We start from the raw sequence: 123,154 nt of genomic DNA, 5'->3' as shown, positions 1-123,154 counted from the left end.
GCAGCTTTTTGGAGACTATACCCACTTAAATTTTTTAAGCCCCATAAGACACTCACTTCAATATAACTTTGACAGTAATTGATTTCGTAGTTTTGGTGTAACTTTTAATTGACTAAAAAGGCTAAAATGATACGTTTTCGGGGTAAAATTTTGGGTCACAATTTCGCAAAACAAATTGCACTATAATCATTCTATTAAAACTTTAAGCAACCTTCGTTCTCATAATCTTTTGACTAAAGTCAAGAAAAATTGAGAAAAACGCGTTTGAAATTAAAAACTTTATGGATTTTGTTCGGATAGTTTAATTCACTATAGTCTGAAAAAAAATGAATGATTATAAAACAATTTTGGGGCACACTTTCGCTGTTTTTATCTTAAGTATGCTTTACAAAATGTACACAATTATAACTGTATTAAATCTGATATTCTCAAAACAAATAGAAAGCAATGACTATTAACAAACTAATGAAAAAACTAGAGTGAATTTAAAAACTAGAAAGGCCAAAGGACAAGAGCCAAAAACTGCATAATTTTATTTAATTTTTATATTTTTTGGGAAACAATCGGAAAAGTATTTGAATCGAGTGAATAATTTTCAAATAAAAAGATGATCAAACTTTTTGAAGAAACTAATCAAAACATGGAAAACGCTAAAAAAAAAAAGAACGAAGAACACTGAAGCTGACAAAATTAGACCAAAACTATTTTAAAAATATGGACAACTTCTGCTTGAAAAAGTACCTAGCGATATTTCTTTTAAAAAATGTTTTGCATTCTTTATGAAGCATACACTAGTAGTAACTAGTACCCAGTAGTTTAATTTGAATTTTCGTGAAACAACATGTCAGCAGGATATCAGCATAGTCAGCAGCATAGCAACAAGTGATTCGACTAAACTTGATCTATATGGTACACCGGAAAAACACTATAATCCAATTTGATAATGCTTACTACTTGCCAGCTTAAATACACACAGGAACTTTGAAAAAACGCTTTTTAAGTAACTACAAAGAAACAAAAGGTCTTTTTAACAAAAAAAAAACAAATAGAAGATTTTTTAAATTCTTAAACAATGAGAATCGCATTTGAAAAATTCATTTCATACGCTTTGAAAGGAAGGTTGCTTGACCCGAAAACTCCCTGCCTGAAGGCCCTCAAGGCGTTTAATTCAATTTCTTGAACTTGTTCACTTTACAGTTTCTGCTACTACTAACTGTGACATGTCTCTGTAGCCTCCATAACACTCACAGAGCAAGATGGATGCTTCACAGACAGCGGAGGGCGACTAAACTGATCCCATGAAGCAGTTAAAAATTCTAGCTTCAGATTCCAAAACAAAAACTGACGTCCAAAATCAAGAGTAGCACGAACAAAAAGATTAGCGCGAACCGAGTAATGCCAAGCATAAAAAAATGCTCCAATTATCCCTTATTTGAAATTTACAAAATGATATATAACAAAGTTAGATATAACATTGCAAAGCCTCATTCAGTTTAAACATTCAGCTTGAAACAAAACAATGAAATAAGGCACAAAACCTATTCTAGATGAAAACCCGCAGGTTAGCAAAGGAGCTTGAGCCTATTGGCTCAGCATAGCTATGGTATCACAAACTGAAGCTGAAATATGTTGAGAGATAGCGTACGTTTCTTATATACGTAAGCTTGGCTTTGACATGGCTGGATATATCTCCCTCACTTAAATACTACTAGCGTGTAGCACACTTCCGGTGCTTTGAGTATTTGACGAATCATAAAAACGGCATATCTGGGAAAAAAGGAATTTGAGCATTCATATCTAGAGGCAAGATTTGCAAAATCTGAGAGTACCCTGAAAGCACCCAACTACAGGTGTGGGAGTTTCAAAATTTGTGCTTCATACACGTTAATGAACGAATATTGTGATGGAGCTCATATCTGCAAAAGGTGGTAGTAACCTGATATCAGCCCACCAAAGGGTCAAAAATGTCAAATTTTGAAAAGTTTTTTTTTTTTGAAAATCAACTTTTACAAATTTTGAAAAAAATATATCAAAGTAAAGTAAAGGCCGTTCAGCAGTCTCAATTGGAGACCAGAAAAATCCTCCTGAGAGTACCTTGACAGCACCCCATCTTAGTGTTGAGAACTTCAAGATTTGATGTTTTTGTAGAACTAAGTTTTTGAAAATCTTTAGACACCACAAAACGCAGCATATCTAGGATGATTTCAGCAGTCAAACTCGGAGGCATGATCAGCAACTTTTGAGAGTAAGCTGACAGCATCCCCTATAGTGTTTTGAGTTGTGAAGTTTTGTACCAAATTTTGTTTCAATTCAGATTTCTTGTAAAATATTGAAGTTTTTCGTCATATCCATAAAAACGCATTTGTCAGAATTTAAAACGACTTTAGCAGTCGAAGCCAAAACTGCAATAACTGAGACCTCCCTGAGAGCTCTCTACTACGGGATTGAGAATCTGTTTTTTTACTGAACCTTTTTTAAGAACATCTCGGACACTAAAGGGATTAATCCAGTCACAATTTAAGAATTAAAAGGATCACCAATCCCTGTGACTACCCTGGCATAAAAGTCGCAACCCCTGGGGGAACCCTGATAGTATCCCACGATTAGGTTGCTAATTTCAAACTTGATGAAATAAGCACTGAATTCAACCTGGAAAATTGAATACAAATTCTTGACCCTTGCAATAGAAGATATAGCTTAAACGTTAAAAAAATCGTTTAACATGCAAACAGAAAACGCTGAAAAATCTTAACACAAAGGCAAAGTTGCACTTCCCATGCACAAACAAAAATATAACCGATAACGCTACAGGAAAAAACTGAATCAGTAAAACTTTGAGTCTGCAAAAATTCTTAAGTGACCCACGCCAATACGCATTAGCAGTACCAGTCAATTAAAAAAAAAAGAATTTTACCAATTTATTACCTCAATTTTTAGAGCAGACGCATTTCAACTAGTCTACGAAAAAACTCATTAAAAACATCCGACCCTGCCCAGATTCGAACCCTCCTATTTTGTTGCGGGTCTGCTTCCGTGCCTCTATGTTACAGATCCATGATACCTTGCTAAAATGCTATTTGTAATATAATAGTCTGAGTTAAAATCTTTAGCATTGGCTGTACTTATTATCTGGTTATTGATCAAAATGAACACATTTTGTCGCAACAATATTTGCGACTTAGATTGAGAAAAAAGAGTTCATACTATCACACAAGCTTTGCTTGTGTAAACATGGCAAGCTTGTGATCCCCGCAATTAAATATATAATAATATATAGATATAGATGGTTTTTGCAGAGAAAAATATTAACGCTGCTTGAAATAATTTGAAAATCGAGCTTTATAAGTCGAACCACCAAATTTAAATTAGTGCGCACTTTTTTTTAAAAATCCGAAAACAAGTCTGTGTACTTGCTGACAATCGAATTATGATTTGATTAGTTGCTGGCATGCGAAATTAGCTGCGGATATGGCGAAAGAAGTTGCATTTAATGAAAGTTAAGCAACTAGAATCAAGGTTGAAAGGGCAAAAAAAATGATTAATCCCCTTTTTTTCACGAAGTTTATAGCGATACCCAAATTTGATTGGAAGCAAACTAAAAACTCAAATTTAGACCCGCTATATGGTCAAAATAAAAATTACTGTCTTCACTACGTTCAGTTACACTTAAACAAAAATCGCAATCAAATACACGTTATATTACTTGTCAGAGACATCATACTGAAATCGTCCGCAATGGATGTCTTTGCGAGGGTATCCACAGAAACTTCGTTTGATCCGTTTGCACTTGCTCTTTGCGAATTATTGTTGAGTAGAGGGAGAAGGCGGGATTGGGGAACTTCCATTTTGCACAGTTCCTTAGTCCATAGTACCGAGTAGCTCCGCAAAGTAAAAATCCGTGACCATGTTTAATGTACAGGGAATAATAAGCTCGTACGCCAATCGAACGCTATTTACAACTACATCATTTCTGAAAATGAATGTGATTTGAAACATATCTCTGAGAGTAAAAATTCTATATTGCGCTTAGGGCAGATCTATGAATTATTCTCGGGGGCAGAATTTCGAAAACATTGGCTCAGTTTTAGCCGGTAAAGCTTGTGCGAAAATTTGATATGCCAGATTTTTAAAAACAAAGTTTAAACACAGGTGCGAAGTGGAGCTTCGAACCACAAAACCACTTGCGATACCTCATAAAAACAGCAGTGCAAGCTAGCAGACAGGAAAAGAAAGCCACTAAGCCCAAAAAACTTCAAAAAAAATCTTCATAAAGCCACAACTTATAAAAAATCTAAACTTTGTCTGGAATCAATTTTTATTTGCAGAAAACGCGTCCAGAAACACAATCAACGATAACTAATGATAATTGAAAAAATAATTAATAAGCGGCAACTGAGCCGACGACACTTAAATAATTTCCCGTTGAACTGAAAATAGAGATACTGTCATTCTGCATTCTGTGCGATCCGGTATGAAGCATAAAACGCATGTTTCCCTTGCAATGACCCCAAATTAGTTCACTAAGCCGATAAAATTTAAGCCGAAAAAAAACAGCAAAATATACGAAGTGATGGTTAGTAAAAACCAAAAATAGCAGGAGTTATTCAAAACACTAAAAGCAACTACATTGAAAATTTTTGGAAATAATATTTCCAGTTTGAAAAAAAAGTTCCTAGTCAGATTAGAACCCACAGCCTTTGCCGTCCCAGGCGTATTCTTCGCCTCCACGCTAAGTGACGGATACGCCTAGAAGTTTGAATTCATTATGAACCAAGATACAAGTGATTCTGTTAAGTAAGTTGTTTACACGACAAAAAAAGTCTATACTCCGATTTGATAGCGCTTTCTACTCGCAAGAGTGAAACCTTTATCGCCTAGTTTGCATTAATTAGAGATGGCAAGCTTTCATGATCTCTATCATCAACATGAATTGACTAGAAAACATATTTACAAATTTACACCTATAGTTCGCTAAAAATTTAGGTTTCATCTTCACTGCACATAAGAATTTATCTTCGCTAACCTCATTGAGACAAAGCAGTAGAACAATATGAGTCAGTCTAATGTAAAAAGTCTTTGTGAGATATCCCCAACCATCCATTGAATGCCCGTTATCAAGTTCTCGCCAGTAACTGCACTGCAAGGCTGAACTGTCCAGTGGTGGCTTCCATCCATTAGTTTCAAATTGAGTTGTTCTTCCACTTCTTTCCACTGACATGAATTAGGCAAATCGATTTTGTTAGCGAAAACAAGCAGTGATGCTCCTAACAACCTTTCCTCCTGTAAAAGAGCATGCAATTCATTTCTGCAATCAGCCATTCGCCTTTTGTCGCTGGTATCCACAACCCAAATGAGACCATCAGTTGCTTCGAAGTAATTCCTCCAGTAACTACGAAGAGATTTTTGACCACCAACATCCCAGAGGTTTAATTTGAAACCCTCAAATTCAAGAGTTTCTATGTTGAAGCCTACCGTCGGGCTTATTTCTGAAATATCTTCTCCCATAATTCTTTTCAGAATTGTGCTTTTTCCAGCGTTATCCAAACCCAGGATAAGGATTCGCATTTCGCGCTCTTTGATTTTCATTTTCTTCAGGATAGTCAAAAGACCCATTGTTAAATTCTGAAACGATGCCCCTAATATATCTTTTAATCGGATTTTTAAATTGTCAATTGAAATGTTTTCGCACACTTTGTGCATCGTTAGGATTATATAATAAAAGAAAATGATCATGAAAAACTGTGAATCACAACTTAAACATCATATTTTTTTTAAAGAAAAGGGGTCAATTAAAAGGGGCCCTTCCGTCATGCGACGGTATGTGCACAGGTTAGATAGGGACGAACCAACGCTATATAAATCCATCGGCAAAATTTTTATGAATTTATGAAAAAATCAAGTCGATATTAATGCATCAAGAGAATTGTCAATTAAAATCTACCCTCCTCGATTATAGCAGATATGTGCCAGTCGGTCATATTTGGAAGTTTGACCTTGAGAAGAGCAGAAAACACTTGATTTTGGAGTGAAATTTAAATTTTAAAAATTTCGAATGGAACATGTCATGCACGATTTTCTCGCGAGAACTGAAAATCAGAAAAAAGAAAAGAGAACAATTTTAGAACAATTGCGGGAAAGTTGTCATATAAAAAACGAGTGGGAAATTGCTATTCGCAATTTCCATCATAGTGAACAAGAGTAGAGCTGTCCTATCTGAAATAGAAGACAGAGTATTCCCGAGAGAGTAATTATTCGAACTGAACCAGAGTGAACCTTCGACGGAAAGGTGGACAGCTTGAGTGTCCCAATGGTCCACATAAAACTTCGTTCTTGAGTTCAAACTTACCCTTACCATTCAAACTGATAAACATTGAACTTATCTAGTTACCTTAGTTAATTCTAGAGTTGCTCACCCATTTAATTACTTCCTGGTTCTTGAGCGCATCAACATGTGAGTCCTTAATTTAAATTTCTAGAGTGTGTTTTATGATTGTTATGTTGAGGTAAGGCGAGTTTTAGGTTGATCCATCTGAAATGGATCAAAGTTCCACTGTCTAATAAAAAAGCAACTTAACGGATTGTTCCAACCCGGTTTTTAACGGCGTTCATGTATTTTGGGTATTTTGAGACCTAAGTATGGGGACGTTCTTAATTCTAGAGTGGGGGGATATTTTGGTAGTAGCCTTAAGCAGTAGCGGGTCGTAGTCTCATGTCACAAGCGAACCGAATTGGCTCCGACTGATTTGAGGTGGAAAAACACAAGAGATAGTGTCCCTGACTCCTGAGCCAATAGTTATAGGGCCTATTTTTCTTAAGCCTCATGTGTGACTGTAGTAGACGAATGTTACATAGTGTTTTTATGGCGCTCCTGGGTGTTTACGACATCAAGACTACGGAGTCGAACCCACTTGAGACAGCTTCGGGCTGAATGCCCATTCTAGAGTACCGGCGGTACGGTTCGACAGGAACGTGCAAACCTTCCGGTTGTACCGTGATAGCTTTTTAAGAAAACTCGAGAAAATTTCCTGGTACGCTCTCCGAACGAGGCTTAGCTAACCGAGTAAAGGGGGGCAACTAGGGGGACAAAAACACGAGCAAAAAGACAAAAAGCAAAACAAAAACCAAAAAAGAATAGAAAGAGGAACAAAAACCATAAAACGAAAAAAGACAGTGACTTTGACACCAGATTAGTTGGATCAAACCTTTATATTAATTAAATAGTATACCCATACTGTTTTACAAGTTCGATCGTTTCGATCAACCTAGCAATTTAAACCAGTAAACTGAATAAAGTGCCCGAAGTGGGGCGTTGTCAAGGGTTTTCAGATAGCTTGGAACTTAGCTGGACCAATAGGAGACTTGACTGGAAGAGGTGACCAGCCGAGTGGGAAAGTGGTTCAGGGACACTTGAGCTGAACCAATAGGAGACTTGATTGGAAGAGGTGACCAGCCGAGTGGGAAAGTGGTTCAGGGACACTTAGCTGAACCAATAGGAGACTGGACTGGAACAGGTGACCAGTCGAGTGGGAAAGCAGCCAAGAGGGATTTGGCAATTCTCGAGTTCTCAAGTTGGGCAGAACGGGTATCGTTAGAATCCACATTACATTATAGGAGATAAGTGTAAAATTGGATAAGCGAAATCCCCCAGTTTTGAGGAACGTTTTTACTTGAGCAGGCCTGGAAACAGGTCTACGGTTTTCTCTTGAGAGGTTTAGCACCCGGCGCTTAAAGTAATTTTTAGGCTTAAGAAGGGGGGCTAGAAAGGGGGGAGGTTAGAAGGGGGACTGGTTAAGTTAGAGGTTGGCGGTTGTAAATTGTAAAAAGGGGGAAATTAGAGTAACTAATTAGTCGACATCGTTGACTTAGTTACATTAGAAATTAACACGCGTTGGTAATATTAGGTGGAGATCCAAAATTCAACTCGAGTTAAGACTGGTACGCTGGTTGGTTTGGTAGGGGGGACCGGATATAGACAGCTTTTGTGATACCCCATAAGATCACTAGTGGGGGGAGGAAAACGCGTGGCAATTAGGTACCAGACAATTTTTTTTTTTAGACGAAAGGTAGACATTGGTCACCTTTAAATTTTAGGTGGGCTCATTTTTCTGTTTTTATTATTTTTCTTACTTAAAATTTTTGTTGCATTTTATTGAGGATTTGTGTTTGGTTTTATACGAACAGGTGATCACAAGATACCTGCGCACCTACATTGAAATAGAAACAACCAAAAAGAAGAGGGGGGTCAGCATTTGGCTTTTAAGAGAGGGTTTTTGGGAAAATTTTACTAGAGCTTGAGTGGTGGTACAAGGTACGGTGGTTCAAGAAGACCCTACAACGAGGAAGACACTCCGTGACGAGTATTGGGACAAGACCGAAGAAGTCTTGGGACAGAGCAGTCTTGGGATAGTGGTCTTGGGACAGGGTCTTGGGACAGTGGTCTTGGGACAGGGTCTTGGGACAGTGGTCTTGGGACAGAGTCTTGGGACAGTGGTCTTGGGACAGGGTCTTGGGACAGTGGTCTTGGGACAGTGGTCTTGGGACAGGGTCTTGGGACAGTGGTCTTGGGACAGTGGTCTTGGGACAGGGTCTTGGGACAGTGGTCTTGGGACAGGGTCTTGGGACAGGGGTCTTGGGACAGTGGTCTTGGGACAGGGTCTTGGGACAGGGTCTTGGGACAGTGGTCTTGGGACAGGGTCTTGGGACAGGGGTCTTGGGACAGTGGTCTTGGGACAGGGTCTTGGGACAGTGGTCTTGGGACAGTCTTGGGACAGTGGTCTTGGGACACTAGTCTTGGAACACTAGTCTTGGGACACCAGCCTTGGGACACTGGTCTTGGGACACTGCCCTTGGGACACTAGTCTTGGGACACTAGTCTTGGGATACCAGCCTTGGGACACTGGTCTTGGGACACTACCCTTGGGACACTAGTCTTGGGACAGTAGTCTTGGGACACTAGCCTTGGGACACTAGTCTTGGGACAGTAGTCTTGGGACACTGGTCTTGGGACACTACCCTTGGGACAGTAGTCTTGGGACACTAGCCTTGGGACACTAGCCTTGGGACAGTAGTCTTGGGACACTAGCCTTGGGACACTGGTCTTGGGACAGTAGTCTTGGGACACTAGTCTTGGAACAGTGGTCTTGGTACAAGGGTCTTAGGACACTAACGGAGAGTACTGTGATAGTGACGAATAGTCTTGGGACGGTATAGAAATTGAAGTCAAATTACAACAAGTGCGTTTTAAGACAGAATAAGACAAATCGAAATAGGTAGGGTTAAGACCAAATTAAGGAAAATTTTTCGGAGGTTTTAGGAAGAGAATTGGATAAGGTTTTTAACACGTTGTACAGAATTTGTTACCACAAAAAATATTTTTTTTTTTTTTTACCCTTAGAATAGAATCGTGTATATAATAAAATTGTAAATAAAAGCAGTTGTAAATAGAAATAATGAGGCGGAGTAGGGTACCGGTGCTCGAAAAAAGGTCAAGTGGATCAAACACGAAATATAATTCATCGCTGCGCGGAACGACATCAACGGGCCCAAAGATAACGAAGACGAACTTTTCAGTTAACATGGTCAGCACAAGGAGTACAGCGGAGAACAGGGCGAAAGAGGGCACGGAAGGGGAGCGAGTAGAACCCACCATCGAGATTGATCTAGAGACACCCGATCAAAGTGTGGATGAAACAAGGAAGATGGCGACAGAGTCAACTCCAATGCCCAATGCAGAGGAACCGAAACAGAAACCCATAGAGTTCTCACCGATAGATGACGCGGAAGATGCAATAGGCAACACCGAAGAAACGGTGAAAGAAGACTCTCAAGTAAAGAGGACATCTTTTACGGAAAAATTGGGAATAATGTTCGGAATAAAAACGAAAGAAAACGTGACTGAAGAACCAAAAGCAGAAAGAGCACGAACATTTGGTACAGTGAGCACGAAAACGACAGAAACCGGCCAGAATGAGGAACAAGCTAAAGCAGAGGCTACGGCCGAAGAGAAACTCACGGCTGACCATGAAGAGACTACCATTGAGCTGGGCGACTTGTTGGCGAAATTAAATCAGATCGACAAAAGACTCAAGAACAGTGAAGAAGACAGAGAGGTGATAAAAAAGGAGATAAGATACAACAAGCACGAGTATCTAGACAGTTATTTTAACCTAGCTAAGGCAACAGAGGAGAGACTCAAGGAAATGTCAGATAAGGTAGAAGCCACCAATGAAGAACGAGAAAAGAACATCAAAACAGACATGCAACAGTTGAAGAACCGATATGATGATGTCAACAGCCAATTAGGGAGCCTGGAAAGGAGAATGGACACAATGAGCAAGAGTCAAGCCGAGAGTTCGTGTGCAATACAGGCGAAGTTGGATGCAATCTTGAGAGGTTCTACTCCACAAGAAAGACCGGCAGCGGATCGTACGCAAGGCACCAGAGTTGACTTTGCAGAACCACAAAGGAACAAACGACAATCGACACCGTTGCCCTTAACCAGGGATGCGATAAGCATAGCACCAACAGCTGCGAAAACAATAATGAAGAATGGAACGTCGAATACAACGACTGCTCCGGGAGATTCAACAGCTAACAGCAACACAGGACCGGATGCTATGACATGGGCCAGCACTTGGGAGATGATGAACAGGACTCTAGAGGCCTTCGCCACGAGGAACACTGACTCGAGCGACAGGAGAGAGGGAAAATCAAGAAAGACATTCAAGAAGCCAAAAGAATTCAAGGACGACTCCGATGGATGCATTGACACTTGGGTGGAAGTGATGAGATTACATCTAGAACAAGACAACTTGAGTGACGAAAGACAAGCATGTACAGCCATACTGAGCAACTTGGAAGGAACGGCATTAAAATGCGTGGTCGCAAAGAAGGAGGAAGAACGTGACACCGCGGACAAGATCTTCGAGATATTGCTGAATCGATTCGGGTCAGGCATGAAGGGTCACCAAGCGATGATGCGATTTGAAAAGAGAAGGCAGAGGGACGACGAGTCAATAGATCGGTTCCTAGATGACCTCGAGAGCTTGAGAAGGAGGAGTGACCCAGAGGAGTCGACAAATAGACGGAACTTTAGCATTGCCTCGAAGTTCATCGATGGGGTGAAAAGTGATGACTTAAGGACAATGTTAGCAACATACTACACATTGTCGAAGGACAGCGCACCCACCCCAGAAGAAATGAGACAGAAATCAAGAGAATACATGCTGATGAAACCTAAGAAGTACTCATATTCCGAAAACAGGAACACGCAAGGGGGAAGCCAACCCCAGAGGTCATCATGGTACAAACCTAGAGATGATATGGACAAGCGCAGATCATGCGCGAACTGCGGGTCAGCGGATCATCATGTGGCTTACTGCACAACGTACAAACAAGGCATGAAGAGCCTAGGTTATGCACCGGATGAAGAGGATATGAGCCAGATGGAGGAACACGAGTACTATAATGGCTTGATCATCAAGATAGGCGCCAGATGCTTCTTCTGTAACCAGGAGGGGCACTTCAGAATGGATTGTCCCTTGTTCTGGGAAGCGGTCAAGGACCAGAATCACCCCAAACATAAGTTGGCATTAGCGGCGGTGCAGAATCAGCGGAACAGGCAAAACGAGTTTGAATCTAGGAACTTGGGGGCACCAAACACCGAATTGCCGACGAAGACAGTGAAAGCTGTTACACATGTTAGTGGTGCGTTAGAGTCCGCGGCCGGAAGCTCTCTAGAGATAAATTATGAGAAAGCGGCGACGGAAGCAATCGCCAAAGTGAAACAAGATCTGGCTGCGAAAGAAATAGAGCAACGACTAAAGTTGGAGATCGAAAGACAGAATTTTAACGGAGCATTAACCGGATCGAACTCAATACCAGAGGCTAGAACGGGCTCAATGAAGACCGGGAATTGTAACACCGTGAAAATGGTGACAGGTAAACCTTTTGGAATATCGAAAATCGGAGCAAGAATAATGTCGATAATCACAGTGGGCGGACACGAGGTAACCAGAAACTTGAGCGAGCCGAGCGACCAGACGATAATGCACATTGACGTGTATGCAGACTACTTGAGTGGAATAAGTCCACAAACGACTTCTAGAGCGCTCAGGGCACTACTCACGAGAGGGGGCAGCAAATCGGTACGTGTTGATAATAGGTACACTGAAGCTTATGGTCCACACGAGGTCATGCTAAATATAGATGGAATCAACATCTATACCAAGACGATGATAACATGCGACGAAGACCTAATTGGACAAATCTATGTAGGGAAAGAAGAGTTGAAAGTAAGATCGATCGGACACTGTGCCATGCTTGAAGAAGATGCAATGCACATCGGGACGGAAGCAGACGTGACAGGGCACGTGCTAGACATAAATGGCAAAAAGACTCAGTTGCGTGGATTACTTGACACGGGAGCAGTCTTGAGCGTCATACCAATCGAAACATGGGAAAAGATGGGCTTTGACAAAGGTGACTTGATAGACTCGAGAATACGGCTGTCAGCTGCAAACAAAGGGGCCCTACGGGTGCTGGGCAGGACGCCGATAGTAGCCCTCAATTTGGGGGAACGTAACCTGTGGATGAGCTTCATCGTGGTAGAAAACCTAGATGAATCTGACCAATTCATTTTGGGCAGAGACTTCATCAGGAATTTCGACGTAACGATTGATCTAAATAATGCAATGTTCAGGATACGGAACCCGGATAGGAGGTACGCAATCAAACCGGTAAATTTAATAATGGCGAATGAAAACAAAGCACCGGTATTCTTGAGTAGGAGAGTGAGGTTAAAAGCTAATGAAGCGGCAATCGTAAGCTTGAGGATGAAAAATTATAATGAACTAAGTGACAACAAGCAAGTGTGTATAGTTCCGAATCCCAATAGTCAAAGCGCTGCTGTTTTAGGAAGATCATTTTCGATAACGAAGAGCGGCCTCTGCGTCAGTGTCTTGTTGAATACCCTTGATATACCGATCACGATACAGAGAGGGAGGAAGCTGGGATATGCTTTACCGGTTAAAACTCGATATGAAACAATTGAAAACTCAAAACAAAATGAAGTTGTTGATTGTCCCAACCACAGGGACAAAATTTGTATCTTGAGACGATTGCAGAGAATAAAAGATTCTTCAGGTCTTATCAAATCACTTAAGTCAGAAACGGACGATGGGCTTTCGAGCTGTTCGAACTTTCCAGAGCGACCCACACTAGATGAAATGCAAACTGATAAACCGGTTCTGCCGGAGATTGAACATTTAAGGGGCAAACTGAAAGATGAACAGCTCGAAGCTATCAAGGACGTACTAGAGCGGAACGAGGAGGTTTTTTCAAGGCATAAGGCGGATATCGGGTGTTGTAATTTTGTTGAACATGAAATAGAACTTGAGGAAAACGCGGTGCCACACAGGGAGGGGGCGAGGCGCATGACCCCACACAAATCGGACGCGTGTAGAAAAGAAATCGAAACGTTACTAGAGTATGACATGATAGAACCATCCAAGTCACCGTGGGCGTGTGGAGTAGTGATGGCCAAAAAGAAAGGCGACCAGTTAAGGTTTTGTTGTGACTTTCGATACCTGAACTCCGTCACGGTGAAGGATGCCTATCCCATACCTAGAATTGATGAGAGCCTCTCGAAGTTAGGTGATGCGAAATTTTTTACGACTCTTGATTTAGGCTCGGCCTTTTGGCAGGTACCATTAAGGAAGCAAGACAGGGACAAGACAGGGTTCGCCTGTGAGTTGGGTCTGTTTCAATGGAAACGGATGCCGTTTGGACTCTGCAATGCAACAGCCACGTTTCAGCGGCTGATGGCACACGCGTTGATAGGCGTGACGAAGAAGTACGGCAACCTGGTAATGTGCTACGTGGACGACGTGGTAAGAGCAACGCCAACACTAGAAGACCACATCGAGAGGCTTGACGAGGTGTTCGCGTGCATGAAAAGATCGGGGCTGAAGTGTAAACCATCAAAGTGCGAGATACTCAAGGACTCGATCAAATACTTGGGCAGGATGGTAGATAAACACGGTATCAGACCTGACCCAGACGCCGTGGAAGCAGTCCTAACCTGGAAATCACCGAAGACGGAACACCAGCTGATGAGCTTCCTGGGTTTCGCCAACTATTATAGAGAATTCATCAAGGGATATGCGGACAAAGTATACCCGATGCAACAATTAATGAGACATAAGGGCAAGAAGTTCACGTGGAACAACGCGGCAGAAGAGTCATTCCAGAGAATAAAGAAAGAGCTGTGTGAGGCACCAGTACTGGGTATGCCGACTGAGAAAGGGATGTACGTGCTAGACACGGATGCATCAGTAGTCGCTATTTCTGGGATTCTCCATCAAGAACAAGAATGGAATGGGAAGACAGTCTTGAGACCAATAGCATACGGGAGCAAGGTCCTAAGTGACACAGAAATGAAGTACGGAGCACCGAAAGCAGAGATGTTCGCGGTGGTCACCTTTGTCGAAAAATACAGAGCATACTTAGGCAGTGAGCCCTTCAAGCTGCGAGTCGACAACCGAGCACTAAGCTGGCTGAAAACGTACTCAATGGACCAGAGCTATATTGGGAGGTGGATAGTTCGCTTGGATGGATACAACATGATAATTGAGCACAGAACACGAGATAAACATCAAAATGCTGACAGCTTGAGTAAGAAGACGGAGTTCTACGAGAGGCAAGAACAAAGAGAGGCGGACAGACCTGAGATCAAAGACGGCTTCTCCTTTATGGACAAAGAAACGTACGACAGTCTTCCACTCACGAGATGGCTGGACAAATCAGGCAAACCGATTGAAGATCATCCCGAATTGCCGAAAGAGCCTCTTGAAAAGACCATCTTGAAGAAAAGCAGAGGGATTCCGATAGGAATAATGCTCAAGTCCAAGATCGTGAGGGAAACACTTAAGGCAAAAGGTTATGATCTCATCCTGGTAGAGGAGGGAACGGTCCGAATAGATGAAGACTTAATGAGGTTGCTTGAGAAACTATCAGATGACAAGCCCGTGATCCAAGGGAAAGGTCAGGAGGCACCGGAACTAACCATACTTCGGAGAGAAGAAACAGTGAACAATACTGACGTCCCAAAAGGAAGCATCACTGATAGCAAGGAAGTTGTGCGATCACTAGTTGAAAAAATCCCCGACAAAATTCTGGAGCAGACAAAAGTCAGGGATAAAAAAGTAACATTCAGAGAAGAAGTTGAACACCTGGGACTAGATCAAGAGTCCGGGGAGTGGTCCAGATTCATGGAAGAAGACGAAACCGGAGAAGGGAAATTGTCCGGGGAGCGTGAAGAATGGGATGAAGACTCGGATGAGAGCAGCGAAGACCAAGACAGTCTATGCATGATACTGGCGGAAGAGAAGATAAGACAGCACGACAGGGAATTACAGACGGATCCATCTTCAGGGACGTACAATCTGGAAATACAAGAGGTACGAGGTGGTGAAGAGCTCGAGAAAATAGCAGTTTCAAGAAAACCACTAAGGGAACTATCGTGCAACTCAAACGTCAGAACGAATCTGGTACCAGAAGACGACATGAAAATCGTGAAAAGGATGATATGTGTGAAGCTGAGCGATGACATCCACAACCCTGGTGAAATGAATGGACAGATCATGGCGCTAAAGGAGCACGTTAAGGCGAGATACAGGCTGTCTGACCTAATAAGGGCCCAGAGGAATGACAAAATGACAAGTAACCTCTCCAAATGGATCCATTCGGGAGTCAAGGAGAAGGGGGAACTTGAGGAAGACAGCTACAAGATCTTGAGCCAGTTCTACAAAGAAAAGAGAGATTTACTTTATCACACAGCTGAAGGGGTGGTAGCGTGCAAGAGAAGAGATGAGGAAAAAATATTACACAAACACAACCTCATCATACTACCACAACTGTACCAAACGGAAGTGCTTTTCAGATCACACGACCAGATGGGCCATCAGGGGATAGATAAAGTACAACAAAGGATACTTCACAGGTTTGACTGGCCGGGAATGAGAAAAGCTTGCGAGAGGTGGGTGAATGCCTGCCTAGCATGCCTTCAAGTAAAAGACCCAAGGAAGATGAAGTTTCCCCTCAAGTCGGTCGAGAGTTCGGAATTCAATGAAGTGGTGCAGATAGACCATCAGAAAATCTGCATGACGGAGTCGGGTTATAACCAAATACTAGTTATAATAGATCACTTCACCAAGTTGGCGGAAGCGGTTCCGTGCCAGACAGCCTCAGCAGAGGAGACATGTGATCACCTGATAACGCATTGGATATCGCGATATGGTTGTCCAATGACTTTCCAGTCAGACAACGGCAAGGCTTTTGTGGGGGACTTGACAAAAGAATTGATGAAGAGATCACACATTGCTCAAGCACACTCGACGACCTATCATCCACAGACCAATGGGTTGGTAGAGAGACAGAACAGGACACTGGTCAACATGCTCAGGGTGTACTGCTCGAGATACATGACGGACTGGGACAAATACCTGCCACAAGCAGTAGGAGCCTATAATAGTACTCAGCACTCAACGACGGGTATCAGTCCTTTCATGATGTTGACAGGCAGGGAAAGGGCAATGCCTCTAACATTCTTCTACCCGGAGTACGAGGGGAAGAGGACGTCACCTCAAGCATACGTGAAGGAAGCGATCAAAAGACAACAAGAGCTAAACGAGCTATGTCGGAGAAACACGGCGCAAGCGCAAATGAGGCAACGCAAGAAATATGACGAAAAAATACTAAGAGCAAAGCCATACGAAGTGGGCCAATACGTGTGGGTTTTCCAAAAATGTCATACCGCCCAAGGGAACAAAGAAACTACTCAAGAAATGGAGAGGACCGTTCATGATTACGGAAGTACATCAACAAGGAAGGTTCTATCGCTTGAGTACAGGGCGAGCAGCACATTACGAAAATCTGAAGCCTCACATTCCGTCTCCGGAGGACTGGTGCCTGCCAAAAGACATGGAAGGTCTTGAGTACCTGGTGGTGGAACCAGCGTGCGAAGTGAATGAGAAAGGCACTAGAGAGAAAAATGATGGTAATGAGAACTTGAGTTTGGACGACAACGAAAAGATAGAAGTGGAGTCGGATGCAGGTTCATTTGTAGAAGAAGACTGGAACGATCCCGAGCAAAACGAGGTACCGAAGTGGATGGAACCGGATCGACCAACACCACCGGAAACCAGGACGGGCAATCGTAAACGAACAGGTATGAGGTACAATAGGTACGGGGATGACTTCTTGATCGATAAGATACAGCCAGACAAGTTGGGCGATGAACTACTAAGCGCAGGCGAACTGGAGGCCGAAGAGGAATGGCAAGTGATTGACGATGGTGGACATTATCCGCAGGATGATTACTCGACGCCAGAATTGGAGACGGATCTCGAGCAGAGTGAAATAGAAAGGAGGGAGAACTCGAACTTGAGGATTCTAGAGTGGATGCGTGATGTCAAAGACGAGAGCCGCGAAGGACAAAGCATTCAGCAAATCGATGTATCAGCAGCAAATTACATGAAGACAGAGGACCCTCTTTTCGGATGGACAGCAACAGACAGGCCACTGGACATCCCCAAGGACAATTCAGACCCGACTACATCGACGGGGACGTCGATAAATATTTTTGTCCGGGGAGTGGGGGTAGGACTTACCCACACCGAAAATTTGATGATAAAGAAGCTCAAGGAAGTGAGGGAAACAAGCGGATTGGAACTGGAGGAAGAAGAACCAGAGCCTACCATAGGAAGGAATTTCAAAACGAAATTCGAAATACCCAATGAATACTCAGAGAACATCATGATAACGGATAGCGACTTCATCCTGTCAAACAGGACCAGCGCGATCTGCATCACGGCGGACATGAGTTTCAAATCAAGATTGGAGGCTGACTTCAAAAGAGAGTACCAGAACGTAGAGTTTCTGTTCAGACAGAGGCCAGGACTGGGAGGCATAGCAGCGCTTCCACCGTCAGTGGCACAAGTCCCGGGCAAATACCTCTGCTTCCTAGTAACGAGAGTCAACGACAGAAACACAATTGATCCCGAACACGTGATATTGGCACTGACAAGACTACGTGACTTCATGATTGAAAGAGGAATAGTGGAGGTCTCGATGCCGGTGTACGACCCAAACAGGGGCAAACTGAGCTCGAGGGAATTGTATGCTATCCTACATGTGGTCTTTGCAGAAACCGAGATAATGGTGCATCTTCACAAGAAGTACTACTTGAGCATCGCCTGAGTCGGGTACATGGAGGTATCGAGTCGGGTGTGAGGGAGGAGTCTTGAGTTAGGTACTGGGGTGCGGCGCAGGTAAAGGGATCTTAAGATGTGATTGGCATGACAATTGAATTTTAAAAGAAAGAATTGATGGTGCTAAAACATAAAATGAATCTGCATGTTCTTAAGGGAAATCCAATCGAATTGTTTTAAGTGATATGTGAATGATAGGATTTTAATCATATGGGTAAAAAGGGGGTCTCTAGGTCAGGAACGTGACATACTAAGTTTTAATGAGCTTTATGTTTTCAGATCAAGTTTGAAAAACAAAGTTGAATATCCAACTACACTCAAGCGAGAAACAGAAAAAGAGAATCTTGATTGAACACGCGACAATCCGGATCTACAGCAAGTGCTTGAAGAGAAGATTTCTAGAGATTTCTTGAATTGGGTAATACTTGAGTTGGTAAGGTAATACTTGAGTTGGTAAGGTAATTCTTGAGCTGGTTGACACCTATCTACACACATCCCGAAGTTATAAAGAATGGCAGACCGATTCTGGAACTCTATGCCCACGGCTCTGCAGAGGCCCACTCTTGACGAGCTGTACAGACGCTTGAGGGACCTGGACCACACCCAGATCGACGAGAGAATGGCGGTGATGTTGAATGCGATCCTCCAGTTGGAGGACCAGGGCGAGTGCAGGGAGTCTGCGACGGAGGCTGTCTTGATCGTCGGCTACACCACCGAGGGCATATCAAATCGAGCACAGACCAGATGGTTGTCTTGGAATGCGGATGGAGGAGTAAGGGGCTTTGACTTGGCAAGAAATCCTGGCCTGAGTAACAACACCGAACACGGCGCAGGAGAGTTCCCGCTACCGACGAGGCCAACAGCAAGATCCACGGGCCAGAGCTCGAGTAAGGTGCCATCGATGTCGCGAGCGCAACAGACGACCGAGGCATATCCGGAGCTGGGAGTCCTAAAGAGAGAGCTTGAGAAGGCGCTGAAGGAAAAGAATAAGGCGAATCTCGATCGGGATCAGGCGAAGTTGGATAGGGAGAAGCTTCAGCTGGAGAGAGACCAGGCAGTCGACGAGCGAGATCAGACGTTGAAGTTACTTGAGATGCTAAGGGCGGAACATCAGCAGGAGCTAAAGGTGCGGGAGAACGCCGCGAATCGCGATCAACTAAAGTCGGAGTTGGAAAGGATAGAACAACGACAACGCGAGCTTGACGCACAAAAGGGAGCCAGGTCAAACGAACGAGTGGTGACAAGCTCAAGGCCAGAGTCGCGCATGGAGGTGGATGAAGCTCCCAGGGCTAGAGGACGGTTCAACCTTGACCGCGAGGCCAGGGAACACATGAGTGAAGGGTTGGAGGTCTGGATACCGAATGACGCGACGCCCTCCTTGCGCAATCTAGAGACCCAACCTGTACGTCCTCTGATGGATGTGGTGTTACCAGGATATACACCAACCTCGACCTCGAGCGGCAGTCAGGTGAGTGGCGCCTCATCGCGCCTGAAGGAGTTGGGTGAGAAGTTGCAGCAGCAGAGTCGTGAAAGAACGACAAGGCCAGAGCTTCCCCTGACTTGGAGGGAACAGCCGGTCAGAAACGTCGTGATCGCGAGCTACAAGAAGAACACAGAGGGGAACTACCACAAGCATAGTCGGCTGGACTGGAATGCGGAACAGCAAGCCAGGAGGGACTGCTTCCACGACGCAGCCTGGGTGCAGTATCTAGCGCCACCTCGTGTGCCAGAGGGTGCGGTTCACCTGATTATAGGGGACAGCCTGGTGCGGGTGTTGACCCAGATCCGGTCACATTGGCAGACGGGAGTCTTGAGTTTCGCTGGAGCTGCTACGCCACAGATGTTGGCAACTCTGGACATGCTAGGAATGACCAAAGTTTACACAGTCACCTTGATGGTTGGGACCAACGACGTGTCGAGAGGAGAAGCAAGGAAAGTGACGAGGCTGTGCGACAAGATGAGTTGCCTTCTTGAGGAGCTGAGGATCCAAATGGATCCCATCCTGCTGACGATATGCACGGTCCCCTATAACATGATGTTTGATCAACACTCCCTAGAGATGAACCAGAGGGTGCGGAGCCTGAACAAGGCGATCCGAGAAATACACCGAAACAGTGTGCTTCCTCTCAGGCTGTTGGACGTTGCAGAACGCATGGAGAACAAGGGATTCCCTGAAGACACCTCGAAAGATGGAATCCATTTCGATAGGCCAAGGGGAGCTGAGTGGCTGAACGACGTCTTCCAGGAACACATAAACACGCTAGAAGCGGACCTGCTGGAGACAGCCCAATTCACTTTAGGGCCACCTCCCAACCCACCATTCCTTGCCTCGAGGGCCTTGGCTGGTCGATTGGGAGCGAGAGTTGATACTAGAGATAGCTCGAGGAGCAATCAGACCCGATTGCAGAGTGCCACACCAATGGAGTCGGAGGAGGTAGAGTCATCAACACCTCCGGCCTCGGCGATGTCCTCCGTGGTGGTGGCAGATGGCAGGAGAGAAAAGAAGTCTAGGGAGACTACCCGCTTGAGATATCCTGAGGAGGTGAAGGAACTGGATCTGGAGACCTTGGAATGCAGACGAGAGTTGGCGGAAACCCTGGGGATCGAACGAGTGTCGCACGAGGATTTGAATAGACATCATTGCATAGACTGGTTGAAGGCTCATGAGGCGCACTTCTCGAGGGCGAAGTTGATGGAGACCACAGACCTGACGGGAATTCCCACAAAAACGATCATGGGACCCATTAATTACAGACCTCTCAAGCTGCTGGGGAGTCCGGGACTTATAGCAGAACCTCCCAAGCACCGAACCAGCATCGCCAGAATCAGGTTGGCAACCCCGGCACAGTTGAAGGTGGTAGACAAGCTACTCAATCCGTGAGGAACGGGATTGCCAGACGCCGCTTACGAAGGCTCGAAATTGGCGGAAGATCCCAGGTACGGGAAGCCCTGTGGTGGCACCCAACTGGCCAAAACTCTGGCAGTTTACGATAGAACAGATCCAGCTGCGGCAAGAGTAGTCATTGTGGCGGGATCGGACTTCGAAGGAACGTCTCCCAAGTTGTTCTGGCCGGAGACTCTGGTATACTCCTTGCCAGGAGCCGAATTGAATCAGATGTTGACTCTTGTGGTAGCAATAAAGTCGGAGATGCCCTGTGAACCTGAACTGCTATTGTTTGCAGGGATGAATGATCACCTGCACGCGATGGGACTTCTTGAGCAACTAAAGGGGGATGAAATTCCGACATCAAAGAAGATATGGGAGGCTATTCAGGCGTTATTTGCGGCGATGAATGAGGTACAAGAGAACGTAGCCTCGAGATTTGGGTCCAAGACGAAGGTGGTGTTTACCACATCCCCGGGATACGCAAGTATGCCACCCGCCCTACAATTCGTGTACGCGGTCTTGATCCTGATAGCAGAAGGGAGTGAATGGCGGATTCTGATGGCAGCCCCCAATCGAGAGCTGGAGCCATTGAACTTGAGGCTTTACAAATCAGAATTGCCGGCGGCATGGGCTGACATATCTCATGCACTGAGGGGCTTTTATGGACTGGCCGACGTCCTGATTGTATTGGATGAGGTACTCTTGCTAGAGATATCGAACTTTGCTAGACAACTCAAGTTCAGCCCAGTCATCGGGGACGACCACACGGCGATAAACCAGTTGACGGCCAGCCTGTGGTTCCGGAGTATGGATGTGAAAGTCGCAAATTCCACCAGCAGGACTAGAGGTCCCAGCAACGAGAGAAGAAATGTGGTCGAGACGGAGAAACAGTTAGATTCGATGAAATATCGCTTGACTCAAGAGAATGGCTGGTGGCCATTCCTGACACCAAGGCTGCAGAACGTCACGAATAAAACGAGGGAGGAAGCACCACTCCTCGTGAAACAAATCTGGAGTTTTCTAGAGAAGCAACTGGAGCTAGCGGAAACGAGAGACATGACGGTGGTTAGATTTGTCTCGGCCGCCAATGAAGTGACGATTGGAGGATTTTGGAGAGAGCACGCCAACGGCGAATTGAAGACTAGGAGAGATTACGAGATTCTCAAGTTCTTGAGTCCTTGCTGGGAGAGAGAATTCTTGGCAGGAGTGTTCGGCACCACGGCGACTATCTTCGGAGCCTTCGTACAGGAGATACTGGGCATGTCCATCAGCCTGCTCTTGGCTCTGTATTTGGTTTACCCCAGATACTTGTTCAACATGGGCCCAGCATACATGTTTAGTCGAGGAGTGGAGACACTTCGAGTTGATGGGTATCTGGCACTAATACTCTTGACCCATGGGGAATTGGTGTCGTTTCATCGGTTAATGGAATATGGAGAACCTCTGTCTATGGGGAGAGTCCACACGAGCACTGAAACCAGCTCCTACAAGTGTGCCGCAGGGTTGAAGACACTGCTGGTGCAATACCTCATGATGCAGAATCGATACATGACGGGTGAAGATGAGAACCCAACCTCGAGAGAAGAATCGGAGAAGGCGAACAGAGGGATGCCTCTGTTGACGGACCTGTGCCTGGCAATGAGGTCGGACCCAATGGGGATAATCCGGGGTCTAGAGGAGGTGGTGACCTGCATCTATGGTCCAGCAGTGACGTACGCGTTTCCAGATCCCCTGGTGATAACGTATCGTCACTCGGTGACGCACTTGAGTCTCATCAGCGTACTGGATGGTACAGCGCTGAATTGGTGTCAGCAGGAGGTGCTCAGGGCGCGTATGAGCAACACGGTACTCTTCGGAAAAGTGAAAGATGCCGAGATGATGGTGTGCAACTTCAGGGGACAAATGCAATATAGAATGGGAGGCAAGCGAGAGGGCCCCATTGAAATGTATCCAAAGTTTTGGAACCTAAACCATTGACGGCCAACGGACGAGAAGTCTTGAGAATCCCCGCCTGGAAGGAGTGCTTTGCCCTAGTCAAGAGGGAGCTGGAGGCCATAATGGAGAAAGAAATCCTACCAGCCACCATGCCTGAGTTCCCGACAGTCAGGAGGATGACCTTGGGAATGAATAGTCCCTTGGTGGTTCCCTCCATAATGGCGAGGATGACGGCGGAGGAAATGCAGAAGGATTTCACTGATGGCTGGGACCCCCTGTTCATTGGCTACACGGCGGCGGTCTACTTCCATACCAGCGAGATGAAGGTAAACTCGTGGACGACGCAAGCGAAAAAGAGTAGAGGTTCGCAGCCCCCAGGGTATGAGGTGAGGAAGGTCTTGAGAACTCTTGAGAAGGAGGGACTTGAGAACATGTTGCCCATATGGGATGATGGCAGGATGATCGTGATGGAGGGACACGTCGCACTGGTGGACGACATGAAATTTGCCACGAGAAAATATAAGGCGCCCTATGGCTTGGAACAAGTAGAAGTGACACAGGAGGGAACAGAACTAGATGCAGCAGGTCAACTGCATGTAGCCCTGACGGAATATAAAAAAGCTGGATCCTACGACACCGTCACCACTGTCTGTAGACACGCCTGGAGACAAGAGGAGTGGACCCGTTGAGGATCGATTCAAAAGAATTCTCGAGAGAAGAAGAAATGAATCAGAGGAAGAGAGTATGGATGAAACTCTCAGTGAAGCTGGAGAAGACATGGAGGTGGGGAATACACCTGAACCAGGGCCATCAGGGGAGGAACTCACCACTCAAGAGCTGTTGAAAGACTTGAGCGAAGAGAATTGGGCAGATACTGCCACACCACCTCTGAACCCGTCCCCGCGGAAGAACCTAGAGTTGCCATTGGCAGGTGAGACCTTCAATATGGGGATGTTACTGTTGAGCTCGGAGGAAAGGGGGAAGAACACGTTCGAAGGGAACAGGGACATATTCTTGGGATCTCTCGAGGATGACGCTTGGCAGGAGTTCCTGGAGGAATTCAATCGAGAAGTGGGCAGCGAGACGACGCTGGACAAGTTCAAGAAGGAACTGTGGGACGCAGTAGTGAGATTCGGGGAACCGCTCCTGATAGGAACGGGCCTGGATGAGAAAGCAAGAAAAGAGCTGCTGAACAAGCTAGTGGAGCTGAGGAACGCACGATCGAAGACTAGAAAAGAGAAATGTGAGGACAGCTCTACTCTGAAACAAAAAACTGTGGATAAAATGGTTGATGATATAAAAAGGGATAAGGTTGGGACTAGTAATATGATTAAAAGTACTAATATCCTTAAGGCTCGAGCAGGGGGGAGGCGAGAGTTGGAAGGAGTGGATGGAGAGGTCGAATCAATGATGATAGCCACAACACCCTCGAGCAGAGATGTGAAGACTCGCAAGAGGAAGAGAGAAGTGGAAGGATGGGGTAGTCCTTCAGTGGATGCTGTTTCGGAAGGGAACTTGAGAGAGACGGCGCCCATCGTTTTGGCCCGATGCAAGACGGCGGCATACAAGAACAGCTCGGAGCTCAGGAAACCACTTGAAGTAGAAAAGGAAATAGAGGTTTCCACCAGTTCTACGTCAGAAGAAGACTTCAAGCCTCAGAAGGTAAACGTGAAGAGAGGTTCAACGAACGGACAGGTAGGGGAAGTGGAGATCGGCAAAGAATGGATCTCGAAGGCACATCAGGACATGGGCAAACAAGTGACGAGTGATCCATTGGAGAGGAACAAGACGAGGAACACTTCCCGGACGTGGTGGGTGGCCCTCGAAACATTGAAGGAAATGGAGGACTGCTTGAAGAAGTTGGACAGTGGAATAGCTCGCAGGCGACGCAATTGGGCCACCCAGCAAAAAGCCGAGGTTAATAAGATAGAGATGGCAAGTCATCTGAAGAGGTCCTGGCAGAGTTTGTTGAAGGATCATTTTGAAGAGGCGATGAGAACATCCTCATCAGCACCGCCACTAATGGCGAATCCCTTCGTTAGAACTGCGGGACAATTAATGTTCACCTGGAGTCTGGTGGGAGTAGAGTTGGAGACATTGACCTCGTATGACAGGCTGAAGTTGGGAAGCAAGAAGCTAGAGGTGTATCAGGCACTGATGCAACACGTGGCCAGGGACAATTCAGGCTTGAGCCTGGCTAGAAGAAAAGATGCCACATGTTTCTTGAGATGGACAATGTCAATGATGTCTGATAGCACCATCCTGGCATGCCACCAGAGAGCAAGTGGAAGTAAGACCATGGAGAGAAGAGTCTCAACGATCATCTTGAACGTATATCAGAGTACAGGAATAGAGAAAGAAGATGGTTCCAGACTATCCTTAGAGAACCATCGAAAGCTGGACGAGGTACGGAGGTTCTCTAATAAGAAGTTCGAGGAAGAACATGATGTTCACCGTAACCTGGCCTCGTCAGAACAGTACTCGAGACTCAGTGAGAAGGGGGAATACCAATATGTGTCTGGAGTGATGGGAATAGCCTACAATCCCTTCTTAGACTCGGAAGCTGGAGGAGCCCACAGAGACCATGAGGTAGCGGAGCTACTGAAGTTTTGGACAGAAAGGATAATGGAGATAGACGCGGTGGAGAAAGAGGGGCCGAGCCTGGGCCTGATTCTTGAGAAAACACCAGAGGTGATGAGCATACCGCGCTCAAACAAGAGAGTTGAAGTGAGCATGGGCGGTGGAGATGGCTTGTTAACCACGAACTTGGGAGTGATATGGAAGCTACTAAGACCCTCCTGGTGTCCACATCCCCATGCGAGTCTAATCGAGGAAACCACCGAGCGAGTGAGGTTAGCACCAACGGAAGATGAAGATCTGGCGAAGTTGAGTGTGCTACATAAGCTAATCACACCCCAGATGCAAGAGCCAAGCGAAAGGACGAGCGACCCCGGGTCAGCGAAGAAATTGGAGCCGGGTAGCTGTCTGGATTCGACGTGTGGGAACGGAGAGCACATCTGCGATGGACGGTCATGCGTCAGAATACTGTCGTTTCAAAAAGAAGACCTGGTCACTTGGTTCGAAGACATCACAGAAAGGGAGAAAAGTGAAGTGCAAATAATAGCGGAATGTTACGCGAGAACCACGGTGAATATAGCGACAGCTCTCGGATTCTTCTCGAGAATGTGTGGTCTGCAGGCACTGGAGAGACTGGAATCTGAACATCATTTAGTGACGGCGTTGAGCGTAGAATCATGGCCCGGGGTGTTGCAGGTGACTCAAAAACACATCCGGAGCTGGAAAGTTGGTCTTGAGGCGGAAATGGGATTTCCCCTGAGCGAAGCTTATGGCTTGCCATTGAACGCGAAATCGCTGATAGGGTCAATGATGGCCAACTTGTGCGGAAGTCACTACCCGCTACACATGGCGATGGTGGAAGTGTCCAGCCAGAGAATACTGGTGGACAAGGCCTTCTCAGTGCCCAAGTGCGTGAGGTTGGCTCGGATGTCGCATCACTCGCACAAGTTGTTGAGAAAAATCAAAGGGACAGTACCAAAAGAATTGAGAGATGACTTAAGCGAAATCTGGGGAGAAGATCTTCTGAAGTTGGAAAGAGAAAACACAAGCGATCACGAGAGACAAAACGTGATCGGGAAACCTGTGGGAAGTACTCCGAACCTGGAAGACAACGACACGATGCACGAGAAAATGATGGAGCTTGAGCCTCAGGGGAGCGTAATCTCAGGAGCATTGAGATCTCTCATGGGGAATGCCCATGCCACTGTTTGGCACAAACGGTGTGGTATCCAGATCACAAGAACCTTTGCCTGGTGTGGGATGTGGAAGAGATTCGGTCGATCGGACTATCGGATCACCGGCAGAAGGTGACACTCTTAGTAGTGAGTACGATGTTAGCTCTGAGATGGATAGAAGAGAATATAACGAAGTATCGGGAGGCGACGACGCCAACGGCTGAGTCAATATACGCGATAGACTACAGCAGGAGACTCGAGTTGTTTGAGACTGCGTGCAAAGTATTCGCCATACCGACGGAAGTCAGGCACGTATGGAGTCGCTTGAGGTACTTTCCATGGTTTCGGGCGACACTGACGTCTTGGTTGTACAGGGCAACGAAAGATCACATGAGAAAACATCAAAAGGAGTATCAACAGTTCCAGGCCGAGATTGGGCCGGAAGCTTTCAAGAGACCCCTGCTAACCCATCGTAATGCGATCACGACGGGATGGAAGAGAGTGGGTAAGATGTCTAGAGACAATACCAAAGCGAGGGAGTCGATACTAGAGGAAGACCTGGCGAAGAACGTGAGCTTGAGCCTGCACAACTCCTTTTGCTTGAACCGAGAAGCTAGGGTGAAGGCACTACCCAACCAAGCAAAGAGATTGCAGGAGCAGAGAGCATGGATGCGATCCTATGAACAGCTGAAGGCTTGGGAGGAGATTGTGATTAGTTCCGATGATGAAGAGGAACTGTTGAGACAGTTTGCCGCATCTAGCACTTCAGGATGCAGTACCTCCAAGGCGAAGAGTACGAGATGAATGGGCAAATCGGATGGATCTTGAGTCTTGAGAGGGAAAGGGGGCTTGAGTGTGAATCCGAGTGAAACTTGGATTCACGAAAAAGAAATTTTAACAAAGCAAATATTGTTACTAATATACTATATCTATTATATAAATCGAAATGCTGCATGACAATTTCCTGATTGAATAGGACAAAAGAGATTTTTAAAATGATTGGCTTGAAAAGCGAAAATTCAAAGGTGCAGGTAAATGCAGATTTTGGTTGCTGTTTAGCAATAGTGTGAAAATTTTAAATGGTCGTGAATTTTGGGGTGTAGATAATCTTAAATCTGCTGCAAACTTCTGTAAATGACCACTGGCACTGTATCTTGAGCAACACTCGGTTTTTCTGGGACTCACTGGCAGAAGACAGCGCGCGATGAGGACATCGATCTCGAGTCCGGGGAGTATGTGCCAGTCGGTCATATTTGGAAGTTTGACCTTGAGAAGAGCAGAAAACACTTGATTTTGGAGTGAAATTTAAATTTTAAAAATTTCGAATGGAACATGTCATGCACGATTTTCTCGCGAGAACTGAAAATCAGAAAAAAGAAAAGAGAACAATTTTAGAACAATTGCGGGAAAGTTGTCATATAAAAAACGAGTGGGAAATTGCTATTCGCAATTTCCATCATAGTGAACAAGAGTAGAGCTGTCCTATCTGAAATAGAAGACAGAGTATTCCCGAGAGAGTAATTATTCGAACTGAACCAGAGTGAACCTTCGACGGAAAGGTGGACAGCTTGAGTGTCCCAATGGTCCACATAAAACTTCGTTCTTGAGTTCAAACTTACCCTTACCATTCAAACTGATAAACATTGAACTTATCTAGTTACCTTAGTTAATTCTAGAGTTGCTCACCCATTTAATTACTTCCTGGTTCTTGAGCGCATCAACATGTGAGTCCTTAATTTAAATTTCTAGAGTGTGTTTTATGATTGTTATGTTGAGGTAAGGCGAGCTTTAGGTTGATCCATCTGAAATGGATCAAAGTTCCACTGTCTAATAAAAAAGCAACTTAACGGATTGTTCCAACCCGGTTTTTAACGGCGTTCATGTATTTTGGGTATTTTGAGACCTAAGTATGGGGACGTTCTTAATTCTAGAGTGGGGGGATATTTTGGTAGTAGCCTTAAGCAGTAGTGGGTCGTAGTCTCATGTCACAAGCGAACCGAATTGGCTCCGACTGATTTGAGGTGGAAAAACACAAGAGATAGTGTCCCTGACTCCTGAGCCAATAGTTATAGGGCCTATTTTTCTTAAGCCTCATGTGTGACTGTAGTAGACGAATGTTACAATAGAATTGTCTATGTTCTATAATCTATGTTCTATATGTTGGATTTATTTCTAAGATTTCTGCACCCCCTAAGGCAGAGGATTGCACTCCTCAGAAGTGCAAAACTTATTTTTGTTCTTATGAAGTTTATTGAATCCGAGTATGATTCGTTCCGTTTTTCGCTTAGTTTCTCTGCTAGTTTTTGGATGGTTTTTGTAGAGCCTGGTGCTGCTCCTCCGGTACACGCAAAAATCAGTGGAACACAGCTGCTGTGTTCCACATCCAGAATTGTTTGTTGGTATTTTAAGGTTTTGACACTCTCATGATATTTGTAGGCGTCAGATATAGTTTTAGGGCAGGATTTAGCATGGTGGTGGAAAATTTTTACAACGAAAAAGGTTCGGCTGAATCGGCCTCCCCAGAGTCCATTTGCATTGATCTCAAGTCGAGCCTCATTTTCAGTAGTGTAACTTTCGCCCAAATACTACACAGCGACGGAGCGTAGAAAAAGTACCTATTAACGACTGGCAAGCGTCAGTAACTTTATTCTACTCGTTTTTCACCGTCTCGACCTAGCCAGTTGATTTTCTGGTCTGTTTAGGGCTAAGTAAAAGTTACTATTTTTAGGTTATCAGCAAAGGACTTTTGATCAGTTTTTGTTTACATGCGAAAACAACCACATAGCTAAGTCTCGGATCCTCAGACTACGTGATTGCTATTGAAAACACGGCTCGAACACCCTATTTTGTTATGTTTTTGTTAACAGTCCTATATTAAACCCATTGGAGATGGATTGACCCTTTCCTCTTCCTAGCTACTCATATTCTAAAATATCAAATAATACCGGTGTCAATTCAAAGTTCTATGGCATCAGAGTAATTAAAAGTTAGTTTACTACAGTCTTTCACCATATATCAGTCTCTGGGGGACCAAGCCTCCGCTTCCGTGATTTTCTCGAGATAACGTCGTTATCTCTCCCAATTCGTGGCTCGGTAGGGTTCGGTTCAACACTCCTTCCCCACCGAACCCCCCTTTCCCACTATCTGCCTCTGCTAAGGGTCTTAACGTGCGTGATCGTCACGATAAGAGGCTTCGTTTTTCTGTGTTCTCGTGCGACTGTTTTCTACTCTATTTTGTGTTGTTCTGACTTTTTCACCTTTTTTTAGTAAAAATGGCCGTTTTTTGTGTTTCTGAGAACTACTCGTTTGTTAATCGAAATTTTGAAACCTCCGTTTTCGCACTTTTTCGTCGTTAAGGCCTTCAACCGTTCTTTCGTGTTCAACCGGAAGGTTGCGCTGTGCCAGTCTGGCAGAATGGCACATACTCCCCGGACAGTCCCCATCAATATCCCTATTGATCGCATAACACCGGGTTATCGTCAAGTAGTGATCCAGTTCTCTATAATCAACCTTACAAATCGCATTGGATGTGACATTCGACCAGAATGGTCGAAAATGCAGTTTCGAGTTTTTAGCAGCGAACCTTCCAGTTGGCGGTTTTGAAGGATTAAGAGCGTTATTCAGACAATTATACCTATTGTGAATGCTGAAGGATTCGGAAATTCCTAAATTTTAAAATTTCGAAATGATGACGTAATAATTCTGAGAAACGTCAAAAACGGCCATTTTGGAGAAAAACCTGAATAAAAACACAACAACGATAGTTACGACGACGACAACAACGAGAAAATTGAGAATCAGAATCGGAGAAAAGCAGAAGTAGCAGAGACCGCTCTGAGTTGCAATTATTGTGCCGCTACATTTGTTGCAAGGCCGTTGCGAACAACGGTGAAGGGTAGAAGACAGCCTTCCGGAAGGAAAATAAGGGTCTTATTTCCCCGGATTCAAGAATCCGGAGGGGTCTTGGGACTGGAACTCATATTATTTTATACAAAATTTTAGCTTCCCTATTATTTCCTATTGAATTTGAATTGAATTTAATTAACATCTGAAATCATTTTACGAGGATGAGAAGCTAGGAGTTGGAGGTCGATGGAGATGATGATTTTTATCTACTGAACAAAAACAAGAAAAATTCAATAAATAATAGTAGCCCTGATTTTAGGAGTGGCCTCGTGGTCTGGGGATACTGAGACCCAGCCATGAGCTCACTATTTCTGCATGTTATTAAGTTAATTTGAGCGTTCTGGTCGAAGCCGGAGAACAGTAACGTTTTTGTCGACCCGATGTTGAAAAGACCACCAAAAGAACTGGCTTGGTGGAGACGGTGAAAAGCACGTAGAGCTCTGTTTAGAAGTTGGCCAGTCGTCTTAGGACCTAGCTTTATTTCCCGTCGATATGTACCTCCGGGCGAATGTTACATAGATTTTTTATGGCACTCCTGCGTGTGATTCTTTTTTAACATCATGACCGGCAGAACCGTTAACGAGCACTCCGCGCCGAGCGGATGCTCACATTAACGAGCTTAATAGGCCAAAACCGCCGGGGTGGAAGGGTAGTTCGGAACGCAGAAGCCTTCCGGATTACCGTGAATAGCTTTTTAACCTACTTAAGACCGAAAATTCACGAACCAGGAAGGGTGGGGGGATCGGCCATCCCCTCGTTGCCTGAGAGGTCTGTGACCAAAGACAATTAAAGATATATATAAAACCAAACAAAAAGTAGTATAGTACCCAAGAAAAACAAAAAAAAACATAAAAAATAACCGAAAAAACCAAAAACAGTAGGAAAGTAAAAAAAATCAGTAGAAATCATCCCCCCAGACAAGACGTGATCCGACCCTCCCGTTTGTTGTTGATAGATATATTGTTGTTACAGGCATTTATATCAGTCCAGATTGTTACGATCAATTTTGTGGCCCGTTTGTGAGGCTTGTACTGTAGGGTTATTTGAGTATTTAAGCACGTTAATGCTAATTTGCGCTCAATCCGGAAGGGTCTGCTGATTTGCGCTGAATCCGGAGGGGTCTTGGGAGAAGAGTGATCCGGCAAGCAGTACAGGGAGCAACAAGAAGAGGCTCAACGACAACAACAATCGACTGTTGGGATCGTTAACAAGTTTTCTATCCCTTTTGGTACAAAAATTAAGATAGAAATCTGTGGGGGGCTCGACAGTGCTGCACTGTAGTGACCCTTCACCGAACTGCGAAAATCCGAGTTAAGCAGCTTAATTCGAATATTGAACAAACCCGGAGAGGTATAGTATTACTAATATTATTACTTATTTAGCCCATATTATTACTCCTATATCATTTTTCAGTGAAAAAACAAAAAAAAAACAGGCCGGTTTTTAGGGTCAAAATAGCGTCATTTTGATCCCCCACAAATCGCGATTTTTGACATATCGATGTTTTTTGAAACGGAAAAAAGCAGTAAATTAGTGTGTTACATCGTAATTGCACTACTGTAATAGGTAGAACCGGTTAAGTTTAGTTCGGAAGTGGTTGGAACTATTTTGGTACCAAAAACCGAATTTTCGCGATTTTTGAGAAAACGGAACACTAAAAAATCAGAAAATTTTTCAAAATTTTTGATTAGGACAGTAAAAATAGTTGTTTGGACAACGTCCACTAGTGAATCTACAGGTGTTAAGACCCGTTTACCGAAAGCTTTCCGGAGTACAGAGAAATCGAACTTAACGTGTTTGATTCAGTGGATTCATCAATCCGGAGGGGTCCAAATAGCATAGTTTTTCGTAAATTTTTTCAACTATAGCGTTTTAGATTGGTTCTTTTGCATTGAACTAGAAGAGTATAGGCCTTTTGAATTCGGATCAATAATTTTTAGGTCGAAAAGAACAGAATTGCGGAAAAAGATAGGCGGAACCTATAAGAGAGAAATTTCTTGACTTTAGAAAAAAGACTTTTTGGTTAATAACTTTGGAACTACTGGACAGATCCAGTTGATCTTGGTACCAATAGATCCGAAATTAGCTGAGCTTACTAATAGAAATAAAAATTATTCGAAAAAAAGAGCGTGAAAATTTTTTGAGATTATTTTTAGCAAATTCCACAATTCGCAAGGGTAGACCTCTCAGGTTTTATAATTTTTTTTTTGGAAAGCCCCGTACACCCCTACCAAAGGGTAGAAACGGTTGAATAGGGCAATTTTACGCTGTTCTAGAAGAATAGGGAAGGCTAAAGGCACCAGAAAACTTTGATAGAGCCGAAATTAGGCTAGCGATAAAACCCTTCACAGTTAGCGTGAATTGTCAAATACGAGGCTTAACTTCAATCCGGAAGGGTCTAGGGAAGGACCACATACCCTTCCTAGTTGATACAAACAGCATAATAGCATCGCAGAACGTATCCGGAGGGGTATATGTTGAAAATCAAGGAAGTCTCAGAAAAGCTATTTTTACAAAACCGGAGGGCTCACAATCCGGAGGGGTCTTACATTTGCTAACCGAGAGGGGTCCCAAACCGGAGGGGTCTCAATTTTCCCAAACCGGAGGGATACTATTTTTGAATCTGGTTGTAAACCAACAGTTTGTGCTTGGCTGGGTAGTGAATACACTATCTTTTAAATTGACTGATATCATCATACTGTGCTAGTTGTCAAATCATAGTACTAATAATCGATTATTGTGAATAAGTTGTAAATACGCTGTGCCGTGATAACATACAAGGATTCGTGGTCACTATTTAATAGAAACCATTGGAATTTATTGTGTTGTGTTATTATTATCAGTAGTCAGATCAAAAGGACACTAGCAATCGAACTGAATGTATAGATAGTAAGAAGTGATAAAGTGAAAATGAGTCTAGACAAGTCAAGAAAACCTAAACGAGGTAAAAGCTCTAGGAAATTCATACCTGAAAAGCAAAGAAAAGCAATGACCGACCCTTTTGTGGAACGGATCACACGAACCCGGACCGACAAACGGGGAGACGGTTTCAGGCAGAATGGTTGAAACCAGGAGTCAGAAGTCCTCAGAAGAGCGAAAAGCTATGCTAGAAGTGGAGCTCCATCCCGACCAGGCCATGAATGAGAACCACGAAATACATGGACCGGAGGGGAGAGACAGAAGGCTGGCGAGTGGATCTTCTCCGGTAGAACAAGGCCAAGATTTTGCCACTTGCACCGGGACACTGGACCGAGAGGAGATGTCGGAACTGTCCGACATCTCTACTGGAATTGTGGCGACTAGAAGATCTCCCACAGACAACACCATGATGGCAGGCGTGACGGAGAAAACGACAACGTCCTTATCGTTCTCAGAAAGAATGAAGAACACTTTCGGAAACATCTTTCAATTCACCATGGGAGTGGGCACAGGAAATGAAGGTGAATCCCAGGAGGAAGAAGAGTACGATGAGGAGCAAGTGAACTTAGTCAGCCTCAATAGTTCGACCGAGGAGAATGAGGCGTACACCGGCAGAGAGACTGGAACCATGGACAAATATGGTGTGGTGAGAACGAAAAGCAAAGACGCAAACACATCAGGCCAGTCAAGAGGCTTTGCGAGCATGACAAACTCAGAGACGCGAACTGGGGAGAATAGAAACAAAGGGCTTGGCAACGCATCCGCGGATCCTGAGGTGGATAATGAAAAGACGTCGGGGCAGAGAATCAAAGCCCGAATCTCGACCAGCACGAAGCTACCTGGGATCGACAGGGTGACACCGGCACTAGTGACGCCACTAGTGGAAAACGGGGCATCATTAGAAGAAGCCTTGAACAACATAGTGGGCAGTATAGGAGAATAAAATGAACAAATTTCCATAAGAATGAGTGAACCAGAAAGAGCAGTCCACGCTGAAAGAGAAAGTCTGCGGGAAGAAATAAACCGCAATAGACAAGAAGTTGGTAGGAGCGAAAAACGCTTGAAGGAATGAACAGACGAGCATATAGCAAAGAATTTGTCGCGAATGACAAGAGTAGCGGAACAGAGAGAGTTACGCTTACGGGACGACATGGAGAAGTTAAGAATTCAGTAAGAGCAGGCTCTTGGGACTCTTGACACAAAGATAGATGCGATGATGGAGAGGCGAACTCAGGCTATCATGGATAGGTTGGACGGGCTACTAGGCAGCTGGAATGGACCAAAAGAAGGGGAACCGATTTCTGGGGGTCCCAGCAGGGAACCGAAGGTGAACTTCAATGACCATCAAAAGAGGAGGACCTATGGATCCACTAGAGGTAGGGGCAGTTCATCAGGCTATGCCACAAGGGATAATAGAACATGGGGCCCAAACAGTAAAGCAAATTCAACGGGGAACAGACAGACCTCAAACGAACGAAGGACGCAAGGCACACATGCGACTGGGAGAGGTGATTACGGTAACAGGAGACATGCGAGCCCAGGGAGGAGTCATGTGGGCCAAGGGGGAAACAGTCATGGCGATTCGACACCGAATACAGAGCCCTTAACGAGGTGCGATGATACTCAGGCGGGGCACTCAAGAGATGCTACGGCAATGGCCACAGCTTTTGAACCGCAGAACAGGTCTTTGGAGACATTCCTGACGAGGTTATCCAGAACCAATGAACACAGTGGGAAGTCCAGAAGAGTCTTTAAGAAACCAAGATGCTACAAAGACGAATCTGATGGCTGTATTGATACCTGGATAGAGGTAATGAAACTGCATTTCGAGGAAGAGGATTTGTCGGAAAGACAAAAATGCAGTGCGCTCACCAGTAACTTGAAGGGACAGCCCTGAACTGCGTCATGTGCAAGAAGCAATATCAGTGAGACACAGCTGAGAAAATCTTCTAAATCTTGTTAAATCGTTTTGGATCAGGGGTGCAGGGGCACCAGGCAATGATGCGCTTCGAGAAACGGAGGCAACGAGAAGATGAAACGATAGACAAGTTCCTAGATGACTTGGAAATGCTGAGAAGACGCAGCCAACCGGATGAGTCAAACAGAAGGATGAACCTGGCAGTAGCCTCGAAAACCATCGATGGTGTGAAGAATGATGAACTTCGAACAATGCTAGCAACGCGTTACACACCACTATCAACCAATGCGCCAACACCAGAGGAGTTAAGGCTCAAGTCAAAAGAATATCTTTTGTTGAAACCTCCTTCGAGATCTGGATATTATAAGAACAATTATGGCAATTTTAACAACGGACCAGCAAACCAAGGGAACAACTGGTACAAACCGAGGGATGATATGGACAAGCGACGCTCTTGTGCCAATTGCAGTTCAACGGACCATCATGTGTCAGCATGCCCAACTTACAAACAAGGCATGAAAGCAATAGGCTTTAGCCTCGAGGACGAAGATGCGTCAGAGGTCAATCATGATGATTTCATGAGGGGAGTAATTACAAAATTCGGCCCGAGGTGTTTCTTTTGCAACTTGGAAGGTCATTTTAAATCGGATTGTCCGCAATTCTGGGATAGTGTAGCAGACATCAAGCATCCAAGGCATGAGGAACCTTTATCAGGAGTGAATGCCTGCAAGGCTCGCCTATTGAGTGAAGCGGAGGCGCGCAGAAAAGACAAACCGCAAGAGCTGGCGACGAAGAAAATGCAAGCGGTAACTGAAGAGACATGCGAAACGGAACCAGTGACGGCGGCCGATGACTTCAAGATTGATTACAGGGCAGCTGCAAGGGATGCTCTAAATAGAGCGCAGCAGGAACTGGTGACAAAAGAGATCGAACAAAAAGTGAAACTCGAACTGGAAAATGAGAAACTACAGGAGAAACTGAATACCTTCGAGGCGTCAGAAGTCGAAGAGACAAAGGACAAAGGCACCAAATAGTTTGAGCATGAAACTTAATATGATCTGCGGTCAGAGGTTCAACATGGTGCTTCAGGGAAGCAAAATACAGTCAATAATCTCGGTAGCAAGACACCAGGTAATCAGAAATCTGAGTGAACCATCGGAGTTCACTTTGATGCATTTGGACACATATGCAGATTATCTGAGGCAGGTGGAGCCACGCACTGAGTCAAGAGCTGTGCGAGCACTACTAAAAACGGGTGGCCCTTGCATAAAGAAGCTTCATGGATACTACGTGGAAGTCTATGGGCCGTATAAAGTGATGCTGAACGTGGATGGAATCAGTATCTACACTAGGACTTATGTGACAACAGATAGTGACCAAATAGGGCAGATCTATTTGGGTGAGGAGGAACTCAAAGTCTGCAGGATAGGCCATGACGCCATAATGGAACAAGACGCAGTACACATTGGGTACGAAGCAGATGTGAGCGCACATCTGTTCGACACCAACGGAAAGAAAATCGGAGTCACAGGGCTTCTGGACACAAGAGCGGTGGTGAGTGTGATGCCGATAAAAACCTGGGAAAAGATGGGCTTCACCCGGGAAGATCTGATTCCTACGAATCTCCGACTGGCCGCCGCCAATCGAGGAGCGATTTACGTAGCCGGAAGAACACCAATAACGGTTCTCCACATGGGAGGACGGGATCTTTGGATGAGCTTCCTGGTGGTAGAGAATTTGCACGACGCCGACCAATTTATCTTGGGCAGAGATTTCGTCAGAAATTTTGACGTGATGATCGACTTGAACAGCGGTCTAATAAGGATTAGGAACCCGGATTGGAAGTATGTTAAGAAACCAATTAATAGGATAATAACAGACGAAAACAAGGAACCAATTTTTTTAGACAGAAAAGTAAAACTACAGCCAGGGTAGGCTGTGGAAGAAATTTTTAAAAAGGGACCTTTAAATTCGTTAAGTGATAGTAAACAGGTTTGTTTGGTACCGAATCCAAATAGTCAAAGCTCAGTGATTTTAGGCCGGAGCTTCTCGGTAACGCGAAACGGACTGTGTGTCAGTGTGTTATTGAACAAACTGGACACCACGGTTTCAATCCAGCGTGGAAAGAAGCTTGGTTACGCTTTGCCGATGAGGACCGACTATGAAGAGACACAGAACTTGAAGAAATTTAGTGTGAAAGACTGTCCTTATCATGCCAATAGAGAGAAAATTTTAAAAAGAATTAATGAATTAAAATCTATTCATAAATTGTTTTCAATGAAATCCGACGCGGACGATGGCTTATCGAGCTGCTCGAACTTTTCGGAACGCCCCTCGTCATATGAACTAGAGTCTGACAAACCGGTTTGGCCAGAGATAGAACACTCAAAAGGGATGATAGGCGAGGGAGATTTCGAGCTAATACAGGAGGTTTTAAATCGGAACGCGGATGTATTTTCAAGACATAAGGCGGATATCGGTAGCTGTAATTTTGTCGAACACGAAATCGAACTTGAGGAAGGTGCCGTTCCCCATAGGGAAGGCGCAAGACGAATGACGCCACATAAATCGGAAGTGTGCCGAGCGGAAGTAGAAATGTTGCTCGAATACGACATGATAGAACCCTCAAAATTGCCATGGGCTTGCGGGGTAGTAATGGCAAAAAAGAAAGGGGGCAGCTTAGGTTTTGTTGCGACTTTCGTTACGTGAACGCGGTAACGATAAAAGATGCGTACCCGATACCGCGAATAGACGAGAGCCTATCTAAACTTGGTGATGCCAAGTTCTTCACCACATTGGACCTGGGTTCTGCCTTCTGACAGGTCCCGCTGCGGAAGAAGGATAGAGAAAAGACCGGATTTGCGTTTGAGTTGGGGTTGTACCAGTGGAAGAGTATGCCCTTCGGCTTGTGCAACGCAACGGCCACTTTTCAAAGACTGATGGCTCAGGCTTTGACCAGAGTGACAAAGAAGTACGGGAATCTTGTGATTTGTTACGTGGAAGACGTAGTCATAGAAACACCGACCCTGAAAGACCACATTGATTGGCTCGATGAGGTCTTTGGATGCATGAAAAGAGCAGGCTTGAAGTGCAACCATCGAAATGTGAAATCCTTAGGGTTTCAATCAAGTACCTGGGAAGAATGGTGGACAGGCATGGTGTGAGGCCGGACCCGGAAGCAGTAGAAGCAGTGTTGACATGGAAGGCTCCCAGAACGGTTACACAGCTCCTGAGCTTCCTAATGTTTGCCAACTACTACCTTGAGTTCATAAAAGGATATGCAGACAAGGTGTATCCGATGCAGAAAAAGATGCGCAACAAAGGGAAAAAGTTCGAGTGGAACGATGAAGCACAAGTTGCCTTCGAGAACATAAAGCAAGAACTGTGCGAAGCGCCAGTGCTAGGCATGCCTACAGAAAAGGGCATGTATGTTCTTGACACAGACGCATCGGTAGTAGCCATCTCAGGAATATTGCATCAGGAGCAAGAATGGAATGGAAGAACGGTTCTCCGTCCCATTGCATATGTTAGTAGTCACAATTGTGGAAAAATACCGCGCATACTTGGGGAGCGCTCCCTTTAAGTTAAGCGTAGACAACAGAGCGTTATCCTGGTTGAAGACCTACTCGATGGATCAGAGTTATATTGGTAGATGGAAAGTAAGATTGGATGATTACCACATGATAATCGAGCACAAGATGCGTGATAAACACCAGAATGCTGACAGCCTCAGCAAGAAAACTGAGTTCTATGAAAGATTGGAACAGAAGCAAGCCAATCAGGCAGAAATAAAGGAAGGATTCTCGTTTCTGGACAAAGAAACTTATGAAGCGCTTCCCTTAAAGAGATGGTTGGACAGGTCTGGACTACCAATTCCAGGACATCCTGAGTTACCTGTAGAGAAAGCAGTCGAGATAAAGATCCTATCCAAGGAGGACCCGGTCCCCTTGGGTCTGTTGCTGCGCTCAAACCCGGTCCTGCAGGAGCTCTCTCGCATGAACATAAACAGCCTCTCATTATTGGATCAAACGGTGCAGGTCACACCGCAAGTGATGCGGATGCTGGGTGGATTGTTAGAAAGAGAAGTGACCAGAGATGACACCGAGTGGCAGCAGCAGTGGCATCACTAACAGTCAGGGAGAAGGTGAAGATCATGCCGTCCAGACGACAACACGTAGAGAACGAGAGGGATTGTAGGACAATAGTTCAGCAACTAGTATACTCAATACCACACGAGGTTTTAACCAGTACTTCGTACGGACGGAAAGAACAGGGGAGCAATACGCGAAGGAAAACCGTTACCTTTGTGGACCAGGACAAAGAAGGTGAAAAGGTAGAACGAAACCTGGTGGAAGATTGTTTGTCCGGGGAGACGAACGATGAGAAGAGCCAGCGAGTTGAAGATCAAAAACCGGGACAAAGAAGTTTGTCCGGGGAGTCTGATGTAGATGAGGAAGTTCCTGATGGGAAGCAGGACCTGGAGAACAAAGTTTTGTCCGGGGAGTTCAGATGGATGAGAAGAAAGCACGGAAATGACCCAGGAGATGGTGCAGACTCCGTCGCAGACTCTTCAACAGATGACAACTCCCGAAACTCAAGAACTGACACCTACTCAGACAGGAACTCGAGCTCAGGATCGGAACTGTCAGAATTTGCAATCCACACACTACTAGTGGAAAATCGAGCAAGGGATCTGGATAGAGAGGTATACCAGGACCCTGATAGTGCTCGGTACCTCATACCAGGTGAAAGAGTCTTTGACAACGCAGCTGATGATTTGGAAAAAATAGCGGTATCGAAACGTTCGATAAGTCTGTTGCCACAAAAAGAGGTAGTTAGGACTGATCTTCAGCCGTTCAAACAAGAAAGACAGCCGTTGGCGAAGATTTGGTGCGTTAAGCTGGATGAAGACACACACCAGCCCAATGAGCTGAATAGTCAGATGATGGTCATGAAGACATACTTGAAGGCGAGATACAGACTCACGGATCTTCTAAGGGCGCAGAGAAATGACCGCATGACCAGCAACCTGAAGAGATGGATAGAAAATGGTGCACCAGACAAGGGTGACCTGGAAGAAGACAGTTACCGTATACTGAGACAGTATTTCATGCAGAAAGAGGGAAGGTTGTACTTGAACAAGGACGGGATTGTGGCTTGCAAGAGAAGAGATGAAGACAAAGTCCTATATAAGTATAACGCGATAGTGTTGCCACAACTCTATCAGACAGAACTCTTGTTCAGGTCGCATAATCAGATGGGCCATCAGGGGATCGACAAAGTGTATCAGAGGATCCTGAAGCGCTTTGAGTGGTCTAGAATGAAAAAAGCGTGCGAGAAGTGGGTAACAGCATGTCTGTCATGCCAACAGGTCAAGGATCCAAGGAAATTGCGATTTCCCTTGCAATCGATCGAGTCGTCTGAATTCAACGAGGTGGTGCAGATAGATCATCAAAAGATATGCATGACAGTAAGTGGTTATAATCAGGTCTTGGTCATGATAAATCACTTCACGAAGTATGCAGAGGCCGTGCCCTGCATAACTGCCTCGGCGGAAGAGACGTGCGACCACCTGATCAGTACGTGGATAGCGAGACACGGTTGTCCGATGACGTTTCAATCGGAAAACGGAACAGCTTTCGTAGGAGAACTCTCGCGAAAGAGCTAATGAGACGCTCACAAGTTGCTCAAGCTCACTCCACGACATACCATCCCCAGACGAATGGCTTAGTGGAATGGCAGAATCGAACGTTAGTGTCGATGCTGAGGGTATATTGTTCCAGGTACATGACCGATTGGGACAGATATCTTCCACAGGTGATGGGAGTTTACAATAGCACACAACATTCCACCACCGGAGTTAGCCCACATATGATGCTGACCGGGCACGAGAAGTTTTTTTCCTTGACTTTCTTCTACCCAGAGTATGAGGGGAAGAAGACGTCACCACAGGTCTATGTGAGGGATGTAATTAGACGTCAGCAAAAGTTGAACGACTTGTGTAGACAAAATACTCAGCAAGCACAGGCAAGGCAGAGGAAAAGATTTGACAAGAAAGCAGCTGGTGCAAAAGCTTACTCGGTAGGAGATTACGTATGGGTATTTCAGAACGTCATACCACCGAAAGGAACAAAAACGCTTTTAAAAAAGTGGAGGGGACACCCGGAGGTGCACCAGGAGGGACGCTTTTATAGACTGAGTACTTGGCCGAGCCGCTCATTACGAAAACATTAAGCCACACAATCCATCGACAGAAGACTGGTGTATACCTGCAGACATGGAGGAAGGGGATTATCTAATGATGGACCCTGCTTGTGAGGTCAATGAGAAGGGCACCAGGGAAAAGAACGATGGAAATGAAGTCATAGAGGAAGGAACAAGTACACCACTGGACCTGGACCCAAATGACGTGATTGAAGCAGACGATGAAAATTTACCCTACGCAGAAGAGGACTGGCAAGACCCTGAACAAAGGGAGGTTCCTAAGAGCTTGGAACCGGATCTTCCGTTCACGATACAGACTCGTCAGAATGACAGGACAAGATCCAAGAAGAAATATAACCCTTACGGCGACAATTTTGTAGTGGACAGGATAGACCTAAAGAAGATAGCGGAAGAAGTAACTGTGTCACAGGACATTGACATAGTCGATGATCACGACGATGAGTGGGTCGATGACCGGTCGAAACCCGAGGTAGAATTCGACGACGAGCAACAGCAGTCATATGAACAAGACTTGGCGAATCTGCGTGTCTTAGAATAGCTGAACGAAATGACGTCGGACCCAAAGGAGACCAGTGTCACGATTCAAGATGTAGATCGTGAAAGCATGAAACACATGAAAACCGAACGAGAAGATCCTTCCTGGGCTGCCCAGGAGGAGCGACTACTCATTCGGGCTTTCAATCTCGATTTGATACCCGGTATGCGATGGACGGGGACGTCGATGGATATTTTTGTCCGGGGAGTGCGGGTAGGACTTACCCACACTGAAAATTTAATAACAAAAAAATATATAAGAGAGACAGGAGACTTAGAAGCAGAAACAGGCGAAGAACCTAAGAAACCTGACATAGGGAGGGTAGTTGAGTTATTTTTTAACTTACCAAATGAATATTCAAGTAGCATAATACTAACAGACAGCGATTTCATACTCACGAATAGAACATGTGCAATAGCAATCACAGCAGATATGAGTTTTAAGACAGCGTTAGCAGCAGATTTTAAGAGAGAATATAAAAACATAGAATTCCTTTGGAAGCAAAGACCAGGAATAGGGGGCGTAGCACCTTTGCCTCCGGCGGCGTCACAGATACCAAGAAAATACCTATGTTTCTTAATGACACGGGCGACGGAGAAGCGGCACGTAGACGAAGCGGCACGTAGTCTTATCTTTGACGAGATTGAGAGACTTCCTCGTGGAAAGGAAGGTGAAGGAGCTTTCGCTTCCAGTGTACGACCCGAACAGAGGACGACTGCATCCTCGAGAACTGTACGCGCTCATACTCATCTTCTCTGATACTAACATACAAGTATACTTACATAAGAAATATTACTTAAGTATAGGCTGAGTTAAGGTGACATGCAAGAGGGTGTCAGACTAAAGTAGGTAATGTGTGTTATGTTATGTTATGTGTTATGTTATTAAGGTCCTGGGTAAGAAGGAGTTAGTGACCACGAACAACTGAATAACGATCTTAGGAATAGATCCAAAGTTTGGACTGTCCAATCTTAGGTCGAATTCCAAAATTTTAGAGAGCGATTAATTTTAATAAATTTTAGGATCAAAATCTTTTTATCTGACTGTTTTAAATAAATTTTAACGAACTTAAACGGAAACTGACAAGTGTGATATTCGTGACGTCTTTTCTAGATCCTGATTGATCATTTAATTGCTCACTTGAGTCAAACCTTGAATCAAATGGATTCAAAACCTGAAAAGAGAATGGATAATTTCAACTTGGATGAATTGATGGACCTGGCAGAGGCATATGTAGAACCGATGGTAGATGCGATCTATCGTCGGCTAATGGATCGAGACTTCGCTCTGGAGGACCCAGAGGTAGTCATGATGCTGACCGCCCTGATAAACATTTTGGGGCATGACAACCGTGAGGACCGCCCCACGGAAGTCCTATTGATGGCAGCATACGGGGAAAGGGGAGTACTAGACCGCCTGAACATGAGAGTGATGAGGTGGAGAAACGGGGCTCTCTCAGGGAGTGACTTGGCGAATGAGCCTGGATTGGGAAGTTCTAGGAATTATCAACCAGGTGAAATGCCTTTGCCCTCCAAGCCCAAGCCTGGGCTGAGGAGAATGCATCAAGAGATGAACAGCGAGGCTGCCTCGTCTAGCTCACCACTGAGAAAAGCTGTGCCAACAAAGAGGGCGAGAGTAGAACAAGGGGTTCAAACGAACCAAACCATGCAAGATCTAGATGGGATGAAGGACGAGCTGGAAAAGACCAGAAAGGAGCTGGATGAGATGACTAAGACCATGCTCATTACGGAGGACGACAGAGACATGTGGAAGAAATTGTTTGAAGACTGCAACAAAAAGCAGGGTGAAGAAATTGAGCGCTTGAGGCGGGACTACAAGGAGCGATCGGAACGGGTGGCATCGACTACAGCCGTGGAAAAAGTGATACCTGCAAGGAGTATTCCTAGTGGACAGTCCCCGATGGAGCTCTTGACGCCTCGAGAGATGAATCAGACAACGGAAACGCGACCCCCGACAACAACAACAGGTCCAGTGACAATCCCGGCCGAGAGTGACACCTTGGGTGACCCAGTCGTGGAACAAACGGTGAGGAAGCTGATAGAGACAGCTGGACGACTAGTCGCCAACAAGAAGGCGCCAGGTTCCGGGGTGACTGCACCCTATGGAACGATCGACGATACGGGCGGAGTACGACTCTCCAAAAGCGTGATGACCAGACAGGGAGTTAGCGACAAAACGCCACCAATGGGGAGCTCTAATGTCCCAGAGAGGAGCATACGAAAGACGCCGGCGAAGAAAGTGTCGCGTGTAATAGATGTACAGAAGAACAATCAGTTGAAAAATAACTTCACAGGAGTTCCAGAGGCGGATTCGAGAGCTTGCTTCAATCGAGCGACCTGGAACCCGGCAGTGAACCTGCAGCAACCACCGCTAAGGACATCACATCTGATACTGGGAGATAGCTTAGTCAGAGTACTCTCGAACTTGAGGACCTCTTGGGTCACCACGGTGATGGCCTTCGGAGGCGCGACCATAGCCCAGTTATTTCGGATGGTGGAGTTGATGAACCCAGGGAGAATCCCTAATGTACTGATCCTAGTTGGGACAAATAACATCTCGAGAAGCTCGGATGAGGAGGAAGCACTATGGGTATCAATGATGGTGTGCTTGTTTACTACTCTCTGGCAGAAGTTCAACTGCGCGGTACTGACCGTTTGCACTGTGCCAATGAATGCAAGGAGTTTGACTGCAATAGGGAGAAGGCACAACGAAGGAGTGGTCAGGTGGAATAACATCCTAAGGAATCTCGCAAGTCGGAATGCCGGAACGATGATCCTCATGGACATCGAACATGAGTTGAGAGCTATGGATCAGGCCAGGCTGAATACGGACGGCATCCACCTCGATAATATAGAAGGACAGGCTTGGTTGAACGAGTCTTCCAAGAGCGATTGGGTGAGTTGGAAGTAGAACTCTTTGATACAGGAGTGCTAAAGGAGGAGGGAGCATTGAACGAACCTGTGATTACCACCTTTGTGCCTCCTAGCCTAGAAACACGCTTGGGGACGGTCCCGGCCGTGACGAACTATAGACAGCAGAGCTCTAGCGAACCAGGTCAAAGAACAGACGTTCAAGATCGGTTGGGAGAAGCGCCAATGAGGAGGACCATTAATCCTAGGAGAAGACTAGGGCCTGTCAACCCGATGGAGGAGACATCCAGCACCTCTAGATCGGACACGAGGTCGGAGACGACAAGGACCAGTCGAGAGGAAAGACGCCCTAACAGGAGCTCTCTAATGTGGTCGAGGCCAATACCTTCTCCATGGCACATATACAAGGATGACCTGATGAAACTGAACCTTCAGACGATGAGCTTCGCAGCGGATGCCATGTGGATTCTGAACGGAGCAAGGTTATCGGTCAGCGGATTGTACTCGATAACAGGAGTGGACTGGTTGATAGCAGCTGGCATAAACTTCAGCTCTACAACTGCCTTGAGGTTTGCTGACCTAGAGGGACTGCCCTCCAATAACACAATGAACCCAGTGAACGCCCGACCGTTACAAGACGTAAAACTGAATCACGATGAGGGGAATCGAGAAGAGAGACATGGAAGATTTCTGATAACAAGGGCGCGGATTGGACAACATGTGAAGATGTTCAGGCAGCTGAACACACCCCCAGGTCATGTGAAAGAAAGAGTATACCCGAAGCAAGTGAATCAGGAAGGTGATGCCCAAAGATACGGCGAATTGAAAGCGATAAAGAAGGATGAGACCATCTTCGCCGCGTACGACAAAGCAGAAATGAGGAAGACCAAGATTATGATAGTAGCGAATTCAGAGTTCGTACACACTTCCAAGTCCCTGTTTTGGCCGGACGTCATAATGCTGGCAGCGGTCGATCTGGACCTACTGCAATCCGTGTCGATGGCTATCGGGGTACAAAGACAGACGGAGATGAACCCAATCACGAGAGAGCCTACAACGGCAGAAAATGCTGTATGGCTAGCAATGAAAGACATCCTCGAGTAAATGGGTGAAGTGATGGATGCAATGAAGGAGGGGTCCTTCACCAAGACGACACCGAGAGCAGTGTTCGCGCTGTCTCCGGGGTATGCACATCTCCCGGATGGACTGAAATTCGTGTATGCGATCGTGGCCTTGCTTTCGGAAGGGAAATATAATGTAATCATATCGGCCCCAAATCGCATGATAGAGATGGAGAGCTTGAGACCACTCAGGGCAGAGCTACCTGCGGGGTGGTCGGATATCTCAAACGCATTGAGAGGATTCAAAGACCATGCGCTACACATGCTGTGCTGGACGAGGTGCTGGGGTTGGAACTGTCCAACTTCAGTCGACAGCTCAAACTGAAACCGGGAATCGGCGACGACCATCGAGTGATTGTGGCGATGTTGAACGACTTTTGGTTCCGAGGAATGGAAGCAGCAGGAGAAAGAGAGAGAAGGAAAAGTTCCCAGGAGACTAGAGCTCACTTGGAGGCGATGGTTTTGAGAACCAAACCAGAGGCTAATCAGTGGCTACATCTAACTCCTCGAGTAGCGGCATTGGGTGCGGATGCTTTTGAGCAAGGCCCAGTAATGATCAAGAAGATCCATGCCTACTTGTTAAAGGAGGTGAACCTGGCGGAGAATGCTGAAGAAAAGACAGCCGGATTCGTAAACAGAGTGTGCCAAGTTACCCTGGAAACTTTCTGGACTGAAAAGGTGAAGGGAGAAGAAGGCTTCGAACGGACTGATAGCATGCTGGAAGGGCTGGGAGCCGGATGGACTGCGTCCTTCTTGGCAAAAAACTTTCTGAAACTCTCTCGTTACTTGATAAAGGAATTCCTCCAAGCAGTAGTGGAAGTGTCGATTGTGGAACTACTAGCCTTGTTCGTGACGTTTGGAGCAGATAGCTTCGTGAAGGGACTGGTGATACTGCTCACTGAAGGAATACAGAACTTGCGGTTAGATGGGCTTCTAACATTGATTGCGATTACCCATGGAAACTTGGGAGGACTAATGAAACTGACACGTTAACCAGAACAGATGAGAGAGAATGTGAAGGAATTTGATGTTAAGAAAGCCACAGATTCGTGGAATAAGATAAGAGATCTGAGACATACTCTTATCCAGTACCTCCTGCATCATAATCGCTTTGGAACAGGAGAGGATGAGACGATTGAGAGGAAGGAAGACGTGAGACGACATGTTGGGGGCTTGCCCCTACCAACTGATCTAAGCTTGGCTATGAGGACCGATCCCTTAGCGTTGATCAGAGGAGCCACAGAGTTTGTGACAGTGATTTATGGACCACCAGTCACGTTTGCGTTCTCTGATGTCAAGGTGGAAGCATACAGGAGGTCGGTGCTGCACCTGAACTTCATATCAGCAGTGGACGGTAGTGCGCTGAACTGGTGTGAGCAGCACGTATTGCGGGAGCTCATGAGCGAAGATCTGTTATTTGCGAAAATATCAGAGCCAGAAATGACAGTCATCAACTTCGACGATCACTTCCGTGATAGTATGGGAGAAGTAGAGAGAGGGCACATCGAGGTATTTCCAAAGCTCTGGAATCTAAGAACCTATGATAAGACGAATGGTGAAATGACCAGAGTTCCTGGTGAGAGAAGAGACGAAAGATTGGGGTGATTACGAAAAGCTGCCAGAGGGGATCCCTGAATTCCCTCTGATGAGAAGGATGTTGCTCGGAGCAGTCTCCCTAGTACAAACTCCCAGACTAAGAGAGTTTGAAACCAATGAAAGGAGGATAGGGAAATTCGTGGAAATGATGGACCCATACGTTATGGGGAGGAATGCCGCCGTGCTGCAGTACACGCGATTTGCCTACACGGATCAAGCGACGAGAAGGCGAATCAGCAACGCCGCGACTCCAAAGCCTGGAGCGTTTAACACGGAATGGGCGGAATTAAACCTAGCGCCCATGAGAATGAGAGGCAGAGCCCAATTACCTGAGTCCTCCCTGATTTTGAACAGTGTGAAGCAGGGGTTAACAGTGGGAGGAACGTTGCAGACGAGAACCTTCCTGGCACCCTTCGGCTGTGAGGAAATCAAATTGGTCCATGGAGAGGAGGAAGCTAAATCGGCCGGCATACTGATCATACCAAAATTTCCGGAATGGGCTGAGACTGAAAAGCAATTACCCTCAAGCTCGAAAAAAGATTATGGGCAGGGAGGAAGCCGTCAAACGGAGGAACCCATGCAGCAAGGTAACAATCAAACAGATAGGGAAGACGACAAGGCATCGATGGAGGAATATCCAGCCCGGATTTTAATTTCCTCAGTGACTTTGAGAATAATGCGGATACGTTGGAAGCGGCTGAGCCAGCAGACGAAGGCACTTCGACACTGGAATCTCTGTCGGCCTTTATGGAGATGAAGCGGAATTTGCCGGGCAATTCAAAAGATAACAAACAAAGACTCCTCATGGAATCACACCGAGGAGAAGAAGAATAAAAGGCGCTGCCAGAGTACCTTTCTTGGGAACGTTGCCCGAAGAAGAGTGGGAAGTGCATCACCGAGACCATGAAAATAGGCCGGGATGTAGATTGGACAGAGTGGCGTTCATGGAAGAAGTCTGGACAGTAGTTCAGAGCTACGGGACCCAGTCCATTTTGAAAGTGGATCTCAGCCGACCATTGATGCGGGAAGCCCTCGACAAACTTGATGAGTGTGAAGGGAGATTGATTGAGTTGTTGATTGAAAGTGAAGTCAACTCTCCCATCAAGATGACACCGCAGGAGGATAAAGGAGAGGTGGTTTATCTGTCAAGGACCAGGAAAGGAACGATGCGATCGAAACTGGTGATTGATAAGATCAACGAGATGAAGATGAAATTAGGCAGCAAAGTGATACCGAGGAGAGCAGGAAAGACGAAGGTGGATTCGCAGATATCGATAAGAGCTGTCAATTCAGCGAAAAGAAAACGAGTCGAAGAGGCCATGGATTTGGGACAAGGTGATTATCAATTGCCTGGCACGGACAGAATGTTAACTGATGTAGCAATGGTGCCACCCATTCTCATGGCAGGGATAAAGTCAACAGGTTACAATTCCAAAAGGAGTGACCGCACTCTGACTGGAGCAACCTTGGAAATGGAGATACTCAGCCAATGTGGAGAAAGTACCATGAAAGACTTTAGACCACGGAAAGGGAAGTGTCGCAGGACAACTAGTACCAGTGGATTATATCCGACTGACAGTGTCGGAGACTGTGTCGATAGATGAACCCGCCGGTGGATACATGGAGATGTTGGAATACCGAAGCACGGCTAGAGGATATGTGATGGCTCTGGAAGACAAGAGTGCCAGGGAAGGTTATCTGGAGACGATGTTACAAGGCACCACCATCAAGCAGAAAGCGTACGAGACTCTAGCGTCGTCTGAGATGCAGGCGGAAGCGATTGAGCAATTAGTGAGACTTCCATGAAAAGCAGTGGTGTTGAGGTACCTTGAAGAGGAAATGAGGACTACGCCGAGAATACACGCTCTCATGGCAGTACTTTACGTGAGAACCGAATTACAACTGAGGTTCGCCTGGTGTATGATGGGATTAACTCGCGGAGAATATGATTCAGAAGAAAGGAAAAGGTCAAAAGAAGAAAAGGTATTCCTGATGACGAACCTGAGGGATCTGATAATCCAGGAGGGAAGGGCAGTAGCGTGCGCGAAGCGGAGAGACGCTCTCTGTTTCATTCGATTCCTGATAGAGCAGATTTCAGTGCCAGCATTGAACACCTGTGTCAAGATGCTGGGGGAGGGCGATGAACGAGTAAAAGCCTTACTCTTGCTAGCACTGCTGAATATGCATCAGAGCAAGCCAATGAGGGTGAATATGAAAGAACTTGAAGAGCTAGAACCCATGAGGAAAATAGACGAAATCAGGAGATTCTCAAACAAGGAGCTGAGACTCACTAAAGAATCTATGGGGGCACTGCCGAAATCCAGTGAGTGCTGTGGACCGATCAGGAAGAAGTCATACAGTTACGTGTCCGGAGTCATAGGGATAGCGTACAAACCTTTCCTGAGTGAAGACATACGCGATTGCTTCTTTGATTACGAGCAGGCAGTGTTGCTAAGGTTCTGTACGTCGAGAATTGCAACAATTAAAAGCGCTACTAATCCGCAGACCAAGTTGGGACTTGTCTTGGAAGAAAAGGTGACTGCACCTTCCATGCCAAAATCCGACAAACGAGTGGAGTTTGGATTGGGATTCTCAGATGAATTACTGAGAACGAGCTTGATGGTTTTGTGGGAACTGATGAGACCATCATGGTGTCCTAGTCCCAATGCTGACTCGATACTACGAGCGACACATGACGTGCAGAGGGAATTAAATGCAGACTCTAACCTGCGTGACCTGAACATCATATATGATGTGATGACAACAGCCTCTAGGAGCAACGGGGAAGACAAAGTGGAGTTGCCTGGCTGGGGACCAGAAGACTGGGTCAAACCTGGTAGCTGTCTGGCGGAAGTCTGTGGACTGGAAGGTCTTGTTTGTGGAAGTCTGGATTGCGTGAAAACCCTAGACAGACAACACAAGCAGTTGACGATATTGTTTCGGAATGTTATGATGAAAGCAAGGACGGAAACGGAACTAATCGCAGATTGCCATGGAGGAACCGAGGTGAATCTAGTGACTGCACTAGGATTCTACAGCATGTTTGGTTCTTTAGAGTCACTATTGAATCTAGAACAAAAACATGAGATGGTCACAGCCGTCAGTGTAGAAGTATTCCCAGGAGTTTTGCAAACTGAGCAAAAGTACATAGGAAAATGGTGGGAAGCGATCGAGACGGAAATGAACATCCGACACAGTGAAACTTGTCGTAGACCATCAGGAGCACGATATTTGGTGGGATCGACATTAGCTCCAATGTGCAAGAGCAGATACCCGGGGCATTTTGTAGCTGTGGATGTAAAGAGTACGAGAACGATCGTGGATCAAGCCTTCTCAGTGCCAAAGTGTGTGAGACTAACGAGAATGTCGGAGAAATCTTACGAGTTACTGTGTAAAATGTTATCAGCAGTTCCAGAGAGATCAAAGAAGGAGTTGGAATCAATACTGGGAAGGAAGTTCATGGGATACGTGAGTGGGAACTTCAGTGACTTTGAGAGAGAAACAGAGAGGATCAACCGTTACAGATTACAATAAAATAGACGAGAATGATGTGGTTCACCGAGTGATGATGGAAGTGGAACCATTACTGGAAGCTTTGGGAAAGCGTAATTGGAGGAGCGTCATGTTGACACATGATGAGTTTCCCTGCCACTGCTGGCTGCAGACCTGGTGGTATCCCAAGCGTAGTAATCTGGTGTTGATCTGGGACTCTGGAGAGCTGCTCTCCATGGGTTTACCAGACTCATCACGGCCCATAACAATAGTGATAGCGGGAGTTATGATGGCGATACGATGGCTGGAAGCTCATGTGAGGGAGAACATAAGACAGGAGGCACCAACGCGGGAACAATTGCAGAAATTGGATTGTCTAAAAGATTTAGATCTTTTTGAGACAACGTGCAAGATTCTGAACATTTCTATGGAAGTAAAAAAGATATGGGCAAGAAAACGACTGATGCCATGGTTTAGAGCCAACATGACTGCATGGTTGTACGAGTATGCAAAAAAGCAAATGTCGAAGCACGGCAGAGTGAACAGCGGGTATCAGCTTGACATTGGGGCAGGAGCTATCGAGCGAGCTTTCGTGACTCATCGAAATGCCGTGACCACCGCGGTGAAGAGAATTTCCAGGACAAGTGAACGTAGTGGAAAGGAAAAAGAAGAGATGTTGAAGGAAGATTTGGAGAGAAACGTGACGTTGTGTCTCCACAACAGCTTCTGCAGGAACAGAGAATCTAACGTGGATCCCCTACCTTGTTGTAAACAGAGGGTAGAAGAGCAGAAGTGTTGGAGGACTGCTTCCAACAGCGTCAGAATAGCTAACGATGTGTTGCAAGACACAGAAACTGAAAGTGCAGAGTCAATGTCACAGGAGGAGGAAACGGAACATTGACGAATGGCCGTAGAGACAAGACGCAAAAAGAATTGATGTTAGAAGAACTTGGAAGTTTTAGAACTTGTAAACGACGCAAAAAGAAAAAACAAAGAAGTGGCGAAAAAGAAGAAGTCAGAATTGTTTTATGTGTGTGACGAAAACTCAAGTGAGAGACTGAGCAACCGATTTGTAATTGAAGACTGAATCATTTAGTTGAGTTTTGAACATTAAAGAATTTCTTGCATTTATAAATTTGCATTTTGATTTTAGTTAGTGGCTTTAGAGACACTTACTATTTATTTAGAAAGGCTTGAGCGAAGAAAATATTTAAATATTCCAGCCTGCATGACTGTTTTTAATCAACTAGGCGAACTGATCACTTTGTGGTGACATGAAAGGCCTGGGTAATCTCTTGAAGAGGGAGATTGTTTCATTGTTCTTTCTAATCACAGAGTTCCTTAATTTTAATATTCAGGACAATAATAACTAAAATTTCCGAAGGAAAGAAGCATAGTAGGATAGTTTTAGCTTGTTGGTTTGCAGGACTGTCCTGCAAACTAACACCTTTTAAAACCTAGGAGAAAAAGTTTTAAATCAAGGCCTTGGCGTTGGAAGTCAGAAAAAATGTTTTATCTTAAGTCATATCCTCAAAGTGCAGATTAGTGAATACATTTAGAAGGCTATAGCAATCTAGTATGATGCCATTTATATTCTGCAGTGAGTCGATATGACTTAAGATTTTATCTTAAGTCATATCCTCAAAGTGCAGATTAGTGAATACATTTAGAAGGCTATAGCAATCTAGTATGATGCCATTTATATTCTGCAGTGAGTCGATATGACGCGAGTAAAAGTAATTTCGTGCATTTTGTAAATTCTGTTCGATGACACTGTACCAATTTTACGAATATTGCGAGATTCAATGGGGACATTGACCGGGCTGTCCGGGGAGTATGTGACATTCGACCAGAATGGACGAAAATGCAGTTTCGAGTTTTTAAAAGCGAAATTTCCGAATTGGCGGTTTTGAAGGAATAAGAGCGTTATTCAGAAGATTAGACAAATCGTGAAGGCTGAAGGATTCGGAAATTCCTAAATTTTAAAAATTCGAAATGATGACGTAATAATTCTGAGAAACGTCAAAAACGGCCATTTTGGAGAAAAACCTGAATAAAAACACAACAACGATAGTTGCGACGACGACAACAACGAGAAAATTGAGAATCAGAATCGGAGAAAAGCAGAAGTAGCAGAGACCGCTCCGAGTTGCAATCATTGTGCCGCTACATTTGTTGCAAGGCCGTTGCGAACAACGGTGAAAGGTAGAAGACAGCCTTCCGGAAGGAAAATAAGGGTCTTATTTCCCCGGATTCAAGAATCCGGAGGGGTCTTGGGACTGGAAGTCATATCATTTCATACAAACTTTTAGCTTCCCTATTATTTCCTGAATTGAATTTAATTAACATCTGAAATCATTTTACGAGGATGAGAAGCTAGGAGTTGGGGGTCGATGGAGATGATGATTTTTATCTACTGAACAAAAACAATAAAAATTCAATAAATAGTAGTAGCCCTGATTTTAGGAGTGACCTCGTGGTCTGGGGATACTGAGACCCAGCCATGAGGTCACTATTTCTGCATGTTATTAAGTTAATTTGAGCGTTCTGGTCGAAGCCGGAGAACAGTAACGTTTTTGTCGACCCGATGTTGAAAAGACCACCAAAAGAACTGGCTTGGTAGAGACGATGAAAAGCATGTAGAGCTCTGTTTAGAAGTTGGCCAGTCGTCTTAGGACCCAGCTTTATTTTCAGTCGATATGTACTTCCGGGCGAATGTTACATTCCGCGTTCATCAAAATGAACGATTAAGACCACTAATTCGTTACAAGCGTTAATCTTCCCACTCCGATGTCACAATAAAAAGTCAAATTCCGACTTTGCATTTTCGTACATTCTGGTCGAATGTCACATAACAACTTCGATATCTGGGTAATTCCTAGAGTTTTGTTTGGAATATGTGATAAAAGGACTGTAAACTCGGTTACTTTGATACATTTGGGGTAACGAAAGTATTATTCAAATATCAAAATTTCTTTGGATAAATAGGAGGTAATGGAGACGGATGAACGCTTCAAAACCTAAAGCGGTAATCTTGTTTAGCAAAACTTTTATGAGACTTGGAGTCAAATGCTTTTAGCATGTCAAAGTAGACAGCACAAATGTCTTCATTAGCATCATTGCAACTATAAAATTTATCAATTTTTGAAAAGAGTTGCGCGAAAAAGCTGCTCATAAAACCGTGTTGGCTATAAGACAGCTTATGCCGAACTTCGGAATACATGAATTTAAAAACTAGTTTTTGGAGACAGACAAACGTGGGAGGATACTGATACCACGATGGTTAGTAACTTCTGATTTTGATTTTGACTTATGTAATGAGATAACCTATGCCTCTTTCCAAATATTTTTTGTTGGGCCAAGAACAGCAAGAAATAATTTGAGAGAAAAGAATATAACTAATTGGGGAAAGAACTTTGGCGTTTTGCCTCAGCACAAATGGTGGAATGCTATCAGCTGCCGCTGCTGAAGTATCTGGTACATTATGAGATATACAATAGAGATATATAATTGACTCTGCTCATCTCAATGGTTTTTTTAAAATTGAGATTTTCTTTTTCAGCTTAAGTTATCCTGTTAGGTTTCTTTTTGCAAAACAGATACTCTGCGTGTCAGTTTTGGTCCCAGCCATTGACAACGGTTATTTTTTGAACGGTTCTTCCGCTGCTATATTAGATAAATTTAGCTTTTAGATACACTAGTGGACAAAATTAAAATCAAATTCAAATTTTACTCTCAAATAAGCCTAATTTTGAGGAGCACTTTGGGCGGAATTTAACCGATTTAACAGTCAGGAGTCCCGATATCACATATTCTAGTCAAACTTGTAAGAATTTTCTAGATATGGAAGTGATAATGATAAAAAGGAGATGATAAGAGTTGATGTGGTTTAAAATAAACTCGATACGGGTTACGTTTTAGATAAAATGGAGTTTACCAATGATTTCACAGATATTCTTGGCGTTGAAGGTACGAAATTGCAAGGTTCGCATTTGCAGTCAGTGCTCAATGATGAAAAGAAGAAGAAACCAAAAAAGGTGAATAAACTTCCAGCTCCAAATCAGTTCAAAAAACCTGAAGGAATGGCTAGGGAGCTTTTTAATTTACTACGAGATGGGTCGACTGGATCGCTAGCCCAAAACCAATCTGGAATACCTTTGGATAAATCACCATTGATACAGGCTGACACCAAGTTGGGCTACAAGTTGACTAAGGCTAAAATGAGCAAGTTTCATCCCAGAGCTTGGAAACAAACTCCGTTTGCAATTCCAATGAGGGACGACGGAATTGTGTTTTTTCACTGGAAGCGTGAATGTGACGGAACAGGAGAGTCGCAATTTGCGAGATTCAATAAGCATGTAAATAATCCATCGTATACATCTGTAGAATATGCTCAGTATTTAAATGATTCAAGCTGGAGCGAAGAGGAAACGGCACATTTAATGGATCTTTGTAATCAGTTCGACACTCGTTTTATCATAATCCAAGACAGATATGACTCCGACAAATTTAGACATAGGTCGATTGAGGATCTGAAAGAGCGGTATTACAACATAGTCGCAACGCTGCAGCACGTGAGATCTGGGAATACAGGAGAGCCTCCAAAGTTATATGATGCGGCTCATGAGCGGAAACGAAAAGAGCAACTGGAAAGGCTTTGGAACCGAACACCAGAAGAGGTAAAAGAAGAAGAGAGGCTGGTTGAAGAACTGAAGAAAATTGAAACCCGGAAGCGTGAAAGGGAAAAGAAAGCACAGGACTTGCAAAAGCTCATCAGTGCTGTAGATAGCCGTCCGAAGTCTCAGCCTTCGCAATTAAATAAAAATAAATCAGTTTTTAAGGACAGTTCGCAAAAGAAAACACTACAGATTTCATCAGCAGTACCAATAACAAAGAAGAGAGAGGGCACATCGAGGTATTTCCAAAGCTCTGGAATCTAAGAACCTATGATAAGACGAATGGTGAAATGACCAGAGTTCCTGGTGAGAGAAGAGACGAAAGATTGGGGTGATTACGAAAAGCTGCCAGAGGGGATCCCTGAATTCCCTCTGATGAGAAGGATGTTGCTCGGAGCAGTCTCCCTAGTACAAACTCCCAGACTAAGAGAGTTTGAAACCAATGAAAGGAGGATAGGGAAATTCGTGGAAATGATGGACCCATACGTTATGGGGAGGAATGCCGCCGTGCTGCAGTACACGCGATTTGCCTACACGGATCAAGCGACGAGAAGGCGAATCAGCAACGCCGCGACTCCAAAGCCTGGAGCGTTTAACACGGAATGGGCGGAATTAAACCTAGCGCCCATGAGAATGAGAGGCAGAGCCCAATTACCTGAGTCCTCCCTGATTTTGAACAGTGTGAAGCAGGGGTTAACAGTGGGAGGAACGTTGCAGACGAGAACCTTCCTGGCACCCTTCGGCTGTGAGGAAATCAAATTGGTCCATGGAGAGGAGGAAGCTAAATCGGCCGGCATACTGATCATACCAAAATTTCCGGAATGGGCTGAGACTGAAAAGCAATTACCCTCAAGCTCGAAAAAAGATTATGGGCAGGGAGGAAGCCGTCAAACGGAGGAACCCATGCAGCAAGGTAACAATCAAACAGATAGGGAAGACGACAAGGCATCGATGGAGGAATATCCAGCCCGGATTTTAATTTCCTCAGTGACTTTGAGAATAATGCGGATACGTTGGAAGCGGCTGAGCCAGCAGACGAAGGCACTTCGACACTGGAATCTCTGTCGGCCTTTATGGAGATGAAGCGGAATTTGCCGGGCAATTCAAAAGATAACAAACAAAGACTCCTCATGGAATCACACCGAGGAGAAGAAGAATAAAAGGCGCTGCCAGAGTACCTTTCTTGGGAACGTTGCCCGAAGAAGAGTGGGAAGTGCATCACCGAGACCATGAAAATAGGCCGGGATGTAGATTGGACAGAGTGGCGTTCATGGAAGAAGTCTGGACAGTAGTTCAGAGCTACGGGACCCAGTCCATTTTGAAAGTGGATCTCAGCCGACCATTGATGCGGGAAGCCCTCGACAAACTTGATGAGTGTGAAGGGAGATTGATTGAGTTGTTGATTGAAAGTGAAGTCAACTCTCCCATCAAGATGACACCGCAGGAGGATAAAGGAGAGGTGGTTTATCTGTCAAGGACCAGGAAAGGAACGATGCGATCGAAACTGGTGATTGATAAGATCAACGAGATGAAGATGAAATTAGGCAGCAAAGTGATACCGAGGAGAGCAGGAAAGACGAAAGTGGATTCGCAGATATCGATAAGAGCTGTCAATTCAGCGAAAAGAAAACGAGTCGAAGAGGCCATGGATTTGGGACAAGGTGATTATCAATTGCCTGGCACGGACAGAATGTTAACTGATGTAGCAATGGTGCCACCCATTCTCATGGCAGGGATAAAGTCAACAGGTTACAATTCCAAAAGGAGTGACCGCACTCTGACTGGAGCAACCTTGGAAATGGAGATACTCAGCCAATGTGGAGAAAGTACCATGAAAGACTTTAGACCACGGAAAGGGAAGTGTCGCAGGACAACTAGTACCAGTGGATTATATCCGACTGACAGTGTCGGAGACTGTGTCGATAGATGAACCCGCCGGTGGATACATGGAGATGTTGGAATACCGAAGCACGGCTAGAGGATATGTGATGGCTCTGGAAGACAAGAGTGCCAGGGAAGGTTATCTGGAGACGATGTTACAAGGCACCACCATCAAGCAGAAAGCGTACGAGACTCTAGCGTCGTCTGAGATGCAGGCGGAAGCGATTGAGCAATTAGTGAGACTTCCATGGAAAGCAGTGGTGTTGAGGTACCTTGAAGAGGAAATGAGGACTACGCCGAGAATACACGCTCTCATGGCAGTACTTTACGTGAGAACCGAATTACAACTGAGGTTCGCCTGGTGTATGATGGGATTAACTCGCGGAGAATATGATTCAGAAGAAAGGAAAAGGTCAAAAGAAGAAAAGGTATTCCTGATGACGAACCTGAGGGATCTGATAATCCAGGAGGGAAGGGCAGTAGCGTGCGCGAAGCGGAGAGACGCTCTCTGTTTCATTCGATTCCTGATAGAGCAGATTTCAGTGCCAGCATTGAACACCTGTGTCAAGATGCTGGGGGAGGGCGATGAACGAGTAAAAGCCTTACTCTTGCTAGCACTGCTGAATATGCATCAGAGCAAGCCAATGAGGGTGAATATGAAAGAACTTGAAGAGCTAGAACCCATGAGGAAAATAGACGAAATCAGGAGATTCTCAAACAAGGAGCTGAGACTCACTAAAGAATCTATGGGGGCACTGCCGAAATCCAGTGAGTGCTGTGGACCGATCAGGAAGAAGTCATACAGTTACGTGTCCGGAGTCATAGGGATAGCGTACAAACCTTTCCTGAGTGAAGACATACGCGATTGCTTCTTTGATTACGAGCAGGCAGTGTTGCTAAGGTTCTGTACGTCGAGAATTGCAACAATTAAAAGCGCTACTAATCCGCAGACCAAGTTGGGACTTGTCTTGGAAGAAAAGGTGACTGCACCTTCCATGCCAAAATCCGACAAACGAGTGGAGTTTGGATTGGGATTCTCAGATGAATTACTGAGAACGAGCTTGATGGTTTTGTGGGAACTGATGAGACCATCATGGTGTCCTAGTCCCAATGCTGACTCGATACTACGAGCGACACATGACGTGCAGAGGGAATTAAATGCAGACTCTAACCTGCGTGACCTGAACATCATATATGATGTGATGACAACAGCCTCTAGGAGCAACGGGGAAGACAAAGTGGAGTTGCCTGGCTGGGGACCAGAAGACTGGGTCAAACCTGGTAGCTGTCTGGCGGAAGTCTGTGGACTGGAAGGTCTTGTTTGTGGAAGTCTGGATTGCGTGAAAACCCTAGACAGACAACACAAGCAGTTGACGATATTGTTTCGGAATGTTATGATGAAAGCAAGGACGGAAACGGAACTAATCGCAGATTGCCATGGAGGAACCGAGGTGAATCTAGTGACTGCACTAGGATTCTACAGCATGTTTGGTTCTTTAGAGTCACTATTGAATCTAGAACAAAAACATGAGATGGTCACAGCCGTCAGTGTAGAAGTATTCCCAGGAGTTTTGCAAACTGAGCAAAAGTACATAGGAAAATGGTGGGAAGCGATCGAGACGGAAATGAACATCCGACACAGTGAAACTTGTCGTAGACCATCAGGAGCACGATATTTGGTGGGATCGACATTAGCTCCAATGTGCAAGAGCAGATACCCGGGGCATTTTGTAGCTGTGGATGTAAAGAGTACGAGAACGATCGTGGATCAAGCCTTCTCAGTGCCAAAGTGTGTGAGACTAACGAGAATGTCGGAGAAATCTTACGAGTTACTGTGTAAAATGTTCTCAGCAGTTCCAGAGAGATCAAAGAAGGAGTTGGAATCAATACTGGGAAGGAAGTTCATGGGATACGTGAGTGGGAACTTCAGTGACTTTGAGAGAGAAACAGAGAGGATCAACCGTTACAGATTACAATAAAATAGACGAGAATGATGTGGTTCACCGAGTGATGATGGAAGTGGAACCATTACTGGAAGCTTTGGGAAAGCGTAATTGGAGGAGCGTCATGTTGACACATGATGAGTTTCCCTGCCACTGCTGGCTGCAGACCTGGTGGTATCCCAAGCGTAGTAATCTGGTGTTGATCTGGGACTCTGGAGAGCTGCTCTCCATGGGTTTACCAGACTCATCACGGCCCATAACAATAGTGATAGCGGCAGTTATGATGGCGATACGATGGCTGGAAGCTCATGTGAGGGAGAACATAAGACAGGAGGCACCAACGCGGGAACAATTGCAGAAATTGGATTGTCTAAAAGATTTAGATCTTTTTGAGACAACGTGCAAGATTCTGAACATTTCTATGGAAGTAAAAAAGATATGGGCAAGAAAACGACTGATGCCATGGTTTAGAGCCAACATGACTGCATGGTTGTACGAGTATGCAAAAAAGCAAATGTCGAAGCACGGCAGAGTGAACAGCGGGTATCAGCTTGACATTGGGGCAGGAGCTATCGAGCGAGCTTTCGTGACTCATCGAAATGCCGTGACCACCGCGGTGAAGAGAATTTCCAGGACAAGTGAACGTAGTGGAAAGGAAAAAGAAGAGATGTTGAAGGAAGATTTGGAGAGAAACGTGACGTTGTGTCTCCACAACAGCTTCTGCAGGAACAGAGAATCTAACGTGGATCCCCTACCTTGTTGTAAACAGAGGGTAGAAGAGCAGAAGTGTTGGAGGACTGCTTCCAACAGCGTCAGAATAGCTAACGATGTGTTGCAAGACACAGAAACTGAAAGTGCAGAGTCAATGTCACAGGAGGAGGAAACGGAACATTGACGAATGGCCGTAGAGACAAGACGCAAAAAGAATTGATGTTAGAAGAACTTGGAAGTTTTAGAACTTGTAAACGACGCAAAAAGAAAAAACAAAGAAGTGGCGAAAAAGAAGAAGTCAGAATTGTTTTATGTGTGTGACGAAAACTCAAGTGAGAGACTGAGCAACCGATTTGTAATTGAAGACTGAATCATTTAGTTGAGTTTTGAACATTAAAGAATTTCTTGCATTTATAAATTTGCATTTTGATTTTAGTTAGTGGCTTTAGAGACACTTACTATTTATTTAGAAAGGCTTGAACGAAGAAAATATTTAAATATTCCAGCCTGCATGACTGTTTTTAATCAACTAGGCGAACTGATCACTTTGTGGTGACATGAAAGGCCTGGGTAATCTCTTGAAGAGGGAGATTGTTTCATTGTTCTTTCTAATCACAGAGTTCCTTAATTTTAATATTCAGGACAATAATAACTAAAATTTCCGAAGGAAAGAAGCATAGTAGGATAGTTTTAGCTTGTTGGTTTGCAGGACTGTCCTGCAAACTAACACCTTTTAAAACCTAGGAGAAAAAGTTTTAAATCAAGGCCTTGGCGTTGGAAGTCAGAAAAAATATTTTATCTTAAGTCATATCCTCAAAGTGCAGATTAGTGAATACATTTAGAAGGCTATAGCAATCTAGTATGATGCCATTTATATTCTGCAGTGAGTCGATATGACTTAAGATTTTATCTTAAGTCATATCCTCAAAGTGCAGATTAGTGAATACATTTAGAAGGCTATAGCAATCTAGTATGATGCCATTTATATTCTGCAGTGAGTCGATATGACGCGAGTAAAAGTAATTTCGTGCATTTTGTAAATTCTGTTCGATGACACTGTACCAATTTTACGAATATTGCGAGATTCAATGGGGACATTGACCGGGCTGTCCGGGGAGTATGTGACATTCGACCAGAATGGACGAAAATGCAGTTTCGAGTTTTTAAAAGCGAAATTTCCGAATTGGCGGTTTTGAAGGAATAAGAGCGTTATTCAGAAGATTAGACAAATCGTGAAGGCTGAAGGATTCGGAAATTCCTAAATTTTAAAAATTCGAAATGATGACGTAATAATTCTGAGAAACGTCAAAAACGGCCATTTTGGAGAAAAACCTGAATAAAAACACAACAACGATAGTTGCGACGACGACAACAACGAGAAAATTGAGAATCAGAATCGGAGAAAAGCAGAAGTAGCAGAGACCGCTCCGAGTTGCAATCATTGTGCCGCTACATTTGTTGCAAGGCCGTTGCGAACAACGGTGAAAGGTAGAAGACAGCCTTCCGGAAGGAAAATAAGGGTCTTATTTCCCCGGATTCAAGAATCCGGAGGGGTCTTGGGACTGGAAGTCATATCATTTCATACAAACTTTTAGCTTCCCTATTATTTCCTGAATTGAATTTAATTAACATCTGAAATCATTTTACGAGGATGAGAAGCTAGGAGTTGGGGGTCGATGGAGATGATGATTTTTATCTACTGAACAAAAACAATAAAAATTCAATAAATAGTAGTAGCCCTGATTTTAGGAGTGACCTCGTGGTCTGGGGATACTGAGACCCAGCCATGAGGTCACTATTTCTGCATGTTATTAAGTTAATTTGAGCGTTCTGGTCGAAGCCGGAGAACAGTAACGTTTTTGTCGACCCGATGTTGAAAAGACCACCAAAAGAACTGGCTTGGTAGAGACGGTGAAAAGCATGTAGAGCTCTGTTTAGAAGTTGGCCAGTCGTCTTAGGACCCAGCTTTATTTTCCGTCGATATGTACTTCCGGGCGAATGTTACATTCCGCGTTCATCAAAATGAACGATTAAGACCACTAATTCGTTACAAGCGTTAATCTTCCCACTCCGATGTCACAATAAAAAGTCAAATTCCGACTTTGCATTTTCGTACATTCTGGTCGAATGTCACATAACAACTTCGATATCTGGGTAATTCCTAGAGTTTTGTTTGGAATATGTGATAAAAGGACTGTAAACTCGGTTACTTTGATACATTTGGGGTAACGAAAGTATTATTCAAATATCAAAATTTCTTTGGATAAATAGGAGGTAATGGAGACGGATGAACGCTTCAAAACCTAAAGCGGTAATCTTGTTTAGCAAAACTTTTATGAGACTTGGAGTCAAATGCTTTTAGCATGTCAAAGTAGACAGCACAAATGTCTTCATTAGCATCATTGCAACTATAAAATTTATCAATTTTTGAAAAGAGTTGCGCGAAAAAGCTGCTCATAAAACCGTGTTGGCTATAAGACAGCTTATGCCGAACTTCGGAATACATGAATTTAAAAACTAGTTTTTGGAGACAGACAAACGTGGGAGGATACTGATACCACGATGGTTAGTAACTTCTGATTTTGATTTTGACTTATGTAATGAGATAACCTATGCCTCTTTCCAAATATTTTTTGTTGGGCCAAGAACAGCAAGAAATAATTTGAGAGAAAAGAATATAACTAATTGGGGAAAGAACTTTGGCGTTTTGCCTCAGCACAAATGGTGGAATGCTATCAGCTGCCGCTGCTAAAGTATCTGGTACATTATGAGATATACAATAGAGATATATAATTGACTCTGCTCATCTCAATGGTTTTTTTAAAATTGAGATTTTCTTTTTCAGCTTAAGTTATCCTGTTAGGTTTCTTTTTGCAAAACAGATACTCTGCGTGTCAGTTTTGGTCCCAGCCATTGACAACGGTTATTTTTTGAACGGTTCTTCCGCTGCTATATTAGATAAATTTAGCTTTTAGATACACTAGTGGACAAAATTAAAATCAAATTCAAATTTTACTCTCAAATAAGCCTAATTTTGAGGAGCACTTTGGGCGGAATTTAACCGATTTAACAGTCAGGAGTCCCGATATCACATATTCTAGTCAAACTTGTAAGAATTTTCTAGATATGGAAGTGATAATGATAAAAAGGAGATGATAAGAGTTGATGTGGTTTAAAATAAACTCGATACGGGTTACGTTTTAGATAAAATGGAGTTTACCAATGATTTCACAGATATTCTTGGCGTTGAAGGTACGAAATTGCAAGGTTCGCATTTGCAGTCAGTGCTCAATGATGAAAAGAAGAAGAAACCAAAAAAGGTGAATAAACTTCCAGCTCCAAATCAGTTCAAAAAACCTGAAGGAATGGCTAGGGAGCTTTTTAATTTACTACGAGATGGGTCGACTGGATCGCTAGCCCAAAACCAATCTGGAATACCTTTGGATAAATCACCATTGATACAGGCTGACACCAAGTTGGGCTACAAGTTGACTAAGGCTAAAATGAGCAAGTTTCATCCCAGAGCTTGGAAACAAACTCCGTTTGCAATTCCAATGAGGGACGACGGAATTGTGTTTTTTCACTGGAAGCGTGAATGTGACGGAACAGGAGAGTCGCAATTTGCGAGATTCAATAAGCATGTAAATAATCCATCGTATACATCTGTAGAATATGCTCAGTATTTAAATGATTCAAGCTGGAGCGAAGAGGAAACGGCACATTTAATGGATCTTTGTAATCAGTTCGACACTCGTTTTATCATAATCCAAGACAGATATGACTCCGACAAATTTAGACATAGGTCGATTGAGGATCTGAAAGAGCGGTATTACAACATAGTCGCAACGCTGCAGCACGTGAGATCTGGGAATACAGGAGAGCCTCCAAAGTTATATGATGCGGCTCATGAGCGGAAACGAAAAGAGCAACTGGAAAGGCTTTGGAACCGAACACCAGAAGAGGTAAAAGAAGAAGAGAGGCTGGTTGAAGAACTGAAGAAAATTGAAACCCGGAAGCGTGAAAGGGAAAAGAAAGCACAGGACTTGCAAAAGCTCATCAGTGCTGTAGATAGCCGTCCGAAGTCTCAGCCTTCGCAATTAAATAAAAATAAATCAGTTTTTAAGGACAGTTCGCAAAAGAAAACACTACAGATTTCATCAGCAGTACCAATAACAAAGAATACAGTTGAATCTTCTGGTATAAAATGGGCGGAAGCTAAATCATTTGGTGCTTCTACTCGTAGTCATTACATGAGACTTCCAGCCAACCTTGGAAACAAGAAATCGAAAGCAATCGAACAACTTCTCATTGAATACGGCCTCGAAGTTTGGCCAAAAGCGGCTTCAGAAGAAATTGTCACGGAATTTAATGAGCTACGAAATGAACTCGCAATTTTGTATGAACTGAAACAGGTGGACGAGGCTATCGATTTTGAGTTACAAACTTTGACGCATCGGCTGAATTCGTTTAAACGATGAACTTGCTTGTGATCTTTGTTGTACCGTTGGTGACCAAGGGCAGCTTGAATTGACCACGGTGGTCGATTTAACCCTTGTTGGGCGAGGAAGATAGAGAGAGAACTTAATTGGTGGTATTTGATTCAACTGCAATCTGATAATTTTCCCATTTTGTAGCGGATAATTTTGGAATCAGTGTTTCGATAGCATGTATGAAAGTGAGTTTTACAATCTTGTGTATAGTAAATATTTTTGTGAGAGTTAGTTACAGACCAATATAAGCTTGAATCGTAATTATCCGGCAAAATCTGGAGGTCTCATGTTGTTTTTTCATCTTGGTAAGTTTAATGATAATTACCAATGGCTAAGATTTTAATGCCGCTTGTCAAATCTTGCTGTAGCTAATTTTTGTTCGGCTAGATTTTCTGCAATATTCCGGCTCGGTATAGTACAGGCCCATTCCCACTTGGTCTTAGGGTAAAGCACGACTTCGGAACATAAAATCTGGAGTTCCATCCCCATAAGATTTAATAGAAATTGACCTTGCTTCATTAAAAAACCTCAGCATCATTCAGGCGCCTCTCTTTTGATCTAGAGGTGAAGCATGATCCTTCGGAATATAAGGTCTATGGTTTTAGTTCTGGACGGACATCGTTTATTTCCGATGTGTGGAAAGCATTTTTTTTGGAAAACTCGAATTGACGGAGTATAGTTTGTCTACTTATTTTTTGTCATTCTACTGTCCAAAGCAAAGCATAGAAATTCATCAAAGCATCAATAATTTTCATGGTAAGCAATTTAACTATAAATGAAAGTCGTTCTGTAGTTTGTAAGCTTACCAATTCTGATTTAGTATAATTTTTTTATTAAGTGGGTTCGGCTTATGCTACATCGACTTCGGAACCTCATTTTGCGTCGTTTAAAATGCTTTCGAAATTCAAAATTTTATGGTTAAAAATGTTTTTTGAAACCATTTTGTTTGCGGTTCAATAAGCGTCTACTAAAATATTGCCAGCTTAGTTGTTCCGCTTAGTAAATGATTTTTAATGCTTGTAACGGCAGTGGTTGTGCTCCTTGACTAACTTAAAAAAAAGACCAGGAAAAAGTCCTGATTTTTTGCGGTTTGTCTGATGATTTGTTTTGAAGTTCTCTTCATTTCCTTTGTTAAAAAAGAAAACTCCGCTTTCGAGCAGCAAAAGGGAAAAGTCGCAAAAAACGTAAATGATTCCTTGTTTCATAAATGGACTTCAATTTTCTGAATTCCCTGTCCAAGAAAAAAAATTTTGATTTAGTTTTCTTTTAATTGGAGCGCTTCAGAAAAAAAAATGTCTATCATTAACAGTATTTAAATTCGAAGAACTTGAACGTGATAAATTTTTCTTCGAATATTGAAAAATAAACAAACTTTTTCATTTTTTTTTGGGACTCCTTGTTTTGTACATGTCTGTTGGCCGTTTTGTTGTAAATCAGTGATCCAGAGCACCTAATTTTTGGTACCACAAATAATCATCGGAATGGGTCGAGAAAAACTGGTTTGAAATTTTTGGTTTGGATAATTTTTTCCTGCTAAAACGGCGTGTCAAAATAAGTTCTGCAGGCTTACAGTAGCTAATTTATTCTTACTTTGTGCCGTGAAGTTTTATTTTTACTCGAGTTAAGTTAGTTTTTTAGCGCCTGTTCGGGAAACTTTCATTTTTTTCCAGTATTTTTTTTTGTTTTTCTACAGGAATTGTTTTCCAATCGGCCTTTTTGACTATGACGGTCGAATATACCTAATTTCTTTTTTTTTCGTTCAGATCTTACTGTCGCACCACTCAGAAAAACGACACTAATTCGAAAACAAGTTTTTGTATTTTTAAAACTATGGTCGGAACATTCTGTGCTATTTGTAGAGATTTTTGAAAAAAAAAAACACATTGACCGATTTGGTTTATCACTGCATTGCAGAGCTGCTTGTTGCTGAACCGCGCGGTGTCTAGAGTTGCGGTTTGAGAAAGAAACTAAATTTCTCAGTTTCTGAGATATGATTTTTTTAACGGGAAGTTGTTCGTAGATTTTTTTTACATTAAGTATAGTAATTTTTACTTGTGTCTTTAAATATAGCTGCCTGTCACTAGAAGTTTCATTTGGAGGTCAGAAAATTGAGGCGTTGAATGTTAAGCTCTCGAAAACTTGAGTTTTGAGATATGCCTTCATTATTATACTAGCCGAGCATTATTTGAGTAGACTAGAGCTGACGGAAATAATAACAAAGCTGCTCGTATATCGAGGCAAAGCCCTGAATGTGCCGACTCCCTTAATTCATATCGGATAGTTTTTGGTAAAAGAAAATATTGAAAACCTCTACATTCTGGACAATATAATATCAAAGTGTAAAGATTTGAGTCGTACGAAATTATTACGACCAATTAGCTAGCCTCAATTCAATTTGCAACAATTTTGTTGTGCGGGATGATTTGCCACGCATAAATAATTCGCGTTAAGCTCTCAGCATTATGAATAAACCCCTCAAAGCACGCAAAATTTAGTCCAGAACATTGAAATTGTGGCAATTTTCAAAGCCCCAGAACTTCACAAAAAATAATTGGAGGTGAATTAGCTTTTTTTTATTTGAACTCAGGAAGTCCATATCTTCAATGGGGTATAAAAAATTTTTTGTTGAAAATCATGATTTCGATCGGTGAAAAAATTGACTGAATAAAAGAAAAACCACACCGAGCATAAATATTCCGTTTTCTTCGAAAGTGGGAACACAAACCAAAAGTAAGGTAAAGAGAGATTTCTCACTGACCGAAAAATAAGTCGATTGATTAGCTTCGTGTCGATGTTCCTGATTATGTAAATGACACTGATAGTTTGGTGGTTGAAAGCATTGAGTAGATTTCTTATTTTACGCAAGTTTTTCTTGCAGTTGTTTTGACACTTGCGTTTTGTCAGGAAGGTTGCTCTGGATTTTGAAATGTAACAAAGATAACCAGTTGCTGTGAAAGAATGTTCCGGCCGCAGCAATCTAACTAAAGCAATTAAAAGAGACCGATTTCTTGCTTTTGCTGAACCAATGCTTTTGCTACGTCATGGTTTTTGTCTTTTAACCCCTCTGTTGGAGGGGGTGGCGTGGCATGGTTTGGAACTATAGACTGAGAAACTTCAGATGAACAGCTAAAAGAGATTTTTTGCTCGCCTCTTGTATTTTTTCGGACAGTACATGTCTCAAGATCGTCTGAAAAAATCGAAATTGCATGAAAGTTTTAGTGTAATTTGAAGAGTTTTCTATTTAATGGTCGGTGATTGTAGTGAAGACTGCTATATAGATCGTGATGATTTTGTAAAAGTCGATGAACGTAGCTCAGACTCTTAAATAGGTCGTGATGATTGTTTTAATGAAAAGTCTTGAATTACTCTAATAACAAAAGAAGTGCATTCATACTCGAATGAAAGTCGACGGGCTTTAAGGCCCATATATTTTTTGTTTTAAATTCGAAGGATAAAGTTTTTTTTTGAAAAACAAGTCATTTTTTTGTTCCTTTGCTTTCATTGACCCTTTATAAATGTATGATGGCTACTACTAATACTACCAATGCGTTTATTTTCCGTTTTCGCATTGTGGCGGGGTTGGGCATCCGAAAAGCGCGTAAGCAATGGTTCAGATGAGGGCAGTCTGAATAGCATTTAAGCTATTAAATAAAGAAAAACGTTTTTCCATGCAATTCGATCAAGGCAGTCTGTCGATTTGAGGCCTAAAGTAAGCAGTTATCGTTTAGCACAATCGATCCAACAGGTAGAGCGCTTCCTTTTGTTCTTTTCCCTGGGACTGAAACATGGTCTGTTGATTTTAACGGATGGTCATTTTCTCTTCAGTGAACATGACCATATCACCGTAGCCGCGACAGCACTTGTAACTTGCCCAGATCAACAAGACATGTCATATTAATTACTGCTTCGTTGGTAACTCTGTCTTTATAAGTGACTCCGGTAATCCTACACAAACAGTTTTCATATCAGCACTATTAGGAGAGCTGGATATTGCCTTGGTTTGTGCCCAGATTTCAGAGCAGTACATCAAAACTGGTCGGAGACAAGCTCCGTAGATATGACACCTTTTAATCAAGTCAATATCTTAATTCAGCAGCAGAGTCGCAATATACCGCTATTTCGCCCAGAACGGTGCTATTCTGAACGATGATGCACGTATTGCGCCACTTTCAACGGAAATCAAATCACCCAGATAGCAGAACTGTTTGACGGTACTCAGGGTTTCAAATTGATTTATTGCTAGAGTAGCATTCTAATTTGAGTGATCACTGGAAGGATTACTGCATCTTGGACAAACGTAATTAGTATTGTGTGAAGGTATTTTACTCAGGCTACTGCTTTTTATGCTTTCGATGATTACAAGAAATGCAGCGTTTTGAATTGGCGCCGACTCCCTTCAAACAACAAGCGCATGGATGCTCTCCGGTTTTTTGGAGTGCAGACTTTTGTACTGAAATTGAATGCTTTGTCTTATCCACTTTGATTTTCTAATCGCGTTTTTGCAAAGCCTCGTTCCAAGTATTGAACCTCTCAATAGACTGGAATTCCGTTCCAGAGGATATCACAAGGTCATCTGCATATAGCATATCCCATGGTTACATGGAACGACAGTTTTTTGTAGTCTCTTCATTACTTTTATAAATAACAAAGCGCTAAGTGCCGATCCATGATGCTCGCCTACTTTAACATCGAAGTAATCACTGCATCCTTGGGGTCGGCGAACTGTGGTTTTCGGCTCTGTGTACATGCACATTATTAGTCGTGCCAGATTTTCGAGAACTCTGTTGCCTCAGAGCTCATCGGATCAGTTCCCCGGGAACACGGTCGAAGGCTTTTTCGAGATCAACAAATATGTGATGCAGGGGTTTTTTCTTTTCCTCAAACAGTTCCTTCAATTGTCTAATAAGCAAAACTGCATCGGTAGGTGATCTACCACCCATAAAGCCGAGTTGCTTGTCATCTATTTTTAGCAATGGTCTCATACGTTTTTTAGTATTTTTTATGATGGCTGTTTTTATGATGGCTGTGTTTCAGAATTGGTTTGATTTTGCGCGGTTTGATTTATTATAAGTTCAGTTCAATTCTTCAGTTACAAGTAAGGTAGACTGCACTTTCGAACAGCAACACTAACAATCACGGAAAACGTGATCGACTTTTAGTTTAGACTGTGGATTTGATTTTTCACAGATTTCTTAGCTGAATAAAATTTGGCCTTTTGATCCACTTCTACCAAATTGGGTTAATTTTTATCAACAAAGTGCCAATCATAAATTGTTATAGAAATCGAAAGAGCGTTATTTTATTATTATTTTTTGATTTTCGAAAGTTGATTGACTCTTTTATAACTGTCTTCTGGCTATGTTTAATTGTTTCTGTCTATCCGAATGAAGAAACGGAATAGTGCTATTTATATTCTAACTAACTTGGTAAAAGGGAAACCACTGAAAGTTTAACTAAAAAAGTATGACCTCAAAAGTGTTCAGGGCCTGTCATCAAAAATTATCCACTAGCTGTTTTTTTCCTGTGCTCAGTAATTGCACAGAAAAAGCGGAAAAAAAATTTCAATTAGAGCTTTAAAAATGAACTTGTTCCAGTTGTTTTGAATGGTTCAATTTATTTTTGTACTTTTCAGAAAAACTTAAGTACATCTTGATTTACGGGCAAAAATTAATATGCTAGTAACCAATTCACTTTGCGTTTAAAAAAAGTTCATTTGTTTTTAATTTCTTTAGTTGCTTTACTTTTTTTTCTATGGTACATTCAGTTCCAGGAAGTCGTATAACTTTTCCTAAAAAAATCTTTACCCAGATTTTTCAAGTTTTGGGATTATTAAAGTACCACGCTTAAGAAGTTAATCTCAATTTGAAAGAATGATCTCATTTGTTACCAAATAGTTGAGGAATTAAGTTACCAATTTCAAGCGCATAAGGGTTTCCTTGTTTTCAGTTTGGAATCTATTATTTTCACCAGCAGCGTGAGAAAATTTGGTAGTCACATGCTGGTGGAGTTTTCTGCACAAATGAGCTTGCGAGTGTAGTGTTGTAAAAGGTTAGTTCATTTTTCCAGTCAATTTTTTTGTTCCAATTTTTATGCTTGAGCGATGGTGGTAAATTTGAATCATGTTGTCATATAAGTTTTTTTTTGTCAAAACCAATTTTTTTGTTTTTTTTTGCGCTTGCATTTACGAAGTACAGCTACCCCGCTCCGTTTTTATCAAGCAGCTTGAATTATAAAAAGTGCACATATTGATGGTGCGATTCAAATTCTACAAACTGAAAACTTACATTTTTTACAAATTAAATAGCTCGAGGTCAACGATTTTGCCAACACGTTCACATAAAAGATAAAGCTCAGTGGGTATTGCAATGTCAAGGTCACTATCTAACTTCAGTTTATATTTATTGCCAAATAAGTGATTCGACTCACTGCAGACCCAAAGGGTCCCCCTTTGGTATTATTTTAGGACATCAAGTTTTGGCTGATCGAAACTAAAATTTTCCTTTGGCGCCAATGTATTCTAGTTTTTAAGGGGAGCGCGCGCACAAAAAAACGCAATTTTTTTTGCTTAAAAAATCCAAAAAACCCATAGAAACACGTTTTTTTTTCGGCCTATTTTTTTCAAAAATTTGCCTGTGGCGCAGACAATTAATTGGTCAAATTGAAGTCTTAATAGTGATTTGGGAAGCTCAGAAATCAGTTTACTGGACTTAAAAAAAGACAAAAAATTTTAAAATCCAACCCTTCCTCATGAGAAATTCCTAGATCCGCCCCTGAAAGTCGGTGACATGGACCAAGGTAGTCGATCATAAATTTTTATTTTTTCAAAGTACAAAACAAATAGGTTACTACTTTGTACGTTTTTGCCCGTTGATTGTGATGTACCTAAATTTTTTCTGAAAATTTTTTTTCATAAAATTTGAATAACAACTAGAACAAGCTCAGTATTTAAAGCTCTAGTTAAATTGAAAATTTTATGGCAGTTTTTGCAAATCTATCTATCTATATCTATCTATCTATCTATCTATCTATCTATCTATCTATCTATCTATCTATCTATCTGTCTATGTATCTATATCTATCTATGCTATATTTAAATGCTAGTGACTTAAACATCTCCCATGTTTAAGCATAATAATTTTGCATGTTTAACGAAAGAATTTTTTCATGTTTAAGCTATATCATATATTGCAATGCTTAAGAAAATTTTTCATTTAGTTTTCGGCAAGGTCCTTAATTTTTCTGTAAATTTTTTCGAGGCCAAATTAAGTCTGTATACCTGCTTTTTTAAATTAATTTGATTATGTCTGTCTACCCGTCTCCTAATTTTTTTAACTTTCTTTTGTCAAATCTATTATCTATTATATATTTAAATGCTGGCTTCACTACCTCGCCATGTTTAAGCTTTATCAACGTATTTCTTTGCATCTTTAGCAAAAGAATTTTCTCTCGTTTAAGCTATATCGTATATAGCAATGGTTATGGTTTTTTTTGCGATTTTCCCGTTTGAATTCAGTTTTTATTTCATCAAGTTTGTAATTAGCAACCCAATAGTTGGATGTTGTCAGAGTTTTTACCAAGTTGTGCGATTCTGGCCTTCATATATGAATAACCAAATCCTTGTAGTTTTCGAGATATTATTTTTTAAGATTTTTTCAAAAAATTTTTCAAAAACTTAAATTTTAAAAAATTTCAATACGTTGAAGATCTCAGTTCTGTTGTTGGATTTTGTGAGGGTACTCTCAGGGGTTGCGAATCTTGCCGCTAATTATGGCTGCTCAAACCCTTGTAGTTTTCAAGATATGACGTTTGTTTTCGGATTTGAAAAAAGAATTCAGAAAACTTAGATATAAAAAAGTTCACAATATTTGATATTCCCATCTCGGTGGTGAGGCTCTGTCAGGGCACTCTCAGGAGTTGCGATTTCTGCCTCCAAATATGACTGCTCAAATCCTTGTAGTTTTCGAGATGTGACAATTTTAATGGTTTTCTCCTAAGTTTTCAAAAAAAATTAGATGTTAAAAACTTCCCAAACTTTGAAAATCTCAATCCTGTTATTGGAATTTGTGAGGGTACTCTCATGGTGTTGCAAATCTTGCCTCTGAATATGTCTGCTCAAAATCTTGTAGATCTCGAGATATGACGGTTTTTAGGATTTTCTCAAAAATTTTCAGAGAACTTGGGTATAATATTATTTTTATAAAACTTGAAATTACCATCTCTCTAATGAGGCTCTTTCAGGTTACTCTCAGGAGTTGTGAATTTTGCCTCCAAATATGACTGCTCAAAACCTTCCAGCTTTCCAGATATGACTTTTTTCGTGTTTTTTTTATGTATAAAAGTTAAATTAATTTTCTTTTCAAAGTTTGAACTTCCTAACCTGGGGGCTGTGAGAGTAATCTCAGGAGTTGCAAATTCGGTCTCCAATTAAGAATGCTCAAATCTTTTTAGTTTAAGAGATACGACAATGTTTGTGATTTTTTTTGGAAATTTTCAGAAAACTCAAATTACAAAATAGTTCACTAAAGTGAAATTCCCATTCCTGTAGTTGTGTGCTGTCAGAGTACTGTCAAAGATTGCGATTATTGCCATCTAATAAGACTGCTCAAAACTTGGTAGTTTTCGAGATGTGAAATTTTTTTCTGGTTTTCACAACAAAATCCATCTTTTTTGAAAATTTAAGGTGAAGTTTCTCAAAATTTGAATTTCCTTACGTTGTAGTTGGGTACTGTAAGAGTACTCTCAGGAGTTGTAAATCTTGCGTCCAAATGCGACTGCTCAATTGCTTTTAGCTTCCCAGATGTGACGTTTCTTAGTTCATTTTAAATTTTTCGAAGAATTTAAATAAAATTTCACAAAATCTTATGGTTCTTCAAAAATTGTATAAAAAACTTGAATCAAATTTTTGCAAATTTTGTAATTACGAACCCTGTATTTGGGTGCTGTCAAAGCACACTCAAAGAATGCAGATCTTATTTCCAATATATGCTCTTTATCATGAGTACCGGAGGTGCGTTTTACGCTAGTTTTCTTAAAATCGCGAGAAAAAATGATGCAAATTGCATCTCTCAAAAAATGGAAATGAGAATTCTGAGTACTTACTGCTATATTCCGGATCAGAACGAAATTTGTTCTCTTGATATAGAGGGCTCGATATCTGTTAGATTTCAAAATGTTTTCTGTTTCAATTCAGTCAGTCAAAACATGTGTACTAACGAGTTGTTTTCACACCTGGAATGACAAGATTTTGTGATCATAAGTTTCACAGGGAGTTTTTGAGCTCTGAAAATTATTTGGTTGCAATACTTTTTTCTCCAGTATATAGCAGTTTCGGTTAATTAGTTTTTCTACCACATTTTTTACAAATTAATCGGAGAATTTTTTTTATTAGAGTCTAAAACTTTTCGTAAAAAATAAAAATACGCTGTTAAAGGCACTTTAGGTGGCTTAACTTCATTCAGATTCATTGGTCGAAAAGTATATTGCCTACAATTTCCCATAAGTTATATTAATTTGTTCGACAATTAATGTTTTTTTTTCCTTAAATATTTCTGCAAACCGGGATAAATTTTAAGTTTTTGGTTCAAATATTATGATATCAGGTCGATGCCAATGTTAATTAACGTTGGTACAAGATTGAGGTTCGTTACAGTGCGTAAGAATCTATTGTTAAAAAGTGCTGCCTTCTGAGCAGCTCGGGAAATCTAAAACAATTCCTGAATTAATGCTTATTGTGATTTTCAGGTCTTTCTGTCCAAGTCGCTGCGGCTTTATTTCGAGAAACTGACTAATCTTTCTAACAAATTGTGAATCAGCATATGCGTGAATGTATCTGTATCTATACCTGACAAGCCGGAAGGCAGATAGGAAATGCCTGCTGTCAGTTGTACTGCCTGAAGCACGTGATCCAGCTAGATGCCAAGCGACAAGACGATGACGCATCCACCACCTTCATGGAAATACTTAGTGGATAACACGTTCAAAGGGCCGTTTTTGTGGACTTGGAACCATCCGTTGTTGACGAGGTCCGCACTGGAAACTGCAGACTGCTATTTCACCCGGAGCAGTTGATCTCAGTCGAAGAGGATGCGGCGGATGCGGGCCACTATACAGTTGGCAAGTTAATGGTTGACATAGCTGTGGGTCGACTTCGAAAACTTGTCGACCAATGCTCTAGAATGCAAGGATTCCTGATGTTTCACTCGTTTGGAGGAGGAACTGGATCTGGTTTTACTTCACACCGCTCCTGGAATGGGACGTCTCTCTGTGGACTACGGTGAACAGTCGAAGCTGGAACTCGCTGTCTACCCTGCGCCTAAAATAGCATCTGCAGTCGTGCAACCATAGAACTCCATATTGACAAACAATGCCACTCTTGAGCACTCCGACTGCGCTATCATGGCGGACAACCAGGCCATATATGATATTCGTTGGCAAAACTTTCACGTGAATAGACCAACATATACTACCCTGAACCGACTTGTTGGACAGATCGTCTCTTCTATCACGACGTCTCTCTGATTCGACGGGGCTTTAAATGTCGACTTGATTGAGTTTCAGATGAACTTGGTGCTATACCCCAGAGTTCTTTTTCCTCTGGCCACGTACGCTCTAGTTATCTCGGCTGAGATTGCTTACCACGAGCAGCTATCGGAATCCGAGATAACCAACTCTTCTTTGGAGCCAGATAATCATGTTCAAATGCGACCCACAACTCAGAAACTATATGACTTGTTATCTGCTGTTCCGAGGCTATGTCGTGTCTAAAGGCGCCAATTCATGTATTACGACTATCAAGACGATGAAAACCATCCATTTTGCCGACAAGTGCCCCACTGGATTCAAGGTAGGCATCAACTACCAGCCCCTACTGTAGTTCTAGGAGGTGATTTGACCAAAGAGCAAAGAGCTGTGGGCTTGTTGAGCAATGCGACCGCCATCGCCGAGGCCTGGATTTGACTGGGCCACAAGTTTGATCTGATGTATGCCAAGAGAGCCTTCGTCCACTAGTACGTTGGCGAAAGAATGGAGAAAGGAGAGTTCTCCGAGGCCAGAGAGGATCTGGCGACCCTGGAAAAGGACTAGGAGGTTGGAGTCGATTTTGTTGAGTGCGAGGCAGAAGAGGAGGGTGACGAGTATTGAAAATATGAACTTTGAGTTGATGAAAAATTCGATAAGTTGGGCAACTGAGTTGAGCGTTCTTGTAAAAGACTCTTGTATTGGTTGTAAGATTTGAAATGTTTGATAGCTCTATTTTTGTTCATTGATAAGTGATTGTTAAGCAGCCAATTGGCTTTGAAACTATTGCAATGCAAAAGCTGTGCAATGAGGCAATGAAATTGTTTTATCGAAGACTGTTTGTTTTTGGAGAAGGTAGTAATTGTTGCCGTTGTGCATCCAGAGGTCAACCAGATCTAAGATCTCTTTATTTTTCGGCCAGCTCTATGTCACACTGAAAAGAACAGGTGACAAAGACATCAGGTTCCAAAAAGTTTAAATGTGCAAAGCTAATTTCATAAAGCGACTGTAATTACGTTCAAAACTAGTCGTTTAACACAATTGAAATGGTTGTTATAAGTGATTTTCCTCAAAGTTGAAATAAGCTTCAAAAATTGACCATAAAAACCCGCAAAATTTTTTTGGGAAGTATGCGAAACGGCATTCTAGGCTCAGACTCTTGGTTAGAATTGGATCTTTTGAGCGTTTTAGAAGAGTATTTAGAAAAAACATTTTTCGAAGAATCATTATGATAGGGAGAGAGCTTACAATTTTTTGGTAATAATAAATTGGTAAAAACTTGCACCGATCTGAGTTTCAAAATTACCAATTTGGGATAATCAACGCTGGATATACATCGCAGTGTTCACGATTGAGCGGCGATTTTATTCGGCTTTGAAATCATTCTTCTTATTATTCCGACTGCATTTTATGGTATATGGTCTAGTGTTCTCTGTAAAAAAAGTTGATGAAATTTTCAAAAGTTGTAGAAAATTATTTGTCCGACAAATTCTATTTTTCTCGAATTTTTTTTGCAGACATTGGGTTTTGCCCTGATGCGAGCAGCTGTACTCCTATTGCAACTGTCAGAGTTGCTTAAAAAATGCCCAAGATTTTAGATGAATCATTACATGATCACGTCGCATTAGTTTTAAAAACTTTTAAAGTCAGTTGAACAATATATTGTAGACAACTTAGTTATACTTTTACATTGAACAGATATTCACGATAACTCGCAAATTATTATAACATTTCGTTTGATCGAAACAAAGGCGTCGAGACTCAGTATCGTAAATTTTTCTCAGCGAAATTTTTTGTTCTGACTTAAGACAATTTATCCACGAGGGAAAGGGCCAACTTCCCTGCTTCAGAACTACGTGCATTTTTTGGTTAGTTTTCTGGGCTGGGTAATGTTGCTTCACCCTCACGTAACCACTTCATCACCGCTCAGAGCCGCAAGAAAGTCACCAGATATTTTAGATTGGCGTGGTTTCCATTTCAGCCAAATTGTGACTTATTAGACCATTTTTGACCAATTTTTTTCATAGAACCTGGCAGGGTTGATTGATTTTTAAAAAATGATTTAAAGCCTGATTTGAATCAGGTTTTCGATTCAAACCAAAGGTGAAAAAATCCATTAATTGTTAATCAATTGTTTCCATAATACCCTTGGTTTGAGATACTCGACATTTTTTGAAAACATCGGATATAAAATTTAAAAAATCGATTAAAAAAATCCAGTTCATTTGTAATTAAGTTAGATTTTTATGCAACCCTAGAATCTAGGCAACCCATGCCGTGAAATAGTAATTTTAAAAACATTTCATTTTTGACTACTTCTGTTGACAATATTAAGCAAATAAAGTTTTTTTTTGGATACAGGAGGCGTGATGTGTTCCTTTTTGATAATACGTAATAGGCGAATAAATCAAAATGTAAAAAGATTCCAGATGTTACTAGACATGAAACAAATTACACTTTGAGTTTTACATAGCGTATATAAGAACCTATCATTTTTTGCTTGCGACATTTTTGAGCACGAGTTGGTTTGCCGCTCACACTTTAGACTTTACACACACTTGAATTTAGGGAACAAAATATGTGTTCCATTTTGGGTAGCTGGTTTTTCCCGAATTCATAACTTTCAAAAACACAGATCATAGGTAAAATATTTGTTTTATGTCTCAATGAACATTATATATATCTAGCAAATATATTAGCAAAAACCTAATTTTAATTTCTTATTGAGAAAATTCTTTTTTCCAGCTTAACTTTAAATTTTTGAGATATATCTTCAAGAGTCGATGGCGATGAACGTAGATCAGACTCTTGTATGAAAAATGATGAGTTTTCCTAAATCAAATTTTTAAAATTTGTTTGCATTCAAATTTGAGTTTTCGCGGTTTTTTGATAGGACTGTGGATTTAGTCTTAAATTGAGCACATTTGTTTTATCTAAAAAGTGCAAGTCTGCTTCCTGTGTTCCCTGATTTTTTCCAACCGTCTGTTGACAATGTTATTAAGTTGAGTTTTAATTCAATTGCGCAACAAAACACATGAATGACTTCTTGATATAAAACAGTTATTCTCTTTAACTTTCTCTTTAACTTTCTCACTTATACTCTTTAACTAATTTGCTGTCTTATTGAACTTTAGCAACTACCAGGTTCCTTCCCAGTTGGCCTGGAGGTAACGCGGTAGCTTTTGCACCCTAAAAAATTGGGTTTGAGTCCCGGCAAGAGCTTAATTTGTTCAGTGTGTAAAAAATCGGGAAAAAAACGAAGTTTATCAAAAGCTTTTTCACCGTTTTCGCACTGACCAAATCCGAAAATTTGGGTTCAATCGAAAATGCAGTTTCCGTAAATTTCTTGTGCATAAGCAGCTACAACCAATAATTTTTACACAAAAAGCTATGATTTTTGGGACTGTCAATTTTTTTATTAGTTGACAGTTTTGGAAAAATTTTGATTTTTTCCGAAAACTCTGATAATAAGGGCTTACTCAAAAAACTTCATGTTGATTGCCTAAATTCATAATTGCATGTGACCAGTTTTTTGTAGAAAACGTTATGGCCATCAAAAAAGTCAGTATTTTGAAAAATTGACCGTTTTTGAAACTTTTCGATGTTTCTCAAAAACTACCTTCTCAAGTTAAATGTTCAATCGAGAAACCTGGTTTGAGGAATCTTCTCTGTTTAAGTAGCCACGCCTAAAGTATGAAAAAATTCCTTGGATTTCGAAAAATAAATTTTTTGAACTTCGACCGTTGCTGAGAAAATTTCTAAGCTTTCTTAAAAACTACCCTACCAAATCTGAGATGAAGGGTTAATTCAAAAGATATGGCTGCAAGAACTTTTCTGTAGAAGCGTCGCTTTCTTAGTTATTTTTTGTATAAATTTTTTTCTTTTTTTGAAAATGTCAAACTCAAAAGTTTTCACTACTCACTTATTTTAGTAGAGAAAAAACTAAGGTTTGTTCAAAGTCCCATCTCATCGCACATCAGTATAACAAACTCAACAAATATCAATCACGTACCTCCAGCATTAGCTGGGCCCCTAGTTATCTTTTATCGAGAAATACGAAAAAAAATATCATCTACTTTTTTTCAACATTTTCTTATTTTTTTTCGACATTTTTATGTATGTGTTTTATCGCAAGTGGTGCGACGCTCCGCTTTGCCGGTGTTGAAAAAAGTCATTTAAAAGTATTCTACAGTTATCAGGAGCTTCAATTGATGTTATTAATGAACCTGGAACTCTTTGTTGGTTATTTTTATATTTAACCTTGGTGTTGATATCTGTCCCTATTGTTCAGATTTTCGAACGAATGAAAGAAAGATTTGTATTCGGTCGTTTTTTCTCCAGAAAAGTTACGACATTTTAACTAATCGATACTGAATGGAGTTTCTGAAACTATCAAAGCGAGTTTTCACTTTTTTCATAGCTATGGGGAGATTATTTTCAAAACAAATTTAAAAAAGTACAAATTTTTTTCATTTTTTTCTTTTCATTAACGAGCAGTCTAAACAGCCAGGGTGTTATTACAAATCAAAAACAGTCCGCATTTCTTTGGACAAAAAGGTGCAATCTAAACAATCAGGGTTTTTCCCTGATACGATTAATCTTTCGCCTTGTTGTTATTACACATCGAAGATTATCCGCATTATGTATTATGAGAAAGTTGTCATGAGCTACTATTTCGATCACGCAAATAGATATTCAGAAAAATACAGGCCTTCTGAAACAAAACAGAAGCTCAATTAACAGTTTGGCTATTCTGGACTGTGTAACAGAAAAGACCCGAAACTGACTCTTAAAAGTGTCAACAATCAGATTCGAGAAATTTGACGCCGTTAAGAACAAGAATCGCCTATTTTTGTGCAGGTAGCACAGAATTTTCCGACCATTTTCTTAAAAAACATTTAAATTTTCTAAAATTTTTTGTTCAATTTAGTGCCGGGTCTTCTGTACGTGGTGTGGTAAAAAGATCAGACTAAAGTCTAGAATTTAGACACATTCGACAGTCACAAGACTAAAACAACTTCACAAATAACTTTATTGGGTTAAAACAAAAGCTTCGCAGCTAGTCCCACTACACTATAATATGCCTGCTATTTCTCTTTTCTCGCTCAATTTGATCTGCAACTTAAAAATTTTAACCCAATTTTTCTCAACACTGGGACAATTTTTTGAATTTTTAAAATTTAGTTTGAATTCTGGGTGAAGGGACTTGAATATGATATGTTACTTCACACAATTTGATGATTTTTTGTGGTAGCTGATTTGATTGACAAAAAAATAAGCCTGCTAGCTCATTTCTTCCGCCCGAAAATACATCAAAAATTGAAAGAGTTAAATAAGTTTTTCTCGCCCCGGCTTTTATCAAAACTTTTGATTTTGTTCAAATAACGACTGAAAGAGCGCTAATATAATACATCACTTGACCCATTTTAATTATGCCACATGCGAGAGCAAGTATCTTTTAATCGGCAACTAGACTTTTTTCCCGTAAATAATTTTTCTTACATGAAATTGAACTTGCTCTATTATTTAAGCCTGAAAATTTTAAGATTTTTTCCCAGCTACCTGAAGGTAACGCGGTTGCTTTTGCAGCCTAAGCTGTGGGGTTGTATTAAATTTGTTCTCCGATAAAAATTGAATTGTCGAATTTTCGTTTGTCTGCTCAAGTGTTGTCGGCTTAATTGCCGCATCGCGCAAGTATCATGGTAGCTGCTAGTGCTGTTGGATGTTTTCAGAGAGGACTGCAAACTTTTTGAAGTTTTTTATCAAATCAATTTTTTTTCGGCTCAATTGGTTTTGCTCAAAGATTGTCGGCTTTATTTCCTTTTCGTTAGTTTTGTTCAGTTACTAAAATAAAATTCAAATTTCCTACTTGGCATCTTAAACTTATCATTCTTGTTTGATAAAAACAGGCTTATAAAAATGCATGGCTTAGGGATTTTCATTTTTATTTTTTTGACGCTTTCAACATTTTTTCACTTTTTGCAAAAATTTTAATTTTCCGAAAAACTATTTTACTGTTGTTCAAAAAATGGTATCAATGAAAAAACCAGTTGCACCTCTGTATATGTGTGCCTTTATAGTCCGTTAGTCTCTTTTTGTACTTTAACCTACTGTGTGCAGCTTTCGTAACAGTCTGGGGCTGGAAGGTTTGACCCAAGTTTTTGGATTTTTTCATTTTCCCAATAACTACCCTCTCAAACCCAAAACTTTTGATTCAATGGATAGAACGGGTTGTTGAAAGTTCTTCTGCGTAAGTGAGTAGCTACGCCCAGCTCCTTCCATAAAGAAATATGTCCTTCGGATTAGTCAAATATTTGATTTTTCGAAAAATTTTTGGCCAGTTTTGACTTTTCTCAAAGTTACTTTCTAAAATCTAAGAGTTTGGGTTAAACCCAACAAACAGTTGGAAAAAAAACACGCCCATATTTGAAATTTTTGGTTTATTTCAAAATTACTTTTGCGAAACTCCCTTGCATATGCTGCTACGCCCTAATTTTTTTAGACAAAAAGTTATAGCCCTTGGAAAAACAAACTTTTAGATTTTTTTGTTGGTTTTTTACTTCTCTCGAAAACTACCCTTCCAAATTAAAAACTTTGGGTTCAATAGAGCGAGTGGATTGTGAGAGGCTTCCCTGCAAAAAACTTGTAAAACTTCACTTTTTTCTAAAACAAAACTTGTGGCCCTCGGAAAACTCAACATCTGGTTTTTTACCGTTTTTTAAAACTACTCAACTTTCCTCAAAAACCCCTCCAAATCTGAACTTCTGAGTTAATTTAAATTACAGGTTCCGTGCAAATTACTTCATAAAAGAGTCCGCCCAAAATTTTGTAACAGAAAAAGCTATGGTTAGCGGGAAAATCTATTTTTATCAATTTTTTTTTTTTTTTTTTTTAAAAAAACTAACTTATGAAATCTGAGATGAAAGATTCAATCAAAAAAACCGTTTGCGGGAATTGTTTGTGACATTTCCCGCAAACAGTACAATTTTGAAAATTTATATTTCATCTTACATCAAATTAGAAAAATCCAAAAATATCAAACAGCCACCTCCAGTTTTAGCTAGGCTGCTAGTGATCTTTTATCGAGACACACAACAATTTTGGTTCAACTTATTTTTTGGCAAAACTTTCAATTTTTTTCTTACGTTTTTTATGTTTGTGTTTTATCTGAAGTTGTGAGAAGCTCTGCTTCGCCTCTGTGTTGTTTTTGGTACCTGATTTTGCGTGAAAAGCAACAGACTAAAACACCCGAATAAAAGATACCGGGTCTCAAACGACCGACCTTTTGGTTGAAACGCCTCAGCCACCGCCATTTTGAAACTAGTTTTTAAGTTAATGCTCTTTTCAATGGTATACTCGTTACTATTTGTCACTTTATGCATCTTGCATCCAAAACGGGTTGATACATAGGTTATGCAGCTGAAGAAAATGTGAAAAAGGTTGTAAGCTTTCCAGAAGTTTCCTAATTACCACGGTTTAAGTATCACGGCACTTTTCCATTTCTTCCTTTTTTCAAAATGTCTTTTTTTTTGTTTTACGTGTTGTTATGCTAAATAGGTGATGTTACGATGTAAAGTATGAAGAGCAAAAATGTTCACAAATAGTGGTTTATTCATCATACCAAGTTTTATTGCAATATGAAAACGCTTAAGTTGTTTTTCGAAATTAAAATTCAAAGATGATCAAAGTAGAAAAGTGAGAGTATCACGTCTTGTACCTACAAATACTTGCTTGGATGTTTAAATTGCGAAAAAAACTTGCGAAAAATTGCTTAGGGGTGGAGTTTCCGAAAGGATAGGGGCTGCTGCGGCGGATCGTCTAAACGAACTTGTTTTAGCCACACCCCGATAATGGCCTGGTATATTACGGACACAAAAAGCTATGATTTTTGGAAATGTCAATTTTTTTATTAGTTGACAGTTTTGGAAAAATTTTGATTTTTTCCGAAAACTCTGATAATAAGGGCTTACTCAAAAAACTTCATGTTGATTGCCTAAATTCATAATTGCATGTGACCAGTTTTTTGTAGAAAACGTTATGGCCATCAAAAAAGTCAGTATTTTGAAAAATTGACCGTTTTTGAAACTTTTCGATGTTTCTCAAAAACTACCTTCTCAAGTTAAATGTTCAATCGAGAAACCTGGTTTGAGGAATCTTCTCTGTTTAAGTAGCCACGCCTAAAGTATGAAAAAATTCCATGGATTTCGAAAAATAAATTTTTTGAACTTCGACCGTTGCTGAGAAAATTTCTAAGCTTTCTTAAAAACTACCCTACCAAATCTGAGATGAAGGGTTAATTCAAAAGATATGGCTGCAAGAACTTTTCTGTAGAAGCGTCGCTTTCTTAGTTATTTTTTGTATACATTTTTTTTTTTTTTTGAAGAATGTCAAACTCAAAAGTTTTCACTACTCACTTATTTTAGTAGAGAAAAAACTAAGGTTTGTTCAAAGTCCAATCTCATCGCACATCAGTATAACAAACTCAACAAATATCAATCACGTACCTCCAGCATTAGCTGGGCCCCTAGTTATCTTTTATCGAGAAATACGAAAAAAAATTTCATCTACTTTCAACATTTTCTTATTTTTTTCGACATTTTTATGTATGTGTTTTATCGCAAGTGGTGCGACGCTCCGCTTTGCCGGTGTTGAAAAAAGTCATTTAAAAGTTTTCTACAGTTATCAGGAGCTTCAATTGATGTTATTAATGAACCTGGAACTCTTTGTTGGTTATTTTTATATTTAACCTTGGTGTTGATATCTGTCCCTATTGTTCAGATTTTCGAACGAATGAAAGAAAGATTTGTATTCGGTCGTTTTTTCTCCAGAAAAGTTACGACATTTTATCTAATCGATACTGAATGGAGTTTCTGAAACTATCAAAGCGAGTTTTCACTTTTTTCATAGCTATGGGGAGATTATTTTCAAAACAAATTTAAAAAAGTACAAATTTTTTTCATTTTTTTCTTTTCATTAACGAGCAGTCTAAACAGCCAGGGTGTTATTACAAATCAAAAACAGTCCGCATTTCTTTGGACAAAAAGGTGCAATCTAAACAATCAGGGTTTTTCCCTGATACGATTAATCTTTCGCCTTGTTGTTATTACACATCGAAGATTATCCGCATTATGTATTATGAGAAAGTTGTCATGAGCTACTATTTCGATCACGCAAATAGATATTCAGAAAAATACAGGCCTTCTGAAACAAAACAGAAGCTCAATTAACAGTTTGGCTATTCTGGACTGTGTAACAGAAAAGACCCGAAACTGACTCTTAAAAGTGTCAACAATCAGATTCGAGAAATTTGACGCCGTTAAGAACAAGAATCGCCTATTTTTGTGCAGGTAGCACAGAATTTTCCGACCATTTTCTTAAAAAACATTTAAATTTTCTAAAATTTTTTGTTCAATTTAGTGCCGGGTCTTCTGTACGTGGTGTGGTAAAAAGATCAGACTAAAGTCTAGAATTTAGACACATTCGACAGTCACAAGACTAAAACAACTTCACAAATAACTTTATTGGGTTAAAACAAAAGCTTCGCAGCTAGTCCCACTACACTATAATATGCCTGCTATTTCTCTTTTCTCGCTCAATTTGATCTGCAACTTAAAAATTTTAACCAAATTTTTCTCAACACTGGGACAATTTTTTGAATTTTTAAAATTTAGTTTGAATTCTGGGTGAAGGGACTTGAATATGATATGTTACTTCACACAATTTGATGATTTTTTGTGGTAGCTGATTTGATTGACAAAAAAATAAGCCTGCTAGCTCATTTCTTCCGCCCGAAAATACATCAAAAATTGAAAGAGTTAAATAAGTTTTTCTCGCCCCGGCTTTTATCAAAACTTTTGATTTTGTTCAAATAACGACTGAAAGAGCGCTAATATAATACATCACTTGACCCATTTTAATTATGCCACATGCGAGAGCAAGTATCTTTTAATCGGCAACTAGACTTTTTTCCCGTAAATAATTTTTCTTACATGAAATTGAACTTGCTCTATTATTTAAGCCTGAAAATTTTAAGATTTTTTCCCAGCTACCTGAAGGTAACGCGGTTGCTTTTGCAGCCTAAGCTGTGGGGTTGTATTAAATTTGTTCTCCGATAAAAATTGAATTGTCGAATTTTCGTTTGTCTGCTCAAGTGTTGTCGGCTTAATTGCCGCATCGCGCAAGTATCATGTTAGCTGCTAGTGCTGTTGGATGTTTTCAGAGAGGACAGCAAACTTTTTGAAGTTTTTTATCAAATCAATTTTTTTTCGGCTCAATTGGTTTTGCTCAAAGATTGTCGGCTTTATTTCCGCTTCGTTAGTTTTGTTCAGTTACTAAAATAAAATTCAAATTTCCTACTTGGCATCTTAAACTTATCATTCTTGTTTGATAAAAACAGGCTTATAAAAATGCATGGCTTAGGGATTTTCATTTTTATTTTTTTGACGCTTTCAACATTTTTTCACTTTTTGCAAAAATTTTAATTTTCCGAAAAACTATTTTACTGTTGTTCAAAAAATGGTATCAATGAAAAAACCAGTTGCACCTCTGTATATGTGTGCCTTTATAGTCCGTTAGTCGCTTTTTGTACTTTACTTTAACATACTGTGTGCAGCTTTCGTAACAGTCTGGGGCTGGAAGGTTTGACCCAAGTTTTTGGATTTTTTCATTTTCCCAATAACTACCCTCTCAAACCCAAAACTTTTGATTCAATGGATAGAACGGGTTGTTGAAAGTTCTTCTGCGTAAGTGAGTAGCTACGCCCAGCTCCTTCCATAAAGAAATATGTCCTTCGGATTAGTCAAATATTTGATTTTTCGAAAAATTTTTGGCCAGTTTTGACTTTTCTCAAAGTTACTTTCTAAAATCTAAGAGTTTGGGTTAAACCCAACAAACAGTTGGAAAAAAAACACGCCCATATCTGAAATTTTTGGTTTATTTCAAAATTACTTTTGCGAAACTCCCTTGCATATGCTGCTACGCCCTAATTTTTTTAGACAAAAAATTATAGCCCTTGGAAAAACAAACTTTTAGATTTTTTTGTTGGTTTTTTACTTCTCTCGAAAACTACCCTTCCAAATTAAAAACTTTGGGTTCAATAGAGCGAGTGGATTGTGAGAGGCTTCCCTGCAAAAAACTTGTAAAACTTCACTTTTTTCTAAAACAAAACTTGTGGCCCTCGGAAAACTCAACATCTGGTTTTTTACCGTTTTTTAAAACTACTCAACTTTCCTCAAAAACCCCTCCAAATCTGAACTTCTGAGTTAATTTAAATTACAGGTTCCGTGCAAATTACTTCATAAAAGAGTCCGCCCAAAATTTTGTAACAGAAAAAGCTATGGTTAGCGGGAAATTCTATTTTTATCAATTTTTTTTTTATTTTAAAAAAAAAAAAACTAACTTATGAAATCTGAGATGAAAGATTCAATCAAAAAAACCGTTTGCGGGAATTGTTTGTGACATTTCCCGCAAACAGTACAATTTTGAAAATTTATATTTCATCTTACATCAAATTAGAAAAATCCAAAAATATCAAACAGCCACCTCCAGTTTTAGCTAGGCTGCTAGTGATCTTTTATCGAGACACACAACAATTTTGGTTCAACTTATTTTTTGGCAAAACTTTCAATTTTTTTCTTACGTTTTTTTATGTTTGTGTTTTATCTGAAGTTGTGAGAAGCTCTGCTTCGCCTCTGTGTTGTTTTTGGTACCTGATTTTGCGTGAAAAGCAACAGACTAAAACACCCGAATAAAAGATACCGGGTCTCAAACGACCGACCTTTTGGTTGAAACGCCTCAGCCACCGCCATTTTGAAACTAGTTTTTAAGTTAATGCTCTTTTCAATGGTATACTCGTTACTATTTGTCACTTTATGCATCTTGCATCCAAAACGGGTTGATACATAGGTTATGCAGCTGAAGAAAATGTGAAAAAGGTTGTAAGCTTTCCAGAAGTTTCCTAATTACCACGGTTTAAGTATCACGGCACTTTTCCGTTTCTTCCTTTTTTCAAAATGTCTTTGTTTTTGTTTTACGTGTTATTATGCTAAATAGGTGATGTTACGATGTAAAGTATGAAGAGCAAAAAGGTTCACAAATAGTGGTTTATTCATCATACCAAGTTTTATTGCAATATGAAAACGCTTAAGTTGTTTTTCGAAATTAAAATTCAAAGATGATCAAAGTAGAAAAGTGAGAGTATCACGTCTTGTACCTACAAAAACTTGCTTAGATGTTTAAATTGCGAAAAAAAACTTGCGAAAAATTGATTAGGGGTGGAGTTTCCGAAAGGATAGGGGCTGCTGCGGCGGATCTTCTAAACGAACTTGTTTTAGCCACACCCCGATAATGGCCTGGTATATTACGCATGGCTGAGTTTTTCCGCAGGCCGCTGTCATCATTAATCATAACATGTTTATTAGAACACTTTAAACAACGAAACTCAGGGAGAGTTGTAAATTATAAAAAACGATACAAAAATCTCTTTTTATTGATCATTTAATTCTAAAATGCGTATCGTAACTGAGCTTCAAGCTTTGTTTGTTCAAATTTTCCTTCAAATTTTCACCATTATATTGAGAATATTTATGTGCTTTTGTTGCACGTGCCTTAAAAATGCCGTATAAAACAACAACGTTTTCGCGTTTTGGTAGTACCATGATAGCAAACGCATGAATCAAAACTTCATATATATTTTGTTGATTTTTGAATGCGTGATACTCAAATTCTTTGATTATTATTGTGACGACTAAGTGATACATGCATTTTCAGAAGTAAAACACCTCACCTAATATTTTTTGATCGGCGCCATATTTGTAGTGATTTGCCATTTTGCACAAAACTTGTATTAGGGTTTTATCAATATTCAATTTAGTTACGAATTATTAACATTTCTCTCAATCAATAGCAAAAATGGACCCGCAAAAATCTTTGACAACTGACTCTGAAGCCAAGAGTTATATGGCAGAAAAAGAAATTCCACAACTTTTCGAGGTAACAAAATCTTTCATCTCATTTCCAACACCCCCCCCCCCCCACCTCACAGAAAGCATCAATTTTCTGGTGTAACGAGTGGTTTTTTAAGGTTAGGTATTCGACCAAATATGCGGCTCTTTTGCAGTTTCCCCGCCCCTTGTAAAGTTACAACATAAAGTGGTTTAAAAATTGCTCATACGGCAATCTACATTTAAGAAATGTAAAAATTATTTGTTTACTTGTACACGCTGAGACGTTTTACTGCATTTAAGGGCTCTTTTCCAGTTCCCCCCTTTCAAAATACCGAGTTTTATGTTTGTTTTACGTGTTATTACGGCTAAATGCGTGATGTTACGCTGTGAAGTATGCAGAACAAATCTGTTCAGAATTGTCGATTTGTTCACCACGCCAAATTTCCTTGCATTATGACAATGTTAAATAGACTTTTCAGTATTGAATTTGAAAGGGGGGATTAAACTGGAAAAGAGCCCACTTAAGAAAACCATAGGACGTTTTTAATAGGCTCTTGTATTGATCTTTGGAAAAAACCAAAGGGGGGGACTGGAAAAGAGCCAAATATGCTTAGCCTTTTTAATTTACATGTCACTTCTTCGGCTCTTTTTCCGGGCCCAATTACTTTAACAATCGAACACCCTGTTCTAAATTTTATTAGTAATGTATCACATCTGGAGGAGAAAACAAAAAAATCCAATTTTTCTTGAGGTATTTGCAATGATTTTTTGTCTTTGGAAAAAAATGAATAAAAACAAACATATTGTTTTACAATTCAATGTCATGGGCAAAATTTTACATTATTTTTATAGATCAGAAATACCAAATTGCTTCCGACGAGCAGAGTTTGGGTTTCTTATGTTGAATGTTTTAATAATTTTAACAATGTTCAAAATAATTTTTACAAAAAACGGAGTTTTTTTTATTTATTTGCAAAAGCTGGAAAACTATGGAACTGTTGCTTTTGCATTAACTTTTTGTTAGAGTTTGTAATTTTTTTGATATTTAGGAAAATTTTATGAGTTAATAACTAGGTAATTAGATTGATGCTTTACGAGGTGGACCTAATTTTTGACTAAACCACCTGCTTGTTGGCTTTTTTCCCGTACCCCATGTGATTTTTTCTGAAATTAGATTTATGAAAGCCTATTTTAAATGAACTTGATATGTTCTAAACTGCAATAAAACGTGTGAACGTGAACAAGTGAACAATTTTTTACAACTTTTTTTTCATGAAAATTGCCATATAAAAACTTTCAAGAAATTTCACGTTGTAAATTCACAATGGGGGGAGGTATAGGAAACTGGAAAAGAGCCTTCTTGTTTCATTAAACTATTATCAGAGCATGATGACTGGACTTATGTACGCCCGCCCAGCAAACCCACTTGAGTTTTTGGAAGAATGCATCAGTAAGTCGAAAGTGATGGGACCAGAGAAGCTGACTTGGGACTCTTTTGCCCTGAAGAAGGACCCTCTGCCCCCCATTTCGCCACGTGACCCACAAAGGGAGCAATCGTTCATCACTCAAAAAGAAGAGGAGCAAACTGAAGAAAAGAAAGCTGAAAATACTCAAGGTAAATTTAGCTCGTCTACCGTTTAAAAACCACTAGCAATTTTTCCTTCATAAACAGCAGTTTTATCGATTTTACGAAGTTGTACGAGGACAAAATTTTTTAAATTGCTCAATGCAGCCAAATGTCAATTTAAAAAGGTTGACAATTTTTCAAACTTTTTTTAAAGTCAGCCTTTTGAATTTTTTGTTCTTACGTTATTTCGGCGCGCACTCTTTCCTCAAAACTAGTGTACATTGGCGCCAAAGCCGTTAGGTTGTTCGGGTTGCTGAATTGATAGTAAAATAAAATGAGTATGAAAAGATGGACACTTTTGAAAGTTTGGCCACCAAAATTGAGGAGCTGACTCCTGGTTCAAATGAAACTGATTTCGAAAATTTTTTTTGAACATTGGGAAAGTTTCATATTTTTGGTGAAATTTCCTCTCGGATTAAGTCCTTCAACAGATAATGTATCAAATTAACTTAATTTTTTTTACTGGAAGTTGTTCCGTCGATTACTTTGAAAAAATTTAATGGCTGATATCCGAAGAAGTCGATTTTGAACAAGTCAAACCCGAAGAAGTCAAAATAAACGGATATCAAAATATGAATTTCTAGCTATTTTGAGGAATTTTTTAAAATATTCTCAAAATGAGTATTTTATTTTCAGCCAGTTCATCATTGAACCCATACAATGCGTTGCCGCCTATTAAATCAGAAGCGGACCAGCCCTCCACCGGTGAAGTAGAAGAATCGACACCCGAGCCGGTGGGAATTCTGGCAGCCACACTACCGCCAGAGATAGATTTGAAAGACACCAAGTTCACACTGGAGAAGGGAAAGAGCCCTGTTCTGTGTGTGCTCATAGGTATATTTATTCTATACTCTTTATTTCAAATATCTCTACGCTACTTTTTGTTCGAAATATAATCAATTATTGACAGTAAACTAAAGCAGCAATGAAACAACATTTATACAATAGAAAAACAAATCAAAAGTTAGCTGCAATGAAAATTAATTTAATCTCAAAGTTTAATTTAAAAAAATTATTAAATAAAAAAATGAACAAAAAGCGTCAATGACTGGGGCGGATTTAGGATTTTCTCGAGGGGGGATTTTCAAAAAAATTTCGAAATTTAGCCGACTTTTTTTTGGTCGACCAAATTGAATTTCCGAGCTCTCCCAAAGCACTACTAACACTGTTTTGGCTAAGATTTCTGCGCCGCAGGTAAAATTTTGAGAAAAATCAGGCCAAAAAAGGCTCCCCCCTTAAAATTAGTATATATTGGCGACTAAGGAGCTTTTAGAAAAATTTTAGGGTCCATCACCCAAAATCGATATCTCAAAGAAGTACAAAGGGGGGACCCTTTGGGTCGGCAGGGGGTTGAATCCCTGAAGAAAAAAAAAGCGTATCCCCAGCCCCCCCCCCCTTCCACCCTAAATCCGCCCCTGGTCAATGAAATATAGTTTGCAAAAACGCGAGCAGTTTTTATCTAAGCTTATACTCATTGTGGGAACTGAAATTTCTATAACTATTTATTAGAAAACTCACATAGCAGAAAGTTCGTTTATCAGGGACGGTGGGTTGTGGAAAGGAGCACCACTTTGCTTCCTTGAAGGACGACTTCGGCCTGGCCATCATTCGGCTGGGAGACCTGTTGGACCAAGAGGTCAAGTCAGGCTCCGAAGTGGGAAACTCTATCAAGGACATGGTGAATGCGGGTGAACAGATTCCAGATGTAAGTTCTGCTTCCGGAATAACCTCTGAAAAAATTCCCAGGGTTTTAGAACCTGTAGCAGGTTAATTTTGCTCGAGAGACGAGAGTTCATTAGAGACCTGGCGTCGACACGATTTGAAGAATGGGCGGAAAACACATAAGCATCTGCTTGATTATCTTCCACCTAAACCAACTCGTCTAATTTTTTTGACGCCACGGAATGAAGAAATTTTTAAAAATTTAATTAAAACTCAAGGTCGACCTCTTTTCAATGCTAAGTTTCTTGAAGCTGTTAACAAAAGTAACTTTTTGAAATGTTGTTGGCAGAATATTTCTGTGGAATTGATCAAAGCGGAGATGTCAAAAGTCGGACAAGTTTACGGCTACGTCATTGACGGGTTCCCGAGGTCCATTGAGGGTCTATCCCTTTTTGAAGAACAGGTAAACTTTTGTTCAGAGTGTGGTAAAGTAGACATGTCATGAAGTAGACGCGTTGTGTAGAATTGAGATAAGAAAACAAACTTACGAAATACTTGTGAAGTGCGGTCAAAAAGTAGACAAAGTCGTGAGCCAATCAAAGTCGAAAAAAATACTTTGTACGTTTGTTTTCTTGATTCTGACCGGCTGACGACTTTGTCCATTTTGTGACTGTCTTTTTTTGCTACGTAACCGCTTCTTGCTCATATAATTCGACGAAACAAAAAATTACAATAGCCGGTAAATTTTTTTAAAGTCGTTCGAATCATAACTGGAAGGGGATCAATATGGTACATCTTTGAGCCCAGTCCAATAATTATTAGTGGTACCTGACTTTGCGTGGAAAAAAAGGAAGAAAAAACTAAAACACACCTGTATTCAAAGTTCCTCCCCCTTTTCTATGGCCAGAACAAAAAACCAAATACACAAACGAACTTAAATTAATTTATGATGGGAAGTGGTCCAAAATAAGGAAAATCAAGCCCTGGATTGGCTACAGTGTTTCATGAGTTTCGTTGACTGGTGGATTATTGGAGGATTTTTTTTACCAAGGATTTTAGTCAAACACTAAAATTCTAGGTCAAATAGTAAATCGATTTTATAGTTTTTCATTGCAATGTTACAACAAGCAAGTATTCTCTTATTTTTGGGCATGGGCACATATTGCACTTGTTAACTCATTTTCTCATGTAATTCAGGTGGGGGCTGTGACTCAGGCTGTTTACTTCGAGCAGAATGACGACAGTCTGCAAGAGACCTTAGAGGAGTCGACTCACAAGTCTGCCGAAGAAGACATCGCCAGCTTCAAACAAATCACCCAGCCAATAATATCCCACTTTGAAGAACACGACAAGTTATTCAGGGTACGTCTATTTAGTAAAGACGAATTATGCTTGAAGAAAAAGGCCCGCGTGAAAAATATAGTTCCTCTATTTACCAAGTGAACGATCACACCCCTGAATTTAAAAGGCAATTTTGAGCAGTTAGGCTTATATGTACAATGATTGCTGAACTTATTGAGAATGCTTTTGATCAAACGAATGATCTCCTTTACAAACTACATTTGGAAGGTGTTTTTGAAAGATTGTGATGAGGTTAGGTTGTTCACTTGGCACCAAAAAACAAATGTCACCAAAATGCCAAAAATATCAGCAAAAAAAAATAGTTTAATTTGATATTATCGATTTTTTTCAACGAGTTCATTCACGATTTTCCAATTTTTTCAATTGAATTTTTACCATTGCGATTAGAAAGGGTGTTGCAACCGTATTAAATTAATTTTCCTGTAACAAACTATTCACGAGATTTCGCGCGTGAACACTTAACATGTGTTTCAACTTGCTTCATAGAAATTTCAATGTCAGTAAATCATCCAGTGCTTCTCTTCATGCAGAGGTAACACGCCTGCTTAAGACAAAGGCTTGTGGTTTGAGTCCAACCGGGACCGGTTTTTTTGCAAACAAAACATTTCTGCTTGTTTGGACTATCATTTGTCTATTTCTTTTTGTCGTCGGCTTATTTCCCGTAAAGTGACAATTTTTGAAGTTTCATTTTCTTTTAAAAATTTTAATTGCAATTTCTAAAACACCGTTGGTTGAGGTAGGTCACAAGGTTTTTTGAGGTTGTCTGAGGTTCTTTCTTCATCCAACAGACGTAGCTTGATCAAATCTGCATATCAGATACGGTTGTTTTAATGGTTGTGTTCAATTTAGGATATTTGTTCTGTTTTTTTTTAAGAGTAATGAACGTAGTTAAGACTCTTATATAGATCTTGCTGATTTTTTTTTCGGGAAAAAGTCTTAAAATATTGATGCACTTAGGTATATATGCACTTTTTGAGTTCAATTGAAATTCATCTGCTGAAAGTGACGTGAATAGCACTCTCCAAATACGAACGTGGAAATGGCGCAAAAAACGTGAACGATTTGTAGTTTCGAAACTGGAATTTATTTTTAAGATTTCCCAGCGGAATGAAAACTCTACCTATTGATCCACTTTTCTCAAGTTGGGTTCCTGTTATCAAAAAAGCGCCAGTCATAAATTGTTCTAGAAGTTCAAAGAGCTTAAAGGGCATCAATTTTTTTCTTTGAAATTCGAAAATTGAGATTTTCCAAGAAAGTCAGTGTTTTTTATGTTGCGTTCATTACCCTTTTCCAATCTTCGATTGGCTATGTTTTCCGTTTTTCTGTGTTATTGTTTACTGGGCTAAAAATTTTTCGACTTACACCTCATTGGTTTATTGGTCTCATATTGTGCTTTTAGATGAGCAAAACACGTTTCTTATGCGTGTGAGTCTTTTGAGCTACTAATTTTTTCGTATTTTAAATTTTTTTAAGTTTTGTTTGACTCAAAAGTTGTTTGATCAAAATTGTTGGCTCTTGCACCAAAGTTTGTTGGCTTCAAAAGTTTTAGTAGATCTAGCTTTTCTCGACATTTCAAAACTTTTTTGACATAGCGGCTTTCGTCGCAAATTCTGTTTGCTAGTTTGTCATGCTATGTTTGTGTTGTTTTGCACGTTGTTTTGCATTCCTGCTTCGACTGTGTAAATAGTGATTCAATTTTAGATTTCGAGTGACTTGGGCGAATGGGACCAATGGGAGGCGGTCAAGGCCGAGGTTGCCAAGCTGGGATTCGTATCCGTCGCGGAGCTCTCGACTGAGCAGACGGAAGCAAATGTCCTCGGTGAAGCCGAAGTTGAGCCGGAGGAGGGCGAGGTTAAAGAGGATGAGATTGCCGCCGTGGAGGAAGTCGCGATTACGGGGATGACTGAAGATTCGGTTCCCCCGTCGGAACTCAATGAAACCGCCTTTGTCTGTCTAATATGTGAGTGATAATCACACATTATTTGCCATTAAAATTCATCTTAGCCTAAAAAAATAGCCTCAGTGCTTGCAGCAAGCGCGCCAAGGAAAAGTTTTGAATAGAATAGCTTGATAACGACGAAAATACTAATAGATAGCAAATTATTGAATTAAATCTCAGTCAATCAATCAAATCATTTTCATGAAACATTGATCACCCAAATCGTCCGCATAATTTTTGATTATTATCGGTTTTCAAAAAAATTTTATATGATCGAGATTATGAGATGAAAAAAGATGCTAATAACTAGTGTTATTAAAACAGGTTCGAGCACAGCAGACAGTTCGGCTGTTGTGAGTTTTCTGGAGGACAGTCACGACTTCAAGAAACTCAAAGTGAGCGATGTGTTGTCGGCCGAAGCCCAGACCGAGTCCCCCCTCGGAGCAGCCCTGAAGACCACTATGCTGCAAACACAAGATATTCCCCATGTTAGTGTCATTAATTACATTATCCTTACATAATCAGAAAAGTCTCGTTATAAATCGAACTAGTGCTAAGATTTTACTAAACAAAGCGAAAGGTTTTAAACCAGTTGTGATTACAAATTTAGTGTTTTTTCTCATGAATTTTATTTTCTTTGACATGAATTTTGTTTTTTGACACGAACTTTAAATGCCTCTATCCTGTTTTATTCCTCCGGTGATTTTCAAAACTTCCACAAAACTCAATCAGCGTTTGAGGGTTTTTCATGTTTTTCATTACTAATTTGAGAAGTAATTCCATTGTAGCAAAACCACAAAATCTCCATTTTTGATATCCAAAAACGAAGAGAAGTGGGTGATTTTTTTCTAGTTAAAAGGTGACCCTTTTTTGTTGCAGGACATGGCGCTGGCAGCTATACTGGGAGCAGTTCTGAAGCACTCGGGATCCGAGAAGATCCTCCTCGAGGGATTCCCAAGGTCCACCGACCAGCTGGAGAAGTTCGAAAAAGTGGTCAGTTGTTATCATAGTTAGATGAGCGCCGAAAATAGCGTTTTGTTCCCAAAAAAATAGCCACTGCGCAAAAATTTTTGACAATTGTCGACTATCTGGGCTTTCAGAAGAGCGCCGAAATCTTTACTGTCGGTTATTTTAGTTTTTGCTAATCAACCGAAAAGTACGTTCAAATTCGAGTCAGTTTATGAGCAAATTTTATCAAAATGAGCCTCTTAAACAGCTCAACAAAATTTTAGAAGGATATAATGTCGAAAAATCTGTTCAATAGATTATAAATTTGTACCCCATTTATAGCCAACAAAAAGTATTTAAACTAATTGGAATTCCAATTCTTTGCTTCAAACGTTTTTAAACTTTTTGCGCCAAATTGTGAACATTTTAGTTTTCTAGAAGTTTGTTGAGCTGAATAAGAGGCTCATTTTGATAAGATCTGATGAACCAGTTTTTGATCTAAATTTTTGGTTACCGTAAACGAAATTGCCGCAAAATAATTTTGGCGAATTTCTAAGCTATTTCTTATTTTCTTCGCTAACTGTCTAATTTCAATCCAATTTGAGAAAAACGAATTCAAAATTTCCAATTTTGTTCATTTTGTCTGGATAGTTTTAATCAAACCTGTATTCAAAGAGCACTAAATCGCCTTTACCAGTTCATCAGCTCTTGTAAAGCAGGAATTGTTTGTCCACTAACTATTTAATTACAATTTTGTTACAACGAATTTCGTTCATGTTGAAATAAAACAGATTTTGTGAAAGTTTATAGGATTGAGTTTTTTGTTCCTACTTTAGTAACGAAAGTAACGTATTATTTGAGCTCGGGGTGGTTTTTTCTTCAGACAATTTTCGACTTTTTAACTAGCCGTTTTTGACGGACCTTTTTATAAAATAACTAAAAAATATTGTTGTCCTGAGCTTAAATTTGAAAAACTATTTTGCCTGTAATCATTTTTTGTAAAATTATGGAGGTTTAAAGATTGCCCTTTTGCCCAATTGGGTACAATTAACGCGCGATATATTTCGCGCTATTAACGCGTGAGCGGAGATTCAATCTATCTTGAAACTTGTTCCAAGGAAGGAAGTTTGTTTGCCATAAATGATTTGTTAATAGGAGCGAAATCTATCACTTTGTACTTTATATGGCGTATGGGGGATGGTTTTTGCAAAAATCTTTAATTAAAAAAGTTTAATTTTTTTTACATTTAATTTTTATGTTACTTTATTTTTTTTACATTTAATTTTTCATGTTATTACTGTTCCATAGACCTTAAAAGGCAGTCGGAACATTCAGGGCATCGCCCTGATACGAGCAGTCTTGTTTCTCTTTCTATTTTAATAATTTTGCGCAACTCACACGCTTTCTTTTCACCAAAACAGAATCAATGATAAAAACATTTTTTTTCTGTGAGCCTGTATAGTCCGTTATCTCTCTTTGCCTTACCCGGCTCCCTAGAGTCTTGACAAAGTTCAAGCTCAAGGGATTGTTGACCCGTTTTTCGGCTTTGTCTTTTTTCTTCAAAATGACATTGCCAATTCTGAGCATGAGCGGAGGTGGTTGCCTGGTAAAAGTAGGAAAACCGATATGGAAATTAAAATCGTCCAAATTTTGACATTTTGAAAAGTACGCATTACTTTTTGCATATTTACAACATAACCTCAAACATGTCTTTAATCAAAATTCCTCAGGCTTATAAAAAACAACTCATTAACGAAAATAGCACGCGTTGTTTTTTTCGTCAAAAACTTGATTTCTTGAGACACAATAGCCATACGAGTAATAAATTAACATAATTGGGGAGTTTTGACCTGCTAGTTACTAAATAACATGTTTATGATAATCATATTAACAGTTTTATGATTTTGAGGCAAAATCATATAAATAGTCTGAGGCGGATCTAGAATTTTCTCGGTCGACCACCAAATAGATTTTCCGAGATCTCCCAAAGCACTATGAAGACCGTGTTTTGGCCAATTTTTTTGCAGCGCAGGCAAGTTTTTGAAAAGAAAAAAGGCACAAAAAACGTTTTTTTTGGCACTTTTGAATCCGCCACTGTACTTTATCACAGAAAGAGACAAGAAGTTGCATCGTATGAGAGAATTGTATAAAACCCTTTTATATGGACACTGCTGGCAATTTTGTGCCAAATCTTTACTCTTTGATCGACAGGTTTGATTGATTGACATTTTTTGATTGATTGACAGGTTGGGCCTCTGAGTTTTGCAGTGTTTTTGGAAGAAGAGTCCGAAGATATGAAGGAAGTGTTCAAGGCCACTTCTCAGTTGTCCGAAGAAGAAATCGAGGCTGAAATTGCCAGCTTCAAAGAGAACGTGGCCCCCGTTCTGGAACATCTGGAGTCCAGAGGACTCCTTTGCAAGGTAACCCAGCAACAAACAAACCCAGTTTTATCCAAAAAAAACTTTTCCGATAGATTCTCGTCGACCGCTTGCAATACTTTTCTTCGCTGGAAAATTGTACAGAAAAATTTCGTGGAATCCAAAATCTTTAAGAAAAAAGAAAATAAACTCACATATTGAATCAAATTTGCGTTGACCTGAAGGATTCGAATCCATTTTTTATTAAGAGTCATGAAAGTAGCGATTACTCTTATATAGGTCTTGGTGATTTTTTGTTTTTCTTTCATGAAAAAGTCTTATAACATACAATTGTTTCAGATACCAGTCAAAGATTTCAGTACAGAAAATGAGTCACTCACTTCGTGTCTTGCAGACTTGAAGCTAAGTAAGCTGATAACTTTTTCGTTTTTTTTTTCAACAAATTTGCCAACATTTTGGTTGTCATCATTTATCTGGCTGCATGTTTTCAGACAAATTGGAGAAAGCTTCAATCCACGAGCTTCAAAATGAATTGACTATGACATCGGCTGCTGCAGGTAAATCAAATACTTTTCCATCATTCGGCCTGTGAAATACGGCGCCAGCATATACTCGACATGAAGCGCGTGTCAAAAAAGCATTTTTTGAGTTTTTAATCAAAAATTTTCCAAAAGTGTTCAAAAATGGCAATTTTGGTCCGGTTTTTTCTTCAAAAATTGCCTAAAAACTCGAAAAAACTTTTTACATGGAAAATCCGCATCCCCGCAGAAGTCTTAGACTTGCGCTTGTTTTTCACAGGTTGAAATATCATTTTAGAACTACTCTTGCGACAGTAAGTGTCCTGTAATCGGGAACTAGACTTGTTTTCCTCATAAGCAATTTTTCTTACAAATCGGTAAAAACTCGAAAGTTGCTTTATTAGTTAACCTTAGCAACTCAGAGACTCCTTCCCACTTGACCTATTGGTAACAATGTTGCCTTTGTACCTTATGTTCTGGGGTTCGATTCCTGCCTGACCTTGTTTTTTCATTATGTATGAAATTGAAAAACTTTATCCGGGAAAAACTGAATTGTTGGCTTTCGTGTATCTGCTCATGTTTTGTCCGCTATGTGGCCACATTGAGGAACTTGTTTGTTTGTTTATGTTTTATGAGTTTAGTTACTGTTGTTTCTTTTTGGAGACAAAAATGATTGATTTTTTCTGAAAGTTTCAGGTAGTTTGTGTTGCAAGATTTCAAACTTTTCTAATTGATCAAAAATTTTTTAAAATCATTTTCTTCTGATTTTTTTTGCTCTTGGCTAAATAAGCGTTTACCTACTTGTTGTCGGCTTAGTGGCCCCTTTTCAATAGCTAAAAGTTTTTGATTACTGGGGGTTTAGTTTATCGACTATTTTTCTAAAATCACTTTCATTTTTTTTCAACTATTTTTAATCTTGCGATAAGCAAGGTTATAACAATCGAGTGGTACTAAACTTTTTGTTTCCCGTAAGCAACTTTGCCAACAGAATAACTGAAATTTGAGGTCATCTCCAAATGATTTCTACCCAATTTTTCTGCACAACTATTTCAATCAACTTATACGTCTAAAAGCTGTAATTTAACAGCTGGATTCAGACGTAAGTCGAGTTTTTTGTCGGCTTTATTTTCTTCGACCCAATTTTTGTCGGCTTACTTGCCGGATAATTATTTCTCTAATTTTTGGTTAGATTTTTGAAATACTTTTTTGTCTTCATTTTCATTAGGGTAAACATAGTTCATGGTTTTCTGGTTTTTATAGGCGCCAAAATGTTCTGTTAGAAATAAAACTTTTTTTAAATTTTCTGCAGGATTTTTCTTGCAATGTATAGTCTCTGATTTTTTTTCTAAAAGTGCAAGAAATTAGTTAGTTTAAATTTTATTTAACTAAATGTATATTAGGCTTGAGCAATTTTATTTAAAATTGGTTGAAGTTCATAGCTTAACGTATTGTTTTAATATGTCGATAAAAAATGATAAATTTCCAGATTTTTTTTTGCAAGAATGGCTCGACTGTTTTGTCTGCAAAGGAATGTGACGGCAAATTCTGCCCGAGATCCAGGAGTGTGGTTCATTCTGGCTGAAATTTTTGAAAATTCTTTGTTGGCGGTTTTATCTCTTCTATTGTCGGCGGTTTTTTTAATGTTATTTTTGTTGTGATCTATCTTTTCTTACCGTTTCCGATTAGTTTTCATTCTTCATAATTTTCGATGTAATTGGGTTATTTTTATACTTTTTTAGAAATTTTTCGGCAAGTTCTTATGTGTGGCAAGTGTTTGTAATTTTTGCAGTCATGTTTTTGAATATTCGTTTTTCTTTTTTTTCTTTTCGTTTTTTTTTCTTTCTGTTCTTTTAGTATAACAATTAGCGGATATGGCCCTTCACCCCCGATGACTCTTGTTGGGTAGGCAAATTGTTTGGTTGCAAGATTTATTGAACAGTTTTTGAGTACATTTGGAATTTTTTTGTATCTCAATTTTTTTGATTGAAATGTTTTCTGATTGTTTCCATCTATTCGATATCAGAAAGAAATGGATAAGCCCAGAATGGATATATGGAGTTTTATTGTGTATCGCAAAGGGTGCGAAGCTCAGCTTTGCCTCTGTGTCGGTTTTTCTATTTCCGTCTCATTTCCTCTTTGCTAGCTTGCAATGCTACGCATGCGTATTGTCGCAAGTGATACGAAGATCTGCTTCCCCTCTGTGTAAAATTATTATAACTTTAATGTTGTAACCTAAGGAAAGTGGGAGAGGCACCATATTAAAAGACATATATTTTTTTGGAAAAATTCATTCGAATTTGTTAACTTATTTCTTGACGTCAAGAGCGTTTCCCACAATTTCAGATAAGCTTGTCATTTGTCTCTCAAGGTTTTGTCTCTGACATTGCTTTGGCTTCAAAAACTGAATATCAACTTTGAACAAAGTTTATACTTATTTTGCTGTGTTTTCAGCCAAAATCCCCGAGAGTGCAGACATGAAATCAGTGTTTGAGAAGCTTCCGATTGTATTTGTGACCGGAGGACCTGGAAGTGGAAAAGGCACTCAGTGCGACAAAATCGTGAAGGAGTTTCAGTTCACCCATTTATCTTCCGGTGACCTTTTGAGGGCTAAAGTCGCCTCTGGATCGCCAGATGGACAGGAGTTAGATGAGATGATGAAAGCTGGTAAATTGGTACCTCTGGAAAAGGTACTAGAATTGATCACAGAAGGTATGACAGAGGCAGTGGCACAGGGATCTTGTAATGGATTTCTAATCGATGGGTATCCGAGAGAAATCGAACAGGGTACAAAGTTCGAAGAAGTGGTGAGTGGGCTCAAAAAACATCTTTTTGCGCTATTTAAAAAAATGTACCAAATGTTGTGGTACTTAAAAATAAAACAGTTTTATCGCCATTAGTAATTGTAAAAGGTTTTTTCATAATTTTGTCGCATGGGGAGCTAGAGTGAGCCAAACTTGATTGGAGTTTGAACAAAACTTCAAAAACTACGCTTCTGGAGCATGTTTAAGCTCACAATCCCATTCGATAAAATTATGCTACAGCTTTTTGCTGTGGTTCTTTTTTAAATCTAGACATTTTAATTGTTGGTAGTTTATTGTTTTTAGATCAAACCATGTTCCTTGGTCATTGATTTCGATGTTCCGGATGAAGTGATGGTACAGCGCTTGATCAAGAGAGGCGAAACTAGCGGACGACAAGACGACAACGAGGAAACCATCAGAGCCAGACTGCAAACATACAGAGAAGCAACTGTTCCCGTGGCCGAGTACTACGAAAAGCAGAACAAGCTCGTAAAAATTGATGCAAATCGAGACGTCGATGCTGTTTTCACTGATGTAGCTTCTGCATTCAGCACGAGGCGTAAGATTTGCAAAACTGTATTCCTAAACACATTTTTTGATGGCAAAACTGCAATTGCTTGAAAACTTTTTCTCTGTCCATTTGGATAACACTCAATCCGTTGTAACATTAAACTTTTTTGTTTTTGTTTAGTTCACATGACCAAAAAATCAATTAAGGATCAATTAGAAAAGCTGCCAATCGTATTTGTCACTGGTGGACCAGGCAGCGGAAAAGGAACTCAGTGTGACAAAATCGTGGAAAAATTTCAGTTTACACATCTATCATCCGGCGATCTTTTGAGAGCCAAAGTTGCATCGGGTTCACCTGATGGTCAAGAGTTAGATGATATGATGAAAGCTGGCAAATTGGTACCATTAGAAAAAGTTTTAGATCTGATTACAGAAGGAATGACAAATGCAGTCGCACAGGGTACTTGTAACGGGTTTTTGATCGACGGATATCCTAGAGAGATTGAACAAGGCACCAAGTTTGAAGAAAAGGTACTTAAATGTTGAACTTGTATAAAATGCATGATAATTGGGCGTCTGAAAGAAAACCCGGCTCGTTTTATTTTTCCTCCACCTGCCAATTTCTACAAATGAAATGATTGTTCACATTATCCGATAATTTAAATGGGCAGCCGAACTAATTAAGCCATGATAGGCTGTTTTGTTTATCGTAATTAAGTTTGTTAAACTACTGGTTACACAATAAGAAAAGAGTTATACGAGTTGGAGGAGCCAAAAGCCTTTATACGATGTTTTTTGAAGCGGAAAAATTTCGGTTTTAATTTTTGCTCAAATCTCCGCTTTTTCAAATATGTAAACTGATTCTTTAGAATGAGGTGAATTCTGTTTTTTTTTGCACAAAGAATTTATTTTTGTTTCAGATCAAACCGTGCTCCCTGGTCATTGACTTTGATGTTCCTGATGAAGTGATGGTACAACGCTTAATCAAGAGAGGCGAAACTAGTGGAAGGCAAGATGACAATGAGGAAACCATCAGAGCGAGACTTCAAACATACAGAGAAGCGACAGTGCCAGTGGCCGAATATTATGAAAAGCAGAACAAGCTTGTCAAAGTTGATGCCAACAGAGATGTCGAGCAGGTTTTTGAAGACGTTACTACAGCTTTCAAAGATAAATGTTAGTCCGTATTTCAATTTTTTTGCTTGCCTCATTAGCTCCAATTGATCAAATTGAATATGAATTCGATGTTTTAGTATCACTCGGCCACGCTTCGACTAGTGGCGACAAACTCGCAGCTCTCCCAATAATTTTTGTCACTGGTGGACCCGGAAGTGGTAAAGGAACTCAGTGCGACAAAATTGTGAGCCAGTTCAATTTTACTCACCTTTCTTCTGGTGACTTGCTAAGAGCAAAAGTAGCATCTGGCTCCCCTGATGGACAAGAGCTGGATGGGATTATGAAAGCGGGTCAGTTAGTGCCCCTGGAGAAAGTCCTCGATTTGATAACTGAAGCTATGAAAACCGCTGTGGAACAGGGGCCCTGTCAAGGATTCCTCATTGACGGATACCCGAGGGAGATTGAACAGGGTACAAAATTCGAAGAAAAGGTCAACAAAGTTTGATTTGTTAAGGATATCTTAGGAGCGAATTTATGAGTATGTCTACAAAGATATACGAGTTTGCTTGTTTTTTGATAATGAGTTCAAGCAAGAGCTCTATTTTTTGAAAGAAAAAAATGAAAACTTCGAAACCAAAATTTTTCATATAACAAACTGAATAATCCTTTCATTTGATTTCATGTATCTTTCTTTTTTGGATAATTTAGCAAATAATGTAAATTTTTGATGTCTTTACGGAGTTTTTTTTTCAGATCAAACCGTGTTCCCTAGTCATTGACTTCGACGTGCCTGATGAAGTAATGGTGGAGCGCCTGATTAAAAGAGGAGAGACAAGTGGAAGACAAGACGACAATGAAGAAACGATCAGAGCCAGACTGCAAACATACAGGGAAGCCACTGTTCCCGTGGCCGAATACTACGAAAAACAGAACAAGCTTGTCAAAATAGACGCTAACAGATCAGTTGACGAAGTGTTCGAAGATGTCGTTAAAGCGTTTGCCACTATTGGTGAGATATTTTCGCATTTCGTCTAACAAGTTTTTCAAGAAATTACGGCCAGCAAAATTCCTGATATGTTAAAAGTCTGCTCACAAATTAACTATATGAGCAAAATTTCTTGTTTTTTTCCTAGAAAATTTTAACATTTTGTCGACAAAGTTCTATTATTTTAAGGCCAAATTCTTCCAAAACTTTTTAAATGCCAACAACAACATCCGATACCTTAGAGGGCAGTAAAAGCATTCAAAACTTTGTCCAGATCCGAGCAATTTTTTTTTGGCTTCAGCTGCCAGCAATTAGCATGCAATCTAGATCTCGAAAAAAATCGTGGTAATTCAGCAGTATCCATTTTCAAAGTTAAAAATATAAAATATTTGCAGCAATCTGCTATATTTGAGAAAAGCCAGAATAACTTGTACAGATTGCCGCTGAGATACGATTGAAACAGATTGAAATACGAATCAGGCGCAGACTTTTTAAGCAACAAGTTGGAAGCCTAAGTACACATTTTTCCACCAGTAACGTAAAATTAAAAAATAAGGATTGGTCATGACAAGTTTTATTGAAATTTTTAAACTTAGTTACAGCAAGTTGCATTTATTCGTGGACGTGTCTGATAATTTTATCCTTAAATAAGCTAGTATATTGCCTCGGTCCAATGTGTCATCACCAATATGGAAAATTGAGGAATAAGTAACAAAATCCATTTGGCAGCTAGATTCAGTTGGGTGGTATCATTGTGCCTTAATACAAATCCTTTTTGAGGATTTTTGATAATATTTTGTGCTAAAAGTATGCAAATTTTTCCGTTTAATTTTTCTAAAAAAATCACACGGTCGATTTTTACCCAATTGCTAACTAACCTACAGCAAGTGGATAAAGCCGTATCTTTTGTTGTTCCAACCACTGAAAGATAGCACAAATAATCATCGGAAAAATCGATTGATATACTCTACTAAAGCGGCTTCCAGTCGTGATTCGAGCAACCTTAGACATTTTTAAAATTAATTTTGAGAATAACCGGTTTAAAATTTTGAATTTCAGTCTATTTTTGAGCTAATTGAGCAGATTGTTAATAGAGGGATCAACTTTTATTTTTAACAATTTTTTCGCTATGGAAAATTTTATCTATTTTTTTTTAAAAAAAATCATGTTCTACTTTGGTCAAAACCGACACAAAAAAAATGAAACAGATTTCTCTATTAAATTTTTTCACATGTGAACTGATATTAAGTGTTTTTTTTAACTGTAAACTATTGTCTTCCTCGATAGAAAAAGCAGTATCAAATTAAACGTGGTAGTTTTTCAGGAATTGGAGATCGAAGAATCATCAGCATTTATTTTAGGAAATCAGGAATAAATTTTTCGATAACAATGCTCTTCGTACTTTCTGGGTGATGTGTATTATTTTTTTTTGTTGGAAAAAGTTTTTGAATTTTAAATATTATTACGGAGAACTCAAAAGGGTCTATGCCGACCACATTTTTTCAGTGTTTTTTACTTTTTGTCGTTCATAAACAATTAGTGTTATTGATAATGTGATTACGTCTCAAATGGAATAGTTCGCCAATGGCTTAAGAATGAAAATTTTTCAAACGGCATAAATTTAATGCAACAGTTGCATAAAAAATCGAGAACACTTTTTTCGTCAACACTGTGAGAAAATTAGTCAAGTTGTCAATTCAAATGTTGATTAAACATTTTAACTCGACAAAATTGTAGAATTTTTTTTATCAAAAGCAAAAAACATACGTTTGCGGTTAGTGATAAGCTTCTTGTTGTCAATTTTTCCGACAAGTTGACGCTGAACATTTGTTTGGAAGCAGTTAATTCCAAATCTTGTTCACATGTTTTCGTTCCTGAAAAAATATTAGAATTAGAAATTGATCACGCTTGAATTACAATGAAAACTTGCAATATATGCCATTTGGGAAAAGTTTCATTTTTATGCCATTTGGGAATCATGCCATTTGGAAAGTTACTGATAATGTTAGTGGTTTTGCAATTAATAACAAAAACTGAACCAGAAATCTAGCAAATTCAAATTCAGAAAAAAATGCTATTTAAAGGAATCTCATTAAGGTGATTTTATATCATTTTTTTGGAGTTAAAATTGCTTTTTTGTGCTTTTTTTCAGAAAAAAACCAAGTTTTCAGTTGTTTTTTTTTGAAAATTTTTTGTTTGAATGTTCAATTTTTATCTCTAGAAATAGTGCAGGTTTTAACGCAAACTTACGTTCAACTCCACATATAAAACGAGGTTGCGTTTGGTAATCTGAAACAAAATAACTACTTTGGAACTTAAAAAATTTTGTAAATCAAGGCGAGCAATCTTCGATTAGACTGGATTTTTTGAGTGTTTGCGAACAAAAACGTAAATTTTTATAGGTGGCGAAACTTTTTTTAAAATTTAGTTGTTAATTTTGTTGTTTTTTGTTTGTGCTTACGTTCATTTGTGTTTTGATTGTTTGACGCTTTGCTTTGTAATTCATCTAACAAATGGAACGCGCATTGAAGTTTCATGGATGACAACCATATATATTATTTTTTTAAGATTAATTTTGTATAGTTTATCATAATTTTTTATAATTGATTAAAAATGGAGAGCGTAATCTTACTAATTTTCAGAGCAATATAATCTGTTTTTTCTTCATTATAACAAATTATTTTCAACAAAATTCCGTTTTTTTTGCATAACAAAAATCCTTTTCATTCGATTATGTTTGATTGAAATCAATATGCTTGTCTCTTGTTTGATTGCTTACTTCACCTGTTCAACATTTTTTTTTATAATTTTAAGTTCGTTGATTTTCTATCTTACTTCAATTCATTGAGGTTATTTCTTCGAGATGTAGAAATTTCTCCATTAACCATCAACGTTGGACGCCTAAGTGTCTCAAAAAAGTCTTTAGTTTTTATAATTTCATACAAATTTTTGCTAAAATCAAGAATTTATGATTTCATTTTCTCAGATTATGTATAAATTTGAAGTAGCAAAATTGTTAATGTTGCAGGAATGAATCAATTTTTGTGGGTTTTTTTATATAAAAAAGAAGTGGTTTTATGGCTTAATAAAAAAGTATCAGCGGAATGAAAAAAAAAATTTCAACTCGGTTGGTTTATTTGGCTCAACAACAGAGTTAAAAAACTCTGAAATTTGAAAAAATTCGGAACTAAAATTTGTTGCTTGGCTTTTTTTCCAAATATTTATTCAATTTTTAAAGGAACTCAATATGTGAATTCTTTTTGAGTTTTGAATATACTGCGTTTTGCAAATGTAATTTTGCGTATACCCGCTTTATTTTTTTGTGTATGTTCGCAAACAATTTCAGGAGTGTAAAAGGAATAAAATATTCTCTTATTTTAATTTTTTTTTTCGTGGGATGAGTTTTAGGATAAAATTTCACGCCTGACAACCTTAATACACTAAAAAATGTTGTTTTGTTTTTCGTCTCATTCACAACTATTTATGGCTAGTTTTGACCCAATGCATAGTGGAACTTCAACCACGTTTTTTTTTCGTAAATTTGACATATAGCGAGAATATCAGGAGGACTACAAATTAATTTACAAAGCCGCCCACGGAAAAGCATGGGAGAGGCTTCCAAAAGGAAAGAGGAAATTCTCTTTGAATTTCATCCTATAAACCATCAATTGCAGTTACCATTAATATTTGCTCCAATACTGAAGGCACGTTTTCCGTACACTGAAATTCATCTTTGGTTTGACGACAATTTAATCTTCATTGTATTAATGCCATGTGGTACCGATAGACCATTCACAGCTTCTGCACAAATAACCGCAAAAGCATAGTCTGTTACATTTTCACGTAACAAAAGACTGTCACTTGCCTTAGAAACACGCATGCTCGTTTAGTTTATATCTCATAAATCTAATTTACATAATCTAATTTAAATCTAGTTTTTTGTTATCTCCGAGAGTTAATTTATATCTTTGATATCTCAGAAATTGCACTTTCAATAATTAAAAGAATTCGATCTCCAGTTTTGGCCAAAAGATACCATTTCAGTTGAAATCAGAGCGATAGCTGTTTAGCAACAAAATTTACGATAGTTCTTTGCAAATTGCCAACAGTGGTCAAGTAAGTCGTCAGTTTATCAAACATTTATTTTCAGATTAATGATCAATTTCAATTATAAGATTACTCGTATCAGTGTTTTGTGGTTGAAAAATTAATCCAACTCTCTCGCTAAAGAAAACTATATATTCATTTTTTTTTCAAACGCTGGGTGGTTTTGTTTCTTAATCTGCCCCCTTTACATTGCAATTTTTCTGAATTTTATTGCATGCTATTGTGATACTGAGTGTTTCAAGTTTTATTTGCAGCTTGACTTTATATATCGATAAATTTTTCAATTTTTTTTTTAATTGTTTATCGTTTTTTTTTAAATAAGTGGGGAGAAAGTTAAAAAAAATAAGTAATGGCTTCAATTGACAACATTTATTTTTCGCATTTCCATAATAAAAAATAAATAATTCTGAATCAATAATTTTTTGAGTCGCTTTATTTCCCTGAAAATAAATTACTAACTTTCAAAAAAGTGGTACTAATTGAAAAACCATACCAAATATCAGTGGGTGAGAAGTTTTGAAATTATGGCCCGTTTTTTTTCGTTTTTTTTTCCCTGTTTTCAAAAAATATCTGCTCAAACTGAAATAAAGGGTTCAATCGATATTTTTTAAAAGGCTAATCTTTCTTGCATTAACAGCCCTAGTTTTTATGAAAAAAAGTTGTGGCATCAGAAAATGTCCAAACTTGAAATGTTTTTATTTGTAAAGTTTATAAAACCGACTTTTTTTTATAACTTTTCCGACAACTAGCTCGCCAAATCTGAGTTTAAGGGCTCACTTGAAAGAAGAGGTGATATGAATGTTATGAATCCTCCCTGCATAAGCAACTATGCACTAGTTTTCGAGGGAAAAGTTATGGTCCTAGAGAAAAAGTCCACTTTTTACATAGTTTAAATTTTTGGAAAGTTTTGACTTTAGCAAGCGGTCCAGCTAAATCTAAGTTTCAGGGATTAACAGAAAAACTTGATTAACGTTATAGAAGTTTTAGTATTTAGAAAATTTAGAAATTACGCGTCAGTACTTGTTAAAATTCATCAAACAAGTACCTCTAGATTTAGGTTGGACACTAGTTTTAATTGTGTTTTTATTCCTGCTCAATTTTGGAAGTCAGCGATTTGATTTTTACATTTTTTGTTTATGCTCAAAATTGTGCTTTGTTGGTTAAATTTTTGAAATTTTCAAATCAAATCCACAAATGGAAAGCTTATTAGGCTCTCCAGTAGAAAAATCAAAAGTTTCTAAGAATGATTTTGACATTTGGCTTCTAATTTAACTTTGCTTGCCAATCTTCCCTGGGGAATAAATTATCTATCAATACAGTTTTCTACAGGATAGTTTTTTTATTAAGAAGTTTCAATTATAAGAGTCTTGAAATCAAGTGCTTTAATTTGATCCACTTTTTACGAGAAAAGCCGCAAACTGAAAAACGCTTCAATTGAAATTCATTTTCTGCATTTTTTGAAATTGGAATTACAAAAAATACAAACACTCGAAGCCTATTTTTCTAAAACAAAAATTCTATCAAAACTCGAATTTATTATTTTTTGTTTTAACGAGAACAGTAAAATTTTTTGGTATCATTTAAAAATTTACACGCAAAATCACGTGTTTTGATTAAAACTTAGAAATGCATTTTTTTGTTTTATCAAATTTTTTCACGAAAATTATTCATGCAAACAGTGTTAGGTAGGAGTTTAAAATGATCTAAATTAAAAATAACTTATATTCATTTTCGTTTTGAACAAAATTAACCACCGAGAAATTGTACCTCCAGAAATAAGAACAGATGAAAGGAAAATTTAAGTCGAAAAACGTAATTTTTGGAATAAAATATCAATTTTCCACAATATTATGTCTGATTCTAAGCAAAATATGGGTAGCTTTGGCGTAAACGCGTTGGAAAACCGGTAGTGAGAATAACTATGATTTTTGGGGTATCTGTAAAAAATTAAGAGCCATCTGTTTTATGAGATTGACTTCCAATTAAGCTAGCTATTGGCCACCAGAGGCAAAGTCAATTCGAATGCAACGAGACCTATGAAAGGGAAAAGGGAAGGAGAACATTTTTCCTAGATTTTCATCCTATAAACTATAAATTAAATACAGCATTCACGTTTGTTATATTTTTAGCAGGTTGATACATTCCTTCTGATTGCTTGACGTTGCAATCTTCATTCTTTTTTGCAATGCAATAGTGCAACGACAATGGTGCTAGGTAAATAAGACGACAGGCCATTAATACGACCAGACATTACGACGACAAATAAGAGCAATTACATGTAAAATGAGCAATTCAAATTCAAACAGTTAAATGTCTCAGAAGATACAATCGTCTTGAAGGCCCATCAAAAATGATTGTCGTTTTAAGGGCTGTCGTCTTATTTGCCAGTCACCGCCGATAATATTCGAGCTCTTCGTTTGAGTAATCGCAAAAACATATATTTAAAAAAACTATATTAACTATATGTTAGTTTTCGCACAGGTTGTTATCTATCTTCGAAACAAGATTGCGTATTTAAAGAGCATTCAGTTTATCCTAGAAATCTGACTCTACTTGTCGCCGTTAGTTAAGTGAATCTGATCTGCAGTTTGCCTCAAGATACCATTTGAAATCAGAGACACCATTCGAAGATACCACTTTCAAAAGGATTAAGTAAATTCACCAGTTTCTACAAGTCTTTTTACAAGTCTACAGTGTCCCATGAAGTAACGTACTCTTACCAGGGTGACCCTCTGAACGCTTCAATCGACCCTTTTTTTGTATGCAATGCTTATGGCCAAAAAGTGAATGCTAACTCTTATAAAGCAAAATGAGCAAAAGAACGATATTCAATTTTATAAGATATTTTTCACTATATGGGTGATTCCGTTCACACGTTATTCAGTATATGGGATATATTCCATTCCCCCGGTCTAGCATTGCAATTTTCTTTTCGTTTTTTCCACCTTTTTGCTAGGTATCAATTAGCACCAGCTTAAAAATCAGTCTAATTCCCATTTGTAGTCGCGTTAGTATCAGAAACATTCACTTCGATAAAAGAAGAGCATTTATTTAACCAATATCTGAGTCGTTCTGAAAACTTTTTATAGGGCAGGGTCGTTAGGTTTAAATTGCCGAGGCGTGGCCGAATTTGGCTTAAAAGATAAATAAATCGTTCGTACAATTTTATTTTCGAGTTTTTTTCTAATTCCGCCCAAATTTCTGAATTTTGCGATTTTTTACCATCAAAGTATTAATGCAGTGAACAAAACTCTCATTGCATTGAATGGCTCGAGTTACTTCATATGCTATCACTATATGCAAAGGCTGAATTTTAAGCAGATTTGAAAGTGATGATTTTTTCCTGGAGCTATTTTCCGTGTTTTTTTTCTGGTCGTGGTAAAATTCTGGAGCCTTTTTTATAGTAAAATTGAAAACATTATCATAACATCTATCTAATTTGGTTTTTCTTGAAATTCAATTTAAAAATTGTGAACAAAACATTTTGATTTGGAGCTGCAAATTGATTGGCTAACTCTAACCAATCAACCAATCAGATTGAATAAAAAACAATTTCAGTTCAAGATGTTGACATAATGATTTTTGAACGGAATAAGTAAAAACACCCAAAGTTTTGCATGCTATTACGCAAAACGAATGTAATCAGTTCACCACGCATATTTCTCATACCTTTTGACATCTTCAATTTAGTTTTTGTAACAAGTTTTGAAGAAAGTTGCGGAATATTTGTGCTCGGGTGGTGTTTTTCTCCAGACAAGCTTCGATTTTTTTCTCAGCCATTTTTGGTCGAATTTTTCTAAATCATCTGAAATCAACATATTGTTGTCCGGAGCGCGAATCGTAAAAGATATTCTACCTGTGATCTCTTTTCGTTAAGTTATGGGGGTTTAAAAATTCCCAATTATAGCCATTTTGGGAACAATAATGCATGATTTAATTCGTACTAATAACGCGTGAGCGGAGATTCAATCCGCGTTAGCGATTGAGAATTCGTTCCAAAATGAATTGAGATATGCTATTTTGTTAGTTTTCTACTTCGCTTATGGCAAATTTTTTCATTTTATAAACCATAGCGTGTGGAGGATGATTTTTGAAAAATTCTCTAAAAAATATTTTAACTGTTCTTTCTTGAAAATCAAACACTATTTCAAAGAGATTCAAAGGCATGTGTGAGCATTCAGAGCTTTGCCTTGAGTTTAGCGTTTTTGTTCGTTTTCGATCTTCAATTTCGAGAAATTGCGTCTGGAACTACAATTGAGAAACTTATCCAGTAAAGTTTTCTTGAGACCAATTATTTCTTGCCTCAAATGATTAAAAATAGGATAAAATTAAAAATTGGATAAAAATAGCAGTAGCAAGGATAAAATTGCGCTAAAACTACTGGTATTTAAAAATTTCTAAAAACACAGCGTAGCAACTCTCTTTGATTTTTATCCTGAGTCAAAAATCTATCATCATTGCTTGCAAATTGTTTTCGGACAAGTAAGTTCGTTTTTAAAAATCTTTTTGGTTACTGTAAAGTTGAGCCGTGTAGTTTTTTTCTGCTTTTTCTGCTTTTTTTCTGCTTTTCAAATTGCTTTTTCTTTTATTTTAATCATACTCCCAGAATTTTTTTTTTAATTTAGTTAATATTAGCGTCGACTCCATCCAGAATGATATTGCTCTGTAGGCATTAAACATAAATAGAATTCTTTAAAATTGTGATTGAGTAGTTTTAACTTTAAACAAAAGTATTTACAAAATAACTATAGTTTTGTTTATTAAATCGCTTGAAAAAAAACAAACTCAAGCATATAAAATACAACTCCAGCTCCATATTTGGGTTGAAGGTTAACTAGACGAAAAAAAAGTATCAACGTCAATTTCTTTTTTTCTTGCTTCTTGGACTAAAAGTGTCCTATTTCCTATTTTGGATCAGTTTTTTTGCTATTAAAAACTTTTGTTTTGTAATCGGGCCGTTTTATTTTTAAATAAAGTTTATCAAAATCCTGTGTATCTGGTTCATGCGCAAAGTAACTGAAAGTTCGACATCAGTATTTTTTTGAAAGCAGCTGTTTTTTAAAAAGCTGTTTTTGAGCTTTTCTATATTAAGAAAAAAAGTTTCTGTCAACCGTAGAAGTTTTGTCCCAAAAACTGGTTGGAATCCTGGGCGATGTAAAAACCTTTAAGAAAATTGATCGTTCACTAATTTTAGCCTAAACATTTTTAACCGTTTCGTTAATTTCTAGCAAAAGTAGTTATCAAATTCAAATGCAAACTAGCTAAGCACTTAAAAAAAATTGTGTAATTTCAATAATGAAAAAGTTTATAGTATCAACTTTAATGACTGCAGCATCAGCAAATCCAGAAAAGAAAAGCGTCAGAATAAAAGTTAGACAATACAATTATTAAAATCGTACGATTATATCCGGTATTGCAAAAATTCAGCTGAATTGCAAAATGTTTCATATTGACTTGAAAAAAACTATTCTATTGAACTCGCAATTCGAAACGGTGAGTTATGGATTAAGCATTGCCCATCATTATTCGATAGTAATTTGCTTTTTTTCCTGTTTGAATTTAAAAAGCAAAAAAGTTCTGCTCAAGTAAAAATATTCGCAGTCAGAGGGATCCCGTTAAGATTTTGTGATTAGAAGATTCTTGCAGTAATACTCAATATCAATTCTTTTAACAGCATTTGTGATTAAATGTTCTCAATAAAAGGGTGGTGTTCATAAATTAACTTTTGATCACAACATTAGCTGTAGGTTTATACTAAATGAAGTCTAGGAGTTCGAGTTTTATAAATAAATCTGCAGGGCTCGGTTTCATTTTTAGAAGTAGTTTTGGGGCACATCGTTTCATCTTCCACTTAAATTGGTTGCCTTTATTTTGGCTTGTGTTTGGTCTACTATCCAGAACCATTAGAATTGAGGAAATGTTACTACATGTACATGGAGTTTAAAACCTCGGGACATATTTCTTCCGAGGCCAACAATAAACAGCGGGAATTTCGTTCTGAACCTGTTCTGCAGATTTAACCCCCTCAAAACTCTTTTCTGAGTACAAAGTAAACCTCTTTGCATACATTTGCATGTTGACGAAGCAAGCCAGGCCATAAAAGCGAAGTAAAATTAAGCCGATCTGGGCACTAACTAAAACATTTCATGATCACATACTTTTGGATACTTTTTCTATCCAAATGTTGTAATTTGTAAGCCGATCACATTTCTGCGCTAAGTTTTTTTTGCACTCCATTGAATGGTTTTCGGCTTATTTGGTTCTTCAAAAATAATGTTTGTAGTGCTCGATCAACAAACTTTTTGTTCACAAGCGTACGACAATTGCATGTCAAAAATTATCCGATTCGGCCTAAGTTGCCATCGGATTACAGACAAGCATTTTCTTCAGGCGTTGAACGGAATTTACGTTGGAATTAATTCCACAAAAGCCTGTCTTAGTTCCAGTTACTTACAACCAGCGAATAAGTTTAAACCACATTTGGTAAGTGTGCTATTGAATTACTTTTTGCATATAGTATGTTATAAACCACGGGGGTGTGTTATAAGTCTAATAGATAGTAACATAATTACTATAGCGTTCTAAAAACGTTTCTACATTGGATTTTATATTTAAAAATTTTGTTTGAAAAGGATTATCAATTTCTAGAGACTTCTTACCGGCAAACAACCAGGTATAAAGACTAGCGTTTTGTTAGAAGTCGGAAATAATCGGCTACTAATTTGGTCAAAGATCTATGTTTTTTGTAAGGGGGGCCCGGTCTTACCATCTTTGGTCAAAGATCTATGTTTTTTGTAAGGGGGGCCCGGCCTTCACAAAAAATTCCCCTATTTTAGAACTTCTTATTACATCTTACAATTTTCTTATTTGAAAAGTTCTAAAATGAGAACTTTTTTCCAAATTTCAAAAAAAAACGCCAAAACATTTCGAATGTGTTTTTATATTGTAATAACAGATAAAAATCAATAGTGAAAAAATTACAGTTTTTTCCAGTTCAAACAATATCTTCATTCTTCGTAATTAGCGGTTTGAAATTTTGTTTTGGAGACAAAAAAGTTACCTCGACGAATCATGTCCGCATATAGCTGCCGACATGTTGTCTGTGGGGTTCAGGTATATATTGACAAAGTTTCTAGTATATCAGCAATAAATTAACTTTTTTTTAAAGTTAGTGGGTTTTTCAGAGTCGTTTGGAGAACTTTAAAATGGTTATAAGAAAAAACTTTTTAAAAGAAGCATGCAAAAAATTTTTGTAAGAAAAGTTCCTATCATACAACTTGTTTGTAAGAAAAATCACTATCTTACAACCTTCTTTTAAGAAAAAGTCTTAACTTGTAAAAATATTAGAGCCTAATTTTGTTATAAGTTGAAAGATTCTTGAAAGAAAAGTTTTTAGATAACAATTTTTGGTCAACCCGGGGGCATATCAATTTTTTAGACAACCAGATTATTTTTAATTTTAATTTTAAAATTAATTTTGACCTAATTGAGGTGAACATGTCTGCGAGGCGTGCAAAAATGAGACAAAAAGCTGTTTTGGAAAGATCTTGGAAAGCGTTTGTAGGCGTGCGCCACCCTCTAAAAATCACTATATTTTGGCTCCAAAAGTTGGTCAAAAGTAGATTTGTGAAATAATATCGAAATGAAAGAACGCTTTGGGTGGGATGGACTCGAATCCTTGGTAAGGAAGGAGTTCCGCGCCGCCTCCCCTAAATGTTCACGGGTTTCTAAAAAGTCTCCCTCGTATACTAGATGTTCGATGCAACTTAAAGCAGTGCGCTACACTTGAAGCATATAGTTGATGATTGACGTTTGACCTTTGCTGCTAACAATGGAGATTGTTCTAAAAGTGCCATGAAGACAAATGAGCTCATGCAAAGGAAAACGATGCAATTGTAAAACATTCAATTGCACATGTAAAAACGCCATCAAAGATTCACAGCACCACCAGGAACAAGACCAAGATCAAAATATAACGTTAAACGATACCAAAATTGACAATAGTTCAGGTCTCGATATTCAATTTATTAATTGAAAAACAATCGTTTTCAAATAAATTTTTTTCCTAAGAGGCCTAAGAAACAGAACACATATAACGTCTTATCTCTTATCGATTATTGTCACTTATTAAAAAAAGTACAGATAACGTCTTATCGATAAATTTTTCTAAAGAAAAATCACAGTTTTATTATTTAAAAAAAATTTCAGAAAATTTGATAAAAATATAATGTTTTGTGGTTTCAGAAATGGCACCTGTCAGTCAACCAGTATTCTTCATCGTGGGTGAGACCATCTTAGATCTTAATTTACATTTTCTCAATTCAAAATTAAGGAAAACTTAAAGGCTGACAACTACAGCCGATCTTGTAACTTCAAAAAAAAAACATTTTTTTATTTTTATTTAAATTTTTAAAATTAAAAAAATTAAATTGGATTTGTTGAGCTTGTTTTTTTTTGAAAAGATTATATCCAAAAGAAAGATCCGGCAATGATTTTTTCTTAGTTCTATATAAAGTGACTGCTGAATTTGAAGTGTGTTTCCTGTTAATATTTCTTTATTTTTTGAAATAAAAAAAAGTTTGATTTGATGAGCTCGTATGAAAAATAACCGTAAAATAAATATCGTTGAAAAATGAAAGCCGCTTTTTTTAGTTCTATGTCACGTGACTGATTAATTTGACTTTTGTTTCCTTTTGTGTCGTAGGGGGTCCGGGTTCGGGCAAGGGCACCCAGTGTGAGAAGATGGTAGCCGAATTCAGCCTGACCCATTTGTCCTCGGGTGACCTGTTGCGAGCCGAGGTGGCCTCGGGCTCGGAGAAGGGCAAGGCGCTGGAGGCGGCGATGAAGGCGGGCCAGCTGGTGACGACTGAGACTGTGCTGGATTTGATGAAGGGTGCGATGGAGAAAGAGAAGGCGACTAGCAAGGGCTACTTGATTGACGGGTACCCCAGGAAAGTGGAGCAGGGAGAACAATTCGAGAAAACGGTAAGAAAACCCACTATATTGCACATGATGAGGCGTAGGAACTTGAATGGATGAGAGAGGGGGGATGGGGGTGAAGGAGGGGGGTGATGGTGAAGGGGGGTGGTGGTTTTGAAACGTTGACTTCATTCAATTTCAATTATAATTGCTTAATGCTTTCAAGAAGCGTGCCTGCTTTTGGTACTATTTTACGGTAGCAGTTTTGCGCGTTGCAAATTCATTATTTAAAAATGTCTGAAGGGTGCTATAAATGTTTGGGGGCGGAGTGTGCACCAAAATAACCCAGTGCTCATAACGGCCGTTTTCTCCAAAAAATGCGCATTGTTCAGAAGTTGTTGCATTTCAGGTTTAGCTTATAGAAAAAGAAATGGTTGCATTACAAAAAGTGTCATCAAGTTTTTTTCTCAACAGGCCAAGCTTTTTTTTCCCACTATTAAATTTTTTTAAGCTATATGATGATTAAAATAGTTCGTATATTGGTCCTTTCAAATTGTGACTGTATGCGTTTGAACGTACTTTCCTGCTAAGTTATATTTTATTTGTATCATACTATGATTTAGTATAAAAAGTATATGTTGATTTTTAATTGTGTTCAGGTGGCGCCCTGTGCCGCCTGCATCTTCTTTGATGTGCCGAATGAGGTGATGAAAGAGCGACTTCTGAAGAGGGCGGAGACGAGTGGTCGGGCGGACGACAACGAGGAGACCATCGCCAAACGACTGGTCACTTTCGACAACGAGACCAAGCCAGTTCTGTCCTATTACGAGAAGGAAGGCAAACTGCACAAGATCAACGCCCAGAGGGGAGTGGACGAGATATACACCGATGTCAGGACTGTCCTCCTCAAATTCGGTTAGATATTCATAGTGTCCATAAACACCTCAACGAACGCAAAACATTATTTAGGGCTTCTAGAATCAAATATTTTGCGGTCAGACAAAATCTGAAAATAGGATGACGTTGAGTTTGCAAGTTTTACGCCCGTGATATCTTCTAAAAGTCTATCTGAAAACTAAACTATATAATAAGGCTGAGATGATAGTAAAGTTAAATAAGTAAATAGAAGAGTCAATTGGAATGAATGGGCAAACTGTAATCTTTCAATAGTTGACAAAGAGTGGGTTAGCTTTAGCACCGCTTAAACTGACGTTTGCTTAGGCGATTGGCAGGTGGCTATTTTACAGAGAACAAATGAACGTTAAAAATAAGATTTAACCGCTTGATCTTAAGATACTTGGTGGACAACTCACTACCACCACATTTCCCCCTGAAGGAAAATTTCATACGCAGTATGGAATTAGTTGCACAATAAAGAAAGTTTAAAAGTTTAAGACTTTTAATTAGTTTTTTCCCCTGGAACTGTTCTGGCTTATAGATTGCAATTTTTGATCTCTCCAGTTTCCTTCTTGGCGACGGTGATGGCGTATTTCCTGAAGAAGATGGAGTATCCCCAGTGATACTGGTACTGTCTGTAGTTTTTGTTCCCCTGATTTTTCTTCCCATTTTTTCACAGTGTTTTAGAGGGCTACCGAAAAGTACAATTTGCCTCTTCTTCCATCCTGAAGACCTATTCGAGTTGTTCTCCCCGCTCTGTTTTGCCCGTTTTTTTGTCCCTTGTTTTGGAATACTGGCTCGTTTTGTCCTTGTACTGGCTGGAATCCCCGTTTTGTCCGGTAGCACCAGTGTTATGGTAGCACCAGTGTTATCTCTGTGCTTCGGTTCCGCCTCTACTCTTTCGAGCTGGTTATTTTTGGTTCCTTTTCGTTCGCCCATGAAGTTATCTTCTTCTCTTCTATTGGGCAGTCTGTTACTACGGTTTGGTTGATGGCTTGAATATTCTCTGCTAATTTGGGCACTGAAATTATTGGGCAGTCGCTGGTCGTCTGATTGGGTGGATTGGGCTCTACTCTCGGTACCTCCTGCGCTTCATGTTCTGGAGAGCTTTTTGAGGACAAAGTTCAATAGATAATTCCGCCGCTTGAGATATGCTTGCTAGAGCCGGAGGCTTCTTCTTCGAAACGTTCGTCAATGATGCATATAGTTTCATAGTCTTCTCTTGTACTTGTACGCTGTCTGTCTAGCCTTGCTAAAGTTCCGCATTTGTTCACTGAGTCTGAATTCTCGGTCGATGAAGATACAGGTGCCGCGTCTGGCCTTGGCAGTATGTGAATGGGTGGTCTGCTCGGGTTGCTTGAGCTGCATTGATGTAGTGGCTTCCTCGTGCTTGCTGATGATGTCTTTGAACCTAAATGGCTTTCAAAGAAAGTTACGGAGTTTTATGATTTGGTTCTTAAATACAATGGTTTTGTTTTTCGATCATTTTTGGCCAGTGAAACAGAATTCATTTAACAGATATTAACATAATACTAGCTAAAATGAACTAAGAACTATCATCAGATTGGAAGTGCGTTTCCTGTACACTTCAAGTGAACTGGGTATCAAATCTGATTATTGTTCCGACTTTCGATACGAAAGTAACGGAATATTTGTGCTCGGGGTGGGTTTTTTTTTCTTCAGACAAATTTCGACTTTTTAACTAGCCATTTTTTTATATCATTCGAAAGCCATTGTTGTCCTGAGCTTAAATTTGAAAAGATATTTCACCTGTGATCATTTTTCGTAATGTTTAAAGATTGCCATTTTGGCCCTTTTGACCAATTTGGGACAATTAACGCGCGATATAATTCGCGCTATTAACGCGTAAGCGGAGATTTAATCCGTCTTATAAATAGTTCCAAATTGGTTGAACGAAGCTTATTTGCCATAATTGATTTGTTACAAGGAACGAAATCTATCTTTTTGTACTTTATATGGCGTGTGGGGGGATGATTTTCATTTAAAAAAATTCAAATTTTAGAAAAAAAAATTTCATTTTATTTTATTTCATTTAATTTTTTATATCATTACTGATGCTCCATAAACCTTAAAAGGCAGTCGGAACATTCAGGGCTTCGCCCTGATACGAGAAGTCTTGTTCTTATTGCAAACATGATTGTTTGTCAAGTCTGCTTGGCGGTAAATTCACTCGGTTGATTATTCTCGACAAACTTCTTTGAAATAACTTTTCGGGTTAAGAACTATAATCGAAAAAAGGATTTGATTTGATGGCACACAGGGGCGGATTCTTTAGCGACAGGAGTTTTCAAAAAATTTAAACAGATTTGCCGCTCTTTTAGTCCGACAAAAATAACTTTCCGAGACAATGAAAAGAGTGATGAAATTTTGTTTTGGGCTTAGCGACTCGGTATACTTAAAAAATTTTTGGCACGCTTTCCCCAAAATGCAACATTTTTGGCTTGCGTTTTACCCTCAATTTGTTTTCACTTAAGTTCACAAAACAAGTCACAGAAAGATTTTCATTAAAGAAGGAACCTTTTTGGGTCGAGCTTCTCACATTACCTAATATAACATGAAACCACCGGCTACTGTTTCTCATAAATGCAACGTTCCAATTTTGTGTTTAATATTTGATAGTTCCTTCTTTGATATTTTGTTGTTTCAGTGAAATAAAGAGAAAGATGACTCAAACTTCACTGGCATATTGGTTACAATTAACTCTCGCTACATCAATCAACAAGCAAAAAAGAACCAACAAACCAAACCGCTTTCCACAAACTCCTTCATCTGTTTCTTTTTTCAATTGAATTTATTTTACTAAAACAACTTTGAGAATTGCCAATTAACAACATTTTTGTGATTATAAATAACTGTCAAACGAACCAATATATTCTAAGCACAAACTTTGTTTTCTAATTTTATGGATTCCAAATTCAGTGAAAGAAACGAGGAATACGTAAGTTGAATGTTACATTGAGCCTATGAAATCCCGGGTTGACCTCCATACACCGAAAATGCTTATCATACAATTCCATGCATCAAGTGTGTGGAAAAATGCTTGTCATACAATTTTCATACAATTTCTAAAAATGGTTGAAATTTGGTATAAACTTATTTCTTTGGCTGTTTGATTCTAATAAAACAGTCTGGTGATAAAAAACTGAGGTTTTCGTTTTTTGAAAAAAATGCTTATCATACAATTCCCATATATGGAATTTGTATGACTGGCATTTTTTGATGGCGACACAAAGTAATTTTGAAAATTTGTCCCAAAAACATTTTTGTTTTTTTTTCAACCGCAAATCGAATTTCGTACTCAAACAAACATTTTTCGAAAAATTCTTTGCATGCAAAATTTAATATTTTGTGTGCATAACGTAGTCCTGGATACGATAAAATTGGCTTTTATTTTCTTTTCACTTAAATTTTTCTTTTTGAAAACGCTGAAAATTCCTATTTCTTTTGTATGGGTGTTAATGTATGCCTTGATCAATGTCTGATAATTTGAAAATTCAAAAAATTGAAATAATCATCATTAAAAAATTTTGCCAAAAAATAAAAGTTTGTTACTTTTGTTATATGAATTGTGAAAGACAGCCAAATTCAGGTCGTTTTCTATGCATTGTAAATGCAAGACCGTCCAACCTTTAGTGTTTTGAGTAACCAAGGTCTTTGTGACTTGTGTGTGGTTGCAAACACAACGGATAATTTTTCAGAAACTAAATTCACAAAGAAAAAATCAAAATTCTTGGTTTATGGGAAAATACCTATCATACAATTTTCATATATGGAAAAAAGCTTATCATAGAGTTTTCATACAATTTTCTGTACGTATGGAATTGTATGACAAGAAGTTTCTCATATATGAAAATTGTATGATGAGAAGTTTTGGTCAACCCGGGATCCGTACAACTAAATGTATCAAATTTTCTCAAATCACCGCGAAAATTTGGCGATTGACTTTTATTTAATTTGTCTGATGAAAGTGTTTCAACATTTTTCGCGCGTATTTGCAATATTGAATCAATCAGCTTGCAAAAACCGAAATTACTTTGCAACCCTGGCTAGTTCACAGCTTGCGGTACATGTTGAAAAAAACACAGCACGCATTTATTATTATCTCAAATTGTAAAAAAATGGGTTCACTACGATTTGAATAAAGACCTCAATTAAATTCACATAAAAAAATTTTGTTTCTTTTTTAAATATCAAAATTGACCTCCCTGAAAAGTTTGCCGTAAAAAAACACCCACAAAAAAGCAGCCTTCTGTTAAAACGCACCGAAGCCAATCTAAAAGAATCACTTCAGTATTGTCGAAATACAAAAAAGTACTTTTCACGTTCTATTTGCTTCTGTTACAAAACTGTAATAAATTATATTAAAAATCATTTATTTCCCACTTTAGATTCAAGATCTACCCTGAGTTCTCATGAAAAACAGACTATCAATTGAAAAAGGATTTTTCTCAAATTTTTTTGAAAGTCAATATTGCATGTAGAAGGAAGGAATGCGACTCTCTCAAAATTGTAACCCACCACAATCCAGACGATTCTTCTTTTGTAGTTTTTTTATTACACAAATTTTTGGTTTGTTTCCCGACTATCAAAGAAAGTGAGCAATAAATGCTTGGGACACTTTTTGTAGATTCAGACAAATTTTACAAAAAAACGGAGGATCGAGCGGGTCGATCCGGGATAGGTGGAGTGCTGAGAGAGTGTGCTTGGTACTAAGCAAAAGTCGATTCAAATTGCTTTCAATTTTTCACTTTAAGGTCC

The 123,154-nt window shown here is 39.9% G+C and overlaps 4 protein-coding genes and 1 pseudogene across 4 annotated transcripts; 4 read left to right on the top strand and 1 right to left on the bottom strand.

Moving 5' to 3' along the window:
• Positions 1–4,903: 4,903 nt before the first annotated feature.
• On the bottom strand, positions 4,904–5,618 carry LOC134857101 (ADP-ribosylation factor-like protein 2). Its single transcript, XM_063873468.1, has one exon. The coding sequence runs from the start codon at positions 5,611–5,613 to the stop codon at positions 5,056–5,058; it is 558 nt and encodes a 185-aa protein (XP_063729538.1). The 5' UTR covers positions 5,614–5,618; the 3' UTR covers positions 4,904–5,055.
• A 46,117-nt stretch (positions 5,619–51,735) lies between these two features.
• LOC134840220 (DNA methyltransferase 1-associated protein 1-like) lies at positions 51,736–56,386 on the top strand. The gene is made up of 2 exons (XM_063855957.1): positions 51,736–52,090; positions 55,368–56,386. Exons 1-2 carry the CDS (start codon positions 51,736–51,738, stop codon positions 56,384–56,386), a joined length of 1,374 nt encoding a protein of 457 aa, XP_063712027.1.
• A 7,478-nt stretch (positions 56,387–63,864) lies between these two features.
• LOC134857100 (DNA methyltransferase 1-associated protein 1-like) lies at positions 63,865–65,405 on the top strand. The gene has a single exon (XM_063873467.1). It carries the CDS (start codon positions 63,867–63,869, stop codon positions 65,133–65,135), a length of 1,269 nt encoding a protein of 422 aa, XP_063729537.1. The 5' UTR covers positions 63,865–63,866; the 3' UTR covers positions 65,136–65,405.
• Positions 65,406–74,857: 9,452 nt separating this feature from the next.
• On the top strand, positions 74,858–76,672 carry LOC134851000 (tubulin alpha-1 chain-like; annotated as a pseudogene).
• Positions 76,673–88,278: 11,606 nt separating this feature from the next.
• Positions 88,279–121,281, top strand: LOC134850952 (uncharacterized). Its single transcript, XM_063866786.1, has 22 exons — positions 88,279–88,652; positions 89,990–90,221; positions 90,870–91,067; positions 91,775–91,938; positions 92,245–92,358; positions 93,093–93,257; positions 94,959–95,217; positions 95,521–95,684; positions 96,076–96,189; positions 98,391–98,564; positions 98,862–98,928; positions 99,014–99,079; positions 101,492–101,844; positions 102,145–102,400; positions 102,533–102,882; positions 103,272–103,527; positions 103,605–103,957; positions 104,221–104,476; positions 116,804–116,842; positions 117,264–117,544; positions 118,138–118,393; positions 121,044–121,281. The coding sequence occupies exons 1-22, from the start codon at positions 88,572–88,574 to the stop codon at positions 121,049–121,051; spliced, it is 4,206 nt and encodes a 1,401-aa protein (XP_063722856.1). The 5' UTR covers positions 88,279–88,571; the 3' UTR covers positions 121,052–121,281.
• The last annotated feature ends 1,873 nt before the right edge of the window (positions 121,282–123,154 follow it).

Source organism: Symsagittifera roscoffensis, chromosome 1 (assembly GCF_963678635.1).
Source record: "Symsagittifera roscoffensis chromosome 1, txSymRosc1.1, whole genome shotgun sequence".
Taxonomy (NCBI): Eukaryota; Metazoa; Xenacoelomorpha; order Acoela; family Convolutidae; genus Symsagittifera; species Symsagittifera roscoffensis.
This window is presented reverse-complemented; position numbering and strand designations above follow the sequence as displayed.

Excerpts from the sequence above, each read along its gene's own strand:
- LOC134857100 (XM_063873467.1), top strand. The coding sequence starts at position 63,867 with ATGGAGTTTACCAATGATTTCACAGATATTCTTGGCGTTGAAGGTACG.
- LOC134857101 (XM_063873468.1), bottom strand. The coding sequence starts at position 5,613 with ATGGGTCTTTTGACTATCCTGAAGAAAATGAAAATCAAAGAGCGCGAA.
- LOC134840220 (XM_063855957.1), top strand. The coding sequence starts at position 51,736 with ATGGCGATACGATGGCTGGAAGCTCATGTGAGGGAGAACATAAGACAG. Across the intron at positions 52,091-55,367 it reads GAAGAGAATTTCCAGGACAA|ATAAAATGGAGTTTACCAAT; the intron begins GTGAACGTAGTG and ends GTTACGTTTTAG.
- LOC134850952 (XM_063866786.1), top strand. The coding sequence starts at position 88,572 with ATGGACCCGCAAAAATCTTTGACAACTGACTCTGAAGCCAAGAGTTAT. Across the intron at positions 91,939-92,244 it reads CGGGTGAACAGATTCCAGAT|AATATTTCTGTGGAATTGAT; the intron begins GTAAGTTCTGCT and ends TGTTGTTGGCAG. Across the intron at positions 95,685-96,075 it reads AAACACAAGATATTCCCCAT|GACATGGCGCTGGCAGCTAT; the intron begins GTTAGTGTCATT and ends TTTTTGTTGCAG.